We start from the raw sequence: 126,471 nt of genomic DNA on the forward strand, positions 1-126,471 counted from the left end.
TATATTTGACCGTGTTCTTTGTTCAGTGGGAAGATTTACTTTTGTTGAGCAATAAAAGCCCGATCCCTATGATAAAGCCTCTCTGATTTCAAGAGCAACGACAATGAGTTGCTCCCAAGAAACTAAGGACAATTTTTCATCCACTAAAAGAGTACACGGGATTTCAGTCCAGAGCTATATATGGATTTAGGGGATAGTCAGAGAACCTCTTGCAAATCTAGCTGCACTGGTTTTAAAAGCTATTTCATCTAGCTATGAGCTATACCCTTCCAGTGAAAGTTATTGTTTCAAACTACCACGCCTGATAGCTTGAACTAAGTCAAGTAACTTTGCACTGAAGCAGATTTAAGAGTGCTCGGCTGGTCTGTTCCCTACCTGTTGGGTTGTCAAACCCCTCTGGCTAGATTCACATGAGCATGTCCTTCATGCATCAGTGAGTTATGATGTCTAAGGTTTGGACATCGGGGCCCAGAGTGGGATGGAGAGCCCTGATTTAGGCACTCGTAATCTCTAGGAAGTGCCTGGGCAGAGTACCTCTGGATTAGATCCTCAAATAACGACACGCTAGCTGCCGAGTGGTGGGAGCTGCTTGGAAATGGCAACATTTTGACTTTTTTTTTTGTAATCAGAGAAAGAAAATACAAAACATCTACTGAAAATTGTGGAAAAACATTCTGAGAAAAGCTTTAGCTCCTGAATGGCAAACTGGTGAAAAAAAAGTGGAAAATTTTGAAAAAGAAAAAAGTGAATGTTTCTGGTTTGTTGAAAACAAAACTTGCTTCATAATATCTAATCAAAGAAACCTTTTCCCACCTAATTAAGGTTTTAGCTGAAAATGTCATTAGCTGACAGTTTTAAGTCAAGAGCTGTTCAAAAACATATATTCCTTTCAATTTTCCCCAACAGAAAATACTTTCAAATGAAACACCAAAATTGCCCTTTTCCAACGAACACTGCTATTTTGAAGAAAATCTACTTTACAATAGGAGCATTGTTCTTTAGATAAACATTGACCAGTCCTGCTGACCGACGCCAGGTTGTTCCGAACACCATGTTACTTACACCTTTTGCACCAGATCTGATGCAATTCTCGCTGAGCAGTTACAGCCATTTCTCATTGCCTAAATTCCTTTATGTAGTTCAGCGCCAAATATGGGGGCAAGACTAAACAAGGAGCTGCCACTATTCTGAATCTTTCCCCTTGTTCTTCTCTTTTGTAAGTCATATAGAGCTCGAGGTGATCATTGCTGCAACATGATGGATTCCGATCTGGCTGTACTTGGTGCTGAACACATCTCTGTTGTGAAAAATGTGCTGTCATCTTGCTGATAAAATGCCTTTCTTTACTTTTCTTGACCATGACTTCATTAATAATGTAGAAGTACTGAGGGTGTGAAAAATTGCTTATTAATTGTGGCGAGAGTCTGCAGATCCCAGCTGAGGTATATCAGGCATGGGAATACCATTTTTGCCAGAGGGCAATGAGTGACAGAAACAGTCTGTTAGAACCTTACTTGTTCGTCCCTGAGACAACCACAGGGACAAACGATGGATGAGGCGTAGAGCCACTGTCGTGGTTTAACCCCAGCCGGCAACTCAGCCCCACCCAGCCGCTCGCTCACTCCCCCCCGGTGGGGCGGGGAGAGAATCAGAAGGGTAAAAGTGAGAAAACTCATGGGTTGAGATAAAGACAGTTTAACAGGTAAAGCAAGCGCAAGCAAAGCAAAACAAGGAATTCATTCACGACTTCCCATCGGCAGGCAGGTGTTCAGCCATCTCCAGGAAAGCAGGGCTCCATCACACGTAACGGTGACTTGGGAAGACAAACGCCATCACTCCGAACGTCCCCCCTTCCTTCTTCTTCCCCCAGCTTTATGTGCTGAGCATGACGTCATATGGTATAGAATATCCCTTTGACCAGTTGGGTCAGCTGTCCTGGCTGTGCCCCCTCCCAGCTTCTTGCACCCCTGGCAGAGCATGGGAAGCTGACAAGTCCTTGACAAGTGTAAGCACTACTTAGCAACAACTAAAACATCAGTGTGTTACCAACATTCTTCTCATGCTAAATCCAAAACACAGCACTATACCAGCTACTAGGAAGAAAATTAACTCTATCCCAGCTGAAACCAAAATTGCCTGCCAGTCCTGTGGCTGGAGTGGTACGAGACAAAGAGAGGGAGGGAGGAAAGAACAGATCATCTGCAGAAAAAGGGGAAGAGAGAACATGGGCAGAGATCCACCTTTTCTTCCATAGGTTCTTAAAACCATGAAATATTGGTGTGACTTGGCCTTTTCAGTTGCTTTACACCACATCTCTATACCGATTTCATCTTGGTCCCTCAAGTTTGCAGTGGCAGGAGTGATGCTCTCAGTATATAAACACCCAAAACAAAGTAACTGCCTTTATTTTCTCCCTCTTTCTTTCTTTTTTTCTAATGCTTCATACAAGGATGCCTTTAATATGGTGCTGCCATGAAGTCATTACCCTGGGCATCACCCAGGTGCTTGCTGACCCGACTACACCCGATTATCCCATCATAAAAAGGAGAAATCCTCCTGAATGGAGACTGGCTGCCACTTCCCAAAACACAGACACGTCAGGGGGAATTGAAGGGCTGCCCATCATGGGCCATGCGCACCTATGCTTTGCTTCAGAGCAGGAAAAACAAGTCATGGAGCCGGAAAAAAACCAAAAGAGTGAGGGCATGAATGAAGTAAGCGACACCCTTCAGCCTTTGTGCTGTCTGTCTGTAGCACTGCGCTTTCTTTGCGGGCAATGCAGCCACTATATTGGCTGTGTCCTCGGGGTTGGACGATCCCAAGGCACCAGAGTTAAATCCAAGGACGTGCTGACTTACAGCGATTTCCCAACATCAAGGGTTCACACTGCAACACTGGTTAGCCAGGGCTACTGAACCCTCTGCTAAACTGAACTGGAGCCTCTACATTACCCTAATCCAGGAGTTATTTATTTGTGAATCATAAGAAAATGTAATGGGACACAAAATCCATCAGGCTGGGATTTGACGTAGATAACTAGTGCACCGTACCTCTATGCACAGCAGCCACCCTCCCACAGTGTGGCAATGAACTGTGGAAAAACTTCTCAGTCCTTCTGGGATTCCCAGGAGAGTAGTTGGAAGGTCCTGACCTAAAGTAAGGTAGAGCTCAGAGACACTCTTTATGCTCAGTACTGTCCACATATGGAAGACAGATCTGATGTTAAATGGGTTACGATTCTGTTCAGTGACACCATTTGTTGGAATATTACACATTGCCTTTCCTGACTCTTTTTTCCTTCAAAATTCCCCTCATTGTGCTTATGGTGGGAACTTCTTAGAAATTCAGATTATGCTAGTACCACAAAAGGAAGGTTGTTTTGATGCTGCTAACGGTTTGCCCCGGGGCTGAAAGTATCTACAGCACCATCATGAGAATGGCTTCAGATGGACTGGGTTGTTATCCTGCCCAAATCTTTCACATGAACAAAATTTCCAGTCTAAGTTAACGTCATGGTCTTGCAAATCCTCCCACAGTGGAGGACCCCAAGGCTTATGTTGAAGTCTGCATATGGCAGTACGCTCATGTGGATGGGGTTGACTAAGGGTCTTAGACCTGCATGCAGTTCCTGGTGCAAACTTTCTGGCCCACTTCACCCGGCCAGGTGAGTCACCTAGGCTCCTTCACAACTTACAGAGAGAGGAAAATCCACAAAGCAATTCATCCCATCCCAGTGCGGAATCTAAAGGTAGGGATAAATTGCCAAATAGCTTAGATCCCCAGCTTACTCCCAGGTTTTGGTCCCCTAGTTGTCCACTTTGCACAGGTGTTAGTGCGTCCCCTAGCCCTCCTGGGGGAAGAACCAGCTTACTTCTTTTGAGATGAAACCTAAGTCCTTGCTGGGAATATTTGTCTGCAGGGATCCCTTCTCATAAGCAATTTGGATAAGATTGCACCACGTTTGCCTTCCTTCAGCTCACACCATCATCCAACACTGTCCTGGCAGGTCTCGTTTCCTCAAGCACCTTCACTACATCTAGTACCTCAGTCCTGAGGCACGCAGACCTTACCTTTGGCTGTGTATAAAACCATCACTGGCAGGGGCTCCTGGCACCTCATCTTGGAGAACGGATCTGTCCATCTGGTTTCACAGGGGAGTGGTGGGGAGGCATTGGGAAGGGTAGCATGACTTGAGTGGTCTGGTTTGTGTCCTCACCACAATACAGGCAGCTACCAGCTTGTGTGAAAGCACACCTCATGCTTTTCTAGACTGACGCCAGGATGGGCCAGCTCCCCTCAGCTGGGAGAAATATTCAATGCAAAAGAGAGTGGGTTTTATGTTTGTGGGCAATGAATTGAAAAGCTCAGGACACCTCTCCAGAAAGAAAGTGCTCACAGCCAACCTGGCTTCATTTCTGGGTCTGAGCTACTGCCTGTCCTCATGCACCCTTGGCCAACTCATTCAATCTCACTGCTCTTGATTGTTGAAGGTTTCTAAACCACCCTCTAATCTGGATTGATTGCCATGAGAATTAGAAGTCCAATGTGGGGTTGGGCACCTAAATGCTGGTCTTTTTATGGATCTTTGCCTTGGTTCCCAATTGCAAAGTGAGGAAGATGATATCTTGTGGTGCTTGTGATGTCTAGTGAGGAAGATGATCTCTTCCTGTGCTTATGAGACAGTGACCTTCTCTCACCAGATAGATTCTATCTCAACAGGACTTGAGAAAGCAAATGGGAATTAGTCTGCTCTGTGTTATAGGGACTTCTTCCACCCTGAAGAAAGCTCTGCTTGAGGACAAACTCCTTCCACATCAGCCTACTGTCAAAGCCCCTCCCTTGTTACGTGGGCTGGTGGGCTCCTGCTTTCACACCCAGCACAGAGCAATCCTTGTTACACCCCTGGGCATACTGCTGATGGGACCACAGATGGGATATCACTGGTGGGATCCATCTCACCCAGCTTCAGCCATCTCCAGATGAGGTGGCCAGCCTCATTAACAGGCCTTCCCTGAAGCACATACAGAGATGCATACTCTCTGAGGGTACCAATCATATTATATGCCTCTGAAACCTCTTTTAAGATGAGATGAATAACCCCCTGGCATTGCCCAGTTTCTCTTCGATGGCTGTAGATGTTTAACATCGTAGACAGCCAACACAGTGCAGGTGAACCCCACACTAGGTTGAGACATCTGCTCTGACATGTGTAGAAACCACACAAGGGAGCCCCAGAGTTCCCATGTCCTGCTGGTTTTGAAGGGTTCATAGCTGGCCAAAAGGCAATTCAGTGTCCCAGTTGGACTAAGGTAGAAGTAAGGTCCAGAGCTACTTGGTCTCCTCAGGGAACACTCCAGTTCAGGTCTCAGCACAGGACAGATATGGACCTGTTGGAGCGGGTCCAGAGGATACCACAAAAATGATCAGGGGAATGGAACGCCTCTGCTGTGAAGAAGGCTGAGAGAGTTGGGGTTGTTCAGCCTGGAGAAGAGAAGGCTTCGGGAAGACCTTATTGCGGCCTTTCAGTACTTAAAGGGGGCTTATGAGAAAGATGGGGACAGACTTTTTAGCAGGGCCTGTTGCGACAGGACAAGGGGGAAGGTTTTAAACTAAAAGAGGGGAGATTTAGATTAGATCTAAGGAAGAAATTGTTTACTATGACGGATGTGAAACCCTGGCAGAGGTTGCCCAGAGAGGTGGTAGACGCCCCATCACTGGCAACATTCCAGGTCAGGTTGGACAGGGCTCTGAGCAGCCTGATCTAGTTGAAGATGTCCCTGCCTATGGCCAGGGGGTTTGGACTAGATGACCTTTAGAGGTCTCTTCCAGCCCAAACTATTCTATGATTCCTGACATAGGGGAGCTGCCCTGCCCTCTGTAACAACCTGTCTTTGATCATGGTTCATAAAGGGAGCCTAGAGAGTCCTGAATTCAGGACACGTGTAGCTCCTCCCTCTGCTTAGTCTCCACACGTCCTCTCCAAAGACTTTCCACCGCTCTGAGGTGGGTAAGCAGTTCGCAGGGTGAGTCAAGCTTGCAAAATGCAACCCAAAGCGAAAGGAAACAGATTGGGGCTGGGAGCTACAGTGTGTTGTAACCTAGAGATTAAAAGTCCTATGGCCCCACCCAATGCCAGCCATTCTCCTATGTCCTTAGGGCTGCATGTTTTTCCACATACTGTTCAATTTACTATTTGCCAGTTCCAAGTATAGCAAATTCACAGAGTGAGAAAAATCTCATTTTGAGTTGGTTTTGGCTTCTCTCTTGCAGTTGGACTCATTTGGAACAAGGTCTTTGTACTTTATTACAGCAAATGCCCACGGGTTATTATTTCGGAGAGCCATTAGGGAAAGGAGTCCAAGTAGAGGGGGGCAGTGGGCTGAAGGGGAGCCAGGAGAAAAGACGCAAAGCTTCTGAAATGCATCGTTTTTCACCTTGCCATAAAAACAAATGGCGGAGAGAACCTGAGCTAATAAACACCCATTGAGAACAGGGTGACTTTTTTCCCCCTCTCTTTGGCTTTGACCACTGGGTTTTTTTCACCTCTTTTTAAACACATGTAAATCATAGAAAAAAAAAAAATTCTATTCAAACTTACAAAGAAATACCTTGGGCCAAATTAGTTTAAAAAAAAAAGAAGGCTGGTGAAAGTTGTGTATGGCTATGGCCAGATGAGATAGATAGGCAGATGGATAGATGGATAGACAGACAGATAGGTAGGACTGGAAGCATCGACCTGGATTTCAGATGGCCTCTTGTGCAAGGGGCTGTACGGGCACCACTCAGCCTTCTTATGGAGATGCCCATATAAGAGGCAGATCAGAAACAATATCAAGACATTGGTTAGATCAATAGGACAGTTTTTCTCTCAGTTTGCATGATTGTTTTTCTCCGAGTACAATGTGTCTCTAATCTTTGATTGTTTTTCTCTACATCAGCATTAGCAGTCAAGAACATGGTACATGCCAATGAACTATTTCTTGATGATTTGGTATTGCTGTTATACACGATTCTACTAAATATATCTTTGTCAAAACACAAAATTTTTGTCAGTTATGCCTCAATTAGACAGAAGGTGGGATTGATCTTCAAAGTCAGAAATAATTACCCGTGCTTCTGTACAGTCAATAGTGAGAAAGACCTCTAGCATAAGCCCCAGAAGAATACCTTGGAGTTAGAGATCTAACTTTACACTAAAAAAAAAAATAGGTTCAAAATAAAATTAAGTGAGGAGAATACTATACTCCTTAGGCATGTTCAGGTCATTACTTTTGGGAGAATGGATATTATGGATGAATTTCACTCAGAAACGGGACACTGCATCCATTGTTCAGTCAGGTCTCCACCCATAAATCAAATGGAGGTTTGAGGTGGTATAATCAATCATTTTATTTGGACAAAAATATTTGAGATTATAAAGTATGGGGCTTTTTTGGATGACTACAATTTACAGTTAGAAAGGTCAAAAATTTATATAGATCTTTTCTCCAACAGAAAGTATTTTCTGAAGCTAAAGTTTTTCTGAAAAGCTATTTTCAATTAAATTTTATTTGTTGATTTTTTTTTCACTTTTTAAATGACAAAAATAAGGAACACACTGCCTTTTCTCCTTTATTCTGGAAAGAAATAATACAAGAGAACCAACACCAGACTTCTGTCACTGTAATAAAAGAGTTGTTTCATGGACAGAAAAATATTTTGGCATTTTCTATGAAAAAGAAACAAAAAATGAAAAAAATAGAAAAAAAAGAAAAAATATTAATTTCTTTCAGCAATTTTAATAAAAAATCCCACTTTTGGTCTACTCAGTTCTACATTAATTTCAATCAAGGGAAGCAATCAATCAGCCACAAAATTTGAGCAAACATGTCTCTCACCAACACTGTCCTGATGAACAGCATTGTCAGTATATGTAAAATTATGTATTTTCTTAAACAGGAGGAGTTATTAGCAAAAAATGAAAACCAACTCCATTAGCAGTCGTGACCTGCTCTAGCTCCATCCCACGGTGATGCCAAGGGTGGGTTTCATACGACGAGTTGTGGGCTTCACCTCATCCAGTAGCAACCGTATAAACAGGGTCAGATGAATCATGCCCTAAAAGTCCCTGTTCCTCCCCATCGACCATAAAGGGACCCCCAAGTGATGATTTCTGTAGCGTTAGCTGAGATGAATGGGAGACGAGGGGCTGAGTCCAAGGCAACAAATAGCCATATGGTTGCTTGTAATGTACTGAGAACAGATGGATCAGCGAGCGATTTACAGATGCAATAATGCTATATGATCCCAACCCCATAATGAAGTAATATTATCCCCAGTTTGCAGATGAGGAAATCGAAGCATAGGGAAGTGTAGAGCCCAGTCCAATTTCTGGTGAAGCCAAATTATTTGTCTGTCATTACCCATGATGAGGAAAATCTGGGAATATAACACAGGCATTTTGAGCCCTGTCTTGATATAGGGAATCCCAGCCATAAACTGTTCGGTTACGCATTGGACCTGGAGCTGATGTGGAAAGTCTCCTACTTGGCCGTGCAGCCTGCTGCATCATGGTAAATCAGCTTAGCACAGCCTTCAAACTCTTGTTCTGCTGCAGCTCTGGAGAGGACTTCTGGTTCTCTCGTGCCTTGCTGCCCATAGGTTCGGCTCTTTGGGGAGATCCCAGAAAGCAAAATAGTGGAAGGCTCAAGAGTGTTTCTGCTATTAAGTGTCATATTGATGACTCTTCTGGGAGTACCTTGGTTTGCACCTTTTCTTCCCTCACTACAAGACATGCTCCCAAGACATGGACTGCTGGATACCTCATGGACAATGGAGTCAATGCTTCCCAGAAGCATTGAATTTCTGTGCGTATGCCAGTTGAGTGCATTGCACATTTTCCCATATAACAGCCTCCCAGTCCCAAGGGATCTCCAGAAATGGGTATTTTGCTGCAGCTCATGCTGCCAGTGTAACTCATTCAGCTGTTCCTGTTCACCGTCTTTCTCAAGGGCAAACTGGGAATCAGCAGGTCAGAGCTGGGTGAAGTGGTGGCTGCTTGTAGCTATCATCTTTCCCAAGGGCTTCAGAAGCCGTTTTCTGGTCCAGATAATCCCAAACTCAAGGGAGAGGCTGTGGCATCAGCAAGCACTATGGAAGCTGAACACAAAATGCTCCCACACCCAAACGGATCCATCCAGCCCACAGCTTGTTACCACAATGTCCTTGAGAAAGAAGATTATTGGAGGTGGGACACAGGCTGCATGAATTGTCCTGGATGGCCCCAGACAGCTTAGGGGCTGAGCATCCTAATTGCAGAGCATGGAGACTCCTTTCATGGAACATCTGTGCCAGACGATGTATAAAAGTGTAAAGCTGCTAAAAGAAAGCAAAAGCCAAGCTACACAGATAGCTCTGAACTGATGAGCTGCATAGTGGATCTCCTCTTGCTGCAGCACTCAATAAAACACGGGCTAACGCCCTGAGGCCATGGTTTGACGGCGCAAGGCAGCAGCCCTGGTGAGCCTAAACCACCACAGCCCCGTGCCACAAACCACCAAATCAATATAAGTGAAGTGGCCTGGATCAAAAACATTTGCATGGGTTAACTGTGCACAGGCTCGTTTTTCATGTTGTCTGGCCCTTTGCAGTTGGTGGAGAAGTGACCTAAGGGCCGAGAGGCAGAGCAAGCCGTGGGTCCCAGCTGATTGCTAATGTACCGCATGCCATCACAGAATCATAGAATCATTAAGGTTGGAAAAGACCTCTAAGATCATCGAGTCCAACCGTCAACCCAACACCACCATGCCCACTACACCATGTCCCTAAGCGAATACCTAACCCAGGAACTTCCCAACCTGGGTCAGCATGGTATTGCTGGGGCATCTGGCCATGGGGGATCCGTCGGTAGCAACTGGAACCACAGCCTTATCTGACTTGGTCTGACTTTCTGCCCATGGTGAGCTCTGTGCTGTCAAGCGACCTTGCTCCATCACTGCTCGAGCCAGCCGATACACCTTTCCCATCCTCATGGCTGCAGTGTGGGGTGTGGGTTGATGTTACACTAAATCTGGTGTAAATTGCTCCTGTGAGCAGCGACCACCCCCCTTCTCCAGCTATGTGGTTTTGATACTCTCAATTTTGATACTCCAGCAATTGTCCGGCCACATGGTAAATCAGAGTCACTGGCGGACTGGACAGAAAACTGAGGCGGCTCACATCAGATCAGTTCATCGATCGCATTCACCTCTTGGCTGTGCAATTAGTAGGTCCAGCACAAGGGAGAGAGAGGGAACGTGTGGCTGGGGCCACGGGGAGGAGGGAGCAGGCCATTCCCTCCATCGCCGGATTAAGTGTGACGTGAAACCTCTGGTTTCACAATGGTTTGAATGGTCTAAGGCTGTGGGGATGCTTCTTCCCCGCTGCCCCCCTTAATTCTAGCAACTTTGCTGTGCCAGCACTAACACTCCAGTGCAGGGTGCACTGGGTCAGGTTCTTGATGTGGATGGGAGATATTTATTTTTATTTTTTCTTCCCGGCTAAGGTTGCAGCCAGGTCAGTTCCCTCATCTGGCTCCCCCCACAACTGAGCAAGGTGCCGTGGTTGGGAGCTGCAGAGGGAGAGGAAGACCACCGATTTTACAGGCAGGACAGATACAATGCTTCTAACCCTCTCGCCAAACTGTACCCCAAGACCCACGCCAGCTGGGTTGCAGATAAGCAGATTTGGGGGGCAGAGCAGGCCAGCGCAGCAGAGACTGGCACAGCAAACCCGCTGCCAAAGCAGAGTCAACGCATTTTGTGGCTTCAGGTGGGCCAAATGGAATGTTTAAAGAAGCAAAAGGAGAAGGCAGGTGGATTTGCAGCAGAACTGCAACGTGCAGGTGACAACCCTCGGCGGGACTGCTTGGGATGGCTGCTCTGCTTGGAGGCGGCGAGCGATGCACCGGCTGTGGGGAGAAAACAGGGATGGGAGGACACGGTGCGAAGGAGCTCAAGTCCTTGCATAATTGAGGCATGATGTGAAACATGCTTCATGTCTGTTGGCCCTTTTTGGACCAGGCTACTTTCTTTACCCCTCCTGACATCCGCTGAAGGGCAGTTGGAGCACAGGACCTTCTGGTGCCACCTGCCAAGGTGGCACCACCTTTTATTCAGCCTACCCTCCTCCAGCACCTCCACCACCCTGGCTGAACTGGACACCAGACTATTCGGGGGGTGGCCTCAATTCAAGCTGAACTAGGTTAGATTAAATTTTGCTTTTTTTTTTTTTTCCTGGTCATTCAGACAAATATAATGATATTCTCATCTGGTTTGTTCCAACATTATTATGGGCTTTTCAATGGATTCCATATTGCGCCCTCAGTTATAACATTAAACCAGCCAGCTCCAAACTGCAGGATGATTGAAACATTCTGGTTCAGCTGCCTGTTCCAGCTCACCTCAAGCCAAGTTACTTTAAATATATCAAAATTCATGGGATGCATAAAGAATGCAGGTCAAACACAGTGACAGAGATCTGTGGCTGATAGGAGTGGCATTCAAAGAATACCACGGGGGGAGATGGTACCCCTTCTTGCTTCGTGAATTTAAAATGAAATGAAATGAAATGAAATTAAAATAAAATAAAATAAAGTAAAATAAGATGTGAGGAGACAGATTTTAGTACATACAATAGATCTGGAGTTAGTCCAGGTTTGTCTTTGACTCTTAAGTTTACCTGTCTGGAATATGATGAGTCCATGACCTCCAAGACAATGTCTGAAGAACCTCAACGTCCAGCAATGTCTGGAAAACAGGACCAAACAAGTCTACAGACCTGCAGGTGTCCATGAAGCAGCTTAATAAGGGTTGCTTTCCCGTCCCAATCTCTTAAAAAAACAAGTCCAGGAGAAATGATGTATAATTTGGGACTGGAACCTACAGATCTAGGACCTTTGAAATGAGGGAGTACACAGACTAGGAGTATGAGACCACAGGACGTGTTTTCTGAATGACTGTTTTTTATTTAATATTCCCCAGTCTGAAAACTGTTACTGGAATATATCTATTTTCCTTAACAGAAAACCTCAACGTACTATGAAAGTGCTTCTTAAAATACTACAAGAAATACAGAGTTGTGTTTCACCACTGTTGAACATGGCAACTTTGGGTGAATGAGGCCTTTGAAAAGAGTACTAAAACCCAAAAGCCACCCAATTTTTGGAAGATCATTCAGGATTTTTTTTGGAAACTCTTTATAATAAACATTTTGAGAGCACAGTTGTACATTTTAATTTCAAGTCACATTTTGACTATCAGGAGAGAACAAAATCAAATGATAGGAATACTCGTGTATTAGTTACGGTGAAATAACTGAACAGTCTCTTTTCGTGCCCTGTTGAGCTCTCCGTCACTCTTTCTGTGACTTGCTTTATTACAGTGTTTATTCTGATCAATCTGAGTGTATACAATCCTTTGCTGAATTCATTCAAGGTATCAGAAATGACTTTCTGGCCAGTGTAAACAATGGTAATAGTGGGATTCAACCCATTTGATGTGGTTTTAGTATTTCAGTAAACCCATAGATTTTTACTTTTTCAATAAGAGTGAGAAATTTAAAAGTGAGTGTAAATGTATATTGCGTTTGCAATAATAGCTGAGAATTAGTCTGAGTGTATTACATCAGCCTGAAATATTAATTTTTCAGAATTCTGAGCTCCCTTTTGACTTTGAGGCCAAGTCTTTGAAACGCTGAGTGCGCTGAACTTTGACTAAATCTGGATCCCTTGGGGGACGTTTGCAACATCCATCCTTTCTGCAGTGATGCTGAGCTCCTCTGCTTTAGTTCAAAAGTCTGATTCTGCAATATTTAGATGCTCAAAGTCTGATACTCCCACCTAAGATCTAGGTTTAGGACTGCAGGCATCCTCTACTCTTCTGTAGTCAATGAGGAGAGACAGCTGTGACCAGAGGGCAAGCCCCCCTCTGCAGGGCAGGCTGAATTGCCCTCTGGAGCTGCTAATCTCTATCCACTGACATTGCGATAATCCTAACGTGACCACAGCTATCATGTAGATGCCCGAAATATGTGTCTACAGTGAGGTGGGATGAACGCAGGTGTAAGGCAGAGCCATTTGCAATGTCAAGGATCATTCCCCTTTATGCAGAACCTGGCACAGTAAGACCCTTCAGGCTTGCCGAAAGAGTGAACACTTTTACTAAGAGCAGGAATTAATAACTCTGGAGACGGAGGTCTCGGAAAGTCATGCTGAAGCACCATCAGCCATGCATTTCACCTTTTGCACTTTTTCACCTCTGGCTCCATGCTCTTGGCCTCCCGTCTCCCCCACCCTGCCCAGCTGCAGCTCACGGTTATGAAGCCACGGAAGAGAGCTGGTGTGGAAATTATTTTCTCATGTACCTGGAGACCAGCATAATTTCATATTAGAAGCTAAAATTAAAATCCTATTATAATAAAAGTAACTGGAATCCCAGGGGGACAACATACCAAACATTAGCTGAAAACACCTTCCTGAGCATGCAAAGAAAATCGTAAGGGAGAATGGCATCTGTTACTAACATCTGAGTGCAAATTCTTTCCACCTGCCACAGGCAGAAAGTCAAAAACCCTTCATTTTCTGCTGAGCGCTTGAGCCGCCCGCCTAAAGGACACTGTAAACTTCATTAAGTGGCTTTCCACCGTGGCCTGCCTGGATGCTTTTTCAGGCCCTGCCATCAGCCAACGCCAAGGAGGCACCTGGGGATGCTGGTCCAGCTGACCGGCTTGCATTTCCCAGCTAGCGTGGAGAATGATGGAATGCTTTCATTTCCTGAGCAGAAACCGCAACGGTTTGTATTTCTATAGATATATCGGCCCAGGCTAGAAAATCACTTACCAGGGCAATTACAGCCACTACAGGAAGAGAAAAGCTTGATACAAAAGAGAAGAGATGAACACAGTCTTTGGAGAGCACCAGCAAGCTAAGAACATAAATGCAACAATAAATCATAATATCGAGATCCTATCATGTCCCTTGTCAACTTCGAGCCTTAAAGCCATTTCTGAAGGTCAATGACATTAGCGCCATGTGATGTGCAGGGAAACTGAGGCACACAATGCTGGATGTGCACTGCCCAGCGAAGCTAGAAATACAGCCTATGTCTCTGAAGTCCTCCAGAAACCCTTCTGAAGGCAAAAATCAAGAAAGCAGAGCAAATCTGGGTCTCTCAACCTGCAGCATGTGCTCAGGCATCGCGCGGCTCTGCAGGATGAGTCCTTCTGCACAGCCATGCTGGGTGCCCACTAATTTCTTTCACGTGCCCTGTTATTTTTTCCTGTCCTTGTTTTTGCTATTTAATTCCCAAACTGGGACTACCTATCTCTTATGCAGATGTAGAGCACCCAAAGGAGCCCCTATCTCGGGTTGGGAGCTCAGGTTCCCTTGCCTGTTTCTGCTGGATGGTGGAGGTGGTGAGGAGGGAGGGTTCAAGAAGGATTCCTTAAATTGGTCAGGTAGAGATAAAAACAGCATCGATGATGCCTTTGGTTGTGGCCTTCAGCTGGGATTTCAAATTCAGTGGCATTACTGCTTGCACCAGGGTAAGCACGACCCAGGCTGCAGGCTGCCATCTCCTGCATTGTCTGTGCAGCAAACGAGCAGAATAAATACACAATTAAAAAGTGATCCTTTCTCAGCTGGTCTGGTAGCTTCTCCCTGCCTCTCATGCCCTTGAAGCAAAATTGGGTGGCTGCATTAAACAGACAAAATGCCCTGGGATCCTTCTCAGGAAAGGCTTTGCATCCCTGCCCCAAGGGCTGGTAGGATTTGTCAGCAGCCAAATTCTGGCTGCAACCTTCCCCTAGCTGTCACCCACGTGTTGTGCAACGGGGGAGTAGATGCACTGAGCGGTACCAAGATTTTGGTGTGTTTTTTCACTCCCGAGCACTATGCACAGGTCCCTGAGCCAGTCCCAGACCCCTGCCTGTCGCAGGAAGGGGGGCCCAGAGCCGAACTGCTTCTGGGGTCATCCAAGCCCACCTGTACGGTTAGGTTAGTCACCCGTCACAGTGACTAATCCACCGGGATGGAAGCGAGGAATTCATTTTTGGTTTGGCCACGATACTGCTGTATGCTGCTACACAAGCTATTGTACCATCACCAGCCTCAGTTTTCCCATTTACAATTCATCGGCTGATATTTCTCAGAATCACAGAATGGTTGAGGTTGGAAGGGACCGCTGGAGGTCATCTGGTCCAAGCCCCCTGCTCAGGCAGGGCCACCTAGAACCAGTTGTCCAGATGGCTTTTGAATATCTCTAAGGAGGGAGACTCCACAACCTCCCTGGGCCACCTATGCCAGTGCTCAGTCACCCTCAGTAAAAAAGTGTTTCCTGATGTTCAGACGGCACCTCCTGTGTTTCAGTTTGTGCCCTTTGCCTCTTGCTTGGCATTGGGCACCTCTAAAAAGAGCCTGGCTCCATCCTCTTTGAACCCTCCTTCAGGTGTTTATCACAGAGTCATAGAATCATAGGATAGTTTGGGTTGGAAGGGACCTTTAAAGGTCATCTAGTCCAACCCCTCTGGCCATGAGCAGGGACATCTTCAACCAGATCAGGTTGCTCAGAGCCCCGTCCAACCTGGCCTGGAATGTTCGCAGGGATGGGGCATCTACCACCTCTCTGGGCAACCTGTGCCAGGGTTTCACCACTCCCATCGTAAAAAATTTCTTCCGTATATCTAGTCTAAATCTACCCTCTTTTAGTTTAAAACCATTCCCCCTTGTCCTGTCACAACAGGCCCTGCTAAAAAGTCTGTCCCCATCTTTCTCATAAGCCCCCTTTAAGTACTGAAAGGCTGCATAAGGTCTCGCCGAAGCCTTCTCTTCTCCAGGCTGAACAACCCCAACTCTCTCAGCCTGTCCTCACAGCAGAGCTGTTCCACCCCCTGATCATTTTTGTGGTCTCCTCTGGACCCGCTCCAGCAGGTCCATGTCTGTCCTGTGCTGAGGACCCCCGAGCTGGACGCAGCTCTGCAGGGGGGGTCTCACCGGAGCAGAGCAGAGGGGCAGAATCCCCTCCCTCGACCTGCTGGCCACGCTGCTGGTGATGCAGCCCAGGACACAGTTGGCCTTCTGGGCTGCGAGCGCACATTGCCGGCTCATGTCCAGCTTTTCCTTCACCAGTACCCCCAAGTCCTTCTCGGCAGGGCTGCTCTCCATCCCTTCATCCCCCAGCCTGTGCTGATAATGGGGGTTGCCCTGACCCAGGACCTTGCACCTGGCCTTGTTGAACCTCAAGAGGTTCATACGGGCCCATTCCTCTCCCGTCAGCCCATTTCTCCAGGCTGTTGAGGTCCCTCTGGATGGCAGCACGACTCTCTGGAGTATCAACCACTCCTCCCAGTTTGGTGTCATCTGCAAACTTGCTGAGGGTACACTCTGCCCCATCATCCTGATGATTAATGAAGATGTTAAACATATTGGACCCAGTATTGACCCCTGGGGTACACCGCTAGTTTACTGGCCTCCAACTAGACTTTGTGCTGCTGATGAACACCCTCTGGGTCTGGCCATCCAGACAGTTTTCAATCCACCTCACTGTCTGCTCATCCAGCCCATTTACTTGCTCTGAAAACCTCTGTGACGTTTATGGAAAGTGCTATATAAAAGCCAGGCATTGTTATTAAATCTCACCCTTAGTCAGCAAAACGCTTAAACATGTGCTTAAGATTTATGGTAAGCTTAAAACGCACTGGGACCCAAACGCCTGATTAAGTGTCGTGCCGAAGCGAGAGGGATGGCTGAGCAGCGGTAACACGCTCCTAAGTCACCTATTGCACTTAATGCTTTTACGTTAACAAAGGGCAACCGGGAACAAAGCTGGATTTCACTGCCGAGGTGCTCTGCAGGGGGGACTTGGGACTGAAGTGCCCACCTGCAGCCCCGTCCTAAAATCACCGCTCTCCTCCTCAGCAGGGAGATTTTACCACCAAAGGACAGGGCAAGTACAACTCCTCCTGCTGCAACAGTCCGGGCTGACCCCAAAGAGCACGGAGAAAGCCGGCCTCAGCGGCAGATAGGCGGAAAGTCCTCTAAGCTTTAAAGCAGGCGTTTGCTCCAAGTTCTTTGGAGGAGATTCTCTCCGTCGATTAATTACAGAAGGAGCACAGGACCATCAGCTTCCTAACTTTGAACCGGTCTTGGAGTTATAGAAGCAGCAGAAAAATCTTAATTTTAAAAGATGCCCAAACTTGCCTTTTTGGTCTTGAAAAGTTTGTAACGTTGTTCTGAAGCCAAAGCTTCTCTGGAACCTCAATAATTGCAAATGGATTAAAAAATAAGATTCTCACTTAATGACCAAAATTTGGGAGCCGGAGTTTGAAGGGAAAAATTAAATTGCATGGTATTTGTGGTAAAATTGACAGATTTGAGAACACGGTAACTCATATAGCCTGAAAAACTTTACAGCTGGATGATGTAGAAGTCTCTTGCTTATAATAATTTTTAAAACGTCTGTTCTTGCTAAAGATTATTTCTAAAATACTCTGTATTGGGAGCTGATCCATTTTATGCTTTAATTCAAACAGCATGCTGCTTGAATTTATATTTTTATGAATGCATAAAAGAAATATGTCTCTGTACTTACGTAATACGTCTGTGAGTCCCACCGAACAAAATACGTGAGCACTCCACAATCTTCCAGAATTTATCTGTCTGGGAAAGGGCAGTCCAGGCTCTCTCACTCGTGTCAAAGACTGATTTTATTTTGTTGCTTTGTTTTTTTTTAATCCATTCATTTGAATATTTGTTTGAACTCATTTGTTTCAGAGATCCTGAGCAGATCCCTGCAGCACAACAAAATCAGGCAAGCAGGGTCTGGTCGTGCAAATCAGCGTGCAGGGTTTGGCCCCAAAGCATTAAAAAAAAAAATTGGCCTTTAATGATAAGGAGACAAGAAGTTACACTGACATGCTTTCAATGCAAATTCACCTTCACACCAAATAAGAAGAGTCACCTTGAACAGCTGAAAAAATGAAAGCAAAAGAGGAATTTTTAGATTAAACTTTGGCCTACTTTTATATATGTGTGTGTCTCAAAAAGAAAGAAATTCAATAAATAAATGCATGGAAGCATCTGACGGTGCCATTGCTTAGTGAGGACTACGGAGTCAGCAGGTTGACTTCGCACCCTCCCTGCACAGAGGGTGTAGCAGTTTATTCTTTCTAAAATGTTTCATTCTAGATTTCAAGATGGATATGCTCCATTTCTATAAAATAAAATAAAATAAAATAAAATAAAATAAAATAAAAATGAAATGAAATGAAGAGAAAAGCAGGGTACTAAAAACCCAGCATATATAACATTCAGCAGGTTGGACAGCTTTCATCGATCTGCCAAAATACACAGGAATACCTCTTCGCCATCCTAACTTGCATCATCAGATTTGTTAAAAAAAATCAGATGCCCAAAAAAATTTCCTGTTCAGCATAAAAACCAGTCCCAAGAATGGATTTTCCAGTGGCCTAACTGCTCCCCATTGAAGTCAAAAGGGTCCTGGATGGCCTTCCTGCACTGGACCCAAGAAGAAGCTTCTCTTGGTATAAAAGGGAGAAGTCTGCTACCAAAGCATGCAATGACAGGACTTTTCCCTCTAAATATCCTTGTTGAAGTCTGAAGGTGCTCAAGTAGAGAGATCAGAATTTGGCTCCTGGTGAAAGGACAGCCCAGATCCTTTAGGTATAGAGAAGTGCTATAAGCTTAAAAAAAACCCATCATGGTGCACCACACCTTCAGAAACACAACGATCAATTTGTTTTCTTCTCCTTTCTCCCCCTCCTTCCCGGGCATTGACTCCGGACGATGCTCTCTGTGGTGGGAACCGCACACTCAGCCTCGCAAAGGACTGGAGGCAGCTGAAATGAGAGGTTCCCGGGACTGGCTCGGAAACACATGACTTGGAGAAAGCCTCACCTGGCTGCCAACCAGCTGGGGGAATTTCCCACCCAGCGTTATGGAGCATAAGCTCACACGTCAACCTCAGGCCCATAAAACATCCAGTAGAAATGACTTTGTCATGAATTGCATGTGATGGTTTTGGAGCTATCGAAATTGAGATCTACTGGTGTTTCCATAGTCTTTCCTATTGCATCCAGCCTCTGGGACCATCGCAGTTTCAAGTCTGCCAAACCGAGGATCTCTTTCTCCATGAGCGCATCGGATGGGATGCACAGAGCAGCACGGGCAGGACAGTTGAGCAAGGACTCGGCATGGAAGGACACATCCTATTTTGGAGCAGAATTAGGAAGCTGAAATAACCTGCTGCCCTGTGCTGAGCAAGACGAGTGTGTCACGCTGAAGGAAAGAGAAGCCCTGTGAAATAAACCCAAACATGCTCCAGCACGTTCCAGCACATGGGAACACCATGATGGGTGCTTGGCTTTATTCTCAGATTAGTATGTCCAATTTATACGTGTGATGTCATTGCACAGAGCTGCAAACACTTATCCAAACTGACTCAGACCCTGAGGCTGTTGCTCCTTGCACCTACTGACAGCCAAGGAGGAGATGGCTGTAGACGTTTGGAGAAGGCCGAATGGAGATGGAGGAGATGAGAACAAGGGAGATGGGGAAACAGTAGGGCACCTCCACTCCCCATCCTGAGGTGGGATGGGAAGAGGAATGGGATCTGAATATCATGCAGAGGATTTTGCAAGAAGTAGATGTGGAAGTGGAGGGCAGCAGTCCTGGCAGGCAGCTGAGCCTGACCCAGAAGAATGGCCTTTTAGTGCCAGTCTCTCTCCATCACTCTCTTCCCAACGATTATAGAAGAAACACAGGATGAAAATCCATGCACCTCGGTTCCTAAGACCAAAGGGGAGGAATCCTGGCTATATACCAGCCTTGAAAGACAGCTTAGCAGTACCATAAAGTGATCCTTTCATCCACGAATCCCGGTGCAATAGGAACATCTAGCGTCCAAGGAAAAATTCTGCCTCTTTAAAATACCTCTTGAGAGCCCAGTGAAATAAACTCTCACCTCTTCCACAGCTGCATCTGCACAAACCCCAACACGATCATTGAACATCCGAACATGCAAAGCTAGCTCACACAGGAGCAGTGAATAATCTGAAGACAAATATTAGCTCTATGCTAATATGGTCAAGGACAAAAGCAGGAACTTTTGGATAAGGTGCTACACTGAGACGTGGGCAGCTGCTCCAGGGCCTGCCTCCACCAACCTTCTAATAGCACAGCTGAGATTATTGTTGTTCGTACTACAGTGACAACCAAAGTCCCGCTGTCCTAGCTGTTTACAAATGAACGGGTGATTTTATTTCCCAAAGGTTTACCATTAAGTAACTTAAAGATAGGCTAAGGATGAATTATAACACCCCGTTGACAGCGGGAGAATCGAAGCACAGAGCATTTCAATACAGAGGGAAGATCCCACAGGAAATTTCTGATCAAGCTGTGACCGGACACAAATTTCTCTTAATTATCAACTTCACAGCCAGAAATTCCTTACTCTCCTGGGAACAAACAGTTTTTCTCTTCATCAGGTTGTTTATAAAGATTAGCTTGACAGAGTGAGAGCGCTGGAAGGGAGATGTTCTATATAAAATGTCCAATGTATGAAGCCACAGCCTGAAATTATAAACAAGAAGAGAAAAGGGGATTAAGCTACTGAGGACTGTAAAGATAATTTGTGCTGTAAACTGGTATAGCAGGAACCATAGGTATAGCAGGAACCAACTAGCCTTAACAAAAGCAGGTGCGGAATGGCACACCTTTTCCCTTGGCTAGGAAACAGGGCTTGAAGATCAAAATAGAAAAAAAAAATCCAAATCCAAAATGATTCACACACTTTAAAAAAAAGTGAAAATCATTATCCTGTCATGTTTAAATGGGTAGTAGCACTGATGGCACCGGAGGCTTGAGTTTACAAACAGGTAGCATGTGACTTTGGCAGGACTCTCTCAGTCTGCAGGAAGATACTGAACAGACGGTCCCTCCAACATCCAGGTCCACCTTTTCCTTCCTCCAGTTCTCTTCTTTCCTCCCTCCTGTACTTCCTTCTACGAATTCTTGCCATGAATGGAAAAAGAGGCACTAGATTAAGAAATCGACCCTTCCCTGATACATCAAGGATCTGGCTGGGACTTGACACCTTCCACACAAGGTAAGGTGAGCCAAGGCACATCTGCAGCTCCAAGGCAATTGTACGTTCTTGCTTATCCCATCAAATGCAAATGTCTTAGTCTTCATCAAGAGGCATAAACGTATAAACAACATTTATAGGGTAAGAATATAAAAACGGACGATCGGAGCAGCTGACCTGTTGAGAGCTCACAGCCTAACACCCTCAGATAGCTCCTTGGCTTGCTTTACCACCAGGATGCAAGATCCGGCTCTTTCATTTCAGGAGGAAGAAGGGGAATCCGGACAGAAAAACGTGGCATGAAATCCAGGGTCTGATTGTCATTTATTTCCACCCACAGTGCAGCAGGAAAAGGCTGGAATCTATTAAGTAGTTCAAAATTGAACAGGATCCACTTGTCAAGCTGAACACTTGATGTGTATGGAAAAAAAAATTCACCACAGTATCACTTCTAGCAGTTATGAAAGCATAAAGATACACGCATTATAAACGCAGTCTCCTGAAAAGCTTGCATTCAGACAGCATACTGATTAGCCAGTAGTAAGAGATCTATTACATTTAAAGTCAGTCTAACATGATCATGGAGCAGAAGGAAAACTGTTCTCCTTGCGGTCTATGGGATGGGATATGGGCTTTCTAACCAGGAAGACGATGCTCAGTTCTGGCTGGCATTGATATGCTGTAGGATTTCCAAGGACAGAGCTGAAAATATTGGCTTGGCCAAGAGTGTCCAGAATTAGGCAGCTTCATGTGAAACCTGTCAGAGCTGCAAGTCCTCTGAAACCACAGGCAGGAGAAAAGATGACCAAGAGGTTTGGTGCATCCATCATCACTTGATGGCACTTTGATATTTGATTCTCTCCTCCTATAAGACATCATTTCCAGTTCACAATTGTTTTAGCTAAAGGTAAAGGCTTGGCAAACAGTCGTACTAGAAATCAGGTGGTCTATTTAGGCAAATATGAATCTTGAGGCCTTCCCATGGTACATACCAATTTCTATACCTGTTACAACCTCTGTACAATGCAGGCAGTGATTTTTACACAACTTGATGAATGCCGTGAGATGACTTAAAACTGATACACCCTCCAGTATTCACCATGCAGCGTACCCAGCAAGCCCAGTCAAAAACCCAGCCCAAACCCTGTGTTAAATACGCGTGATTAATACAGTGTATTAGAGAAAAAAATACAAGCCTGCGGCGTGGTTTGCTTCTTACGCAGAAGTTACAAGGAGAAGAACGGAGGCAGCCCAAGAGGTTCATTTCCTAAAGGAGAATTCAAGTCCTGGAAACCGTTTCACCGAACACGGATTCCTTTTCCAGCCTCTGGCGTTCAGCAGCTTGGCAACACAGGGAGGGCTGAATGGAGCTGCCGTCATGGAAGGGAGCCCCTGGCATTGCTGCGTACCTGCAATTACCCTCTCCTGTCTCTGTTTGCGTCCTTATGGCTGTAAACAACATTCACTGCCGTACAAAGCATCACATTAAAAACGTGCCATATGGAAGAAATCAGAACATTTCCGAGTAGGTCTTTCTTTCTCAAAAGGACTAAAGCAGTCCTCGCAGACATTATGCACTGAAGCACAACTGAAATATGTGCTCATTGTCTCAACTAGAAGCAAAATGTGAAGCAGCAAGTGTTTTATAAGCCTACGATAAACACTACACAATGATGAAAAGCCTCATGAGCCTCACCGAGCGTTAGAAGATGGTCCTGCTCCTAACCCTATGCTTCAGAGGTGTAAGTGCAGTTTGTGGCTTAGTCCTCCTCGCAGGCTGATCCTTAAATCTGTCAACGGTCTGGTGTCTCTGTTTCCACCACCTGTGAAATGCGGGGACCAGTAATTCACTCAGAGGCAGGTTCCAGTGGGTTCAACATTCATTTGTAGTATCCAGAACTGCTGGGTTTGCTCCCCTCATTACAAAAGTAGCTCCACACTAGGATGGGCACTTTTAACATCAATTAGGACACAAGATCATTTTTTTCAGGGTACTGAAGAGATGAGAAACAGTGATATTGCCATGTTATAGATAAGCAATTGAAACGCCACGAGGAAAGATCCTCATTTTCAGCTGATACAAAGGGAGCATGCCCAAGGTGAGCATGAACTCCAAGAGAGAGGCTCTGAATGAAATCCCAAGCAATATGCATGGCTGACAGCCTGCAGCAGTGCCAGCAATGAAACCTGGTCAGACTAGGGGCAGGTCTTCCACCTCAAGTCTCCTTCTCCTCTCTGAAGCAGTCCCATCCCACCCAGCAGAGCAAATTTCCTCCTCCAGGAATCTCAAGCACTGTTTCCCCCTTCCATCCTGATAGAACCCAGCCCTCCAAAGCTTGCTCTTTGCTGCCAGCTCCTGAACAAATTCTCAACCGGTGAAACCAGAGCCTACGCCCAAATCTACACCATCCTTTTTGAGAGGCGAAAGCCTCATTGCTCTCCTTCTTCCTTACTACTGTCTCACTCCCATGAACATCCTTATGGTTCAATGGTTTAGCTGTCACGTAAAAAGCTAGGGCAGTTCTAGCTCCGCGGGTTTTTCTCTGAGCTGCACCGAATCCACAGTGCTAAGCAGGAAAGCTGAGAGCAGCAGAGCACACAGCGAACACCCAGGCAGGCACCTTCTGGAAACCAGACAGCTTACGGCTTAACTACATACCAGGAGCCGCACCAGGCTGGTATGGTCAAGGTGCGCCGCCTGCTATACGGCAATAGCTTATGATACCATCACCCGTTTGGCTGTCTTCGGCTCTTATTCCCCTCCTGAATGATCCAGGATCTAATTAAACTCTCAGGAAACAATTAACAAATGTCAGAATCCTGAACTCAGGCTTCTTAATTTTGGTGTTGAACTACTTTAACCCCTCTGCTGCCAAACCATAAAAGGGTTAAAATCCGCTGGTTTAAAATTAAACCACTTGACAGAAGCCAGGCTGGACTTTTTAAACCATTAAGCAAACACTTTTCCACTTCAAACAGGAGGCAGCCTGAATCCAGGGTGCTTGTTTTGTTTTCGGTGTGCCCTGGCTCGCACGCAGCTGGCCCCACGCGCTGTATTTACCTTGACAAGGCAAATCGCTCGCCAGCGACAGCACGGGCTCGCTGGGCTGGGATGAGCAAATGCGTGCTGCACCTCCATCACACGGAGAAGGCTGGTGGGCAAAGCCCAAGCCAGCACGCTTCGCACCGGGCCCACGACGGACAGCCCAAGCAGCCCCGTGCCGAGCTGCGAGTCGCAAACACGTGAGCCCGGGGCGGTAGGTGAGCCAAGCGGTGTTTACTCTGCAAAGCCCAGCTGTTAAACCTATGACTAGGACCATTACAAAATTATTTTTCCCTCTACCAGGCTGAGGTTTGACATTGCTCACACACAGCGAGCAGAGGCAAGGGATACTGCTGCCATGGTTTGTCGTATTAAAAAGTAAATACAGCCAATTTCTCTCCCAAACACTCTTCCCAGAGGCAGGCTTCAACACTTGCAAGCAGCTTTGCTCCATTTCCTTCTGTGAAGAGCATACCAGTGGTTTCAAAGCACTGGCTTTGGAAACACAGACAGCTCTTATGAGGCTTTGGTTAAATTAATTAATTGCCTGAAAAAAGCTCCTTACACCACTCCTCTGAGGACTGCGAAGTGCCATGTTTATTACCAGTGTTTCAGTGATTCCACAGGAGACATTCAAACTCCTATGCAGAAATAGATTTAAGCTCCAGTCATTTCAGGCTCACTCATCACTGCCTTGAACACACATCGGATTACAAATATGATACAGTACAATCTAGTTCTGTTTTGCAGGAGCTGAAAAGCCTTCCCAAGTAAAACCTTTTTATTTTGTAGGTTAGAATCTCTTTTATTAGTTTTTTCCTCATGTCTCTTAATGACAAAGCCCCCCAGTTTCCACATGGTAGTAAAAGACCTGCACAGCACTAACAAACTGTGCATATAAAAGGCAAAAGTTACCCTAGAAGTACGTCTCTAAGCCTCATGTCGATAACAATTACGTCAGTGAAGAACGAAGCACATGAATACTGTTTGGCACATGTTACCTGCTGCATCCTCCCCCATGGAGCATTGGTCCAGATCCGCGACATTATTTGGAAAATAATAGCACTTGGGTTTAAGGTAGAAGGGAACTTAGGAGGCGTTAAGCACTTTTGGCAATAACAGAAGCTGTATTATTACACAGAAGTCTTGATCAGTAAAATCTTTGTACTTGTGCACCGAGAGGCTGTTCAAGTCGTGACGTGTCCAAGCAGTTCTTAGCCCACGCTCTAAGAGCTGGAGCAGCTCCTATGCCACAGTCTCCAGGACAGAGTACCAGCCGCCGCGTACGCCCTGCTGACATTCACCCGCTTCCTTGTCCAGCTGAGGATAGCTGACGTTCACATCGATGATATTCCACCAGTTAATATTTTCCCTTTTTTTTAATTAAAAAAAGCCTATCCTAAAACCCAACCCCACAGGCAGTGCTACGTTAAATTCTTTTCCACAGAATGACAAGGGGGTGGATAGAGTATTTTTTACTGCAACTTCTCAGCCAAGTGAATACAAGAGAGAAGATCACTATTCCAAGATATTTAATAAGAAGAAATTACAGACCGAAAGTCCGCCGGGCACATGAAATTTAGCTAATGCACAGCTCTAGAATGGGTCACTTCTTACAAACAATATTACAATTTTTTGCTTTAGTGTGGACGTTTTGTACAAACGACAAAATACTGAATCAGATGCAACAGCTAGTGCTAAAAACCACAATAAAATGTATGGCACAAAGAATGCTAAACTAAACGATGTGTAATTAGCATTTACTTTTGGCAATTCTGGTTTGCACTCATTCAGTGTAGAGATTTGTTCCCAATCAGCACCAGGTTCAGTTAACATACATTTTGTGCAAAGTGTACTTTTAAATTCATGAAATAATTAGTTGTGTAAACGTATCTTCCTTTCACAGTAAGACAACAGTGATTTGGGTATCGGAAACAAACAAGAGAACCCCAGACAATATTTTATTTCACTGTACATAGTGTATGTATATATAATCACCATATTCAGCAAGTAGGTAAAGTGCATGCCAGTAACAACTTGGACTGTAAATGAAGAACTTGCAGTGCAGAAGTACACTTTACTCCAATACTAACAAACTAATATGAAGTAATACAAAACAAGGTAGAGTAAGATCTTGAAAACACCATACTCTACGTGATTTACTGTACCTTTCTTTAAAAGGTAGGCTGAATTACTTGGAAACAGGAAAATTTCACATCAACTATCAGTAGAATAAACAGTTCAAAGCTTCACTAGCTAAAAATATTGCACCGGAAGTGTTGTATTTGAAAGCAATACAAGAAAAATTTTTTAATATAAAAACACTTAAAAAAAAAAAGACATATTACAACAGCTACTTTGAACTAAAATAGCTGGTAAACTGTCAGAATTGATGAAATGTGAGTTCTTTACCACAGGCGATAGATACATGGATTACCTGAAATCTCTCCTATACAGTAGCACGTAAGTTAGGAGGGGAAAAGGTCTCTACTGTCCTATAGTCTTGATGGAGCCAATTGTAAACTCAACAAAACCTATTAGACAACAATTGACAGTATTCCCCTTTATTTTAGAAATACAAGTATACAAGAAGTCTTGAAATGCTTCACCACCCGTTAGTGCAAACAAATAAAAGCCACAGGAAGATGGATGTACCACGACTATCAAATGTTATACAGACGTCTGCAGCTCTGACCAGAGGCCCCTCAGCCTGTGAATCTGGAGCAGACACACAAAAAACACACGATGTTCCACACAACTCATGAAGTTCCCATTTAGAGAGTCGGAGACGAATGGTAGGGAAATCCTTGGGAAATGAAGGACAGAGAAGCAAAGGGACAAGAGACTGTCCACTAACATCTATCGGAGATGTGGCAGCCCAGACCCAACATGCTATTTAGGGACCACACTAAGTGAACGCTATGTTCATGACGCTCTGAGGACACTGCATCCCATGGCAGACTATAAGATATAAAACCACTGTGTGCAAGTGAGGGATACAAACAGTGAACTCCAAGAACTGAATAAATTTGTGAAGAAAATCACTTTCTCTGCTCTGAAATAAACTCCTTCACTACATGTGCAGTTTAAAAGGGAAAAATAAAACACACAAAAATGTGTAGATGATCATCGAAGATTAGCAGTCCCTTTTTGGAAAGCAGAAGCACGTATTTAACTTCAACACTTACTTTTTATAAGTGGCTTAAGTAAGCAAAACATTTATCGAATGGCAAAAAAAAAAAATATCTGCTCAATAAGTAGATGTCTCTACTAATACATGCACATTAACTAACCTTCTTCTCTTGATTTCCTGGGACATGGCAACAGACAGCTGTGGCCACTAAGTCTTCATTACTCTTATAAAATTTCTGGGTACATTAAAAGCATGATTGAAACCTATTAAAACTATTTGCTCAGGGAACACAAGGTTTTATCACCATCACTTGCTCACCTCAGCATTAACTTACAAAAAAAAGCCTCATTGACTTGCAGTTGGACATCTGGCCCTTAGTTCAGCTATTAACTATTTTAAAGAAAGACCTTGAGAGAGAATTAATAGACTGTAATCATCTAAAGTAGTCTCATATGCAGTTCATTTCTCCTTCACTTTTTCGTTGCAGTAAAAAAAAACAACTTTCAAAAGCAGCAACATAAAAAAAGCACATAAAAGTTGATTCAGATTATATCACATCCCTTCATATTTACAGATTTTCTGTAGTAAAGAATCCACTATCATTGTTTCACCGCAATTAAAAGTCTTGGCCTTTTTAATCCTAAAACAGCCTTCAAACATCATCCAAGTCTGGAAACATTTTCAAAACCCTCAGGAACTCGACAACAGCAGCATCGTATTCCAGACAATATTGCAAACACCTCCCATGCAATCAAAGTGTCTATGGAAGAGACAGTCTTGAAAAATACAGTTCCCCGATCCTCCTCTTCCTCACGACACCATCCCCACTGGCTCCAACGGGCGCTACGTTAGTTTCTTTATTCTGCGGTTCTGCTTGTCAATATTCAGCGTCGTGCGGTCTACGGAGGTAGTGATGGAATCGAGAGCTTCGTCCTGTCTCTCCAGCTCAGCTTCTGTCTCCAAGGCAAGGCCCTTCAGTTTCTTTAGTATCTGTCAGAAGAAAAGACTGAGAGCTTTCAGCCACCGACCAGCCGGTTCTTTGAGAAATATAACAGACCCCTGGCAATTAGTTATTTCATTGCTTTAAACGACCAAATCATTTACTGGAGTCTGCCCCGAAGCGTGCTGGTGAAAAGACGCAGGTCTTGCTCTGGTAAGCTGAACTGAGATGAGCTAAACAATGAACTAAAGACCAGAAAAATCAAATCTGAAATGTTAGGGTTAAATGAGGGGGGAATAAATTAGAAGTAAAAAATCAGTGTAAACATCAGCTTTTTGCTGGCTCTGTTATTATCTCCTTGGTACGTCTGCATCGCAGAGCAGCACCTTGTCCTGAGATGTTGCGCACGTCGAGAGCCGAAGCAGACAGGGAGCACGGCTGGTGCAAAGCCAGAAGGGGATCACATGGCTGAAGGCGTAGCAAGGTTAGGCAGGGACCAGGTCAAAGGACAGAAAATGTTGTTTTACTACAATCCACTAAAGAAAGAAGTGTCATTGGGTGGAGCAGAAGGGGAAAAGTGAGACTTGGGCAACCAAACAAATAATTTTCAAAGGACTGGAGGGTGGCGTGGTATGAACGGACGTCAAGGCGGCCGAGAGGCTCAGGCTGTACCCGAGATGAGAAACAACAGACGCACTGGCTACAGCTCTATTCCAGGCTGCAAGCATTATATTACATATCAAGCAGTTCACACTGCACTTAGCAAATTACTGTTCGTATGTTGGACTGTAAGCAAACACCCTGAGCTACTCCAAGATTGCGAGGAGACCCTGTTGTCTGAAAAAGCCTGTAGATACTGGTCCAAATGGGGCAGAAGCCTCTAAAGTGAAAGGAGAAAGCCAGGCTGATGCATTCTTAAGGCTAGGAGACATCCGTAACGATACCATACACTGACTTATGTGGCCTACTCAACTTTAATTTTCATCAGCTCACACAACCAAGTCCAAGAGCAGAGATCCAAACAACACAAGCAAAATCTCTCTTAATTCCTTACCCTGTAACACTGGCTCCTTTTAGCAGCAGACCAAGGCAGGAGTTAGTATCATTGCCTTTTCTTCCCTCTTGTGGCTACTCCCTTAATAAGCCTGGTTGCATGAACTGAAAGCACCTGCCTGATAGGGAAGCCTCAGCTGCCTTCCCTTGGATGTATCAGAGGGAGATTTGGAAGCACCATACCACACTGACTGCAAATCCAGCTTCTCAGTCGCTTCAGATCATGGAGGGGTTGTCTCTGCTGGCCTACATGATCTGCTTCCTTAGGCATCCACAGAGGATATCCTCACACTGCCTGCTTAATAAGAGCAGTTTATCCAATCAATTGCAATAATAGTCTCCAAGAAAGAAAATTATCCCAGCGCTATCCCACAACATCAACTGCTGTGGTACGTGAGCATCCAGGCAATGGATGAAGATACTGAAAATACCAGAACTGCAGCCTGTCTAACAAAATAAATCTGTGGCTTTTGGTAAAATAGAGGAAAAGAATTGTACTCTATACATGTTTAACTTTATTTTTTTCATAACAACTGGCGAACTCTGTTTTCTCGTTTTCCTTTTAGAATATATATAATCAGCCCTCAGAAAGCTGCTGTGAAACATCAGCAGCCCCTTTATCCACATGTGGGGCTGAATTCCACAGCAGTCCCATCGTTTGCAGCTATGCAAGTTACTGGTTTGAGAAAAGCAGCGAGAAATATCGTATCTAGCTGGAATGGCAGGGGAATTTTACACAGACAAAATGCTTTGACTAAAGCTGGACGTCAGCCACAGTAGTGAGATTTAGCTCGTAAAATATCTCTCAGCTCTTTCCATAAATCACAAGCAGCTAGAAATACGGCTGTGTGAATAACTGGTTTTGCAATTTGGCTGCCAAAGCAAAAATACAAAACAAACCATGGATCAAGCTTAATCTACTTTTTTCTGTTCTTACCAAAACTACAAGTTAAACCCCTTTGTTTCTATCCCAAATGAAACACTTCAGGTTCTTTCATTGTTATAGGAAAGCGAGGCTGAATTCCCCAAACTGGAGGTGGTAGACATGTGTAGGATACGCACTAAAAAGAAAAATTACATGATCAGATCTACCATGTGTATGATTCAGGACATGGGTCTGAAATAAGGTCTTGCCTCTCCTGAGGAAGTAACTTTACCACTTGGAAATGGGAAGTTCAGAGGTGGCTCTCCCTCAGGCCTTCCTGTGAGCTGCTTCTGCATACATTTTATATATACAAACATACAGATAACTACATAAAATAAAGTAGCCAGTGCTACATGAAATGACTCCTACCATTTGTAAAGTCACAGTATAATTAAGATAGGAAGAGACCTCTGAAGGTCTTCTGGACCACTCCACCCAACTCCAAAGAGCAGGGCCAGCTTCAATGTTCAGCTGAGAGAAGATCACAGGGTTTCAGCCTCCACTCCAATAAACTTTTAATTCTTTATACTAGTTTAAGAGAGAAAAGACTTCACTCCTTCAGTATATCCTAAAGGATGGCAGTGAAAGACACGTGCAGGTGATTTAAAGATGGCCCACACTGACATTTTTTCAGCAAGTTTACTAAAAAGTTTTAACCAAGAGCATCCCAAAATTTGTTTTCCAGCGTAGCAGAACAAAAGCAGCAGCAGCTGCCAACGCTTTCTAGATCATGGCTTGACGCATGCTCCAGAACGGTCCCTCTGGCCATTCAACATCTCCACCTTCTGCTGCAGCAAGGCACATGCTTTTGGAGGTCTATCACCAAGCACCCTTAGCAGCGTGGTAAGCCATGGCCTCACCCAGCACATCTCAGTCTGTGAAATCCACTGACGCGAGCACAGCAGGTAAACGCGGTGACACGCAGGGCAAGCCTCCAAGGGAGCTATGCAGCAAAGCAGGGGCTGGCACGAGAGGATGCACAAAGGAAGCAGGGACGCTCCTCCTTCCCCACCTCTCCAAGAGGCACCCAATTTATTTGTAAATCAAAAATGTGCCAAAAAAGTCCCAGGTTTGCCATGAAAAACAGTTTATTTTTAGTTTCAAACCAGGTTACTTTCGATAGGCTTCGCATTCATTAGAGCATACTTAACACAACTGTTGAGAACAGAAAAGCTTTTAAAATACAAAAAGAGTAAAATGGAAACTCAAGTCAGCTACAGGGCTCTGCTCAGTTCACCTGCCAATTAGGCTCTGCCTCGAAACACAACGAGCGATGATGATGTGGTTACTCACACACAAAAATAAAAGGCAAGGGGCTCACTTTCATCTGTTAACTCTCTCTGCCTAAGAGAGTCTGGTAATAAATCCCCTAACCCTTTGTCTGTCAGCATCTTCAACCGTTCAAGCTGAGTGCTGCTACTCAATCCCAGGGGACCTGAAATGGTTAAGATGCTTGCTGGAAAGAGTTACTGGAATGTGAAGTCTGGCCAAAGCTGGTCACTATTTTTGCAAAGCAAAATGATGGCAAGATGTCCAGTTATCACTGCTCCGGTTCTGTCAGCTGCTCAGAGCAGCAGTGCCTTCTGTGCCAGCACGTAATTTGGACAGTGAACCAAGACATGAAAACTCAGCATGAAACTCTATCTGTTACACAAAGCCAAACAGCAGGTACGAGCCCATCAAGGACGCATTTTAAAGGCATATTTGCTCGGGCACTGGTCAATCTCACATTGAGACAGCCTCAGATTTATGCTACTGGATTATAATTCAGAAAGTTTGATTTATCCTTGTGACTCTGTCACAGATTTTCTGTGCAACTTCAGGCAAGTTATCTAATATTCCCACACACAGAGTTCTCGCTGTAAAAAACAAGGAAGCAAATTTGTCACTGCTCTCCAGATCCACTCTATGTCAAGTGTTCAACTACAGCAGACTTGGGCGTTGCTGGAAAAGGGGTGTCCATCCAAGCTGTGTACCCCAAGTTCTTGTATAGACTATGGGGACCTAGACAACGCAGTGCAGCTGAGGTCATGATTCATCTGCTCTGTTTTATGTACCTGCTTAAGGAGGAGTTCAAGCGCTGCCCACTCCTCTCTGCTTTGGCTCAAGTGAGAGACGAGCAACCAGCTTAGCTGGAGACAGTCACAACACAGGCACAAACAGAATGATGAGAGAGGACTCCCAAGCCCATGAACCTGCTCAGTACTTAGCACTATTTATCATTTTGCTACTCCACCTGAAGACCTAAACTCACAGTTTAGGCAGAGACAGAGTGTACAGAGATTGTATCCTAAAGATCTTACAATGGAGACCTTAGTTTGGTTTGGGTCCCCAGATCATAATAATGCAATTTAGCTAAAGCTTGTGAAATACGATCTACCACCTCAATACCCCGAGTATGCAGCAGTAAAAATAAGATACAGAAAGTGTCATGGTGCAGGAAGTATCGCCAATTGTTGTTTGAACTCCCTGAAATCCTCCCTGAGATCCACTCCATTGTCCCCGTGCAACTGAGATCTCAATGCTAAAGCAGAGCACATATAACCAGAAATGGCTCTTGAATGCAGCTTCCCCAGCCAAATTCACCTGTTATTAGGAAACAAAGAACTGTCATTTGCAGTACTTTGAACTAGGGTGCAGAGTTTTTGACAGTGATAACTTTCATGATTTAATACGGTGCTTCCTCTCTGTGCTGAACACATTGCAGGTGAGCAAGAAGGAGGGACAACACCTAAAATATTCCAATTTATAGTCCCATTATAAGCTCAAATCCACAATAGGGATTAAGTTGAGTCATCTTGCACCGAAAGTATTAAGAGGCCTGTCCACATCCTCTCCTGCTGCACCTGGAAATGGGCAGGGAGACAGTAGAGAGCAGAAACATCTTAAACTACTGCAACACAATTTACTAGACGACATTTGTCAATGCCTCATGAGACAAGTGCAACTTGCCATAACAAAAATCTATGGATTTATCTTGCTTTAACATGCTTCCTGTTTGGAACTGCTGCTATCAGCACTTGCCTGTAGCTATTTCTCCCATTATTTCTTCTTGGACTGATACAGAAGTCTGATTTTATTTACTTTCTCAGGGAGTACTAAGCACTCATGGTACCACTAACATACCACTGGTCTTGTCTAGAAAAAATACTCAAGCAGCTCCACAGGCTTAACTACCACCTTTTATTTTGGTACCATTAAATACTTAAGTTACATAAAGCAAATACAAAGTATTAGTTGTAAAGACCGCAGTTCTCTCCCCATATCGCGCCTTCCAAAAAAATAAATCTGGGGCATGGTCATTACACGTGTCTGTTAAGATCAGTTGCCTGTTGATCGCTGTAGGCCACGGAAAAAGGCGATCCTATGAGCAAATTTGGTATTTAGCACTTGGAATGAACGGTTCCTCAACAAAATGCTTTTTCTTTGACCTAATGGTTGTGATTTCCTAAAATAAGGGAATGATAAAAGGGTAAATAAACACTGACGAGGCTCTGAAAGTAGCAAAGGACTGAAATGGAGCCATCTAGACCTGAGAAGACATCGAGGAAGCAAACGTCACAAAGAGATGCACTGAGATGTGGGGTTTTTTTCCCAGATGTTACAGAATTATCTTCTTTAATACTATCTCTGTCTTCATGGCATACGCGATCTGCAGACAGCAAATATCAGGGCAACAGTTCTTTGGCAGAAACGGTTTCGGAAATTAGAAAGCACTGGTTTGGCAAAATAAATTCAAATTTAGTGAATTCCCCACCTTCATTCACAGCCCTTAAGCTAATATTATCATGTCCCCTCCCACACCCAGTGCCATTACATTAGCCACAGCAAGGCAGTAGGCAGAGGCTCAGCCAGAGACCACAGGAACTTTGTAGGCTTCTTTCTCCATCTCTATAGCACAGCTACAGAGCTAAGGAACAGCTCAGACTGCCACAAACTGTGGTTTTTTTAACATAAATGTTCCTTCATGAAGTCCTGGTGAAGTCCTTTACTCAGGCACCCAATCACAACTGCAGATGCTCAGGGCTTCCAGCTCTAATGGAAGGAATTTAGTATCATTCAACAATTCTTGTTGCAAATTTGTCTGTTCATCACAAATTCCTCTTACTTCTCCAACTTCAAAAGTTCTGCTGGACTTAGCCACACCACAAGTAATGATGGGGATGGAGCAGAGCTCTTCTGCGTTTTGTGATTTTGTTTTATGTTTTTAAAAACAAGTGCTTGCAATACAGATAATCAAAGATAAAAGATCATAATCCTCAAGAGAGGAAACTGCTCAGAAAAACGCTGTGGTTATCAACATAAGGACCTCAAATACCTTTAACTCATTCATGGAAGTCTGATGCCACAAGTATCATTGTCTTCAAAGCATGTTAATGCTTTGCACTTGTAACTGTTTTCCCTCTTTACTCTCTAAATGCTTTGCAAACCATTGCAAAGATGATTAACCATCATCCTGCTCATTCCCAAAGTGGGAGCTGAACCGAAGCAGTGCAAAGAAGCTCTCTGGGAGCAACTGCATCAATGGAAGACAAGCCCTTGCTGCAGGCTAAGACGACTATGCATACTGCTCACTGATGAGACATGTTTGGAGAAAAAAGAACAAAGCAGCAGCTACACCTCAGCAAGGAGCACCCTACAACCTAGCTCAGGACTGACTGCTTAAGGGCACACAGCTGGAAATAAGACAAAGCTCCTGGTTCCCTGCCCTGCTTTCTGTTTATGGACTTAACCCGCTTCTCAACTATAAAATGACTGAATATGGCAAATATAACCTTAGACAAAGCCTTGACGTACCTTAGATAAGCATTACATGTCCTGCTCAGATGTAGTTTCAAGATCTTTACCTCAGTGATTCCAGGGGTTCAATACCCCAAAGGCTTTGTATGGTGTTTACCATGATGCTGCCCTTGAACCCCATTAGAATACGTCCCCAACCTCCATACCTTTCAACTCCGCTTTTACTGGTAGGAACTCCCCCCTTCAGTCACGCTTTCCTTCCCTTCCACGTCTTTACACTTCCCCTCTAAAATCACCACATTCTCTCCTAACAGAACCGAAAAGTCCTGAGCTATTTCACTCTGCTTTGCGCTTTAGAGCAATGAGAAAAAACAGTGCTTGGATAACTCCTGAGAGCAGCTAGAGAGACACAATTCTATACAAGATGAGAGGCTTCATTCCCAATTCACAAGACTTGTTGGAAGATGCTGAACTCCTTGTCCTATGTTTCCTCTGCTTCTCCAGTCAGGGCCAACTGCTTTGATAATATCAAGCACCAACAAAGGGATGCAATTCCTAGAAAGCCTTTTCTGCAAGGTCTAGCAAAATGTGTCTTCAAGAGTAGGCCATGACCAACAACCCTTCATACCATATTTAGCTTTTTTGGGTCTGGCTACAAATCAGAATTATAGTGCTGAAAAGCTGACATAAGGAAGGAACAGCTAGCCCTTCTGAATACATAACAGCTGTACAAAGTGTATGCATGCATGAATAATAGATTGCTGCTATTTGTACAACTACGATTGAGAAATACTCTCCCTTAAAATCTTCCAAAAGGTCAATGCTGCTTCAGAAAATGCTTATTTTTTGATAAAATGATAGATCATGGAGATAAGCTCTTTAAAAGACGAGAAGAAGGGAGAATGATTAAATGGAGAATAGTCCATTCGGTTTTTGAAAAAGCCCAAATAAAATATTTCAGTCAAAAAATCTTGATTATATTTTGGTTACAGAAGCAAGTTTTGGTCTAAAACTGTGTATTTATTATTCCTAGTAAGGAAAAGGAACAGGAGTTTTATAGGAACTATGGCATGTACCTTAAAATTATTAATGACTGGAAAGATGATTAAAGAGGCCTGACTCTCAGGGAACAGGTGCTCAGCAATTATTGGGAAAAAATCAGGCCAATTCATGGCCTGCCAATTTGGCATTCGGATCCTCTCCCCTCCCACACCACCCCACAAGCTCACCCCAAATCCTTAACTGGCTTAAAAACTCTTGGCTTGGTGTGGTGTAAATAAATACCAGAATTGTCTTTTGAGCTCTAGTTAATCTTGAAAGCGTTTTGTTTTGTTCTAAATAACACTGGCCATTTAACACTGTTTCTAGTCCACCATCCAGCACAGGGAATTTCAGAAATTTCTGAAATTAGCCTTCTGCAAAGGTTAAACTCTCACTTACTCAACTGCCTTTGGTTAATTTTAATAAACAGATTTTTCTTGAAGAAGATTGCATTTTTAGCCACTCAAGTCACTACTAAGTGCTTGTGACTCTCAAATGCACTCAAGCTAAGAGAAGTTGCCGTATTTTAATTCTCAACAATAAAATAAAAGAAGGGGGCTAGAAAACTGCAGGTTTGGCTAAGAGGCAATAGAATTAGCAGAAAATTCTCATGATGCTATCACCAAGATACAGATGGAATATTAAAGAGAATAAGATGCTAGAGGGAAAAAAATGTAAAAATGTATCAAGAATAAAGTTTAATCTTCAACCACATCTTCTGATGTGGCTGTGATCATCACCAGTAAAATTATTTTAATGGAGATACCACTAAAACCATACTCCTTTGCTTTTACAGTTACCTCACTGTTTCGGATCAACCACATAGTACAAAGAGGGATTCTTCACTAAAAGTTCTGAACATCAGCTATGAGAGAAATTCCTTAAAGAGCCATTTAGAGGAACAATATCAGACTGGATTACTTTAAATAAATATTTTTTCCTAGTAAAATCTCCAACCTATTTCCCCTTTATTAATTTGCTGGACTGCATACTTATTTCCTAACTACAAGTTCTCTCTGTGTGTTTATAAAACACTTTATTCAGCTTTGCAGACGTTTCTGCAAACACAAAGAAGCTGAAAATTATTTAATTGTTAAGCTGCTTAACCTTCAGAAAAAACAGGTTACAGTTAAGGATTTTCCTTGGGTGATAATCCTATCACTTAATATATTTTGCTGATAATCCCTGACTTGTTCAAAATAGTTAAAAACAAATATAAAGTTATCAGTGTATTTTAATCACAGGCTTGATTAATTTTTAAAATATGCCCATCTAAATTTAGGGAGAGGAATATTTTGTTAAGGACAATGACTACGTTTCCCATGATGAAAATGCATGTTATTAAGGAAGAAGAGGAAGTGAAACAACTCTTACCAAAGTTATCTCAACTTATACCTGTTTAAGCTCTTTCGCTTCTTCCTGGGAGATCTTCTCTTGCTTCTGCAGCTGAACCTGGTCATTGTCCATCCCTTCTCTGCCTCCCACCGGAGAGCTGGGCTGCACCACTCCTCCCAGGAGTCCTGTGGCTGGAAGAGAAATTGGTGGTCAGACTGCCATCTCCTGTACCAATGGGGAGGACTAGTGCTAGCATCAGTGGTTGACCTTTGCTTTGCTCCATGGCAGTTTGCGAGTGGACAAGCGCACTCAGAGAAGCCTAACCCAACCTTGCCCGTTAAGCTATGTTCTTCTAGAAAGGATTCGAGCTGTATTTTGTACAACGCCTAACCTGGAGGTGACCAGGCTGCCGAGAGATGACTTATTATTAAAGGCAACATTTGGAGAATGGGCTCATTTGGGGCTGTGGGGATTCATCTGAACAGAGAGCGAAGCAGCAGCAACACGCTCCCAATCACGGAAACGAGGATTCTCCACCTGCTGCTTCTTCTCTCTTTAATATTTTTAATTAAGGAATTTAAAAGTGATGGATCAGGGACAGAGCCCAAGAGTCAAGTCAGCAAACCCCTGACACAGAAGGGTAACACTGACACTGACAGCCACCCCCAGCTAAGCAGCGTGGACGCAATCCCTCGTGTAACATGCCACCTGTCCTTTATTTAAAGCATCAGCTCTTATTGCAGTATCTGATGCTACCCAGTAGGGTAGCAGGGACATGCTGCAAGGAAAGGTTGTTACTTCTAATGCAGATGGGTGCTAAACACCTGAGACACACGTCTTGGCTCCTATAGACACTTCAAACATCTCCAAAGCTCTCCCACTTAAAGAGGTACCAAGAAGGAAGCTAACGCTACCGCTGCCACCTGTGAGCACATGGCCTGACCCAGCACAGGACAACGACAGCAGCTCTTACGTACATCAGGACAGACGGCACATCAGACGCCACAGCTCACCGCCACGTCGAAGAGCTGGTGCCCAGCTGGCTGGCCAACTGTCGGCGTACACCCGACCGCTTTGCACAGCATTACTTCCCCATGAAAAGGGAGACAAAAACTAAACCAAAAGTACCAAACCCTAAATCCCTCTCAAGTAATTACTGCAAACTCATAATCCCTGGAATTATTCGGTTATCAGCCTGAGAGTCACTGGACTCAGACACCATCAAGATTTAAGACAAGCAAGTCATTCACCGTACTAGTGTTACCCTGTGCAAATGCTCCTTGTGTTCGGAGGGGCTAAGAACCAGGCACTGAAAAACACTGCTTGTGGTAAATTACTGTCGTGGTCTCCCTCAGAGGACAAAGTGGGGAGGGAATGACAGACCTTCCTATGGCAGCAAATAGCCAGACGAGATTCTTTATGTTTCTTATCAGCTCAGTGTCACCATATGCTAATTATTTCATTAAAAACGAGAAATCTATCCATTTCCCTCCATTAATCTCACTGAGGACAAGAACAGGAGGGGGACATGACAAAGGCGCACAAAAAGAATGGGATGAGGAAGGAGATTTGGCATTTTCCAGCCATTTTCTAGTTTAAAAAAGGAAGAGAATTGCATAGAAAGGCAGAAACATTTAAAAAGCAATATTGTTTCATTTGCGTTACACCCGGTTGGACTGTCAGACTCGCTGCCACCACGTGAGAATGAGAAGCTACCAAACCTCTGAAAAAAGTGCTAGAAACTCGTAATAATGAGAACATTTGGTCACAGGGGTAAGCAGGATAAATTCAGCAGTCTTGAAAGGGGTGAAAAACTGTGAATGCTGGTCTTCAGCCACAGGATTGAGACAGCGGTGCCCTAGGTTGTTACACTGCAGACACTCTGTAGGATTTCTTGCGCTTTTTCATCCTGGGTAGCTGTTATCAGCCATTATCGATCCAGCACAGAAGAACCTCTGTTACAAAACAAACCTCACTGCTCTGTCCTGCGCATTTAAACACCCGTGTGGCCTGGTCCAATAAAATACAGTCAGAAGAGACATGCAAAGCAGCTAAAAATACTTTCAGATAATCTGGTGTGTCTAACTCTTCACAAATTCTTCTTCTAGGTGGAATCAAGCCAAAACTCTTAGGAAAGACGAGTTCTTTGTATTTACTTGTATAAATGTGCAATATTCATGACTTTAAGGCAGGACTAGCATAAAGAGACAGGATGCAAATGAGACTATGACAGTTGTGGAAATGGTCACGTCCCTGAGCTGCACCACCGAGGGCAAAGAACGCTACCAGCCAGTTCGGCGTACCTCCGCTGCAAGGATATTTCTCCTGTAAGTCTCTGAATCAACATTTGCTATCTGAAAATACACGCATATATTTTATGTGTACACAAAGACAGGCATGCATAACACAGACTTTTCTCCCCTGCTTTCAGGGGAAAAAAAAAAAAGAAAAAAAAATCAAAAATCAGTATTTCCACCATGTGAGCAGCCATGGAAAAAACCCACAGGTTAAAATGCAGTCCGTGACTGCCATCTTGCGACAGAAGACAGAAGGCGACAGACTCCAGGGAAGGAACAAACAAGGGTTTTGGTGGAGCTGGCGAAGTCAGGATTTCCATAACCTCCAGTTTTCTTTACTGACATTTCCAAATTAAACAGTCAAAATGCAGGTGGGGGTAGGAGAGCAATATCCTTGACTCACTGACTCAGATGCAAACAGAGCAGAGCAGTGGGAAATTAAGCACAGTAGGGCTGTATAACCAATTATTTTATGTAACCAGCCTTAAGACCATCAGGAACTGAACACCAATTTGCTGGAATAACTCAGTGTTTAAGAAACCAGCAGGTTGTTTTTCCTCTAAGTTGTTGTGCTGACATTTTAGTGCCAGATGCCCAAGACTTACTTCCTTAAAAATTAACAAGCTTTTCCAAGCTATGGCCCTTGACGATTCGTCAACAAGAGGACATTATCCTCCCTGCTGAAGGCCAGTTTTAGCTTGGTGCACAGAAATAGGTTCATCTATTGTTTTACTGTATCATTTTTCTACTCTTTTTTTAATGTACTGGCAATAAATCCATCCACCAATTTGCTCTTTTGTCACTAACAATTAGGGAAAAAAGAGGATTCAGGCGTGCTGATAGAAATAAATTCCTAGCAGACAAAAATTCACCAGCTCTCCAAATGAATCCAGGGTTGGATTACAAAAACAAAAAAACAACCCTCCCCGGAATTCTAGAAGAAGTAATAGTAGTAAGGAATGTCATTCTTACTGTTGTGAAAGGGTTTCAGTCTCCACTGTGTTTTCTTAAAACGATTAAACTATGCATTCACCTAATCTGAGACCTAAAATCTCCTAAACCCAAACACCTGAACTTCTCAAATAACAAAATTCTATTTTTTAAGATATGCAAATTAACATGATGTTTATCCCATATGTTATTTAAAAACTTGCTGGACTGGAAATTTGTTTTAAACTTTCTACAATTAACTGAACGACAGGTTTAACACAAATATGCTTCCAGCTAGGAACTGCCAAAGGAAAAATAGCAATGACAGAGGACTCTCAAGCATGCAGTCAGCAGAGAAGAATGGATTTCTAATGACCCTTCCCCACAGAGTGGCACAATACTGAACTGGAAAAAAAATGACGACGTAGTTAAAACACAGGCCAGTAGCTGAAACTCAAATTAAGCTAATCCTTTCACAAAGTGGTGTGGAGTTAGTGACAACACAAGCTGAGAGCACAATGCTAAAGAGGTCTCGGCATGTTCCAGCTGTCAGGCTCCTGAGGGACGCTCAGCTTCAGCATCTACAGTCACAGGTTTTGCTAATATAGTTGGGAGAAAGTAAATCCAACTAGACTAGAACAGGGCCACACACTTCTGTCATCTTTACCCTCTCCCTCTTGGCAAGAGCATCTAAAGTCACCTAGCCGTTATTTCTTGCATTTTATCATCAGCATGGTCTCACCGTCGGGGAGGGGGGAGAAGATTTGTGCATATTATACACTATTCCGAGTTTGAAAACCACTTGGAAACTGTTGGTGCTAGTGTTACTGCTTACAGATGGATTGCTTTGTCTGTCACGTACCTGCTTGCCAAATGGAGGTCCCCAAGTCTACCTGAGGAGACTTCCTGGCACCAACAAATCCTAGGGCATCTTCTAAAAACTGTATCTTCTTGCTAAACTGCATCTCCAAGATGGGGATTGCCTCTGGCATCTTTGCTGACAAGAGCCGGTAAGAGGTGTCGGGCTTCCCAATAAATCTCTGACGGACACTGATTTCATATGGCGTATGAACTCTGATATCATCTACATCCTTTGATTCAAAGCGGTGAATGACCTGAGAATTGCAGTCACTGATTTCCAGGCCAGAAGCGAAGAGCGTGAGTTTTCCTGGCTTGACATTTGAGTCTGTTCTGTGGGTGATAATAACTGGAATTCTAATTATGATTCCTTCCTGGTTCTTCGAATCGGAAACTGTGGCAGTTTCCTTTGGCTTGGTTTCCAATGGCGCTTTCCAGAGCTTGCTGCTAAACGGCCACCAAGAAGGAGATTCCAGCTCAGTCAACAACCTAGCAGAGAAAAGAGAGTGTTAGAAGAGTGAAAGCCAGTAGGAGGGTCATGCTACCCCAACAGTTCAAAGCAAATTACCAGACACAAATATTTCTTAATACTAATCCAGCCCTCTTACTTTGCTCCTCAAACCTATCCACAGCTTACCAGGTTCCATCCATTTTAAGAAGCAGCTTTTCTTCATTTGCTAACACGCTGGAAAGCAGCGCCAGAATCTCACTGTTCTGATGTGAGAAATCCAACCTCCAACTGGATTTATTCAGACCAATTTACACCCATCCGTTCTTCAGCTAATGCTGCCGTTTACCTCAACGTTTCCACACTTGGCCATCACCATCACTGCCTTTTTCTGCTCCTTTATACCTCAGCCCCATAGTCTGATGCTACCTTTTGCTTTGCCCCCACTCCCAAATTCCCATTGCCAGTTAAAACACTAAGAGTGCAAGGTTGAGGCTGAAAAGCCCAGCAGATGCTGCCCACCGGCATCCATAGTCTGCCTCACCATCAATGTTGGTGTAGCTCCTGAAGGAGACAGGCCTCCTCGCTGGCAAACTGGTGCCTTAGGCTTAAAGGTAATCTGACTCACTTTATGGAGGAATTAAGCAACTGCTCCCAAGGAAGACCACTGTATAGCCAGAAATAACACAGGCAGTCAAGCCCCTTATTTCTAAGCAAGAAGATGCACCTAAGCAAGCACCTAAGTTTATCAGCTGCAGGCAAGAAAGACGTAACACGCTGCTAGGAAGAATCAATGATATAGAGGACGCGATCCTTCTGTTGTATTTTCTATCAGCACAGCCCATTCCCCTTTTCTGGGGTCCTCCTCCAAGAAAGGATCACGATCGCGGATCTCTTTGGGTCTAAGCCTCACCATCAAAAAAAAAAAAAAATGGGAATGAGAGGAAAGGTGGTGGTTTTGGTTTGATTTTTCATGTGCTGTGCTGCCTGTCTGTTAGCATCCCTCTCCAGATCTAGACAGGAGTTAGAGGCAGAGCCACAGTCAGCACCTATGATGCTCCCTTTCTCCCACTCTCCTCTCATCCCCTGCCCATCACCCAAACCCGTCCTGCTAGCAGAAGATCCTCTATTTCAGGATGACTCAGCCTCAGTGGCTGGAAAGAAATTTTGAGGCCAACTACATCTCCCCGCACAGTCAACAGTAACTTCATATCCCCCCCCCGCCTTCCCACTGTGCAACCAGTCACCTCCTCTCTCACCCACCAGCAGCCTCACCGACCTCGCATCTGAGCCAAAGTGGCTCGTCTCCAGTTGCAGGCAGGCATAGGAAGAGGCAAGTCAAGCCTCTGGGATGCATCCACTGCTCAAACAACCCTACCCAATCCCCACTGGAAAACAGCAGTGAGCTGGCTGGAAGCATCCCACAAACCAAACCAGCCTGCAGGCCCCTAGCCTGATCAGGATGTTTCCAATGGAGATTTCTCAGCCCGCCCGTCAGTCACTGAGCAGAACAGGAAAGCCATTTCTGGAGGCACAAATGGATTCTCAATTAACTAACGGGAGGGAAGAGGTTATGTTTAAACCAAACAAAAAAAAAAGCTCTAAGGAAGTTCGACCCAGATCAGAATTGTGTCCCCTCCACCCCATAAATACCTTAAAGACTATCCAGTGATTAGGCATGTGCCATTGGCATGGTAGTTGCAGTAGATGCTTCTAATGAAGCCAGACCACCTGTAATAAAATCTTTACTGAAACAGTCATCTTACTGAAGCTACAAAAGACTATTTACTGACTTAAATCCTAGAGATGCAAGCCTTATCAGACCAAAATACAAAGTACTACTGCTTCACTCCTATTTTGGAGAACCAGCTTGATTTAATTTGCTTTTAAGTTTGCTCTAGAAAGGTACTGCCTGATAAAATATGCATCACAGCAATGCTGCTCTCAAGATACTTTTTGTAATGATTTATTTTCCATGAGAGAATCAGAGTGTGCCTACAGAAGACTTTGCAATTTTTAAATCCTGTTTAATTTGGCTGCAGACAAAGTCTAATCTGGAAGAGGAAGCTCTAACTGAACACACTTTGTTTACTAGCCATCAAAGTTCTGCACTGGCTTCAAAATAGACCTACTTAAGGAAATTAATCTGCTAGGAAAATCACAAAAAGTCATATTGGGAGTCAACAACTGAATTCATGGATAGAGGCAACAGAATTAATTGTTCCACGAATCTACTCCCAACTAAAGCATGAACATCAGATATTTATGTACATAGTAAGCAACACGAGTAATGGGTCTGGAGCCCTCCGCTGCCCTCTGAAAATGCTGCAACACTCCTTAAAAAAAGGGAAAGAAAAAAAAGAAAGACAGACAGACCAAAGGAGATGTTACAGAAAGTTCTACAATAACAGAATTTGAAATGGCACAATATCATAGATTTAGGGCTGAATTCTGAAACTATGAGGTTCAACTTAAGTTCAATACAAAATGACTGAAAAAGCCCTAGGCTCTGCTAGCACACACCATCTTCCAAATTAAAAGCCATGCTCTAACCTACCTGCTGCAACTAAACAGAAACAAATGAACAAAATCTCATTTCTACGGAATGCAAAGCACATTTTCTGCCCTCTTGATGTATGAAAGAGTTACAACAAGGTACTTCAGGGCAATGACAGCTTATGCCTGTGTCTTAACCTATGAAAAGTCATTAAATTCCTACCGCAATATGGGTTCGCTTCATCACATTCACCGTGAGAAAAGCATGTGCGTTCACTTACTAAAAAGCAGCTGCAATGTGACAAGCCTAAACCTCCGTTTACATTGTGGTAACTTATTCTGGACAGCTTTGAGCCCCAACTTTTATCACTTTATCCCTTCACCCGTCTCCTCCCCTCTTTCCCCAGGGACTGACATCCTGGCTGTCCGATGTCTGATTTACAGTCAAGATTTTTCTGCTGCACAGCCCTAACAAAGGCTCCAGCCAACTTCTCTGGCCTTCCACAGAGGAGTCACCCCTCTATATCAACAAACTATATGACCGGTCCTTATATACAAATGAAAATTTGCAACCAGAGTACCTTGTCCTCTAATAGTAATATATTCAAAAGGAACCAGTGAATCTGGCTTTCTGTTTATTTTTGGTCTTCAAACATCTGCTAACATGTCAGACTCAGCTTTGCTTATCTGCACACAGGTCCACTGAAAGCAGCTGTATATACCCAGGCATACACAAGAACAGAATTAATAATCCAAAAAAGCCCACACATACAGGCAAGATAAAGTTAATCAAAGTTTTAAACATGCGAAAGTAGATAAAGGGGCCTGGTTCTTTTTATGAAAGGCACCACCATCAAACTGGTGTCGCTCATATAACCTTGAATTAGCAGACACAAAAGTTTGTTACCAAAGTTTCCTTCTGCACAAAATCTGCTACACTAGTACTGCAAACTAGTCCTGCATATTATCCATGCAGTTACTTCGCACCAAGTTTCTAAAGAAAGCAAGAGTCAAAGACTCTTAATAGACATTAGCATATTTATCTACATTAACAGTCTGAATTACCTAATATGTAACAATCAAACGAGCTTCAGTCACGGTCTTCCCCATTTTCTACGCTGGTTAAGGACATGAAGAAAGGTGTCATCAGTTTAAGAGAAGACTTTGGGCAAGGGGGGGAAGCAGCTTTATGAGAACACACAAACTATGCTAGAAAACTAAGTTGGAACTTAGAACTCCTCAAAAAGCACAGTGCAATTAAAACATTAGTTTCGCTAATGGCTTCTGGGCTGCATTTTAGCCTGTGAGCAAGCTGGCCAATCTTTTCATACTGTAGATAAAACGGAATCTCAGCTAATATTTGGTCAATGTCTTCCTTTATTTTTCCATTTTTAAATCAAAGCGTCTAGCTCTTCAGATTCATGAGGACAAATAATACCTCCCAATGCATCTTAACCCAAAACAAAACTCTCTTCCAAAAACAATGAGCAGGTATTTATTTTCCTACTCATTGTTTATTGCTACAGAACTTTAAAAGCTATTGCTGAAGCTTTCAGTTATCTTGGCTTTTCATTAAAGGGTATGGAGAGTATCTCCAGAATCATTGTGAAATCAACACTTTCTTTTAGACATGATACCCATCTAAAAACAGATTCTTCTTCCAAAAACAACTAGTTTGAACTTTATTATGTTTGTTTCTTCAAGCAGGTGTCAGAGCTTCCACAAAGACACTCATAGCTATATACCTTCAAACATTACAATACTACTCTTAAACTTAGTGCCGATTTTGGACTGCTACCAAATCCAACTTGCAGCATATAAAATAGCATAGAATAATTCACTTTGAATGTTAATCATTAAATAGTAAAGTCATAACATTCTGATTAAGACACCAACCATTTACTACTCACATTAAGTTCTGCAACAGGTAAAGTTAAGCAACATCTGAAAATGTGCTCCAAATCTCTTATTTCAGTCGTCTAAAAGCAGCAGTTGGTGGCTAATTTTTTTGAATACACTGACTTAAGTGCCTGATTGTGATTACCACAAATAGCCTAGTATTGTTCTTGCATCACCACACTCTGCAGACAAAGCTCAGCAGTTCAGTGTTGCTCACCACTGCTCATTTTTTCCTCAAAACGTATTAATTCCACCTCGACCTTAAGGCAGGGAGTATTCCATGTAAAGTTAAAAGCAGTGGAGTTTTATAGCACAAATAAGGGAGCACTGTTTCTACAGCCACTTCCCTGACTACATCCGCACCACAGACCCAATCCCCACTGCTGTGCGTAGCTGGGAAGTAAGTTCTTGTGAAGGAAAGGACAAATATAAAGCCCTCAACTACAAACACTTTGTATGCAAAAAGCAGCCTCAAGAGCTGCCTTTCATGCACAGAGAAAGGAGTACAATCTACTTAAACTAAAGATTAACTTGCAGCCGTCTCCTGGTAACGCTAGGAAACTGTCTCCAAGTCAGCAGCCCATCTGCCATGTTCAACATTTCCTTTGAAAAGAACCAGAAAAGCAGAACTGTGGTTATGTTTGCTGTAGAACAGCAAAACAGGTTGGTCCAGGACTGGCAAAATTAACTCAACTTCCAGTATTTTTCATTTATGCATACTCTAGGACATCTAATAAAAATGTGAATTCCATAACGTGTCCTTCAGTGGGGACATTAATTTGCATCTCCTTCCCCTAACTGGTTGCCTATTCTCTCAAAACTTGCAGGTTGTTAGTATTTTGGAGACCTCTACTGTTTCCACCAGTTGTGGCCTTGAAAAGTTATTTGAAGGAGAGAGGACAGGTGTATATATATATACAAACAACTTCACCAGGGTGAAAAAATGTCACACAGAAGGGACGACAGAAATATAGAAACACCTCATAACAAGAACTAGAACCACAAAAGACCATCACCGGTTTAAACTTTCAGTGAAAGTCAACAGTTTAGTTTCCTAAAGACTTCTGTGGATCTGTCCCACAAATTTCAGGCATAAACAATACAATCCCACAACCACTGCTTAGCTCAGAGGATGCTACAGTACTGTACCTGTCTGCTACATCCATATCCCCTTCGATCTTGTTGAGTCCTCTCATGATGTTATCAAACTGCTCGCCCTGGTAATGCAGCACTTTTGCTGTGTCCTCCAGTCGTTTCTGCGATCCAGTCAATAACCCGGTCAGTTCTTTTCCCTTTGTTGACTGCAAAGCTGCTGCTTCTGCTCCTGCACCTTGGCTTGACAGCAACTGCTCCCTCCAGAAGTGCTCAAGGATGTTGAACACCACATTTCTGTTGGGTTGCAGAGAACTGAACCAGTGCTTGGTGCTCTTCTCTAAGATGGTAAGGGAGCTGAAGATTAAATTTGAAGATTCCTTCTTGATCTCACTGATACTAGAAAGATGGAAGTTGACCAAAAGCTCCCCAGTCTTGTCAGCTGTAAATTTGATCGCAACAGGAGTCAGCGAGAGTCTGCCGGAGACCCATTGTTTGCTGGTGTCCAAGTAGTAAGAACAAGGCCAGCTATGGATACGTATGTCTTCGTTCATCAGCTCGCCGTTCAGATCCTCTTCTACAAGAGCAACGCTCTCAAAGCCAGAAGGAGAAACTAGAATAAAAGAGAAAGAAAAAAAAGCAAGAATCCTTAGCAACGTATAAAAGCTGACGTTAAAATACACTTATAAATAATTAATCCCATCCACTGCTGGCTGCCAGTACTTCCACTGTAACCTTTCAGGTGCACACCCAAGACAGATTTGGAAATAGCTGCGGATGGGTTACAAAGTTTGGTAACCATTTCTAACCATCCGAATATTTCCTTCAGAAAGGCTCACCCTTTCTGAATGGGACTGTCAACATTATTGCCCACTCCATAACAGCACTGCTTCCCCTTTTTGTAATGAGGGATCATCATGTTTCAGCACGTGATTTACAAGAGCACAAACTTCAAAAGACTATTGCATTAACACCCTGGATATTTAATACCTGCTGTGCTCTAAGGGTTATGGGCAGGGGAGGTGCTTTATAATTAGATTAGTCTATATGTTCATATGCATATGTTCATATTTTTGGGTGGAGGGGAACCTACCAAAAACAGAATCATGAAAACCTTTTAGTAACTTTCACATACCCCTTTTTACTGAAAAGTGATCATGTGAAAAGTTTTCCATTCCCCACCCATCATCAGAAGCAACTTCCCATAGACCAACAGGTACTGAAGAAAATTCAGAATATATCAAAATGCAAGCTCGTAAATATATATCTACAACAATCACAACAAAGAACTGGTCCTTCCCCTTCCACTCTGAGCTATCAACACCCAGGTATGTTACAAACACACCTAGAATGTCTATCCAACACATCAGAGCAGCTGAAACCAAAACCACCACTGACCAGAACTCACAATCATTAAAGAGCAGAAACACCCAGCCACAAATGGATAAACACTCTTCAGAAATCATCACTATCTCAGACCATCACTCTTGGTCTCAGGAGAAACTTGCAAAAATACCTACCTTACAAAATTCAAGTGGATACTAGAACTTCTGGTAGAACAACACAGCCAAAAAAAACCCCAAATCTGTAGTATTTCTTCTGTGAAATATTCGTTGTTGCTCAGCTACTATCAGAGATGTTTGGAAACAGGAGTTTGGGAAGAACTGAAAACCACTTAGCAGCGGTGCTGGGAAAACCCTGACTGACCCAAGTGGAAGTTAAGATGAAAAAGATGCCATGGTAGTATTGGAAGAGGTGCTGCTGGCCTGGCATGCAGAGCTACTCCGCACACGACAGCGCAGCAAGCAGCAGCAAAACCAGCAGAGGCTTAAAAGAGCCAGCAGAACTGACGCTGTTCGCTCAGCATGAAGGGACACAACATTCAGGTCAATGGTGACTTCATTGCACCTTTGTGACAGGCCATGTTTGCCTGGGAGCCCGTGATGCTATTTAATGATATAATATTAATCCTATAAGACTTGCTCACCAGTATCTGGAATCCCAGCAAGAAAACACGGAGCTGTCATATGCCTCAGGCCTGGCTTGCTTATATCAAAACAATCTCAAATTTGGAACAGTAAATGAAATGAAACATATCTGGAGTGGCATCTCTCCACAGTTCCAAAGAAGCTTCTTGTACCCACGAGTCAGATCGTTTCCTGTAACATCTCCTTTATACTGCTACAGTTTTCAGCATGAACACTGAAGACCAATTACGTTCCACAACTTTGTGAACACCCATTATGTAATGGTGATTTAATTACTCACATATTCATTATCTCCTCAAACCCTTTGATGTATCATAGCGCAGTTTACAGATTAGTACCATAACATTATCTCAAGCTGTTCTGCTACCTGTATGGCGCAATAAATGAAAAGAGCTCCACCACAAAATCCCCAGGTAGGTTGACACTGACACTAATTACACCTTTTTACTTCAGTACGATCTGTTCCCCTTAAGGAAACGTCTAGGAATCCTAATAATAATAAATAAAAAAGCTAATAGTCCTTTTTCAAATAGCACTGGTGTGAATTCCTATGGCACACCCTGAAAATCTCCCAGTGCCTTCAGACTGCTGCATCATTAATATCCACTAAATAGAGCTCTCTAACTGCATCCAGTTCCAATGACTTCTTTTATGACATATATTCAAACCTTCAGTATTACTGAGATAAAGACTACTCATGGTATGTCATATTCCACAAAAATACTTTGGTCTTCATACTTTAATTCCATGTCATTATGAGTTTTAGTGATGCAAATAGGGAAAAAATAAGCCACAAGTTTACAAAGCAGCTGGAGTTTAAAGTGAAAATTCTCAATCTGTTTAGCCCTAAGAAAACTGCAATCCAGTGAGAAGTCATCTCTCTCTGCAGTTTACTATAAGCCAAAGAGAGTGGGGGGGAAAGCCCAGAGAAACCTGATTTAAATGAGTAGCTATAGCCCACAAAACAACAAGTTCTAGGAAATATGACTTCTAACAGCTTTATCAATTATTTGCTACATAAATTCATAATTTGGAGAAAGAGCTAAAAGCTCTGGCCTCATTTCCTCCATCTAGAAAAGGAAGATAATTCCTCTAATGTAAAGAGGTTAGGTCAGACAGATCTGATAAACAGCATGGTTTTTTCCAGACTGACTGGGTTTTGTGAGTAGCCAATGATTCCAATTTCTATTTAAAAGTTATTTTCTTTCTGTCATACAAAAGAAAACAAAAGTTATTCACAAAGAAATAGAGAGAAGAAAAATACTTTTTAACGACTCAAATGTGACTGCAAAGAAACAAACATCAGCAGTGGGATTCCTGAGCAGGATTTTACAGGATACTTTCAGTGGAAAACGTTTCTAATACGGACACACAATTATGTGCTAATAACAGTATACTTTCTGCTACCATAACTGACAACTACGTCAGTTTAAACAGCGTAAGTCACATTAGTGTTGAAATCAATGCCAATTGAAACTACATTATGTTATAGCTTTATTAATCAGGATTTACAAATTACAAATCCAGATTAGGTTTAACTGTTTGAAAGTGCCTAGGTTTGAAGTAAACACAATAGCAAACAGACAATAAACAAAAATAAACATCTTTTATTACATCTTCAAACTCCTCACACCCTAAACGTATTGCAAAGGCAAATGAAATTTACTGAAAGAGCTCCCATCAGACCCAGAAAATAATAATAATAATAATAAATCCATCAGCAGCCTTCCAGTCTATCAAAACAGTGCATCAAATTCAGGAACGCAACAGATCTCAGCTCATACAAAGTCACTGACATCCCCTTCCCCCACCCTGTGCAAGTCTTTGCTACTTATACCAGTTTCTGAAAGTCTCATCAATGTCAGCACACGGTTCACAACAAGCTGTTGCCCTGAGATGTTATTTTATCAATAATATATATAAATAACCATGAAACCAAGACACGGAAAGATTACACGCCTTGCAGAAGATCACAGGGGAAGCCTGGAACCAAACGCAGGTTTCTCAACACGCTGCTGGGACAGGCACTGCAGAACATAATGTCATCTGAAAAACAACTCCTAGGCCTTGCTAACAGCAACAGCCACCTCCAGCCAGGCACAGCCGTATTAGGGAGGCAAGGAGAAATTGTAAACAAGCAAATGACTCAAACTTTTGTCAAATCTCAGCCTATAGCCCATTTTCACACGCTAGGAGTTCCACAAACTCCCTCCAACCACCATTAGTTCCCCATCAAGAAATATTTTCTCTCAAGCCTGCTCTCTACCATTAAGGTTGTGAAAATATTAACGTCTGATGCAGTCTCACAACTGTGCCATAAAAAAAGATCTTCCTAAACCATAGCTCAAGCTCCTTACCTCTATCTGTAGACGCAGAACTCTGAGGCAGCCTTTTGGGGGCTGCTGCCTTTACAGAACTGTCCATCCGTAGGTAGAATTTTTTCCCTGAGTATTTCTTTCTCTTCCAAGTCCAAAAGAGCAGGTAAAAAAACCTGAAGCTAAAGCAAAAAGCCTACTATGCCCGTTACCAGAAGGAAAAATATATAAAGAATAGAGAATGTATATTTAACCCTGGATCTAGAGTAAAACAAGTCCTCTCAGTCCAGGAGTAGAAACGAAGCAGTCACTTGACCTGTGTATATATATATGTGTACATGCCTTGGGTCATACGACTTCTGACTCACCTGAGAGCTTAAAGGTTTTGCCTGATAGTCAGCTCTTTTCTGTGCCTGAGGCCAGAATTTCCAAGCAAAAACCTATTTGGTAATTAAATCCATTCATTGTACCAGCACATTTTTCCCCAATATAATGACATTTTAACTAGCATCAGATCTGCACGACTTTTTTTTTTCCTTCTCTCTCTCAGAGAAGAAATTTAAACCTCGCAGAAATATAGATGAATGTAAGGAAAACCAAGATTGATTTTATTCAACACTGAAAACAGTCATGAACGGTACAGGACGTAGCTACTATTTATGAACATTCAACAGCATACTATAATTTAACACAAGACTTCAAGGAGTTCGATTAAAACACATGAGAAATTTTACCAACGTTAAACAAACAAAAGGAGAAACGGTCACAACTATTTGAAGGTAGCTGGAAAAAGGCACTAAATATGTACTTCACCTATGACGCTCATACATTGTGTCATGTACTTTTCTAATGGGTAGTATCATGGTTTCTGAGCTGCTAAAAACATCATCCTATTACTTTTGTAACTTTATTCTCCTTGAATGAAGGAGATATGAAAGAAACTTCTTGGTCTCATCTACTGGCAGCACTTTGCTTTTTATAAAACAGAACCTTGCCTCTGCTTCTCTCTCCTTAGCTTGTACAGCACCTACATGGAGGACACTTCATTATACTTAAGCTGTGCAATGAAAAGCAAGGTTAAATATATCAGCTTCATCTCTGATGTAAACAGTAAGCTCACCGCTAACGACCAAACAGCTCAGCTACTGTCCTTCAAAATGAAAAGATTTCCGCCCACCCCCCCTCCCCCATATTTCCTAAAGTTTTGACAATCACATTTTAGAAGCACTGAGCTAGAGGCCTTCTGCCATTTATGCAGCTGGCTTACTACAAGGAACTATTACTCAAAATTCAGGATCTCTCCCCTCTCCTCATGACTTTATTTTGACCCCACCACCTGAAGTTCAGCATTATGTCACTCACCATTCTATTCCTCCTAAAACATGAATAGAAATTCTTTGTATCACAAGACATGGAGTATTCATGGTTTTGTAAAATACACTGGAAAAAGCCTCACCTCCAATAAAACATACCATTCCAGTATTCCCATCCAGAAAAAAAAAAAAAAAACAAACCACCCAAACACAACACACAAAAAAACCCCAACATCGAACAGATATAAGTCCTTTAGAATACCATGCAAAGGACTAGGTTGGCAGAAAAAATTAGATAAACAAATGGTTTTAAATCACTTGTAAATACAGTCAAGAATAGGTTTATAAACTTGAGAGGGTTACAGTCCTTAAACCACTTCCCTGTATGCAGTGGAAGAGGAAGAGACATCTAAATGATTTCACAATAAATTCCTCCGTATTTTTTAAAGAAATGTATGTTTGCCTACACATTTATCTACAGACTGGGTGACAGATACAGTCTCTCCCAGTCTGGGCTCTCCAACATCGACACATTATCCACATCCTATAAGTCACCTCTTTTTTTAGCAAACAGTTTGTCTTTTTGACAGAGCTGCCCCCCGAACCAAGTGCAGTATCATACACAGCTACAGGCAGCAGCATAAGAGCAAGAACTAGGATTAGCAGCAAAGAGATGTGGATTATATTTCCGGCAGAGTCACCACAACATTGAATAAATTCTTTAGCTAACACATAACTCGGTGGCTGCTTCTATAAAGAGGAGGTGACTCACCTTCTCTCGTGAAGTGCTTTGAGATCATTCAATGAAATGTAAGCATTACTAATTACCCCAGGTGTGAGAAGGTGCTACATCCACTGGGAGGAGGTGCTGTCAGCTCACGAGCAGAACACCATCCCTTCGCAATGTGTCTACCTCAGAGTCTCCAAAACTTAGTCTCAGATTCTTCTCATCTGCCCTTGCTAATTATCTGCAGAACATTTCTGCACACGTTTCTAATGGGTTGGTGTTGGTTTACTTTTTGTACTCCTCCAAGTTTCCATAAGGTCATTATTTTTGGTGGTTTGTTCCCAAAGCTACCATCTGGCAAATAATGAGTTTAACGCTCCTGTGAGCCCAACAACCCTCATGATAAAAATGTTTATAAGGCCTATCAAATGACTCTCCCCTCTTTTTTAACTAAAGGCCTAAGGTGCGGTTCCACTAGGTTTATAACTCTACAATTCTCCAAATGATGCTACAAGACACGAAGTACCCAGGGGTGACCCTCCAAGAGGTGCAGCAGGCAAAGACACACAGTGCCTCTCTACTACGGCACACAGAGAAATTCAGCTCCCCTCGTCTCAAAAGATCAACACATCCCCGCTAAAGAACGGCTCTAGACTGAGGCTCTAGACATCAACAGGTTTCCATTCTTCTATAGTAAAAAACATTTGATCCCACTCCATTTCTGACAGAAAGCAACTTTACAGAAGACCGAAGTCCCACCAACCTCTCCCAAAGACATTTAAGTATGGGGCTGTCTCAGTTCGCATTCTTTAATCCACACCAGCCCCTACAGCATCCAGGTTAAACCTCATCAGCCTTCCTTTCAATCTTGACCCTGTCTCAACCTCTCCAACCCAAAACACAGACACATCAACACTTCCCAAACCTTGCTCCCACAGGGTGTCCTGTCCCACCACAGGGGTGAACCCTCCCCTGTCCCTCTTCTTTCCTCCCACAACTTGCTCCCTTCTCCTTCCCCAATGCCATCCCCAAGACTCGTTATTTATTTCCTTACCCCAAGCCAGAACTCCTCCCTCCCAAAAACCATTTCCATCCCTTTCTCTTCCTTTTTCCCAATACAAAAACAAACTTCCTCCTCCTCCTCACACCAAACACAACCCAATCACCTGCTACACCAGATCCTTCCCCAGTCCCTGTCCTTTTCCCAATACCAAAAGGACCCCATTCTTTCCCAACTGCTACTAGGGAAAGCTGTAGTAGAAATCCTCTTCTCTCCTTCACTGCTAGGCCAGGCTCCACCGCAATCCTCACCTCTCCCTCTGCCGCAGCTCTAGGGCAAACCCCCACACCTTCCCCTCGAACAGACCCGCTCCCCCCTTCATGTCTGCCCTTCCCCCATCTATAAGTCTGATATCCCCGTTCCCATAACTCCCCCCCAACTCCAACCCAGACCCCCATCCCCACTCTTTCCCCTAGGCCAACCCCCCAACCTCTCCATCTTCATCCTCCTCTCAGGCTTAGGCCAAACCACCCTTCCTACACCCCTACCCAGATACTACCAACCTCCACCTTTCCCCCAAACCACGGCTAGACCCACCCCCCCCCCAGTCTCCCCGGCCCGCTCCGCTCCCGGCCCGGCCCCACACCCACCTCCCTCAGCGCGGCGCAGCCCGTCGCCCTCCCCCGCATCGACGCTCTGCGCCTGCGCCCGCCGCCCGCTGCTATTGGCTGAGCCGCGCGCCGGTGCGCTTTCCTTCTCACCCCCCCCGGGCCCCCTCCGTCGAGCGCCGAGGTTCCGTGAGCGGCCGCGGGAGTCTGTCGCCGCCGCCGCTCGCCCCGGGGTCCTGCCCCGCGGGCAGCGGGGGTGAGTATCCGTCCTCCGCTGTCTTCTTCGCTCCCGTGGGCCGCGGACGCGCGGGCGGACCGAGAGCCCAACGCGGGGACGGCGTGTGCGACGCCCTGTGGCGTCCGGGTCACTCCCTGCAGCTCCGTGAGGGAGAAACCGCCTCATGGCGGCCCCTTTCCCGCCCTGAGCGCTCTGGTCTCCCCCTCACCCCCGGTGTCTCCCCTCTCCTGAAGCCCATCCCTGCAGAGTATGTGGCCTCATTTACCCTCGGGCCTCCTGCCTCCCCCTCTGTCCTCAGTTTCCCCCTCGCCTCCCCAGACGCCTCCCTTTTATTCACTATTATTTACCCTTTTTTTTTTTTAATCTATAATTGCTGCCTGGCCCATAGAGAAAAGTCTGGGGAGGGTGGGGGGTGCCTGAGGTTATATCTTCTCCTGACAAAGGGGTGAGCCCCAGTACAGCTGCTGGGCTACAGCGGTTTCCCAGCGCCCCAAATATTTAGGGGGTTTCCTTCCCTCCGCCCCTGCAATTAATTCATTTATTATATCCCATTCAATTCAGGGATATCCCACTGAAGTTAATGTTTCTGCTGTTTTAGGAAGGAACCAGCCTTTGCTGGTCGTCCCCAGAGAGCGTGGTTGCAAGAAGGTGACGAGGGAAGAAGCAACATCTTCACCATCCGTAGGGTGACTTTGTTGTCAGGTATCCCACCGGCATTAAACTTTATAAACTATGGAAGATCCAAATTAGCCCAACGTGGTGGGATGCTCCTGCACGACTTCTTGTTTTACCTCTGGCCGTTTATATTTTCCTGTGAGTTTTCATGGATTTAGAGACTCAAATCACATTTTAAAGCAGTTTTTTTTGCCGTAGCATAACAGGATAGCATCTGGTCAACGCTGTCTTGGCTAAGCCAGGAAGGGTATCCAGCCTGCATGGACAGGGCAACATTCGCCTGTTCCACTGCCTTTTTTCGTGACTACAACAGTTCATCTCAGGGTGCATTCTGCCTCCCCGGAGGACACGTTGACTTTATTGAAAAAGTAGAATCATTCACTTACTCGGACTTTTTCCGGGATTATTTGATTCCCAACCATCCCTGTATTTTCTCAGCTAAATTCACTGAAGACTGGGGCAGCAGGAGAAATTGGGTTACTTGGGATGGAAAACCTAACTTTGATCATCTGCTGCAGAAGTTTGGTAAGTCATGGCATTTTTAATACCTAATTAAAACGTATGTGCTAAATGACACAGCTCTTTTTAATCTTAGGAGTAGAACTGCTAGACAAAACCAAGCAATTCTCCAGACTTTTTTCTAAGCTAATATGTTCATTTGCTATACTTACTCACACTTCATGTTTCGCAGATTCCAATCTCAAATTTATTCCCATAATGAAATAAAATAAAAAGCGTTGTATGATTTAGCCATACCAATTTATATGCCTGCTTAACTTTAACCAGACGAGCAGCCTGACACTTTCCCCAGGCAAGGGGAAAGTATTCTGTAGTTACAGTGAAATATCTCTTCAGGCTGTAAAATATTAGTATATTTAATAGGAATCAATACCCTGCTCCTAACTGTTGCGAATGAGTGGTTTTGAGGCCACTTAAAGAACGACTGGCAAAAGTGATTTTAATAAAATTTATAAAAGCGCAACTTAACAGAATTCGATGGCGAGTTTCACTCTATTATTCATTACATGGATTAAGTATACACAGGGAAAATCATGTTAGAATTGTGTTGGAATGATTTACGGAAAGACTAAGGACAAAAGGGTAAGGGAGACCCTCCTGTTGAGTCACGAGGTTCAGAGCAGACCCGGCTGGGTCCAGTCTTAGTCTCAGACCTAGACAACGGTTTGTGCCTAATACAAAAGGGATAAGGAGACCCTTCCATTGAGTCACGAGGTTCAGAGCAGACCCCCTTGCTTTCTAAACTCCTTCTCAGAGAGGAGTCTAGGTGCGGCTGGATCTGCCCCTAGTCTCAGACCTGGGCAATGGTTTATGCCTAAGAGGATGTATATGTTTAGCAGCGACCTAAAGTTCATTCACAGTTTTAAAGTAGGTCATAAGATTTTAACAGTACTTAATCATTGACTAATTTAACAGTTATAAAACAAGCTAATCAAGTTTACTACAGTTACTAAAGCAACTTGATTACAGATTATGCTTATTACTGGTAATTTAAATCAATACACACAAACATACACACAAAAGATCTAGATCAATTCACACATATAGGCGTAAAGCTAGATAAAGGTTCCCGTTAAAAATCCCCCTCGAGTCTGTGAAATACTCACGTTAAATGTCTTGGCATTTCTCAACGGGCGAAGGGTTGAGCCCTGAGGAGTGTCTCGGCCGAGGAGTGTTTCAGCCCAGGTCCCGACGGTCCTCCGAATATCACAAACCTGAGAGTTTGTGAGCTCTGAGGGGCATCCCACTCAGAGGGAGATTCTGGGCGCAGCCCGCTGCGGTCCAGGAGAGCTCACAGGGTCTCGTTTGGGACCGCTGTTTATAGGTTTGCAAGATGATTGGCTTTAGTCATCAGTAAATTTCCATCCTGGCCACTATCTGGGGTGGTCTGGGGTAGTGATTATGTTATTGTTCCCAGGTAACAATGGTACCGTTCCACTTGAGCTATCATCCAGGTAGGGAGTGCTTCAGGGCTGTCAGAGGTGACAGATTATCCCCTGCTTTTGTTCCCTACCTTGATCAGGTAGCCGGAGTTCCTGGTACGATCCCTGTCGCTCCCCACCTCAGCCGTGCAAGAGTGCCTGGTACGGCCAAGGGACGCTCCACCGCCCGACCCGTTACACAGGGGCCAAGGCCTGACAGGAGTTCCTGAGGTCGTAGAGTGCCCCAGGGGAAGGGGGGAAACGCACCACCACGCTAATGTAGTTTAAGAGGAAAATTCAGGTCACATTAAATAAATAACTTCTGGTCTGAATCATGTTTGCCTAGAACGATGGTGTTGGGTGTGAGAGCTGGGCTAGGGATTGTTGCTTTATGTGTTTGTGCTGTACTTAGCATGACAGGGCCCAGATATCAGAGGCTGCTGCAGTGGATAAGGTTAAGGGAGTTCGGCGTCAGTTTTTCTGTCCCCAGGTGGGCTCAAAGAGTTTCTATTTCAGGAGAGGCTGTAGTACCTGTTGCCAACTGTGATGTCAAGGAGTACAATTCTAACCCGAAGGAGCAGCTCCCCTTCAAGGAGTATATAAAGTACTGGAAAGAGTACATTAAAAACGACTACCGTTCATCCCGAGGGTGCCTTTATCTAAAGGACTGGCACCTGAGCAGGTAAGAGAGCACTGTGGAAACCCCTGCATGCCGCGCACAGCAAAGAGCTGCCACGGAGCCTTAACGCTCATCTTCTAATGCCTGAGCGTTTAAATGCCGGCAGGGCTGTTTGTTAGCACCTGCCCACCAAAATATCAGTCTTGTCCTGCGCTGCTCTTGGGGTACTTCACACGACAAGATCCTTAAACAGGTCATTGTTTCCTGAAGAGGCTGACATTCTTGAACGCTTTCCTTTTCATCTACGTTTTAAATGACTGTATGTTATCCCTGTGGAAACCGCGTGGCTGTAACATTTGGCTTTTGTTTAACTGCTACAGTGCAAACCTTCTTAAAAAGAAGGGGGACATTTCTAATTATATTTAATTCAGTGAGCATGTGTGAGTTATAATCCTTTATTATCCATTTTCTTTTCTATTAACCTTTCCAGTCATTAAAGTTCTCTTCACCCTGTGCTGGCATTCCTTCTCCTCCAGCCTGCTGCTTGCAAGGTGGATGCATTGTCCATTCCCCATGTCTGTGTGGGACTTTTATATCTTTTTGCTCAAATCTCTGCTTCCTTAAACCTACCCTGCTCTTAATCCAACTTTCTTGCGATCACCTCTTTTCATTTTTGAGTGTGCCAGTGACTCACAACAGAGGAAGTTTGTCAGTCTCTGCTTCTGTTTGTCTGTTTTCCCTTTTTCTTGCTACAGAAAGTCTGCACATGCAGCCTCGGATGGGAAAGGGGCAGCATATCCTGTGGGAGGAGGCCACGCACTTGTCAAAATCCCACAGCCTGGCTTCCCTCCTAACCCTCACACCCCCAACCTGTCATCCAGTTGGACAACCAGTCTTGCAGGCGTCTCATCTAAAGAGAATGTGTTTATTAGAAACTGTCTTTTCCATAATTAGGAGTCTCCCAAATAGTAGTTAACCTTCACAGCTTTCCTATGAGATAGAAAAGCACTATTGTGTGCATTTTGCGTGCAACTCAGAGTTGTCAATGATATAAAGGAGACAGCAGCAAAGTATTAATGGCCTGCTAGAGACCTGATCAGTCTCTGTATCTGGGTTTTGGGAACTGAAGTAGAAGGAGCAATGCTGCATTTTTCTGTGACCAATTTCCAACACGTTATCTTTTTAAGAGCTTTCCCCGAGCAAGATGTTTATACCACTCCTGTGTATTTCTCATCCGACTGGCTGAATGAATACTGGGATGCTATAGCTGTGGATGATTACCGGTTTGTTTACATGGGACCTAAAGGTTCATGGTAAGGCAGTGTGGTTTCTGTCATTCTTACATACTCATTTTTAAGATTTAGTATTACAGGGGATTATCACGTTGTACTTCAGGATAGGATCATACTGCACAGGCAGTATGTGGCCGCACGGTGTAGTGTTATACCTGAACCCAGCCAGTCTTGTTTCTCAAGCAGCTCATTTGGTTCTGGATGTGAGCTGTCCTTTTGCAGTCAGCTAAAGTGCTTTTGCTCTTCAAAAGCCCTGAATTGTGCACACAAAATCTGCAAAAGTTGTCAGCTAGCTTATATAAGGTTTTAGAGCAGAAACCCTGGGGATCATCAGCCACTTGTGATTTGCAGTCAAGAGAAGCCTTGGAGGGGTGCTAGTGAGTTGGTCAAACATTTTGCAGGTGAAAAATTAAGTCCAGTATTTGGTGATAAAGTTGCATTTACAGTATTCTTATCAGTTTACATCACAGAGTCTCCTGCCGTTGAGGTATCTGTGGGACACATTCAAAACTAAGCGATGGAGAAGCTATAAAACACTGTAATACTATGTAGATATAGTGGTCTTTTAATACTTAAAGCAGTCAAAATTAAATGAAGAGCATGACACTTTGGGATCAGGTTTGCATAGGAAAGGTTGATTTCTATGTGTATGTCTGATTCTCAAAGACTTTAATTCATCGTACAGCTTTTAGGCATTGTCTTTACGTAAAGCTCTGATTTGCCCCACAGGACTCCATTCCATGCTGATGTCTTCCGTTCCTATAGCTGGTCAGCCAATATATGCGGGAGAAAGAAATGGCTGTTGTACCCCGCGGGACAGGAGGAGTACCTGAAAGACCGCCATGGCAACTTGCCCTTCGACGTGACTGCGCCTAGTCTTCAGGACAGGAGTGTTTACCCTCGCTACAACCAAAGTCAACCCCCTGTTGAAATTGTGCAGGAAGCAGGGGAGATAGTCTTCATCCCCAGTGGATGGCATCATCAAGTTTACAATCTGGTAAGATAACCGATACCAACCTTTCATAACAGAGAGAGATAATCAGGCAGCAGGCTTGAATCAGATCATACTTTTATTGCCACAGCATGTTGTGGACGCCAAAAGTGACTGGGCTGCAAAAAAGTGAGAGAGATTCACGGAGGAAAGGTCTATCAGTGGCCACTCAAGATGATGGCTAAAAGCAAGCCTAAACTCATAAGCTCCTTGGGTCATTGACCACTAGAAGCTGGAAGAGTGTACAATTAAAGAAGCTGTCTGAACCCTCTTTTCTTATGCTTTTCCTCAATGGATGCAACTAGTCACTGAGAAATAGGATGCTACGTGAGATGGACTTACAGTGAGGCTGTTAATCTTGGTTTCTAACTGTAAATTGTAATTTAATAATGGAAAATGCTTAACAAATTGGTCTTCATGATTACAAACCAAAATTAACAACCTTGTTTCTTTCTCCCCACCACCTTCTCCCACCTTTGTGCCCTTAAAAGGTACGCTCAGGCAGAGGAACTAGAGACATTTGCCAGTTTACAGAGTGAAACAAGATTTGATTGTTCAGGGCATTAGAAAGAGACAGCCTTTCAGCACAGCGGTGGTATTGGTGCCAAAGAAGCATCTCCCTTACTGAGGAATATGGTTTTTACATTTTGCAGCATCGGTGGTGTTACAGCTGTTTTCTCACACTCTTCTATGTTGAGCCTAGTAACCATTTAAATTATTTCTTCAGGAGGATACCATTTCCATTAACCACAACTGGGTGAATGGCTGCAATGTGGCTATAATGTGGTGCTTCCTGCAGGATGAATTAGCAGCTGTCCAGCGGGAAATCAATGAATGGAAGGACCCTATGGATGATTGGCACCTACAATGCCAGGTATAACAACATGATGCTGGCTGCCTGACTCTCTATTAGAGGATCATATATTTCAGGGTGCATTGCACCACCTTATGAGTTCTAAGACACACAAGTCCTTAACCTCATACCTGGAATTAGTACATGTTTCATATGGAAGTAGGAACTGGTGACAGCTTCATTTTGCAGGAAATCAAATATTACTTTAGTAAGATAGGGAAAGGCTTGTGCCAGTATTTTTATGTCAAAGAGGTTAGGATGTTGTCTGAAAAACTAATGCTTCAACTGCTCTTCTTCGACTATCGAGATCAATCCTGTATGTAGTATTTACCTTCCCCTTTATAAAATATAAGTGCTTTTTCCTGTAAACAGAAGAACTGATAAGACAGACCCCACACAGAAGAACTGGTTTGAAGACTGTTCGTAATGAAACTGTGAATCTGAAATAAGCAAAATTAAGGTGAAGGTGGCAACAGGTTTCTGTGTCTGCAAAGTGATGCTTTCAGAACACGTAACTATACTGAGCAGTGTTCTATCTTGTATGCTTCCAAAATCTTAAGCCTGAAACAGGAGGCTGTTACTGCTACTAAGTTGATATCCTTCAAAAATAGTTTCAAAAACCACAGCCAGTTAGTACTTAGAAGAAACAGACCGTTGCTTTTGGGGCTAGCGGCATTTCAAGTAAGATAAAGAATTCTAGTGCCATCAGGGAATTAAAAAAATATGATTAAACATGGCTACCTATGATTCCAGGTAGTTACTAGCTTGATAAAATATGTTTTTGTAATTCTTACTGTAAATAAAGGAGAGTTGTTTCCATTTCAATGCTGCTTTTTTTCCCGTAGTTGATCATGAAGTCTTGCACGGGTATAGACTACAAGGAGTTCTACAACTTCCTCAAAGTTATTGCAGAGAACAGGATTTCTGTCTTGGAAAACGGCCTCGATGACGAAGCTTCGGCAAAGAACACTCCAAAAGCTGCCATTTCCACCTTGGGCATGCTCCATGCAGTATTTGATTTAAAGAGGACTGTAAAGGTGTTAACATCATTGAGTGCTAATGAAGATTTCAAGAAATTAGACCTGACGTCGCTTTCTCCACCTCCGGAGGCATTGCTCCACCACTTGAAAGCAGCAATAGATACTGCGCTACTCTAACTTCTTATTTATTCAGTTCTTTGTAAAATGAACCTTTTGCAAAATGGGTGTTTGCAGAAGACTGACTCCTCCCTGTTTAATAGCTGTTGCAGTTTAAGTACAAAGAGCCTTAATAGAGAGTGGGGAGAGAGTACATTCATAAGAAAACTTTTTGACAGCATTTCAGTAGAGTAATTAAGATCCACCCAAGCTCAAAAGGAGGAACCTGAAAGTACTCTCACATTTCTACACACTATTTCAAGGCACAGTATTTTATCAAGCAGAGATTTGATTCATCAGGGAAGCTAGCAAGTAGCCTCATATTATCTCCGAAAAAAGCCATGCTGTTAAGACACCAAATAGCACTACTGCATGGTTACATAGCACAATTTGCAACCTGAATGCTAAGCTCGAGCTAAAAGAGTATTTCCAGTATTTCCGTTGCTTTTACTGGTTGGTAAGAAAGCCTAGAAGCACAAATGGCTGCACACTGTTACCTTAGTTGCCCCTTTAGGGCTTACTTGAATTATAGCTCAAGAACTTCCTCAATTTTCAACCAGGTGACCAGTAAGAGCAACTAATAACCATATGTTTAGAAAGCGCAATAGTAGAAATCTTCAGTAGGCTGAAAAATCTTACTGTTTTCTAGATAATCCTGTGGAGTTTGTACATGCATGCATTTTGCATGTCCTATTTTTAGTAGAAGTTCTGCATTTTAGTAGGAAAGTGGTACCTGAAATTAAAATCAATACCCAGAGCGTGGAAGAATGCAGTATGGAGGAAACAGACCTTTTTTTGGGGGGGTTGTGGTTTTTTGGGGTTTCTTGTTTTGTTTTTTTTTTTTTAACAGCTGTGACTACATCTCAGTGATTCAACCTTCTGGCAGGGTGTTTCTTTGGACTGGAAAACTGCCAGTTTTAAGCAACTCTGAAATTAAAAGTTCACAGCTGTTACTTATGGCTGTTTACATTCCCAAAGATGGGCAGCTGGAGCTTTCTTCCTTAGATGAGTAAGGTGAGATTTCATAGAGGTGAGGAACAATGGTTTAAAGCTGACAATCAGTGTACTGGTAGGAAAGCATGTTTTTGGTCTTGTATTCCTTGCATGCTGTGTAACCGGTATTGGCACCAACCGCTTTAAACACTGCAATTTTATAAAGGGTTTGCTTGGATGAACAGTACTTTTCATTTCATGTCCCATGAAGCTGGAACTGCTTGGCTTTGCTGTGTGAAAACAGCAAAAATACAAGTCTAGCTTTTACACTGAGAACCCAGTATCTGAACATAGCCAGGACCAGTTCAGACACTCTACTGTCCAGCATCCTCATTTGGATGAATGGCAGGAGTTTGCTGTGATGCAAAAATTCATTTGTCAGGGAAGAGGCATCATTTCTGCAGTTAGTTCCTCTTCTCTGAAGAGTGAACACTGGTAAGGAAGAATCTCTTCACCTGAGCTGTCTCTGCACCACAGCATCTTCAGCTCTGAAGGTGTGTAACAGCGCTTCTTCATAAGGCCTGCTAAGGCTTAGTGGCAACAGTGCAAGTCAATGGGGTAAAAAATAGTAGTTTAATTGCAGGAAATGGTCTTAAATTTTTAGCCATGTTCTCCTTACTGATTCGGCAGGGAACAGAAGCAAAAAATTAGTTTTATTGATTCAGTCTCTCTTACATTAGGAAACTAAGTTGTAGTTCAAATTCTCCATTCCTGTGAATGATCAAGGCAGTGAGGGAGCCACGTATTTTCTAAAGTTAAAGAGAGGAAAGCAAATTTGCAAATGGCTGAAGAGAGCAACAAGATTGGAATAAGAAGTGTGCAAGCCTGGAATCTCTCTTAAAAATTAAACAGCTTTATTTAAATACAAAGTTACTGTAAAACATACATTAGGATACTCTCATACCAATATATTAATTATTGTAATCAGTGTACTATTTATTAAAGCATAATACTTGTGATAAACAGGAGGAAACAGCCTGTAGAGTTTTGTTTTGTTTTCCTGAAGTCACAGACCTGGACAATTTAAAGTCAAACTGTAAAAAAAAAAAAAGCAGGTTAAAATCTAGTTCAAAAGAGCTTTTGCTCTAAATATACAGCTCAGACTTTACTATTTTTGTCTGATAGGAACAGGGTACCAAATATCCATTTGCCTTTTGTAAAGGCAGCATAAAACCCAGCCCAATTCTAATCTGATTTGTACCCCACTGGTGTCAGTGGGTGATCTGTCAGCACGCAGCTGTGCCCCTAGGAAAACCAGTGTTTTTGCAGTGCAGAAAGCCAGGTGGTTTTACATTTTTGTCTCACCAGGATTTGAGATTTCTCAGCCCAGGACAATGTATGTCCTTTCTGTTAGGCACACACGAACCCCTGCAGAATTACAAAGCAGCACTAGCATGTTCAAGGTGCAAGTGAGGTATCCCTGAGATTTAACAGGAATCTGCAGAGTATAAATATACACTGGTAAGTATCATAAAACAAGGAAGTTAGTCAATAGCAGCTTTACAATGCAATGGGGAGGTACTGAGTTTGGCATAGGTAGGAAGAGGAATGGAAAAACCCTCCTCTTAGGGATACAGGAAAAGCCACCTCGCTCCAGGAACAGGTTGTTTAGGAGCATGGAGGTGGCGTCTCCTCTCCATAGTCCCACCCAAACAGTTCTTGTGGTTTCATTTGACTGCTTTCTGTAAAATAACCTCTCCTCCCTTATGTCAGTTCACCAGTGCAAAACGAACACGGCATCTGAGAGAACAGTTAAACGAGGTTTCAAGGCAAATTGCTATTTGCAGGAAAGTGAAATAAAACTACACGGCAAAAGAAACCTTGGCCACTTTCCGCAAAGAGATTCCCAAACACAAGCTGAGGTTGCGTATTGAAGGCTTGTAGCCCACAGCATCCATATGTCTGTGCTTTACGACCATAGCTAGTCCAAGAGAAAACCCAGCAAGAAACCCTCATCTGATAAATAACCGTTCTTCCCTTTTCAAAGGCAGCCAGAACAGCAGTGACTTGATTGCTTCTTCATCCAACAGTGTTTGGTCAAGAAAGTGCGGCAGGAGGAGGCTCCCTCCGGGTCCTGGGGCTCAGGAGCTGTGAGTCATGTGGCAGTTCTCTCTTTGGTGGAGTCTCATCCTCTGTATGTGTTCGTAGCATGACTGGGCAAGGAACAGAGCAACCCGTTAAGGAGAAGTTTTGGAACTTTGGGTCAAAATCTGGTCTTTTGCACAAAAAGTGAAGCCGTGCTGCCCCATAGGCTAGACAAAAGATTAAATCTGCACATTATAAATTGAAGATAAGGATATTCTCTAGACTAGAAGGAAAATAACCTGTGCTAGGCATATAAACAGCCCTCTGAAACTAAATGAGAGTATAACGCATCAGTGTCTTTACTGCTCAAGAAAGGCTAACGCAGCTCGCAACTGTCACTGTTGGGAACATTTCCTTACCTCCAGTGCTGTTAACAGAAAGTCGTACAGTCCTCCTTGATTGGTGGGGTCCATCAAGTCTCTGATCAGATGGATTTCAGCTCCCAGGTGCTGTATTCTAGGGAAAAAAAAAAGTCACAATTAGAACAAATCTCTGGGCACCGGTGTGTGCGGGCATACATTTGCAGGAGTGGGGAGGTGATCGTGCCCCTGTACTGGGCACTGGTGAGGCCGCACCTCGAATCCTGTGTTCAGTTCTGGGCCCCTCACTACAAGAAGGACATGGAGGTGCTGGAGCGTGTCCAGAGGAGGGCAACGAAGCTGGTGGAGGGCCTGGAGCACAAGTCTGATGGGGAGCGGCTGAGGGAACTGGGGGTGTTTAGCCTGGAGAAGAGGAGGCTGAGGGGAGACCTCATCGCGCTCTACAACTACCTGAAAGGAGGTTGTAGCGAGGTGGGGGTTGGTCTCTTCTCCCAAGTAACAGTGATAGGACGAGAGGAGATGGCCTCAAGTTGCGCCAGGGGAGGTTTAGATTGGACATTAGAAAAAATTTCTTTACTGAAAGAGTGGTCAGGCCTTGGAACAGGCTGCCCAGGGAAGTGGTGGAGTCACCATCCCTGGAAGTATTTAAAAGACGTGTAGATGTGGTGCTTAGGGACATGGTTTAGTGGGCATGGTGGTGTTGAGTTGGCAGTTGGACTCGATGGTCTTAGAGGTCTTTTCCAACCTTAATGATTCTCTGATTCTATGATTTGAAATCAGATTATGGAGAGAGGGAGGCTCGGATCTGGAAGTCCATTGCTGATTCCTTGTGCATCACCTTGATCTTCTGGAGGCTGAGTCCGTGAAGTATCCGGCATGACTGGATCTCAGCAAAGATGCTCAATCATGAGAAAATTTCAACTTCTCCATTTTTCACAGTCTCTCTTATCCGCCTCCTCTCTCATCTACAGTTAAGAAAGCTGCCTAGCAAACAAACCTGTATCATCCAACATGACTGCAGGGGGAAAAAAAAAGCTTCTGGATTTCACGGCTCCAAGTTTAAACATTTTACTCTTTTTTGGAGACCAAGCATATCCAGGAAGTCAGTCAAGGATTTTGACTCAAATTTGCAAGCAAAAAAAAATACAGTTTCATTCTACTGGATATAAGCAGGTTCCTGCAGTTCCAGTGAAAGCAGCATAGACAGAGCCTTTTTGGCAGAAATGTGTTACATTTACAGTCACTCCCACACAGGAAAAGCCTAATTACTAGATCGTCAGTGTTCAAGACCTTCCTAGTCTCCAAACTGAATCACAGTGCCCCATTGAGAATGGAAAATAGAAGATGTATAATATATAGATGATGCCTTGAAGGCATCAACAATTGGCCTTCAAGGGCTTGATGTTCCTGTTTTCTACAGCAATCTGAGATGCAGGTAAGACCGCATTTCCCATGACAGCCCTGAATTGTCCTCTCAGATAAGAGATGGACACTCAGGAAGTCTCTAGCCACTTTATATCATGGCCAAGATCATCACACCACAGCTGGCAGACAGTAGCACACAGAAACGCCAATACAGCTCAGGAAAAAGCATGTTAAAACACAAACCCCAGATTTCATTTAAAGTATTTGGCCTGGAAATGTGGCTGTCCTATCTCTGATTGAGGTATCACACAACAATGGGACTGGGAAATGAAAAACTTCCACTTACTTTGCTCGGGATACAACGTACATCAATAGGGGCAACAGATCATCCATGGGGAGCTTGTAGTCCTTCTCCACCACTCGGGACACTGTGCTCTCTATCTCCTCATACGTCTTCTGGAGGATCACCAGCTTTTCCCGGGGATCCACCGTGGTGCTGTCAGTGTGAAAACAGCCATGTCAAAGATGCTTCCACTACACAGCTAAAGAGAGAAAGCAGCAGAACTAAAAAAATCTCAGAGCAGACCGTCATGCTACAAAAAAGGCCTGTAAATCATCTCAAATGGCTGCACCAAAAAGGGGTCAACAAGGTTGTGCCAGGAGGCATCACCAGGGTGTAACATCATCCAGATGGACCTTGAGTCTTCCCAAGTCCTGAGTATGACCTGCTCGCCCTAGTGTCAATCTTTCATTTTAGACAGGACTAACCTGAATACAGTCCCTCAAATAAAAGCTAAAGAGTATGAGATGAATCACTTTGGGCAGTTCTATCCAAATATTGCTCTTGTGAGGAACTAATACAGTTGTTGCATCTATAAGGTGTTTTTTTCTGCCCGTAACACCCTGCCAAGGTACACGTAGCCTGTGCTGCCTTCCCCAGAAGTCACATTGGCTTTCATAGGGAGGCTTTCACCGGGACTAGTGTACTTAGGGACCTGAGAGCTCCTGTCTGGTGGATCCCACAACACTTCCCTGCTCCCCTTTATCTTCCTTCCCACTCGTTACTGCAGCACCTAGGCTGGACTTCAAGCCAATAAATCAAGCTGAGCTTCTTAAATTGAGCTCTGCTTTGCTACATTAACATCTTAGGATGCCACACTGGTTGGATAACCCTCATGTAGCTCCATGTGCCCAGAGCAATGGGCTCTATCGTGACCAGGCAGTCACAGCCAGGCCCAATTTGCTATGCACACTGACATGAGTGAACTCCATTTCATCAAAGTCAGATTTTGTGTAGGAATGTCTCTGCAAAATTAAGGGGAGATATTTGCCAGGGAGGATTGCATTTAAACACACTAGATATTGTCTTGTTTTTTTTTTGCGGAAAAAAAATAATTCTATAGAAGTTAATTTTTCTTTTCAACTATAGAAGTTACTTTTTCTTTTCAACTGAAATAATATCACAAAGAACTTTTGTTTAAATTATCTTGCAGGCTGACCCAGATATGCTTTTGTAAACAGGTGTAAATTTACAGCATTTCCCAGAATACAGAAAATCCCCGTCAGCTCTGGTTGTCAGTCAGAGGTTACGGATGGTGACTTACATCAGCTTCTGCAAACACTCTGTGGCGGACAGGAAACACTTGTCTTTGATAAGGGACCGCCTCTGAAAAGGAGACAAAGAGTTGTGTCTCTGTAAGAGCATCTCTCCGAGAGCCACCGCTTGGCTCCTCAGCTCCGGACCCAAAACAAGCATGCTTGCTGCCCATCAAGAAGGGCAAAATAAAGCTGTCGTAGACAGTGCCACTCTGAACGCACTTAGATGTCTACAGTGCCACTCTGAACACAGATGTCTTTGAAACACCACCAAGCAGAGCATTACAAAGCAATCCTATGCAGAGCTTATAGGAAATTCAGACGCAGTAGCTACAGGTGATAACTGATCAACACACCTCATGTATCTGATTTCTGAGCGCAGTCTGCCCTGTGGTTACTTAGGTGAAGCTCCATCATTAGCCAGCACCAACACATAGCCCCAATACCATCTCACTGACACACCAAAGCTACCTCTTAGGGTTATTTCTCACCTGGTTGGTTGTCAGGGTGAGATCTTTCAGAGGCCAGAGGTGTCTGAAAGGAGATTACAGAGAGAAGATTTAGGAGGCAGATATCCATGTCTTAACTCCACCTTAAGTCAGTCTTGACTGGTTTTAGCATCACTTTGAATGAGAAGATAAAGTCTTGTAGGTGCATGAAGCTGAGTTTGGTCCTCTCATTACATTGCTACAGGAAGAATTACTGGCTCAGATTCATTGACCTGAGTGTAGGGTTCATTTTACTCACAGATGCTCCTGTAATAACCAGTGGAGGGTTTCGGCACTTTCAGATTCAATTGCTCTCACTGAGTCTAGACCAAATCAAATATTGCCAAATCGAGACCCTGGGTCTCCTGCTACCCTGCTTAAGTCCTTGAGCTGCAGATGATGCGGTGTTAGAAAAGCTCACATGCCTCTTGAGTCTAAGTCAATGGTCCTCACATACCACTTCCAAAGATGGATCTAGCTGCAGGAATGGGTGAAGGAAACATCTGGCTCCACAGCCTTTCCCCTGTCTTGAGACTGTGTGCCTACATTGTTACAGCAGATACCATTGGATGGACTTTCTAATAGCCCTTTCTAAGACACATTTATAAACTCTGTCTGGTTGGTCCTGAGTCGGAGCAAACCATTTGTTTTGTGAGCTAGAAAAGAAGATTTTTGCTACATGAAAATAAAAATGAGTATAGATAATAGCAGCTTTCCACTAGTCAACCTTGTCCTTCCAGACAGCAGGCACTCCACGACAGGACTTCCTCTGGCAGCCTAGGAAAAACTTCAGTGCTGCAGCCAATGATGGACCCAAGAACAGGTTATATGTCCTTTCCTCCTGTGCCATCAGAGCTTTCCCTGGCTGCCACCTTCCCAGCTGGTATCATGGGGTTGCATCCTGGTATGAAAAAATGTCACTTACTTCTGCACATCCAGAAACTCCAGCAGCTTAATGTCAGGAAACAGACTTAGGTCCACGATCCCTTGGCAGTAGAGGTCATCTTCTCTTTCATGATAGAGCATGTACAGCATGAAAAGCTCAGGATAGAAGCAGGGTAAGATGAGCGGCAGGACCACACTGCATGCCTTCTGGTCACTACGGCAGAGAAAAGCAAAGCAGAGTCCTACAGTGAGACCTATAACCTGATATTACCAAGAGCCACACAGCACACAATGGAAGAGACAGCTTCTGAGACTGCAAGGTGTCCTCTTTATTCTCCCCTCCGTCCTCTACCTTTGAGTTCAATGTCACAGTTGGACAGTAGTGACCTATATAACACTCTCATGCGTGTGCCCACAAGCTGAAGATGCAAGTGCATCTTATGCTGTAGGACAGGACAGGGTACAGTTTCTCCACAAGATCTCCTTAGTCACTGGGAGAAGCCTGGAGCACCAGAGACCTATCTCCAGCTGTTCTTTCTGAGATGTTTCAGTAGAGCACTTAAGGGGCAAAGACCAAATAAATTCAGATAAAGCTTACCATTCCACCAACCTCTTGGCTTAATTCATCCTCCTTCGGGAGGATGGCTGCAGATTACAGCAAAGAGGAATCCAGTCCAAATGGGCACAGCTGAACAAAGATGCTTCTTCCCACCCCCAAAAACCCTAAACCTGGGTCTCTCACAATTATTCCTACCTTCTATTCTAGGAACATCATGTCTTCTGTCTCTTCTGCCACGTTTCCCACACTGTACTCCCTATTTCCAGGCCTACCTTCCTCTCAATGCTGGTAAGAAAGTCACCATTCCCGCAGTAAACAAGTTCCTGTGACCAACGCAAAGCACATGGTAGCGCTGGGGCTGCTGTCTCGCACCCAACCTGCTACTGCACAGTAGCTGGTGTGGGCAATCTTGCAAGGCTGTGTCCCACACACCTCCAACTCACCACTCTATTCTGCTACAGAACATGATTAGAAGTTGCTCTCATGCTTCAAGCAGAACTACGGAAAGCTTTTCATTCAGAGAAGTGTGGGCACTAAACCTGACTCATATGGACAAATACAATCAGTTCAGCACTTAATGTATTTTGGAAGGCACCCCATATGTCCAAGCAGCTTAAAATTAAATAACCAGTGGTGACACATACCTTGTCTCTCCATCTACACACTTTGCAGGCAGTTGGCCTTTCTGTTCCAGTGCCAGATGGAGCAAACCCCTAGAAGAGGAGCAGAACCAAGGTTTAGTTCCCCCCGCCTCCTTTTTTTATGGAGTGAATAAGCTCCTCGCTTATTCACAAGCGAGGAGCTCAGCTGTCCCAGCATCAAGTGGGGCATCAGTAAAGCTCTCTGTAATCCTTGCAGTTTTGTTTCGGTATTCAAGTTTCACTATTTGAGGGCTTTCTCCATTACCAGCAGAAGCCGCCAGGAATGAATAAGTGTTTCAAAAATCTCCATAGAGGGTGGTCACTCTAACTGTGGTCTGCATTGAGCACCATCTCCTTGTATTCCCACTCAAGGTACATGAGGTTTCAGGACCTGTCATACCAACCAATTCTCTGATCTATGAATGAACATTAGAGGATGTTCATACTCTACTCTGAAAAAGTAGCTTGGGGTTGTCTTGATATTTCCAAGCCAAAACTTCATAATGTTAAAATGCAGATTAGGGAAAGGTTGCCTTTTTTTGGTGTAGAAGTACCAGCCTAGGAAACTTAGCCAGGGGCACAGAAGTGCAAGGTGGGTCTCCCTCCTCATACTGCACCCGAAAGGTCTTGAGGCATGAAGCGAGCTTTCCAAGGTATGCACTGAGCTCAGAAGCACCTTCACATGAACCAACGCTTGGGTCATCGGCGCTGTTGTACTATTCATGAACAGAGCTCAGGGCCCTCTGCTACACCAAGTCGCATGACAAAGACATGTTCTCATCAGCCGTGCTGCTGTTCTCAGACTGCTCCGGGACAGACAACCCCTCATCACAGAGCTGGCAGCCTTCCTCAAGCACATGAGGCTACACTGATAACAACAGAGCTTTTATCCAACCTCTTATTTTTAAGGTAATACCTCCCCCAAGTGCAGCCAGAGGCAGAGCTCCCCACCTCTGCCTACTGTGGCATTTCTTGTATCTCCTCCTAAGAGATATTCAAATAGCAACAGGACCCCAATCGTGCCTTTGATCCAGTCCTTAATTACCCATGGGCACAACCACACAACTGAACAACCTCATTTTAGAGTCACTACCCACATCAGCCGAGCCTCAACAATGCGCTTACACTGCGTGTTCTTTATTTCTGTTGAGTTAAGGCATGTTAAGCTTAAGCTAGTTTTCATTCAAACATAGATATTGAACGCACTGTTGCGTGCTCTGATATGCTTTGCTGTCCTTGTTACTTAGTGAGGTTTCTTGCTCCTATGAAGTCTATTATGGGCAACAGCTCATTAAGCTGCCGTAACTCAGTGAGATTTAGTCACATTAAAGCCCCTGGGTCATGTACTGAGCAATAGACGTAATAAAGGTTTCCTAGGTCCATATGACCTTAGTTATGGCAAATAACTCTTTACCTAGCACCATTCTGAAGCAACTCTCCCCAGAAATATGCTGCGAAATAAAGCAGCCCTGTCACCTGAAAAAATGATCCCAATGGTCTACTCCACAATCCTTCTATGTTCATACCCATTGGAAGGACTCGGCGTGCTTGACTTACTGGTAAAACTCCCATATTTTCTTTGCATAGTACTTGACTTCCTCTTGTGCCATAGTCAGCAAGTGTCTGTTGGCCCCAATCCCAGAATACGTTGCCTGAAAAGCTATCGTCAAGGCCTTCAGCAGCTTTCCCAGTGGGTGCAGGGAAGACTTCAATGCCTGCGTGATAGAGGAAAATTAAATTTTACAAGTCAGCCCTTGCCATTTGTAGAGGATAACAACCTTCTCTTGTCAGCAAAGGAGAACAAGCCTGGAGGTAATCAACTATAATTTTGGTCTATTTTTGCTGCCACAAGCCCATTCTCCTCCCATTATCAGACAGAAATATGTTTAGTAGAACTTGCTGTTCTGATGAGATTTGCTGTGATATTCAAGAGAGAGCAAAAGGTGCTTCAGGGAAAGGCTGGCTGAGTGAAAAACAAACACCGAGAGCGCATGGAAGTTTATTAATCATTTCCAGCAGCTGCTTATTCCCTGACACAGTTTGAGAACCAAGAGTGAAGCTTTATCATCACTTCCTGGCCGTATAGCGAGTGTCCAAAAAGCATGAAAGATAACCCTCTTCTTCACAAGCATAGGTATTCAAACATAACTTAGAGAAGACTCTTGAAGTCACTGGCAATGTTATATGTGCTACCAGAAAGCAACAGAAAGTTGCTACAACCTGTGTCCGTGTCTGGTGGACAGATGTGGATCATTATGGTTTTAAACTTTACCTTCTCTAAATAACTCTGTAGTGACTCCAGCCCCTGGTGCTGGACAAGCTCTTCAAGAATACCTTCTATCTTCCAGGATACATCCTCAGTCCCCCTGAAAAATGAGAGGTAAGGAAGGAAAACCACACAGTGAAGCACTGAGATAAATCCCAGGTGGAGGATACCAAGGGGGCAATAAGACTATTAGAACAAATGAATTTTTCTCTACCCTTTTCAATGGAATTGTCCCACTGACTTACAACACCTGCGATTATCTAAATTCATCGCCTTTGGCTCCCCTTACAACCAGCCTGGGTTGCATCCTGCACATCCTCAGATATCTCATCTGTTTTAGATATTTTCTTAAGGGGAGATGAGTTTGCTCTGCATCAGCTGATGATGTCAGCTAGCTCTCCCTCAAATACAAGGGGAGCCAGCAACGACTGGGTCATGTGCAGATGCTTACATTTAACCAAATGAATCCCAGCCAAGTTTTCACTTATAAGAATCAGTCTCAACAGCACAACCTTAAATTCAGGCTTAAAATTCACCCTCCTCTCTCATGAGCAGGAACAACTGGGTAATGCTTGGGTTCATAACTGTACCACATGGCAGACCCTAACGTAAACCACTATCTTCTCCACACAAACGGGCTCCTCTGTTGCAAGGAGGGCATGCGATACTCATACCTTTGGCAGAAGAGGTACTCCTGAGATTTCCGCAGCTCCTTGCTCGTTTGTATGTGGAATCCCGTGAAAGACTCCTCCGTTTCTTCTTTGCAGCCAGAATGGATGAACTCCAGGAACTGGTCATAGATTCCCTTCCATCTCTTCTCTACTGGGAACTCCTCAAGGCCCAGCTGACTGCACAACATAACATGGCATTAGGCTTTTTTGCATCCCTCCTCAATTATTTCAGACTTCACCTTCAAATATGGAAGGTTCTCCAGAATCGGATTTTAACACAAGAACTATGGGAGCAGAGAAAGATGGCAGTGCCTAACTGGTAATTCAGTGAAAAGCAACTCAAGTCTATTGTCCTGACAACGAGATTCTTTGGGTGAAGGAAAATTCCTGGTGCGTGGAACATCAATAATCTGAATCTTTGCTGGTGAATTGATCACAGGCTTTCTGCTTCACTTATGGATGTTTCTAAATATAGACTATTTATTTCAACTGAAAACCTGCAGAAAACACTGATAGCAAGAAGACAGTTGAGCAACCACCACCAGTAGTTACTTCTGTCTGAAAAGCACAGGAAACAGGAGCTGTTTCTGCAACATAGATACTCTGATGGACTGGAAATGTTTTGAGGAGGAAAGAAGAGAAAATTGAACTGGGCTTTGCAGGAGGAATTCCCCTCAGGGGACAGGCAGCTGTCTTTCCCACTGGGACTCCCTCATTTGGGTTAAACTGGCTGAACCCAGGCCCTCCAGCCTGGCAACCAGAGCATCCCTTTGCAGGGTTCAGCCCTGAGGATAAGAGTCTATGCCAAAGGATGTGGCCTGATAGCTTCAGCTCAGTTACTCCTGCCCTGCACTTGCACCATTGCCTGCCAAAGCAGCATCAGTGCTCTGTGAAGCTTTGATCCTGGCTCCACAGCCTTCCTCGTAGAGCACTACCCAATTCAAGCTCTTCAGAGCTTCACGTGCTGTGCTTCACTTCTTGATTTTTGGTAGCTTTCCAATATCTGCTGGTAATATTCATGTAGTAGCATAGACGAAGATGGTGAAGGGCCTGGAGCACAAGTCTTATGAGGAGCAGCTGAGGGAACTGGGGTTGTTTAGCCTGGAGAAGAGGAGGCTGAGGGGCGACCTCATCGCGCTCTACAACTACCTGAAAGGAGGTTGTAGCCAGGTGGGGGTCGGTCTCTTCTCCCAAGGAACAAGCGACAGGACGAGAGGAAATGGCCTCAAGTTGTACCAAGGGAGGCTTAGATTGGACATTAGGAGAAATTTCTTTACTGCAAGAGTGGTCAGGCCTTGGAACAGGCTGCCCAGGGAAGTGGTGGAGTCACCATCCCTGGAAGTATTTAAGAGATGTGTAGATGAGGGGCTTAGGGACATGGTGTAGTGGGCATGGTGGTGCTGGGTTGACGGTTGGACACGATGATCTTAGAGGTCTTTTCCAACCTTAATGATTCTATGATTCTATAGAGGGACAGGAAAGGAGCAAGTGATGCATTTTAGAAGCCCAGCTTTGCCTTTTTAGCTTCAGACCTGTCTGTGTGTACACACAGAAATGCGTGTGTGCGTGCACACACATGCACAGATCACTGGAAATGTTAAGCCTCTCAACTCTCTCCAGTCTGAGGATGGGAATATCTCTGGGTGGACGGTGGCAGGATGGGAGTAGAACATCTGTTTTCTGCTTCCTATGTGGCATTCAGGTTAAACAACAAACTGCACTCTCCTTTCCTCCTTCTCTCCTGCATATAAACCAGTTTTTAGATCAACTCTTTCAGCAAGGACTGCCTTGATCCCTGTAGGGATTGATCCTCCTCTAGGTAGAGTCAAAATACAAGCCATGACCCAAGAAGTCAGCTCTTGTTGCTCACGCTTTGGTTATCCTGTCATCCGGCTGCTCGTTCGACGTGTTCAGGATGCCGTGCGTCTGAAGGCCTTGGCCCGATTTGTTAGTAAAGGTTCCCTCCAAAATGAAGCCATTGGCAAATGACAGCTTTCCCTGCAACGGAGAAATAAAGGGTTATTCTGCCAAGATCTCATTAGAGAGAGGAAACAAGCTGGACCGAGATCTCAAATTCTCTTTTCAACAGATCCAGCCCCTGAAACGGCGACTAAGAACAACTTCCAGCACGGAGGTGCACATTTTCAGCATCCAAAGCAATAGTGTCATTAAGGTGGCAGACACTGGAGACAACACGTCCTTGCTTTTGAATGACACGGGTAGGATTCTGGAGGGGAAAGACCGCCACAATCGCTAAGTAAAACATTTGCATTATGCTTCACAAATACCCAATATCTTCTTTGAGTTATAAAATTTTCTGGCTTAAATTTGACAATAGTTATTTCTAACCTAGAGTGAACACATGAAACTTCAATTTCTCCTCTGTTTTCCCTCTGCTTGTTAAAACCACAAGCAAGTTTGGCCTCACAGGTAGGGGGAATCATGTGATATTCACCATAAATGCTTTCAAAATGTTTGCTGCTACTAAGAAAAACCTTAAATTCTCCGAGGCAAATACAGAAGACGTGCAGTAGCTTGACTCAAACTTGGAGGTTTTAATTAAATCAAATCCAAAGCCAAATAATATCATAACTAGTCTGGCTTTGAATATGAGCCTGAAATCCTCACTGCTAATAGCAGGAGGCACTCCATCTTTAGATAAAGAACAGATTTTTCTAGACTAATCACTCAAACTAAACATTGATTTTGGAGGAAGCTGTATCTAAGCACTATAATCAGACTCTGCAAAATCCACCCCGAGTCTTCTGGCTGAAGAAGATGATGACAAACTCTTCCTCTCATGACAAGTCAGTAAATGACAGGGCTCATTTGCAATCATTACCAAGTGTCTATTTTGACATCCACTCAGTCTGATATAACCACACATTTCCTGTCAGACTCATCATAGATTTCTGTAACAAGCCGGAGGACTAGTTTTCCCTGCAACAGGGCACTTTATGAACATTTTGACCAGATATTGCTGCTAAAGATCAACCACAAGATGTTGAACGTGTCAGCACAGTGTCCAGATTGCAAAATTAAGCTTCCAGGATCCCTTAGCTATGCTAACATCTCGATAACAACTACATTAGCGTAGTGCTGGTACTGCAACTCCGTCTGGTTTATACATCGTTTCCTGTGTTCCCAACCACTACAAAGGCTAAAACATTTGTTCTAAGAATACAAAAGCATCCCAACTGCAGCTGTGAAGCACAGCCAAAAAAGTCCCACCAACCGCAAAAAACCCCAAACCCTCAATGTAAACAAAACAGTAAAAACCAAAACAATCCACAAAGCCCCCAGCTACTTGAAGTCTCTCAGCTGCAGCCTTCCTTCAGTGAATGAGACTGATAATAGGGGGAAAAACAAAAACAACCACAAAAAACAGGAAAATGTTATTTTCTAAGGGACTGGGGGAATAGAGCAGGAGGGTATGGACTTTGAAGATGAATCCATCAGCCCTTCTGGAAAGCAAGGAACTGTATAGAAAGGCTGAGATGAAGACGTGCTCACCTTTCCAACAAATGTTAGATCTTCCGTGAAGTTCCCTTCGTAGACAGAGTCATCTTCCAGGAGCAGAATCCCAGCACCCTTCATTTGAAAGCAGAAGTAGTGAATTCATGACATTAACTTCCTACCTACTCAAGTTAATCTAGAAACAGCCCCTAGCTTGGAATATTTATGGGCTGCTGATTCCAAGAACCTTTTTGAAAGCCCAACATAGCATTGCAATGCTCAAGAGAAAAGCAAGGAGCTGCTCTAGAGATAAACCATTAGGCATCACTGCACAGAGGAGAAGTACTGGCTAGTCAGGAGGTTTTAAACAACAATATATTATATTCATTTCCCTAGAAGAAGGAACAAAAGACAGGCTCCTGTTCTAAGAATGGTCACCAAGAATTGCCATATGGGTCAAACTCATGGTCCTCCCAATCCTTTAAGTGATTGTAGACAATTGTGTCATTCTTTGCAAGACTATTAAGAGAAAAGAGGAAGGCAGCTGCTATGTAGAATTAGCTTTGTCCCTTGCTGTACAGTCAACGGGGCTTTAATGAGCTGCTCCTAAGCATTCATAAAATGACTCGTTCCATTACCTCCCAACTCCCACGGCTGCGTACAGTAGCACACATTTCATAGAATCACAGAATCATTTAGGTTGGAAAAGACCTTTAAGAAGGAGCACCAAGATGCAGAACAGACACAGGATAATTTATATCAGTGGGGGAAGGTTCTTCTTGTTGGGGCTTAGCCCACAGTTTAGGCCTGAAAGTTTATATGTACCCACACCAGCCAGAAAATGTGGTCACTTTTAGAGCTGTAACACATTTTCCGCTGGAATGGTTTTCTTGATGGAAAGCGCCCTTTCTGGCAAAAATAAAAGGTTTCCAAGGGAAGCTTCTTGGCCATACCAATTTTCCACTAGGAAAACTGAAGTGACTGCTCCCCACCCGGAAGCCTTGTGAAGTTAAAGGAGCCTTTGGCAGCTGGCAGACCAAAAGACAGCTTTATTTTGGTTCCCCGCAGATGGAGTTTTTATGGAAAGCCCTTCCGACAGAGTTTCCATGCTAAACATTTTGTCCTAATTTGGTGAGTGGGGAAGGGGTTGTTTGTTTTTTTAAGTGCATATTTTTCACAAGAAGAAATGCTTTTATTTCCAAGCCAGTTCTAGTGATGCCAATCCCTTTTGCTTTCCCCACCAACATCTAAACTTTCAATGACCTGGACAGTCAACTTGTTGTAGGTAAGCTCACATTGGAAAGGTAAAGACTTAATGATCTCGAAGATAGATGTAATATCATATATAACTGCACAGCACTTCACATGTAAGTTCTGGTCTATAATTGTGACATGATAGGCTAAACCTATAATGTGTCTTAGCATGAGCAACGAGAAGTGACAGTCTCATATCTAGTTCCTACCTGCACCTCATGAAGGTGATAAGAAACAAGACTTCATCTACACCTTGTTCTTCAAAAACATTATTGTGGTAAAATATCAATGCTTAAGCTTTCTTGCTTTCTATTTTCCCTCAAAGATTAATTATAAAGTGAAATCTTAATCTTGCTCTTGATGGGGAATTCCATGTCCCACCGATCTAGAGAGTCCACTGAAAATGGGTACTCACCACCATTTTATCAGCATGAAATGTTCTTTGATAGCAGACACCCGACTGGGTTACTACAATGCCTTGTCCATGTTTGTGATCATCGAGCCATGTCCCTATGTATCTCTCCCCTCTGGAATGCAACAGAAAACAAATAATTATTTTTTCCCTGTTTTATTAGATCTTAGTCAATTTGATGTATCACTTACTGAGGCTAGTGATTTTATTTGATATAATGCTCTATGCAGCACAAGTGCCAGATGTACTGCACAAACTCAGTTCATAAAATGCTTCTCCAGGAGTTCAAGCCTTATAGCAGAGGTTGAACACATCCCCCCTTCATCCCCAAGTCTCCTCATCAAAACATGAAGCTTACTCCTGCCAATAGAGGGACAAAACTGTCAGGCACCTAAAGCCAGCTCTGATCTCTATCACCTTTACCTATCTTTGTCTTCCCAGACTCCGTATCCATTCTTCTTGTCATTTTCCCACTGTCCTGTGTATTTAAATGGATGCTCAGCTGAGAGGTTCTCCAGTATCCCAAACCCTTGGCGCACGTTGTCTTTAAAGTAACCTTTGTAGACCATGTCATTCCCATACCTGCAGGGAGAGAGACAGACAGAATCTAAGACTGTGACTATTCGATAGCTACTATTGGAGGAGGAACCCAGGAAAGTGAGTAGATTAGGCTCATCTGCCTGCTAAATATTCGAAATGTTTGACTGATAGATCTAGAGCCTGTAGTTGGTCACTATTAGGAATATGCATCACAGAATCATAGAGTAGTTTGGGTTGGAAGGGGCCTTTCAAAGTCATCTAGTCCAACCCCCCTGGCCATAGGCAGGGACATCTTCAACCAGATCAGGTTGCTCAGAGTCCCGTCCAACCTGACCTGGAATGTTTCCAGGGATGGGGCATCTACCATCTCTCTGGGCAACCTGTGCCAGTGTCTCATGTCCCTCATTGTAAACAATTTCTTCCTTATATCTAGCCTGAATCTCCCCTCTTTTACTTTAAAACCATTCCCTCTTGTTCTGTCGCAACAGGCCCTGCTAAAAAGCCTGTCCCCGTCTTATAAGCCCCTTTAAGTACTGAAAGGCTGCAACAAGGTCTCCCCGGAGCCTTCTCTTCTCCAGGCTGAACAACCCCAACTCTCTCAGCCTGTCCTCACAGCAGAGGTGTTCCATCCCCCTGATCATTTTCGTGGCCTCCTCTGGACCCGCTCCAACAGGTCCATGTCTTCCCTGTGCTGAGGACCCCCGAGCTGGACGCAGCACTGCAGGGGGGGTCTCACCAGAGCAGAGGGGCAGAATCATCTCCCTCGACCTGCTGGCCACACTTCACCCAAGCCAGTTACTCCACAGTTAGCTTTCAAGATTATCTAAGGACATGACACTTAGGCTTGCAATTGTCCTGGGAGAGGCCACTTAGTCCTTGACCTCTCACCAGCCAGGTCACAGTGACCACTGGTTAATCCAGAGTGGGAGTAGATCAGATCAAGCAGGAAGCCAGATCTGCCGTCACCCTTCTATGGTTGCCAACCACCCCTTCTCCTGGGCTCATCCCCCTGAGAAGAGATACCCTTAGCTCTGTCCATGTCATCTTCACTGCTACAACAGAGAAAGCACTTACGCCAAGCAGAGCTATCATCTATAATTATCAACATGCTCTCACATTTGACATCAGAGACACTAGCACAGCACTGCTCAGTTGGCTCCAAGTTCCCTGGAGATTCCTGCATGTCCTGTACTCTTGAGTTTGATTCATAAATAAGGAGCACAACAAGCAGGCTGTGAGAAGGAAGATGGCCTATCCCATAGTAAACAGCTGGAAAACTGGGCTGTGTGCTTTCCTCTGCCACCGTTGGCTCAGTGAAAGCAGGGGTAAGCATGTGCAGTAACAACGGGCAGTCCAGTCTTCACATTGGCCAACCCATTTGGCTACAAGCCACGTGTGACCTAAGCAAAGACGAGGACGCTGTTGCCACATAAACAAAGCAAGCTGGCCCTGTCCACTGAACCCCGTAGGCTGCAAATGAAACCAGTTTATACCCACAACCTGTCGAGCAGGCCTCCGCTGCCATTTCTGGCCTTCATGGAAGGTAGACGGTGGGTAAGGCAGGGACACCACCATGTGCCCACAATAAAGTGCTTACAGACTGGGCTCCATCCAAATTCCCAGCAGCGCTTTGAGACGCGGGTGTGCAAATGACTGTTTCTAGAAGCATTTTGATGAGTAAAAAAGAAAACCTCGGGCTCCATTTCTTAAGTTAAGCTCTAGGTTTAAGCTCAGAATTCAAGTGAGCAAAAAAAGCCAACTAGGGGAACCAGCCCACTTCAGCAGTTCAGGATAACAGTTATGGCCCCCCGACCAACAATCCCTTCCACCATTAAGGAACTACTCTCCACAAGATTTAGTCCAGTTAGCATGGCCAGGGGAGACAGAGCGCTGTGTGCTCCGTCAAGTCTGTCCAGGGCTGATGGCACACCATGACCTCTCTGCTCTGCAACCACAAGCAAGAATGCAAAATTATATCCTCACCTATAGGGCACAGAGAATGCTACGTCAGGTAGTTACAACGGCCATAGCTTGCAGAGAAGCTCTTGCTATTCTAATGCTCAGGAGACTCAGGGCTTGTGAAGAAGCCATACTGCCCATCTCCAAAGCAAAAGCTTCTGGCACCTGAATTATTCTGGGTTTTACACTGCGACTGAGGCTTCCACAGTGAGGTGGGAACATTTCACCCTTTAAACACATGGAGTCCCCTTTTTCCCCCCAGAGTCCGTCTTTGGGTTTTACTTACTCACAGATTCCATAGCCTCTCATCTTGCCTGCATACCAGTGGCACTTATAGCAGTCGTACCGGTCTTCAGATCGGCGTGGGACAAGACATATTCCAAACCTATAGGGTGCATATGGCAGAGGTCAGCATGGGAAAACGAAACTTCATTGTACTGGATGAAGTTTAAAAACTAAGGACCTTCCAGATTCCCAAACTGATTTACATGGTTGGGATCACCTCTACCTCTGACACTACTTCTAGGTGTCGACGGACTTGATCCAAGGAAGACCCCATCTCCTTGTGAGCTGCAGTCACAGTTTCTTATTGCTTCTTCTACAGAGCTACTTTCAATGTTGTTGGTTTTTTCCCCTCTCTATTCCTTCCCCAGTTTAGGGGCTGAGGTAGACTACCAAAGCAATCACTTTGGTCCAAACAAAAAGTTTTCTTAATCCCAACGCAAAGTATTTAAGACATTTTTTCCCTTTAAAAATCTAACCTATTCTGGAACTCATGCAGAAATGAGAAATCTAGAAGTCTTACTTTCAAAAAGTTTTAGAACAATAATGTTTGAACTTCATAGTATGGTTTCTTTCCCCTGAAAACTCCTAATTTAAGAGAGTTTTTAAAGATATCTAAAAATAACTTTTTCAAGGTATTTCATATGAATAAATTCACCTAGATTTAGAGATCAGGGGTCAGATTCATCCAGCTGAACAGAGATGTTTGCATCTGAACAGGTCATCTGCACACACTCCAGGTTACACCCCACTCAAGCTTGAGCCAGGTGTCTAAAAAAGGTCAGCTGAATTGGGTTGTAATGGTGAATAAAGTCCCCCTAACAAGACACCAGTGTCCCTGTACCTCTGGGAGGTACCATTTCTTAGCTTATTTTGAAAGCAAGAAAATGCCCTATTTTTTAAGGCTTACCCATGCTCCAAGCCCTCTTTGAAATCTCCAACATGGTTGCGTCCGTCACGCCACTTCAGTGTCCCCCTGCAATTTGAAGCAAGCATTATACAAGGGAGATCACCAGCAGCATTCACAGCTGCAGCAGAAGGTATCAAGGCACAACTAGAAATGGCTAACATCAAAACATTTCCTCAGGGAACAGAGATACAGAAGTTCTCCAGGCACCTCTGGGACCTTGGCTTGCACTGTAAGGATTTAATGCCATAATGTTTTCATGTCCTGGAATGAGTGGGAAGAAACGTCTTCCAAGTTCGCTAATCTCAAAAGCATTTTGTAGAGTTGCTGGGTCATCCATTTAGGACCTTGCACATGATCCTTGTGTAATTGCAGTGCAGCATGTGATTAAGCCAGCTGAAGCTCCAGCATGGCACATCCCTGTAGACAACATAATGACACCACGGTCCAGAACTTCATTGTGCCAGGCACTATGAAAACAAGAGACAAGTACTGGCCTAGAGGGGTCATATCTTTCCCTCTGTTTTGTGTGGGGGTTGTAGAGATGATTACACGAGTTAACAATGCAACAACAAGACTGGAACGGTCAACGCGATGGTCAAAGTATTGCACGGCCATGCCCAGTTGTGAATGCATTTCCCTTCCTCCCCATCTCCCACTCCACCCACACCCACTCACTGTTTTGACTCTTGCATCATCCCAGACACAGCCAGCTCCCTACACATTCCCCAACCAAAGACAATAGAAGAAGGTGCAAAACCAAAACCATGACGCATTTGTTTGACTTTCACCAAGGTTGTTGCTTTAAACACCTACATGAGACAGGCTCTTCTTCTGGTGTTCACAGGGAAGTGGTCAGATTAATTTTAAGTGGGTTTAAAATACATATCCTTTTGCTTTGCTAGTATGAATGCTAGCAAAGGAGAGCAAACCACAGAGAATGCCTGTGGGAATGGTTTAAACCATGGGAATGGTTTAAGCTGCTTCTCAGTGGGAGTCTCTCCTTCATCCACACCAGATTATCAGGAGTACTGGGACAGAACAGTGAAGAACGCAGATTTTTTTTTGCTGAAGAGCCCTGATTCACGCTGCTACAGCTTTCTGCTCATGTGCTTTGCCATGCCAGCATCTTACTCGGAGGTGGACAAGCCATCAAGGCCAGCTTTGCTACTCTGTAACCTTGTATTAACAATTCCCATAGAAGAGCAATTTCAGGGTTAGGAAGGACAGCTTAGTAATTAAGCAATTAAAAGCCCAGGAATTAAAAGCACCTGAAGTCACTTATTTCTGCCACAAATTTCCTGGGATGCCTCAATCAAGTCACTTAATCTGGAGCAGCAGAGTTATTTATTCATCTCATTTCTCCATCCCTAAGACAGGAGGAGACAAAGAGCGAGGAGAGGTGCTTGTCCCTCTGTGTCTGCACACAGTGGTTTTCAGATCTCTGTTAGGAGAGCAGTGCTGGGGAAGGTGGGGATGAGGTAAAGGACTGCCTCAGGCATAGCTCTACTCCAAACACCTATTTAATGCTATTATGAGGCAAGGCTCAATCTCTTCCACAGAAGATTCAGGATTAAGCTTTTGATTTTGGAAATTCAGATTATTTTAAGGTTCTTTCAAATGAAGTCTCTACATCCTTTTTGCTTCAATAGCAACTGTAAACAAACTGTATAAAACTTCCAAATCAGCCTGTTTTGGTGTCTGAGGACATTGGTCATATTTCATGTTTCTTCACAAAAACAGAGACTGTGCCCTATCCTATGTCAAAGAGATTTTGGTTGGAACCATTTACCCTTTGATTTATAGACCACTCCCTTTTGGCAGAGCTCACTCTTAAACTTCAGTTGGATTTAGTGAACAGTTCTCATGTTCCCAAGAAACGCATTTGAGCATTTTTTGTATTTATTGACTTCTCTTTTTTTTTTTTTTTAATTCCTTTGATAATAGTTTGGATATTAAAATATACTTTGATAGCACAGGATAAAACTTTTCCTTCACTTGCAAGCAAAGGCTTTTTGTTGTTTTTTTTTTGTCATCATGAGGGTAAGATTATATGCCTTAGGCTGACATCTTGAAAATAAACATTAGCTCAAGTCTCAGTCCTAATTACAGGCATAAGCCAATGCAGCACCTTCAATGTGATCATCACCACATTATTAGGGGCAGCCTCTACAATTTACTGCATAAACCAGTATCACTAACGAGACATCTACAATACAACAGTGGCATGACTCATGCTTTGACCAAGCCCTGAAAGCAAGCAAATGTGTCCCAACTGCCCCCGAACCTGTCCTCAATACCGGATTTCCCTCTGGAGACAGTGTGAGGCAGGAACCAGAGAGGCTGGCACACCCTGGGAGATCACCAGCCCAGAGTCTGTGGTCCTGGCCCTCAGCATGGGATGGATCACCCCATGTCCACAGCTACCCTGTGGCATCTAAACCTCCACCTGTGCATCCACTGGATCCAGGCAGTGCTATATAAAGACAGCAGGGCTATCCTTGCATCTTCTTGCTTAGGAAAGGGGCAAAAAAGTCTCCTTACTTGCCATGCGGCTTTCCCCAGTGCCACTCGCCCTCGTAGGATGCGCTCTTGAACTTGCCCTCCAGCCTGAAGACGTACGTGAAGAAGCGGCAGGACGGGGGCTCGGTGCCTTCACCACTCTTGCCCCACAATGGGAAATCTCGCTTCCCGTTCAGTGCCTGGCGGACAGCCTGGTTCAGCTTCCACTGCCAAACAGCCTGGGGGCAGAGGAAGAGGAGTCCTGGACTAACAAGTGAAGAAAGCAAAACAGCTCCCAACAAGAGATACTTCAGGAGAAGCAGCAAGAAGCTATTGGGTTCCCATCAATTCTGTGCCATTCAACTGGCTGGGCTGGTGAGTTATGGCCCATCTAGAGCATCAACAGGAGGTGTTATCTTGGGTCCTGCAAGTTGGATACTGCACCAATGCACAACACTTCCATGTCATTTAGGCCTGACTCTCACCACCACTAATTGGCCTTGGCACAGGACAATGCTAATAGGACTGTACTGAGCTCTGCAGCATACGTTACTGCCTGGGGCAGACCACTTCCAGCACCTGGATATTTTTCATAGAATCATAGAATCATTAAGGTTGGAAAAGACCTCTAAGATCATCCAGTCCAACTGTCAACCCAACACCACCATGCCCACTAAACCATGTCCCTAAGCACGACATCTACACGTCTTTTAAATACTTCCAGGGATGGTGACTCCACCACTTCCCTGGGCAGCCTGTTCCAAGGCCTGACCACTCTTTCAGTAAAGAAATTTTTCCTTATGTCCAATCTAAACCTCCCTTGGCACAACTTGAGGCCATTTCCTCTTGTCCTATCGCTTGTTACTTGAGAGAAGAGACCGGCCCCCACCTCATTACAACCTCCTTTCAGGTAGTTGTAGAGCGCGATGAGGTCTCCCCTCAGCCTCCTCTTCTCCAGACTAAACACCCCCAGTTCCCTCAGCCGCTCCTCATCGGACTTGTGCTCCAGACCCTTCACCAGCTTCATTGCCCTTCTCTGGACACGCTCCAGCACCTCAATGTCCTTCTTGTCATGAGGGGCCCAAAACTGAACACAGTATTCAAGGTGCGGCCTCACCAGTGCCCTCCCACCAAAGGGGCACGATCACTTCCCTAGTCCTGCTGGCCACACTATTTCTGATTTCATCTACCATCAAGTGTCTAAGCTACCTCTGGCCATCAATCAAGTATTGGCTCCACAGAGTTAAAAAAAAAAAAAAGCGCCACACTGCTTGTTATTTTGTTTTAATTAATAAAAAAGTGGCAAAAATCGCAGAGGAAATGCCTCCCCTGCATTATTTAAGCAGGTGCAGATCCCACTCGTTTATATTCTGATTAGAAAGGTAAAATCCTGGTGCTTAATGAGATTTCAACTTCTACTCTGTAGTCAATGTTTTGCCGCCATTACAGAGCTGCCGTCCCCTCTATGCCATTCCTCTGTTTCAAGGCTCAGTACATGGTATTTCAGGTGGAACAGAAACACCCTGCCCACTGCTAACCTTCATCTGTGGGTCTTTGGCAGAGAGAAAGAACGTTTCTTCTGGGGTTATAATGCGGAGTCCATACCTGTGAAGCAGAAGACATTACAGAGACTACAAAAAACACATTTCTCAGTGAAACAGCAGTTCCCGTTCTTCCCATTCCTCTTCAGAAGATAACGGTGCTTTTGCAGTCAGTTTTTCCTTCTGAAGAAGTACTCAACTGTCAACTCATCTTTGTTCTCTAAGTCTGCAGCCAAAACCATTCTATTACTGATTGATTTCAAGATGTCAGCAAACGCAAGCAATGCAAGTCCAAGCTGCTGTGATCCCATCCAAGAGGTGTTGCAATTACCCGTAGCCCAGAACCAATGCCACCGGGTGGAAAGGAGATGAGACAAAGATTTAAATCGTTGTCTCCGTTTCACAATCAAGTTGAACACTTTTATTTTCCCCTCCAAGTGGAAATTTTTCACTTACAGTCCTGGAGCTGATTTCTCCCTGCAGTTTTCATCTACCCAGACAAGCTTCAGATCAAAACTCTGAAAGCTGTTTCCCTGGAACAAAAGGGACAAGATGTTCCTGTTATTGATGTAAACATCACACTTTGCCCCCGCTCTGTCACTCCATTGAACAGCAGAGCAGGACTGGCAGCACTGTAAATTCCCTCTTTTGTGGTCCACACATCTATCCCACACTACGATGACAGACCTCAGGGACTGAAGAAATGTAGGGGAAGGAAGTTCTTAGTTTACCACTTACAAATGGTGTTCCGTAATGCCATGGCTACAACTAACAGTAACAGACCTTCTTAGACGGCACTTACCTCCACAAGAGTTTCTTCCCTATCACATGACAACACTCCCAAATCATCCCTGGCATCGAGTATGCCCTAGTTTTGCTTATGATCTCTCTAGGATTTGGACTCCAGCTGGCACAGCCAAGAGTGGCCCACAAGTACAACGTTTAAGGAGTCACTATTTTGATCAATAGCGCACCAAACAGAAGAAACGAAAATGGTTGAAATATTAAGTAAAGGCTGCATTTAATATCACATCTCCTTTCCCTGTCTAAAGTCCAGGTGCCCACACTACAGAGCTGCTATCTGTAAGGGTGTAGCTAACCAAGGTTAGGTACTAGCACTATGCAGTCCACCACGAGTTAATCACCGATCTATCTACCAGATTTGAGGGGAACAGGGAAGGGAGGGAGGTTCAGATTCCCAGCACCAGAGCCCTCATCGGCAGTTCCCTGCCAGCAGCCCAAGCTAACCAGTTCAATCCCAGTCCAGTTATATCATAGAATCATAGAATCATACAGGTTGGAAAAGACCTCTAAGATCATCGTGTCCAACAAGCCTCAATAACAGTCATAGCAGCAAATGAGACATAGTGGGTGGGAACCGTTGGCTGAACACAGATGTCTACAATGTAGATAGCGCCATGTGAGCTGGCTACCCTGTGCTCTCGTCCTAGTCAATGGAGTGGAGGACATGATTCAACTCATCCTAATTTTGGCATCTAAAATAGGTCAGATGAACCACACCCAGACAGTGCATGTTTCTCTCCCCTGACTGTAAAGGGAGCCCGGGGGCACTTGCTCACAGCGAGATCACTACGGTGCTAAGAAATCTACAATGTAAAGTTGGATGAGATAATCACCACCCTATTTCCTCAGGCCTAGACCCTGCAAGCTGCGTAGGACTGCCCAGCATTACCATAAAGGCTCATGTTTGGAAGAGCCGTAAGATCTATCAGCTGACGAGGCAGTCGTGTTTGGACACCTGAGGGGCTGGCATACGACTAAAGAGGAAGCAGAGAGAGGTGCACCTGAAAAGAGCCGTGCTAGATTGCAGGAGCTGTCAGTCAGAGCAAGCCAAGCTGGACTTCGTTAACATGCTGCAGAACAGCTTTGAACACATATTATTCATCTAGCTATCCATGGCTGCAGACACTCCCTGTCTGCCCCACACCCAGGCCCTAAATACCTGAAATAGCCCCAAGAACACCTGCAACTTCTGCTCCCATGCCCCTAGCAGAGTCAACCATGAAAGATCATATTTAGTGCTATGCATGAGTGTTTACAGTATAATACCTTTGACCCATCAGGCCCCCTTTGAATAAGCAAGGACAGAAATCAAGAGATTCATATGCAGGCATGGGCTTGGGTTGCTAGAAAGGTGCCTGTGGTGATTGGATAGTACATATTTACTGGGGAAAAAGTTATGTGGATGCTCCTCTATTCCTTCTTCGTTAGGCTTTCTTTTATTCTCCAGTGCAAACCACGGGTGCTGGGATCTGAGACAAGGTTTTGCCAACAGCCAAGCTCTGCTGCATTTTCAACATCAAAGGAACCTGAATTTTACTGTCATTTATCTGCGCTGCCCTTCCAATCCCTCTGAAAGATTGAAGACTCACCTGAATTAGCACAAGGACATCATCGAAGAGCAAGATCCGGTCTGATCGATTCGTGCTGGCAGAAATGGGAAGATTTTTGCTATCTTCCAGCAGCCTCCTTTCAGGTACACAGAGCATGTCCTGCAGAGGGACAAGATGGTGGATCAAAAGCATCAGGAAACATCAGGATTTGGGAGAGGACATACAACTCAAACCAACAGTTCCTGCAGAGACTATCTGACTCGTGGCACAAGCTGACAGTGACAGCAGAACTGGACACAGGGCTCAACTTCTAAAGCACCCAGAGTCCATACGTTTTTCCAAGGCTTCCACCCTATCCTGCTCTGTTGGCTTCCAAACCAAGCCTCAAATGCTTGATCTGTATTAAATTTTCTCCATGTGTTAGCAGAAGTGCAAGACCTTCAAAAAAGCTCCCCATCAAGCCACTTTCTACATCCATGACTCACTGTGAATTTGTAGCCCAAGGATTTCCATAAGGACTTGGTAAAACAAGCTTCATCCAGGACTTGGCTGATGAAGGACTCCAGCTTCACATATTCCTTGATGGCACTGGTAACCACGTCCTTTTCAGAGCCCTGATAAAAGAATGAAGGGCTTCAACAATGCTTTAGGCACGGCTGTGCAGGACATCCACTCTCTAGGCCACAGCTGCAGAAAAGCCTCAGCAGTTCTGAATCCAAAGTGCTAATGAGAGTTAACCCTCCAACCCCATTTCCAAGGAAAGCCTCCCAAATCTAGCATTGGTTCTGCCACCAGCAGAAGTGTGCAACCTTAGGCAAGAGTTACTTGACCCTTTGCAGCTCCTCTATATGATGAATAGCTTGCACTATGCTGGAGTGGCCACTGTTGGTTGCTTCGAGACCTTCAGGTGGGCTGCACTCCACTGGTGCTCCTTACTACCACCCCAGCTGTCCACTAGAAATCATTTACTTCCAGCTGACTTTGGATTCAATGACACCACCACAAAGCCCCACAAGCTCCTGCGTAAGACTTTAGCATAAGCCAGTCAAGTAACATCACATAAAGCTTCCTACCTCTTTGAGAACCTCATTCAGCTTGGTAAGGAGCAGTATATATTGCTCGATGTGATCCCGGATAGGTTTGTGAAGAACAGTGTATAAGGCCAGGGACGTGGAGGTCTCAGAAGTGAAGTCTGTGAGAAATTGTTTCAGCACTGTCTTATGGTGCTTCCAGGCTTCACTGCAAGATGGTGAATTAAGACAAAGGTTCATTAATTAGTTTTTCTGCAAATTGCCACTCTTCTACCTTCCAAGCTTCATATGCTACCTCAATCCCAGAGAGGGTATAGAAAGACATGAAAAAACAGGAGATAACATAGTGCAAATATATTTACACACCGAACACACAGAAATAAGGCAGTGAGGCAAACAAGAGCTCCATCCATCCCGCCTCTGGCTCAGCGGTCTTTGCAAGTAGGAACCACACCCACAGATATCCAGAATATAGCGTGACTGTCATGATGGTTTGCACACCAAGAAGGTGACTCAGACAAAGTGGCTGTGAATCTGCTCGTGTCCAGCGCTCATGTTTGCATTTGCTATTTCCATGAGACTCTGACAACATCTGGGACGAGCAGTGGAAATTTCCTGCCAGATTCCCACATTGTCCCTTCTCAGGTCCCACCCCTCACCTGAACCCCCAAATTCCAAATTTACAGGCTTCCTCTCCTACAAAAGGAGTTGTGCATGGCTTTCGTCGTTAGAGGAAACCTTCCAGCAGCTGCTGCTGTGGTCTCAGAAGATGGCAGGAGCAGCCAGTACGGCCGGTTCAGAGGAGAGGCAACTGGACCGTGAAGTGGAGATCACTGCGAGGTGCGAGGTGCTGCTCACTCGGGTTTAGTGTCTTAACCCATACAATATCACTATGTTCCTATCAGCCCCTTCAGCAAGCATTTTTCAGCCCACTAACCTTTTGCTCTTTGTGGCATGTTCGAAGCCGTGGACTACAATGTAGTTCGCAAAAGTGACGAAATACCTGTTGGCAAGAAAAAAACCAAACACACACAAGCACGAGCTGAGTTAGAGATGCACATTAGCTACAAGATTTAAGCGATAGAATGAAGAAGCTCATTTAAAAATTTCGTGTCAGGTCCACCTTTCCAAGGGAGGCAGAGAGAGACGTAGCTACCTCTCACCTTGGCTCACTCCCCTTTTGTCCCCTCCGCTAGCTCCTGGGTTTAACTGCCTCGTTGACTGTTGCACTAGCATCGTTACAGGAAGTTTAAATCATCCTGGCATTTAGCATAAGCAGAACTAAACTTGTGCGACTGTCCTGGAAAGCAAATCTACAAAGGCTGAGCTTAAAATATCAGCTTCGGATGTATGAATTTTTGCTGGTTGAAGTAAAAGTATCAGGTCTGTATTACTGGTGGTAAATGCAAGTCAAGGTGGCCCACGCCAATGTATCTCATCTCACACTAGAGGGAGATCGAGCCATATTTTGTCAGCAAATACCACGCTTTCTTCCAGTAGTGTTTTCAGATAAGTCATGTATAATGTCCAGACTAATTATCATTTATTACATCTTTCTGGGACATGTGTTTACTGCTGATTTTCAGACCCCTGAACAGGGACTTTGCTTCCTCCTGTGTCACTCCAATAAGCATGAGACGTTGTAGGATCAGGACTGCACAGGGTGAGTCAGCAGAGGTTGGTAGGAACCAGCTCTTTTTTTTTGCATGATGCCCAACAAAAACAGGTTTTAATTTCACAATGAGGGGAAATCAGATCTTAAGATAAACTTCTCTTTTGTGTCATCTGAAACCTCAGCACAAGTTTTCATCTTTTATATGCTTTTTTAAAGCAAACCAATTTTAATTCACTGAATCAGTTCCCAAAAGAACAACTCACACTGCTCCGAACTCCATTCACATAAAGGCGAAGTTTGTTGTGCACCACTTTCTAAAATGATGCTGTCCAAGTAAAAACAAAACAGAAAGTAGTCCTTCCTTCCTCCTCTCTCCACAGTCATAAAAACCACCAAAACCAAGACTAGATGAACAGCAATGTCCAGGAGCCAGTGTGCCCATCTCTCGTTCCCGTGTGGGTGCCAAACTGCACAGACGGTACAAGCCCATCTGGCAAAGGCTTGGCCACATTTATGGCCAATGTGATGAATGAAGGATTGAACACCGTCTGATCTTTATGTCATCTTAGATGTCTATAAACCATTTTTCATGCTAGGACACCAACACACGCTACAGTGCTTTTGGTAAACATTTTATTTTGCGTTGCAGACAGATGGGGAGCAGATGTAATTAATTATAGAAACAGCAATGGGGCAGTATGTTTTTCACAGCACGCTACATCCATCACTTGCTATCATATCCCTTGCCAAAAGCATAAAAATGTGGCAGAAACACGTAATATGAACTGTGTCTGGTGACATTTTCCTCTCCTCATCCCTATGAGTCCTTTAAACCTGCTTGTGCATACCTTTCTGTTCCTGATGACAGCTCAAGCTTCGCTCTCATAAATTACCCAGGCACAAATTCTACCCCCCCTTCCCATTTTTAAGATGCATTAAAAAAACTATACTTGCAAGAAAAAAATTTTGCCTCTTACAAGCATACTCACAGCTACAAAAAAGGCTACTTATTATTCTGTCTCCACAGGCGCTATATTCTGTAGCACTTGTCATGAGCACTGAATGCAATCAGTTCCCTGACCTAATGACTGAATACTAGCGGACAGGACTGAACAAATTAAATGCATAAATTAATCGCACCAACCTATCAGTTAGTTGATAAATTTGGTCCCTTACGCTACTCCAAAATGCTTCTGTACTTACTGGATGTAGAGGCTTAGAAATAGGTCTCCTTTCCAGACAGGGTAAATGTCCTGGATGCAGAATGACTCAGAGGTGCTGCATTTTTGTTTCAGTATCCGGTAATTTTCTTCTGTGAGGTTCCAGAGAGCTTGAAATCGGTCATTCAGGAGCAGGAAGAGCTTAAAGTTCTCCTTTCCCTTCTGGTCACTAGGCTCTTTGAGGAAAAAATGGGGGAAAAAAGGCTATCAGAAAGCCTTGACTCCAAGAAATCTTGTGGAAAACATTGCCTATATTTAATACTCAGCCCAATTTTTCAGTGTAAAGCACATATATTCTTGTAGGAAAACAATGGCAGGGAGAAAGGAGATAGTGATTAATTAGGTCCCTGTGAATAATTGCATGGGCTTTCCATGCTAAGGCTTTGTCCTTCCCGTTCTTGTGGACATGTGGCCAGGGCAGCCCGCGAGGCTCAGCCCCGGCTGAGACGCGAGCACCGGCGGAAAATTTTCTGCCCCTGGCTCAAAGGGCTGTTCCCGATCTTCTTGGAGGCTAGACCAAAGAGGTGGTGACATGAGAGGGAATCACCTACGGATCTAATCCAGTCGCACCACTTTTGGCCAGACGGGCTTGTGAATATTTATATGGATTTGTTATTTCAGTGGAGCTGCTCTGATATACTGCCAGCTCAGAACCTGCACCCACAAGTTTTACCTTCAAAGACGGGCATGACCATGGACAGAGAGCAGAGAGGCAGAATGGGCACAGTTTAGGGGTCATGTATACGTGAGATGCATTTTGGATTTCCATGCACCATGCTGGAAACAAGCCTCGGAGCAGGTGTACTGGTTAGAATCTGGATTAACCTCTAAAAACAACAGGCACCACAGTCCTAGACTTGAATGAAAGGCCATAGGCATCTTTAAGAGCTTACTATCTTAAATGAAACAACTCTATATACCACTTACTCCACCAAACCAGCCCCCAGCAAAGTCCTCAGCCATGGATTTTCAATTATAATTCTCTTCATAGGTATGCCAGTGACTCAAGGCTAGAACTAGTGACAAAATAGTAGTCTGCTCTGACCTACCTGCCTGGAGCAGAGGCTTGAGGATGAGGACATCTATCCGTGCCAGGCATGATGAGAAGGTTTCTTCCACTTGGAGCAGAGATGCAGTTGCTTCAGCCGTGCACATGTCCTGAACACAACACAGAAGGCACACATAAACTTCCTTGCAAGAGTATCCATCTACCAAGGCTTCGGTGCTCATTGCAAACCATCAGCCTTTCCGGCTCCTGACAGCACACACAGGTGTAATTGCCGTCCCCAAAAAGCATTTGAAAATGTTAGAAGAGGAAATGGAAACCCAATAGCTCAACATAAGCTGCTGTCTCAGAAGACCACTGAGGCTACAGCCCATTTTCCTGATGCCTCAATAGAAGATCTTCTCAGGTGGGCCACAAAGCCTCTTCTACATGACTGGAAAAGCCCTAAACTTTTTGATATGTGTTAATCCTGCTTAGTGCCAAATTCGTTTTCCCAGAAGAAAATCTCTGAAGTACAAGGCAGCAAAGGATGAAGCAGAACATCTCTTCCCATATCTCTCACCAGTTTTCTGCCCGGGTGCCTCAGTCTGCACCTTTTGGCATTAAAAGCTATTGTACGGAGCTGCAGAGCTGCACCAGCCATGCCCAAACATCCAACCCTCCAGAGGAACAGAGGTCTGGTGTTACTCCTTTCTGAGCAGGACACTGCGCTGCTGGTTATATGTCACAACTGCTGCATCAACCAGGAAAGCTTGCCTAAAGTGGAAGTGGGCAGCAGTTAAAAAAAAAAGGCAGCAAACCCATTTGAGCAGGCTCCAGTAGCTTCCTCCTTCCCAGCCTTACCTCCCAAAAGAAATGTATCAGAGGAAGCGAACACAGCCAGCTGATAGCATGTCATAAGAGACCGCCCTGGAAAAAGGCCGGGTGGTGAAGATACTATGGGCAGAATCAGCTGATATTACTCATGGTGATAAAAATACAAAGCTCCGAGATTCTTTTAACTTTGTGTGAAGCAAACCAGCAAACTCACTCAAGGGACTGAATATGGTCTGTCCACATTTATCCTTAGCCGGGTTGTAGTGCACGCTCAAAGGCTACGTTCACAACGGTAAGCAAACGAGGATATGGCATTATGCTGCAAAGATTTACATTGCTAAATTGGTGGCAGAGGCTTTGGCAGTTTTGATGTGAGCCTCTCCCAGACAATTCTCAGGTATGGTCCAGGGACCCTTTGAAACGGGTTGCTTGCACATAGTCATGCTGGTTTGGGGGGTAAGGAGAAATTAGCTATGTATAGGTTATGCAATAACCACTTGGCTATGGGGCTAGACTAATTTATTTACTAATGCAGACGTGACTAGAGTCTTTGCACTGATTCCAGGAAGAGCTGAACGCAGGCTATCTGCTGGTGGCATACTCTAAGACATCCAGAACCTCTACCCTGATTGCTACAAACAATAGGTGAAATTCATTCTCCTTATGTTGAGATGTCGGGAAGTTAGACAAAGAAGCCTAACCCTCCTTTATACTTCATGGGAAGAAATACCTCGAGCATCTCAGCATGGACTATAAAAAGGTCACCCGGGTGGGGTGACTAAGTTAGGTGGGAACATCTCATTTTTAAGCTTCACACGTGGGTAGATTCCTTGCTAAATAAGAGTTTGAGCTCCCTAAAGTCACCAAACTCTGCTTAGGAACTCCCTTTCCAAGTCATCCTGGAGCTTGGGCTGAAATGGTGTCATAGAACAAGGGACGCTTTGCAGTTTGAATGGTTAGCTGGCCTGGTTTTAAGTGGTTGTTCAGATCCAGCCACAACTGACTGCACAGATGAATGACAATGTTTTCTCCCTAGTAACCACTTCCTCTTAAATTTCATTTGTCTGAGAAAATGGGAAGCATTAAAAAATTCCATAATCTCATTTGTTTGCAAGTTTTCATACATCAAGGTCTGCATGACCGTAAGGCTATTTTTTGCAGGAACACTGGCGATTCATCCCAGAGGAAAGCTCTAGGCATGCAAACAGATCAAAAAGCTGGAATCCAAACTCCTCCTGGCCCCTCCCAGGGAGGGCAACTGAGCCAGAAAAAAAGCAAAACAAAACAGCAGCCAGCCATCTCTCACCCCAGAGCACCAAGAGGACAGGACAGATCTAAATGTTTATTTTTTGCCACCACTTAATCCCCAGTCTTGTAGACACAAAGATAACGTTGTTTCTCACAGGTCCTAGAGAGCACTCAAACTTGTTGGAAATTTCTAAGCATAAGTAACTTGCTTAATCAGTGAGTAAAATCAGGGTGGATATGTGACAGCATTTCATTTTCAAATGCTTCAACAGAACAGCAGGTAGTCAGTGGGGTCGAATTAGGCTCGCTGAGTAACAGTCTGGTGGGGTTTATTTATATTTTTTAAGCGTGACTATTTTGTCTATTTTTGGAGAAGAAGGGAAGACAATTCCATCATTTCAGATTGCTGTGCTATGAGAGGGGCTTGTTCTCCACCTGGTCCTTATTTAATTCTGCAGGAAAATGTTTTATCTGTGCAAAACAAAAAGAATGGGTGCTAGATGCCAAACTTAGAAAGTATTCCCCAAACTCTCCTCCTATCAAAACAACCAGAGAAGCCACCCATTCATTACATACAGATGGCTTAATGTAAACTGAATGACTCAAACTAAGGGTGCAGATACCCACAGCTTTGCTCTACAGGACCATGATAGTCCACAAGCAGAGGCAGGAGGCTGAGGAGCCTCCTCAGGGCAGACGAACACACACGCAACACCACACGGACATCGCTGCCCCAGCCTAACTGTTATTTGGTTACTTCTGTGATGGTCACCTGGAAGAACAACTATGTATGTCCAAGGTGGACCTACTGATCTGGATGCAGCATTGCCCCTTCCAACCATCAGTTGGTCCCACACTCTGCCTCCTGCCCGTCTGCAATCCTGGTTCATTGAAGGTCTATTACCCATGAAGACCTGAGCTCAGACCTTATGGGGATGACCCCGAAACATTCCCATGGTGCAGTACGTGGTTGAGAAAACCCTGCAGTAGCAACACTGTACAGACACCCAAGCTAACTCTGCAAAACCCCGAAGCATTTGGATGCTCTTTTCCATTATAACCTGATACAGATTTAACACAGTGTTTTGTTTTGGGTTTGGTGTTGTTTTCTTCTTTTTAGCAATCATGTTCTCGCCCTGCCTGGGAAAATTTGCGGGCTACTTTCAGTCTGAACGTGACAGTCAGAGATCATTTGCTGAATGGGCAAACAGCACCAGTCAGCTTTCAAAACAGCTCTTCCGGCACCACAAAAAGACCTAAGTTGCCACATCACATCACATCACATCACATCACATCACATCACATCACCCAATAAGGTAAGCGTGAGTTTCAGCCACCATTTCCAGGCTTTCCCCATCAGTTCTGTGAGAACAGCATTTGCACGCTTATTCTAGCCCAGTCAGGCAAAGCAAATTTGAAGTTCGTCACCCAGTGAACAAAACCAACCTGGCTCAGCCATAGAGGGCAAAAGAAACAATCGGGACTGTCCAAGGGCACGCGGAGGTCACGTTGTGCATTCACACAAGTGAAAAACTGAATGCAAACTGCAGTGCCGCTGGGTGATGGGAACACCGAGCAGAAACCTGGGGCTGTCACATGCTGTCTTCCCCCAACTTGGACACAGCTTTCACGTGACTCAGTGGTTTTCTAATTCTGTGTTTGCTCCATGAAGGGCAAGGCAAGCTTGAGCAAAGCCACTCTGAAGCCTGTTCACAAGGTTTTAGTCTGCTCTTCGTGCATGGTTCTGCCGGTAGGGAGTCAAGACCTTTGAAGATGGTGCACTGCTGATGGCCAGAATTGAAGGAGGTGCACCTCCAAGGAAGGGTCCACTAGCTGCACGTAGCAGGACAGTGCCTGGTTTTATGTGCAAAATCAGAAAGTCTACGGCCTTTGAGGATGGAGGCTTCCACTGGCAAAACAAAACAGCCACCAGCCTGCTTCAGGCTCCCATGAGGAATGATGACATCTCCCTAGGAGAACGTTTTCCAAAGTATGAGACATAGCTGTTTATTCTCCTTAAATGAAGGTACAAGAAAGCCGTACAGGTCTGTAATTAGAGAAGGGTCACATAATAGTATTCATGTAGAAACAGGAAAAAGACCTTGAGAAACAACTTTTGTAGGAGTCACCGGATCTCTGTGGCTCATCATGTTCTTGGCCTGTCTACTGAGCATGACAATGACAGCAGAAAAAAGGGTGATGCAGCAACTAATACCAACCTAAGCGATTGCTGAGCATCCAACAGATGGGAGCAGCCTGCGTCATCTGGAGGAACATTCCTCCTCAGTCGGGTTTGTCCAAAACTGTTAAATGCACATTTCAGCAAGAAAATACATGTCTTGAGGAGCCATAACTTGTTCCAGTTTCAGGAAATTGCCAGAAGGGTGGGTGGAACAAATAGGAAACCAAGCAAAGAGACATTTTGGTGAAATGCTGAGCCTCATTGTCAGGTGAACCTGACTTAGAACCTCTTTCTACTTCGGAGTCTGTAGCTCTGAGGCAGCTGTTCCACCAGGAAAATGTCTGGAAAGCCCCATAGATTTCAGATGTGACACACAATTTCTCATGGAAACACACATCTAGTCAAACAGTCTTATCAGCTCCTGTACATTAAGGAACAAACTGGACATCCACAGAAGGACTATTCATTTTCCATCTTCCTCTTGTGAATCCCCCTCTGCGCTGAAGTTAAGATTATCGGTCAACAAAAGCACTTCTCAGATGGGAGAAACCAGCTGTGACCAATACCAGATTTAGGCAGTGCTCAGAGCATTTTAATACTAAACCATCTGGGATGTAAATGCCATAACCATGTTTGCTGTAGCAAATTCTTCTCTTTCCCTGCATCAGCCATTCTAAAGGGCTTTGTGCCTTTGCAGCCCTTCCAACCTCATCCATCCTTGCAGTTCATGATCTTTCTACTACCGACTGCCTCAGAAATGAGGCCAGTCCACTCTGTCCCAGACAGTCCTCAAACAGGCCAAGTTTTCCCTTCCCTGCCCTTTGAGAGGCAGTCAAGTTATTGCTGCCATGCAGCTGAAGAGGTACCTTCCTGCTACAGCCCATGTCAAGTGCCGTCTTTGCAGAGGCAGGGATAAAGCTGCTTTAATTCAAGCTCTAGTTCAGAAGTAAATAAAAGTGTTCCAAATTGAAGCCAAGAGGTACTAAAGATACTTCTCTGCCAGGGTAAACCTGACACTCTTCCTCAGATACTGCTTTTCACTCTCTAGGCCACTTTCTCTCATGCTGATAATGGTGTTGCTTCTAACTAAAGCAACTAAAACCATCTAAGAATGGAATATAGAGCTTGGACCAGTAAATGCCTCTCTACTGCAACAAGATGCAGTCTAAAACATTTGAAAGCTAAAACTCTCTTCTTGCCAGACTGTCTTCTAGATTCTCAGGAGGACACACAAGTCCTCCCCTGCTGTTAACCACTCAGTCACCCTTTGCATGAGCATTGTGTCTTTCCCCAAGCAGTGTATAGCTCTAAAGAATGCACATTACAGGGCAGAATAATATATAGTTCTGCATAAAACCCGCCATTAGGGAGTTTCTCCCTCAGAAATTAGCAGATAAACTTATTAAAAGTTTATTGTTAGACTGGGTCAATACAGATCAGCACTTTATGTCAGATCAGTGTCTGACATAAAAGATAAATCTTGGGACCTTAAACCAGAATGAACATAGACCTAACTGTTTCCTCCCCTTGGTCAGTTCAACATCTGTATAATCATGATTAATATGACCCAAAATAAGGTTTTTTTTGGGGAAAAAATGGATTAGCATTAAGGGTCGGTCTTAAGGGGTGGAGGGGAGAGAGGAAAGATGTGTTTGAACTTGGACCATGGACCCTAGCCTTCTTTGCCAGATTACTTTTTAACCTGGATCCGTTCCCCAGCATAATTTAATATACCGTCACATAAAGATGCCCACGAGCAGGGTGGGACCTCCTCATTCAATTAGTAGTGCCAGCTCAGAGTCCATAAACTCAGGAGCAACTTAGGCCATTGGGGCAAACTCTGGTGGCCAACGCCGAGACATTGCTCCTCTTTCTGTCCCAACCTTTGCTGCTTTTCTCTAGGGGCCAAGTATTCTCATGCATCCTAATTGTGTTTCCAAACGACATCCCACATCACGCTTCAGCTGAGTCTGCATTCAGGCTGGCACAAAGACCATTCTGTCATGTGGAAAAACAATTCCAGGCTTTGTTTAACCAACACCAACATGCTGGAGCAAATTCTCCCATTCAGATTCTGCTCTTGTCAAGCCTCAGATGGTCATGAGTCGGGATGAATTAGCGCTCAACTTACCGGAGCCACCTCATAAGCAGACAGAAACACACAATGTGCGAGTTAAGAGGTAATTGCAAAGAAACAGGACAGAAAGACAATAAACCCCTGAATCCCAAGACAGCCCTTAGCGGCATAAAAAGGAGGAAGAGAACAACAGAGGTAGCAGTTACTTGAATTAGGCTTTAGCGTGGGATACAGGGAGTGTGCTGATGCCAGCCATGTGAAGGAACTAGGCAAGATCTGGTTCAACATTTTCTTTACCAGGGGAAATTGCTGAGCAGGACAGCAATGAACGTAGGTAGGACAATGCACCACATAGTTTAAAAACATGAGAAAATGAACAAACCCATCAAAACTCTCACCCTGAACACAAGACCCTCAGGCTTTCGGTCGGTTCAGGTTCATATGCAGACGAGGCCACACAGCAAACATTTGGGGCAGAGCACAACCACCTCTACCCTCAAGCAATGGGGCCAACTCACAAGGAACAGCAGGACATTTGACCTCACCACGTCTAATTAAACCATGGAACTCACTGCCACAAGAGTCTGTCGTTGCTATGAGAATACTATACTATAGTATATAGCATATATATATATGCATATAGTATAATATATATACTATATGCATTCAAAAGCAGCTGGACGAGTCCATGGAGGAAAAATCAATTAAAAGCTAATAAAAACAAAGGCATCAACTCCAGCTCAGGAAGTCCCTGAGGAGGCAAGAAGCACATATGGAGGAAGTATTACTACAACCCTTCCCAGTTTTTGTGGTGTTCTTCTCCAGGCATGTTCTTCTGCATTATGAGAGGTGAGATGGCCTGGCTTGATATTGCTGATTTTATGCATCGGTCATAAAACTGTTTGTTGGTCACTTGCATGGTAGGACCTCAAGCACTGAAAGAAGAGACAATGCAAGGTTGTCAAAATATCGACCACGTTAAAATCTCAGCAAATTTAGGATAGCAGTGTGTGGCCAGGAGCTTACGAAGGGTCAAACAAGCATTCAGTACTCTCTTCAGAAAGCGCTGAGGCTGTATAATTAATTTTTCAGCCCAAGGAGAACCTCTTTCTTTTTTTTTTTTTTTTTTCAGATTTTTTCTTCTTCCTTCTTCAACACAGAAAAACAGGAAAAACAGGAAGTTATGTGGGGGGGAGGGGAGTGTGTTTTTCTCTTTTTTTTTTTGCAAAAAACAGGGAATGCAAAAGCTTTACACAAACCTTATCTGACCCAGCTTTTTTTTCCTTCCCCAAATCCAAATTGGAAGGTCATGTCCCTTCCTTAGGAAGTTCACTCCTGAGCCCAACAAAAACAACCATAAACCTCTAGGTGACTTCAAAAGGACAAAACCCATCTGCCCTTTCTGGGTGTCTGAAGGCTGAACTACCCACCCCAGACTCCCTTTGTAACCAACAAAGGGGCACATGAGAAGTTCAATTTAATCCAGCGTAAGTGAGATGAGCCTTTGGGCATACGTGGTCTCTCTCCACTAGCTACAGAATTAAACAGCTCAAATAAGACCCTTTACTTGTTGACAACTAAGGCTAGAGAAGATCACTCTCACCGCAATTAAGGATATCACTCAGCCTTTGCAAATAACAAGGCAAGTACGATAAGGCCCACAGGTGAGATGATGTTTACTTAGTGTTTTAATCCCTCATGGCCTTGTAGCTCCCACTATCATTATCGTTATCACTTGTAAGCAGCTTATGCATGTAGAAGCATAACTATTTTGACCTAGCAACTCATACGCAACACAAAATGACTTGGGATTACTGGATGAAACTCCAAACCAAACCTGAAAAAAACTACAGGTTGTCCGGAGGCAGCAAAGGAAAGGAGATTGTGAGAAGAGGGGACTCAACAATTCTCCATTGAAGTAGAAATACAGAAAAGCCAGAAGACCTCAGCTAGGGACAATTTTTGTATCACAGCTCTGGTGGAGCTTTGGGAGCAGGAGCTCCTCCCCCTCTCCTCTCCCTCATACTCCCAGTATGCCTACTCTGCTTTTCCAAAGCAAATGGGATTTCAGCATGGCCTCAAAAAGCAAGAAAAATGACAGAGCGCTACACATCTGGGGTTTAGAATATGTGTTACCACCTACATTGAAGCAGTTTTGAGTCTGAGTATCAGTCTGAATTACAGCCTAGAAACCAACTCAGAGGCACAAAAAATATCAGAGGAGTGTCCCTTGGGACAATGGGAGAGCTGGTAGCAGAACTTCACAGATGAGATGGAGTTCAATGTACAGTAAAGTCATCCCCCTGAACTATCCTCTCCACTCAGGACCTCCAGAACTTGAGTAGGACCAGAGGGGATTTCACTTCCTTTGTGAAAATCGTCATAAAACTGTGACAATAGCCAATTTTGGGATGGCTGGCTCCACCAAGTATTCACAAGTGAGGCTCTGGGTCCATCCTCTAGCTTCTCTGCCTTTTTATACCACTATTCGCCTCTCCTCCCATCTCACAGATGTTTACTTATGCTAGCGGTAATGTCCAAAATCTAATGTAGTGTCACTATGAAATGCCACTTACAAAACCACCCAGATCTGCTCTGCCAAGCAGAGCCTAAGCAAAGCTTAAGCACTTCACAGCCTTTAGCATGGCATCCCCAATACCTGCCAGAAATAGGGCAGGGCTGAAGTCCTGACAACGGAACAGGAATGGAGAAAAAAAAAAAAAAAAAAAAGACTTGCCTGGATCAGTTCAATCCCTACACCCAGCCTTCCTCTGCTTTCTGTTTCGGTCCCTTAAACTCAGTCATGGCCAGGAACATTAACAACAATCCCGACTGAAGAACTGCCAAATTTTTCCTTCTCTCTCCTCTGGTGCCCAAGGCTTTTACCAAAGACTGAGTGTAGTAGGAAGCTTCTAGTGTTTCATCAAACCCTTGAGGTGCTCTTGGAGGATAAATTACAAGCCACTGAAGGCAGGACAGACCTGCAAAGAGTCGCCAGTGCTTCCTAACCTCTGATCATCATTCCAAGACGCCACAGTTCACTGAGGTGCTTTCAGTGCCAAAACCCAGGTCTTTTGATGACCTGAAGAGCTGGTCAAAGCTCTGACAAAACTGTTTCATAAGAAAATTCCTCTTTGTTGAGCCCAGAGTACTTTGCATGAGCCCTTTCCAATTCAACAGGAATGTAAACAATATCTAACCAGGTCAGGCCAGTGGTCTAGCTAGTCTGGAATAAGAATAAGAGCTGTTATTTAGCGAACAAACGTAAGCTTGGCCACTTTCTGAGGTCCATTCCTCTTGTATTCCTCCAACAACCAACTGTTGCATTAGAGATCTCAAAGGATGCAACCCTATTCCTAGTATCTGCCTATAGACCAGTTTTCCCTGAATTTATCTTGTCCCTCTTGAACTTGCTGATATTGTTTGCTTCCAAAATGCATTACTAAATTGGAGGCAGGGTCTTGACAGACAATTCTGCCTGGTTTCCTTGAAGATCCTCAAAAATCTTGTCTTGCAGCTCATTGGGAATTGAAGTCATTGCAGTGGCAGTAATGAAACTACCAAGTTCAGGGAGCAGCTGCAAGGTCTAGGAAGCTTCCAGGCCGTAGGAAATTTCCACAGACAAAGAGACACAGCTTTGGTTCAGGTCCAAATTAAACTAAGCTAAAGTTTAAAAACAGTCCCTCCTGTGAACTGCAGCTCCACCTCTTCTGGCTCTAAACACGTAGTTGTTTGTTAGTTTTTAAAAGTCTTAAGTGTTACTGTTCCCCTATAATTGGGCCTTCGACCCAGACTTTTCACTTAACACCTAAGACACCTGCAAGCTTTTGACCGCTTCCCTCTCTTGCAGAAACCCAGGCGAGCTTATCAGCCTCTCTCGCCCTGACTAATTAGTTGGGTATTGGTTTCTTTACTCCGCCAGGCAAGCTGTGCAACCCCAGCGTGAGTGCACGGTTTCCAGCCTTCCTTCACCAGGCTCGTATTGCCAGGGGAGGCTCCCTGCTTGCCTGGCACGGGTGGAAAATCCCTCCCTCAAAACAGGAGCAAGCCCCAACACACACAGGATCAGGCAGCTGCCTGCAGGAGAGGGACCGCGCGTGCACATGCTTCTGCAGCATCCCTTTCTGGAAAACACAAGGTGAGAGCGAGCAGAGGATTTAATGCCACAAGTTTGTACCATACTGGGAATTAAATACCTTAAAGACAACGTACCTCCTTTATGCAAGGCCAATGCGTTGTCTAGATGAAGCACAGGGGTGCGTGAAAGTACATTTTACACTCCAGGAAAATGCACTCCACGCCTTTGGTCACTTCCACAGGTAAAATTTCTACCTGTAGAAAACACTCCCAAACTTTACTCTGCCTCCGGACTTTTACTCATAGCACATTACCTTCAACAGTCCCTTCAGCCTGCTAAGGCTGATCTTACACCCCTCCTACGGTACATGTCTAAACAGAAAACTGAGCCTCAGGATCAATGGGAAAACAACCAACCAACGAACACTGGTCATGAAACCCAAAAATAACCAGCGCGTAGAGCAACGTACCTTGCATAAGGCGGCCAATTAAAATTCCCCTGTGGTAAATGCTACGGCAGCAGCTCCTCCGAGCTTCCGAGTCCTGAAATACTCGGTGCTCCCAGAGCTGTCGCTCTCCCCTCCCACCTCTCCCTCCCACGTCCAGCCGCCTCGTTTGCTGAAACACAGATCTGGGCCTGTTCATTAGATGAGACACCCACAGAGCCCAGAGAGACAGTTACGAAACCCGTGCAAATAGGGTTTCTAAAGCAATTGCTTGTTATTTGCCTTTTTAAAAGGACAAGAAATTTTGTTATCTCTACTCTTGCAGCTCATGTGTTGGGGAAACTTAAAATATAGGAAACCAAAAGGGAACAGGACAGGGTGTGTTTTTCTTTGTGCAGTGGCGTTTCTCAGCTCTAATCCCTTTTAACCTACAGTGCATTCCCGTAGCAGTTTGCCCAATGAAGCTCCTGGGCTTTTTCTCCTTGTTCTGCCAGTCTCTCCCCTTCGTCCGACTTCTGCGCTTGCTGTAGGTCACAGACGGAAACCCTGGGAAATGGGACGTTTCCTGCTATTCAGAGCCTGCTGCCGAGAGCGTGTGACAGCCTGCACGTGATGCATGCAAAGTCTGTCCTCTGCTACACCTCAGCCAGCAGTAACTATTTCCCCTCCTTCTAAAAAAACGTAAAAACAAACCCAAAACCCTCAAGTCCATCTATCAAGAGGACCCAACGTCCTCCCCAGCCCATCTACTGGAGCTCAGCCACCACCCCACCTCCGAAAGCACGAAAGCATTTTTCCAGTTGATCCCCAATTACAGCAAATCCCCATAAGCGTTTTATCAAAGCACCAGCCGCCACCACGCACTCGCTTTCCACATCGGAAAAAGTCGATACGCTGCCTGACAAAAGCCCCATGCCCTCCCCTTCTGCTTCAGAGCGTGCTGAAGAGCACTAACAAAGCCCCATTCTTTCCCAGGCGCTCCGACATGTTACGACTCAGCGGCTTGCCTCCTCCCCGGCTATATGATTTCAAGGACTTTTACAAACTATTGGAACTTACTGCGGGCTGAGGGATCAGGACAAGTCGGTTTCTATAGCGAGGATGCTCAGGGTGTAACAGGAGACAAGAGATGCCTCAATCACCTTTTGTTCGGAGAGGTTCTTCTACTGTGTTGACTTCCTTCCCACTTTCCCGGACTCCTGGGGTCTTTTCAGAGAGGGATGTGCCCATAACTCACTGTCTGCCTCAACACAATGGTTTACACCACGCGGGCAGGCAGAGCAGCAATCCTCGTACACAGCGGGGAACAATACCAAGGAAGGATGCAGCCGGGGAATGGAAATGATGAGTGAGCAATGAGCTCACTGCCGGGCTCCTACCTGTTCTGCAAGCTGCGAAGTCAAAGAGCTGGTGATCAGGACTTCGGCACAATTATAGATCTTTTTCTTCCAGTCCAAAATTTGGAATGAAATCAGATTTTCCACATCCTGAGGAAGTGCTCACCCACAAGGGACTAGATGGCAGACAGGTGCCTCAAGTCCTTTCAAAGTCTTTGCATAGGTGCTTGAGCCCAGGAGGACTTTCCAGCCTCCAGACCCTATACAGATGGAGATTGTTCCCTGGCAGAGCTTATGATAGTGCCTACCCTCCAGAAAGGGGGGAGGGTTTCAGAGATCCCAGTGCTGAGCATTTCCCTATTGAGCACGAAGGTTTGGGGATCTCCAGCTCCCCTGTGGCATTGCGTGAAAGGCCTAGGAGCTCTGCTCCACGCTGGGGGAGATGGACACTGGAAAGCCCACCTTACATCTAAGGTCTTCCGCTTCAACCCACTGAGTGCATTTGGGTCTGGGCCTCAAGCTCAGCTTTGTGGCTTGTTTCTGTACAGTTTTGGTCAAGTGGCTTGTTGTGCATGCTTCGGATTCATGTTTTTCCTCCGTTACTCTTTTTAACTCCAGTCTGGTAAAGCTGGGTTGAAACTGTGCTGACACAGAGGGGTGTAACAGTTTGGTTTGGGTTTTGCTTGTGTTTCCTCAGCAGAATTCTGTTTCCAGTCATTCAGCTAGTTTTCCCGAAATGCTCAGAATTGCACAAATGTCGTGTTCGGTCTGAGACCTCCAGGCTGCTTCTCAGCCTTAACCCCAATGAGCAGCAGCAGAAGCCCCAAGTCCTGACATTTGCACCTCTGCATTTCAGCTCTGAGACATCCCTCCTGGATGTGGACAAGGCAAGTCATGATCTGTGCAACCCAGTTCTCGGTATGCTCCTACTCATTTGCTGCTTTTCCTTCTCTTCCACTTCTCCCCAGCCCTAATCACCCTTGCTCCTTTGGATGCCTCCAACAGCAAATCAGCCAGCCAGGATTTTTCTTTATCTTCCTCTGAACAGGAAGATAAAGACATCTGTCCCCTAGATGCTGTCCTCAACAGAGATAAGACCTCCAGCTTCCAGACCAGGATATTTCCCACCCTCAGCTAACCTGTCCCCATTGCATGGACAACTCAGCTGATTGTGCAGCGGCTACCAGATTGCCACAAGTTACAGCATGAATTCTCGTTGCTTTGCCTTAAAACACTGGGTGAAAAATGACTGCTTCTTGAGCAACCACTGAGCCATCCTAGAGCTAGGACCACTCTGACTCCTCTGCATCCACAATGGGAACCTTCAACACACTGTGGACACCTTTACCTCCAGCCTTTAAGACCAGTTTAGGTCTGGGTTGGATATGGAGGGTGAGACACAACATTATTTCTTAAGATAAAGACCAATAAAGGGTAAGTGTCAATAATGCTCTGCTGTCCAAAACATTTCTGCAGTAGACAGGACAGTGATGAGGACACAGATGTTTCAAGAGCATCTAAGGCTGTGTATAAGACATGCTTCTCATCTTGTAAATGTAATACAGCAATTGCTTCCCTGTCCTGCTTTGATTCAGGGGAAAAAGGGGGAAAAAAACCCCATACCCAAAAACTTATTTTGCAAATAGCTAAGCTTCAGTCCTGATCAACCTGAAGACAAAAAGCCCTGTTTTGATCTTGGGAACTTGTTGGTTTCGAAACTTGAAGGGAAAAAAAAAAGTAGACCTGAGAGGCTTTCAATTGTAAAAAAGAAACAACAAAAATAATCAGGGACACATTGACAGATGCAGCTTTTGTTTTTGAAAAAAGGAGTCTACACCTGGAGTTTTGTCAGAACTAAGCTGCTTCTACTAACAGTTTTTATTAAATAAACACAGTGGTTTTCTACAGAAGTCTTTAGAAATCTTCCCTATCAGCTCTAGGTCTCTCTCCCATTATCTGACCAGATCATTATTAATGAAATTGTCACTGGCTATCTGCAGCCACAGATCTTAAACGCACGATAGAGCATGATATCACTTGTAGCCAGGAGCTTAGGGGATGCTACTAGCATTCATTTGTCTACAGACAGCAATAGCAGGTGGTTCAGGCTTTGTATTTCACTCCTCTGCTTGACCTCAGTTTTAAATCTTTGTTTCCTATGCTTGCCTATGTCACTCTGAGAAACATGGTTTAAAGCTAGGCTTAAGCCCATCACTAGAGACATCTACTCGAGGGATCAGAGAGAGGCAGTTGCAATGGCACCAGCAGACGTTCTGTCTCCAAGAGTTCTGCCCTTAAATAGATGGCACAGCAAATTGGCGTTCAACCACCTATGGCAATTAAAAGCATTTACCCCTCTAGAAATACCAAACTAGGTCTGATCAAGAAAACTCTAAGAGAAGTTCACCTTGCTCCTCCTGCTTAGGGTTTTTAGCCATGAGAACAGAAACCTCCACCAAGTCTCATCCCAGTTTCTACCTCATGAGGAAATGTCTCCTTTCATAGAATCATAGAAAGGTTTGGGTTGGAAGGAATCTTTAAAGATCATCTAATCCAACCCCCTTGCCATGGGCAGGGACATCTTTTGCTAGGTCAGGTTGCTCAAAGCCCCGACCAACCTGACTTTGAACATTTCCAGTGATGAGGCATCTACAACTTCTCTGGGCAACCTGTTCGAGTGTCTCACCACCCTCATAATTTCCTCCAAATACAGCTTCCCTGAAACAAGTTGCCTTTTCCATCAAGGAGTTTTTGTTTTGGTTTGTTTTTTTTTTTTAACCAAAGCCTATTTATAGTCCAGGTTCCTCTGCTGAAACTAGGTCCCAGGCAAATTCCTGAGTTCTGGGGCCAGTGATGCTGAGTCAGCTCTGTTGGCCAGCACATCTTTCTATCACCAGGGCAATACCACCCCATGTTACAAGAACCAACAATTCTGGAAATAACTGCTTTATGACTCACTCAGTTACAAGAATATCCTTGACTATACCAGCTCCGATACAGGGTTACTGAAGCATGCCCCAGAGCAGCAGCAAACAGCCTGCAGCTTCCCATTCCCACAGCAGCATTCAATGAAACCTCAGCTCCTGCTTACCCCTGGGTAGAGGCTGTTTGAAGATGTGAGAAAAATAAACTTTTTTTTTCCCTCCAACAAAAGACAGTTCCTCCTGGCACAAATCCCAGTATGATAGAGCTTTCTTTTCCTTCCAAAAACCTATTTTAAAAAATCAGCAGCTTCATTTACCCTTCAAGACATCCCAAGAGTTTCAGAAGCACATCGGCGTCAAGTAAAAGAGGACTGAGCTGGGAGATGGAGGAGGCAATGCAAATCTAAGATGGCACCAGGCCCATAATCCCAGCTAGCACCAAGTTGATATTTCTGCTGCCTTGCTACGGGCATGCCGCAGGACCATCTGAGGCTTTGGCAAGGAATAGGGCAACTGGGACCTCATTGGATTTGTTTTGCTTTAGCCAGCTAAGGATCTGACACAGCACCCACCCCAGAGAGGAGCAACGAGCTGAAGTACTCAGATTCACTCACCCAGGGGAGTCTAACACCGCGGTGGATGTCTGATCCAAGCACGTACTCTTTAACTCATGTGCCTTGCAAGCCCAGAAGCACGGTATTTGTGCATGCCGTTGGGAAACTATGCATGGAAGCAGGAGCTAAGCGTGCAATTATTCATATCTCATGCAAAAGAAGTTTCACAATCTCTTGATAATCAAACTTGTCCAGGTTCTTTTCACTGAGGCAACGCAAGCCTTTTCCCTAAAGGGTAAGAGAGGCATGCAAGGCAGGAGTGATTAGAAAACAAGGAACAAGAAACTGGGATCGACAATGGGTACAGACATGTTTTCTACGTCTGAGCTACCATTCAGCAGTAAACCAGTATAGAAATCAAACACTTCCAGAAATTCTCCGGACTCGTGTCAGGATGCACAGAAGAATTAGGTAACAGGCACTGCAGTCGTGTGTCTGCATCTGTATTCCTGTTCATCAGAGAGGGAGATGACAATCAGACAAGATCAGGGACAGATTGCAGCAAAAGGTACTGATATGTACTCGACATCTTTCCTTACCACACTCATTTCCTTATGTAGGAAAGCCCCATACCAAGTTAAGAGACTGACTCCTCCTACAACCTCCAGTCTCAGTGTCTGCTAGACAGAGAGCTCAGATGCAAACTGCATGTCATGGTATTGATCCCACACAGGCTCTTGAAGAGTCAAGAGTTAATCCCTGGAAGTGTGCGCAGTCTAGACATTTCAGCCTTAGTTGAGCAGCCAGATGACCTAAATACCATTTCCCCAGCTGTTTACATGACCTTTGGCAAGTCCATTCCACCTGTGCTCTCTCTGTTAGACAGCAGTTGGTCCTGGTACTGTCTCTGATGACACATCCATGCAGTGCCTGGTCTATGGCAGACCCAGTTCTTAGCACCAGCATTGCCAAAGGTCCATCACCGACAGGGACTCGCTACAACTTTAAGTTGTAGAAGTGCAAGGTCATCCAAGACGTTGACAAGACCCTGGACAGACAGTAGCTGTTGGCTGATGGCCTTCACCAGGTAGGATATGGTTCTCTTTAGAGTAAGGAAGAGCTGGAAGGGGGCAAAACCAAACAGGAGCATAGTGGCCACCAGCATAAGGGACAAAACATTGGTCCTGATCCAAAGACCAAAAAGTACCCAAGAGTAACATGTCTCCTTGTGCCTGTTAATCAAGCTGTACCAGTTCCTTAGCCTGTTGGATAAACTCCAGCTGCAACGAGGTGGTGCTGAAACTGTGCATCATGAGCTGCACCAACTGGTCCCATCCTCCCCCTGTCCTATACAGCACAGAAGGTTAGGCTGCCAAGGCGGGAGAACTAGGTGGTCATGGTGGGGATGGTCACCATTTCAAGGTGTGTCCCCCTCCGTGTGACCTGTGGTACTTGCTTCTACCCTGAGGTCAGAGGGGCAAGTCAGGATGCCCATCCATCTGGCCATAGCTGCCATCCAAAGGGCAGGGTGAACTTTGGAAAGCCCAGATGGTTTACAGACACTTTGGGAAGGTACCAAGCACCTCTGCAATCGCACCAAGCCCCACATCATATCCAAAGACACAAGCTCCCTTGGGACACCATACCACATGGCGTTGCACAACTAATGTGCTTACTGCTCAGTAAAGCAATTCTAATTCTTACTCCACAGAACAAAACAGGTAGAAATACCAGTTCTTAGCGCAGTTACGTTCAACAGTGATAGTCCAAGAGAGGCATAGGGACTATATTTGAGGATTACTTTTCTGTAACAACAAACACAGAAACAAAGAAGCCTTTTTTAAATAAACCCATGATGCCCACTTAGTCGCAAGAATGAATCATGACTCATGATTCCAAACTATTTATTGCTCTGTGGTAGCATGTCTAACTAAAGAGGAAAACAAACGCTAGCCTCTGGCAGTCAGTCCTAATTCCATAGGAGCTGCTATATATGCAGATAACCAGAAAACAGGAAAACAGACCAAAAAAACCCACTTTCCTATGTCAGCACCAAGCTGTCATCTTTCAGCTCAGAACAGCTTCTTCCTCTCTGCAAAGTTATCTGATGCCATGAGCCTTTCCGTAGTTAGTTGGATGGATAAGTTTCCAGAAAACTATGTAATAATAAAAAAGTATTATATTGCTCTTTCATTGTAGCAGAATGATTACAACCCTTCTGGCTCCAAAAAAAGACATGAAAATTTGTCTAAGTTGGAGCAGAGAGGTGGTACCAGTGAGATAAGCAAGTACTTAATTGCATGAGTCTTTTGGGCTGCAGAACAGCCCAGCTGGGGAACTGCACAGACGTCCATAGTGCTTGACTGCAGGAGGACAGTGACTTTTACCAGGGCTCTTCCAAACGCTCCGAGCAGGGTGGCACAACCCCAGCTGCAATGCCGGGGCCTTCTTCCCACTCCTTGACAAGCTATGTCACATGCATCCAGTCGGTGGATCAGAGGAATCCGATAGCCAGAGGCATCTGGCACATGGAGGCATGAAAGATGAGCAAGGATGCAGAGCTACAGATAGGTGAGAGACTCACTGGAGGAGGATGGAGAGCAGAAGTCAACTACATTTTCTTTCTTAATGCATGAGCCATTTTTGTGGCCGAGACCAGTCCCCCCCCATCACCCAGATGGGTTTTATGGTCATCTCCTGAGAAAGTCACCATTTGATTTGAGAGAGCTGGGAAAGGCTCTCCTCAAACACAGGCAGCATGGGAGAAGATGACGAGGGCCAGTCAGCACAGGAGCAACTCTGAAGAGCAGAGCAAGTCTTGGCCCAGTCTTCCCCCCATTCCTATCCCTCCCAGTTCCCAAATTCCCCATTGAGTTAGCAGCATCAACCAGACCACTCATCAGCAAACCACCTTTGCTGTAAGAGCAATGACGAGTGACTGCAACACTGACCCTGGAGACAGAGCAAACCAGGAGGAGGTGACCTTCCTTCTGCGGCCACATGAGATCAGTGGCGCTCTCCTTGCCTTTGATCGACCTTCCCACAGCACCACATTGCCCGTATCCAACTTTTCCCTTTATCGGCTGAATGGGGACAGCCCTGTCCCACTGGGCTGGAAGCCACCTGCAACCGCAAGGCACATCGGCTACATAACAATTCCAACTGCCTGGAGACATGGTGCTGGAGAAACAAAGGCACCTTGTCCCACAGCATTGCGGTGAATTCCACCATTATATCCCGCTCCTGCAGCACACACCCTATCAGCACTGGGAGGGATTTTGTGAATATTTGCCTCAATGCAACGAGGAAATGAGCAGCATTCCTGTTTTACGGAGGCAAAGATAGTAGGATTTTGCTGAATTCACAACCTCCCCAAACTGTCTTGCATCTTAAACATGGATGCATCCTTTCCTAACTCTACAAAATACCCAAGCCATCAACTTTGGAGAGAGACACTGTCATGTACTGAACATCACCCCATTTCCAAAGCTGTAACCCCCTGGTCTTCATCATGGTACAGAGACAAATCTTTTGCAATAGGACCACAATCTCCCACGAGACCACTTCAGCAGCAGTTTAGTAGCATCTCCCTGCAGCCGAACACCACCTGAGCAAAAAGTCCGTCTTACCATGAGTTGAGCTGTCAGCCAGGATATGTAGCCATGTGAATGGAAAGAGCTGGTGATGAAAGCTGCCTGCTCTAACTTTTCAGCTACTTTATTTACTCACTTTAAGGGGAGGGGAAAAAAAAAAAGAAAAAAAAAAAATTCAAGGAAGTAATGTTCCTCTCCCAAGGTGCACTGCAAAACATTCTTGGTAGACATGGAAACCCCTGGCAGGCTGCCATCACTTGGCCAGTCTCCACATTAACGTTTCAGCAAGCAACTCAATACTTGAATGGCTTTTAGAGAATTTAAAGGGAAACGACAGCTGCGGATGGGCGACGCGGCTGCCGCTCCCCGTAGGCAAGCGTTAGGGTTGTTCCTGAGTTTGCCTTCAGCTCGTGGGGAAACTTGTCATGCTTCTGCAGTGCACAGGGCAGGCAAGTTATGACGGAGCCATCTGAAAACAAATGCAGCCTCCGCACTTCTCCTACAAAGGAGGTTTCCTAGCCACAGTCTTCAGGGACTGACGGCAACCTTCAAATACCTAAAGGGGAGCTGCAAAGATGAAGGGAAAAACATTTAATGATGCTCTGGGGATTAAACTGCAGCTAAAGGTATTTAAGAGGATCCATTCCGCCCTTCTCCTGGCTTCTCCCTTCTCCTGGCTCCCAGCTCTCCTCCCCTGCCATGGGGCTGCCTCCTCTTTGCTCATGGTAGGGCTGAAGAGTGATGGGGAACTGGGAGCCTGGTTTCCCTGGATATCTCCAAACACCCAGGAGACCAGGCAGGCACATGGGCATGGGACCTCGCTGCTCTAGGGGAAAAGTGAGGAAAGCAGAGAAAGCCTGGAAGTGATTGCTGGAGGGTATGGGGTCTCTGGGGGTTGTTGGACATATATGATGCCACACTTGGGCAGGAAAGGAGACCCTCCATCTTCCCCCAAATCCCTTATTCCCACTCATTCAGGAATGTGTATTCTGCATGGCAAAGGGTTATTTCTCTCCAAACGCTGTAACCCTGCACAGTGCCCATCACCACAGTTACATGGTGCTTCGAAGCACATGGAGGAAAGGAATCAATGTGCACCCAGCAGAACAAACAGTGTAACAGAGCTGTGACATGCACTGGGTCAGTCTTGGATGTCCATCAACAGCGTCTGCAAACAGTTCTACGACGTGTAAGCAAGCACGAGCACACGCAGGACACACAACTTCTGTCTTCAGGAGCCTTCTCACAAAAGACATTTGCATTAGAAATCTCTGTTAAGAAATCCCAGCTACTTGGCAAATATCAATATCAATAAAGCCAGAATAAAGCAAGGAGACTCACTTCCCTGCTCTCTTCTTACATGCTCGGTGCATTTCCAAGGGAGACCAGACCTCGAGTCCCCCACGGCTCTTCATCCCATTTGCCCATCAGCCCAAATGTGGGCAGACAGCAAAGGGTGGGGGAGAAGATGAGGCAAGCAAGAACCACATCCCCTTTCAGTGGTTTGACCCTTGGGGCTCTTGCTGCCATGCTGAGCAAACTCACGAGGTTCAGGACCGCGGCGTTCTCCCAAACGGCATTGTCGTGCTTTTGCGTAGCAACAACGCCAGCGCCGCAGCAATTGGCGAGGTGACATGTTTAGCAAGAGCCACATTTCATTTATTTCCCAAGAGGATGCAAAAGGCACAAGCTATAAATGGGAAGCTGACAAGTTTAACAGCGCCTGTGGTTTCGCTAGAAGCTTGGTGGTCATCCACTAATCGGTGAGTACATAACAGCATGTGCAATGTGGGCTATGAGTAACCTTATCCGGTGAGGGGTCATTGCTGGTAGGGCTGTACATGGGAGAAGACAAGTATTTCCCCTCTCTCTGCAAAGCCCACTTCCTCACTGTTGCTAAATTCAGAATTTTTGCAACACTTTTTTTTTTTTTTTCTCTCTACAAAATATCCAGCTCGAGGGGTCAGGTCATCAAATTAGAAGTAGATGCTTGCATATAATGAGTTTGTTTGTCCTCCTTGTCATGAAAGAAAATAAAAAAAAAAAAAAAAAAAGAACTCTGAAAGCTCAAAGGAATAGAAGGCCAACATGAAATCTTATAATTTAAAATCCCAGCAGGAGATTCTGCTCTGACCTACTCCAAGTATTTTCAAATTGTCCCAAGGAAAGAAGCTGAAATGAAGTTACAAAGTGCTGAAAGGTCTGGAGTCTGCAGAAATCCACATTTTTTTTCCCTGAAAACGGAAGGAGGCACTCCGCTTCGGTGACCCATATATAGAATAAGAAATCTGGAGCTTGCAAAAAAAACCCAAACTGATCAGGTTTGTTTGTGCTATTTTTGCATAGCTCTTGGCACAAATGTTCTCCAGCAGTGGTTTGATGCCACGGCCTGGTTCATGAGCACACAGAGGAGGTAGCTCCCCATCAGCTACAGGAAAGTCACAGTCTAACTTGCTCACTGCATTAAAAAACAAAATAAAACACCAAAAAACTACACTTCTTGAGAACTCACAAATAAAAAGATGGGAGCAGTGTTGAACTCCAGCCCATGGGCGAAGCATTAATAATAAACTGCACTCTGGAAATAGCAACCCAGAGGCTTAGGGAGCTCATACTATGTTTGACCCAGGGCACGGCAGGTGCGTTTCCACAAGCTCCTCTTAAGCAGGCTGGTGCGTAGACAATGTTTTCTAAAAAGAAGCAGTCCCATAAGCAGCAGGACTGGCAGCCCAGTTTGCCGTGGATTTATGTCCTGTGGTTGCATTTGCTGGTGTCTAGCAAGGTGCAGGCACAAACCAAAGCTCCCCATAGCTCGGCTGCTCATAGCATCTCTGCCCAGCGTCCATCCTCCAGAAATTGTCCACATACTGTCCTTCCTTCCACGGGGACTACAACTGATTTAACTTTTTACCCAGTGGCATACTTTTTTTAAATGAAATGCATAGAAATTCCGTATCTCCCAGACCTTTATCCCTCGGCCAATTTCAGCTGAATTAAAACAATAGCAAAGTTTTAGAAATCCAGAGGAGGGAAGGTAGGGCGAAGGGAGGAGGAGACAGGCAAGCAAAGTATCATGTCCAAAAGCCCCATTTCCTTAAAAAACCAAGCTGAAAAACATTAAAACCAGCTTGGCGAACCACTGCTTAGGATCTCAGAGGCCCAGACTGGATTTTCGTCAGGGAAAGGAGGACCAAGCTGCACAACTCCTGAGGCATATGCATAATTCCCTGCCTCGATGCTGCCACCGTCTGTTGTCTGCTGATGAGACCTCATAACACAGCATCCTGCGTTCCCTTTCCACGGCACCTAATTCTTACACCGGTTTTCTGAGCACACAGTTTCCCACCATCCCAGGCGTGGGAACCCGGCAGCTAACCGTCACCGTGTAAGTCTGCAGCGAGCACAAATGCAGCAGAGAACCGAACGGCTGCTTTTCATCCGAAGTAATGCCCATGCTGGCATCATTCCACCCTCCTCTAATCTTCACAATCTAATCAGTAACGCAAACCTGAAAGCTGGCCTGCCTGTTTGAGCTTGTAAAATATTAATTTGCTATGGAGCTATTTTTCCTGAAATTTAGCTTATGTCTCTAAAAGTGCTAGAAGACAGTAGCAGAAGTGACTAGATCCTCCCAGACCTCATTGCTTGTTTTCTTGCCTAAAATCCCAGGCTTCTCCCAGTAAAGAATACTACAAGAAATTATGAGTATGGGAGAATACAGTAAACCTGGTTCATCCTGTCACTCTCCTCCTGGCTCTCTTTTTCGCTCTGTGGCTGAAGGTCTTGTTTGGCTCCTTGGTGGAAGGACAGTCCAGCTGAGAGTTCCGTGCCTCCTCAAACCCCTCAAGCTGTGTTTTCCCTACCCATCTGATTCAGATAATTTTCTTGAGCCCCTCGAGCGAGGCTGAGCTGGAGATGGTGGCCCTGCAGCTTTAGCTTCTCCAGCCTGCTATGCACATGCTCTTCCCAGTTGCCTTCTGCTCCCTTCAGAGATCAAGTCTGGGTGAAGTTGCAGACTGTCGCAACATATCCACAAGATCCTGCAGGGATAAAAGATGCTTTTAAAATACCGAGATGTCAAGTACTCATCTCTAGTAACACTGGACTCTGCTAGCATAGGGTAGCTATGATGCTGATGATGCATCAACTTGGCTTACAGCCCTTTTTCATTAGGGGAAGAGAATTCTCTCAACAGGCCAGGAGAAAAACAAGAACAAGAGCTGGAATCAGTCAGGCAGCTGTAAAAAAAAAAAAAAAAAAGCAAAGCCAGGGTCTTAATGAGTGAATCACCTTCCTCTGGGGGAGCAGCGAGAGCTCTGAGCGCTACTTTGCTCCCTGCGTCCCCCCCTTCATGAAGCCCGGCTTGAGGAGCAGCAGAGCACTCTGTAAGCGACACCAGTCTAATTAATTAATGACTCCCCGGCGTCAGCTCTGTGGCTGCTGGGTTAGAAAGGAAGGCAGTAAAGAAGGGCCAGGACAGCACGCGACTGCTTCTGGTAAATGCTGAACGCTGCTGAGAGCTGGCTGGATTATTCATAACCTCCCCTGCTTTGGGCTACAGCGCAGAAGTCAGAGATATACCGGGAAGAGAAGATGGCGTGGGATCCACCCTTGCAGCATCCTCTCTCCTGGTTGAAGTCTTCCTCCCTCTTCTTGTCCTGCTCGAGAGCTGCCATGGCACAGTTAATCGAGGTAAGGAGCATCTTGCTTTGCAGACTGGGGGGTCAGGGGTGGCCAGAAATCATGGGGGTTTTTTCCACGCGTGTTACCCAAGGAGGACAGGTAGGGCAGGCAGCAGGGAATTTAAGGTGGCTCCAAGGAGTTAGAGGCTTCTTTGGGAGATGCTTGTTGCTTTCTACAGGCCCAGCACTAGAAAGAAGGCACTTTTAAAATGCCAATAACTGCTGCTGAGGACAGTCAGCACTTTAAGGCTGCTTTAAGCCCCAGAGAGAACTTAGAATCATAGAATCATTAAGGTTGGAAAAGACCTCTAAGATCATCGAGTCCAACCGTCAACCCAACTTGACACAGTGCAAAGGGCCAAAGTCACAGCACAGCATTTTCTAGCCCAGTCCTGTGTGACCAACAAGTGCCCCACATCAGAGGCTCAGGGAAAGAAGAGGAGGATCAGGTATGACCGAGGTGGTCCTGTCCCTGGATGTACCTGCCCAAGTTAAACCTTTGGGCTGCATTTTTCTTCCTCTGCCTTCCCTCATTTCCTCTAGTTCAGCCCAAACGTTAACTTTTGAGGTGATGTTCCTCACCCACAGCTCAGTTTCAGAGCTTTCCCCTGAGGAAGACTATGCACTCCCATGGCCCCAGCTCCCTACAGCAAGGCTGGGATGAACCAGGAGGGAAGAGCAGCTTCACAACCCAGGACTACATCCTGGCAGCAGTTATAACTTATCACCAGCAGTTTTGGAAGCAAGAGTCCTATCTGGAAGGACAGCCCCCCAGAATTATAGCTGCCAAAAATTTGGAAGGCCAGCTATTTTCAACTTCTTCATCACTTTTCCTAAGGTCTGAGCCACGTTAGAGGCAGCTGCTGCGTTGGTCCGGGGTCAGACCCCAGTGCTGCGGTGCTGACGATCAGCGTGGTTTTCTGCAGCAGAGCTTGCTTTGCTCAGATTTCTGCTCAAATATGCATCCGTGCAGGCACAGCTGTCATGGGCTAGCATAAGAAAAGGTTTTTTCAATATTTTAAATCTTTGCACCCCTGGCTATCCTGCCCCTCACTTGGCCTCGCACCAACCCAGGTCTGATCTCCGCAGCCTTTGGTCTGCAGATTTTAGGAGTTCATCACCAACACACCAAAGATAATGAACCTGAGTTCATATCTCCACTCCGTGGTCCATCTTCTGACCCTCTGGTTGTCTCATTTTAAAGTTACTTAATTCAGGATTTTCAAATCAATCTACCAACCCATCCTTCCTGACCACAATATAACATCCCCAGCAAGGCAAACAGGAACCTAAAGCTCCTTTACAAACTCACACACACTCTGCTGTAGGTATTTTTCACATTTTTCCAAGCTGTTCAGCCTACAGCAGCTCTCAAGGTGACAAGCGAGGCAGAACTTTTTCTTACAGTGCACATTTCACAAAGCACGCTTGGCTGAAGCCAGGGCGACGTGCAGACGCAGCATCCACCCCACCAGGAAGATGTTCCCTTTCATTATGTTTCACAGACGCACACTCTACAGGAATTGTCCTCGTGCCAAAGCAAAACAAAGATAAACGGCAAAACTACGAAAATTGTTATAAAACAGGTGTCATTTTATGGTCTGCTTTACTTATACCAGACTTTCTTGCAAGCTTGTCTACTTCTTATAGCACATCAGAGGGAGCAAATCTCATCTGGAAACACAAGCTGCACGGCAGGTTAACTACCAGGTATCCAAAAATGAGATTAGACAAAGAGTCAGTTTCTGTATTTCTACAAGTAGATGAATTACAGGCTGCTCCAAAGCTCTGCAAGGGCTTTTTACTTCAAATAATTATGCAATTGTTATTATACAATAATTCAATTTATGCTAAGCCAGCCCACCAAAGCAAACAGAGAGAAGGTCAAAGGGGCTGGACATCAGAGCATTTCAATGAGCTCAAAAGAAAAACAACCCACCAAAACCAAAAAACCACACAGTAAAGAGAAGTAAAGAAACAAGAAGATGTTCTTGTTTAATGGTGTTCAAGTGTTTTTAAATGTGCATCTTCATGTGCATTTTCCATCTGGGAGCGAAGAGGCAATAAAAGCCTCTGAATATTGAATCTAATTGCATTGACAAAAAGCTTTCCTCTTTCATAGGCCTTTTGGAAGAATTCTCAGTCCCCCAGGTTGAAAGTTAACTGTCCAAGGATTAGCAAGCTACCCTGGCATTGCATAAATTTGGAATTAGCTCCATGGGCTGCCCTGGACACTGCCCCATTCAGTGCACCAGGAGCCCTCTTGTAAGGTGCATTGGAGAGAGACCTCCTGCACGTCACCCGGAGCTGCGGACTCTTCCCCAGGAGCCCCTTGCCCAAGTTCAACTGTACTTTGTACAGTTCGTGAAGATACACACCCACGTAGCTCTACCTAGGCACTCCTCAGTGCCTCCATATCCCGACCTTTAAAATGCATTGACATGCTCAGACTTTAGCAGGTGCTAGATAAACACCTAGAAGAATGGGAAAAGGCTCTTTTCCAGCATCACACCAATGCTCTAGCACCAAGAAGACTGAAGAACAGGAACGCATGGCTTTGGATTTTTTTCCCCTTTGCACAGGACTGCTCAGACAATGTATTTAGCTCCCATAAAATAATACCCATTACATGAAATGCATATAGCACTGGCCCATTCCTTAGCTTTCCACCTTCCCCATCATTTGCCCAAGAGCCCCAGCTAGGATAAAGTATGCATTTCAAGATAAAGTACGCATTTCAAGATAAAGTATGCATTTCAAGAAGCAGGCAGCTTACACAGGGAAAGAGGGACAAGGTGGTAGTACAGTTCATACTACTACTGGTTTTATTCATCAGACCTTCGACATGCCCAAGGGACGCTCTGGAAGCAGAATTGGAACAAGTTACGGAGGGAGGAACATCAACATTTCCAGTGCCTCTAAACCAGAAATTTCTTCTTATAAAGGCCAATATAAACCCCATCACTTCTTAGATTTGGCCCTCTTTTGGGCCAGGGCTGACCATTAGCACCATAGTATTTTATGACTATTTTGTAATCAGCTTAAGGAATAGTCTACTCTGCAGCATAACAGGAAAATCATCAGGACTTTGCTTTGGGAAAGCACAGGGAAATCTTTATGCTTATTTGAGCCACTTTATTGATACTAAGGACTGATAAACCAGCTGGAATAGACCACATTTTCCCCGTCATTCCCATGTGGTTCATTATTGAGTTCCTAACTGACATAGTTATCTTCCCATTCCTATCCCAAGGCTTTTCTCAGCCCTCATTTGATTTACCTGGGGTTTCTCCGTTGTTATAGACCTTTCTGTCTGTCTGCAGACCTCTGAAGGAGAGAATCGGGCTAGATAGAAACAAACAAATAAGAAAAAGCAGTCTGAAAACTGGATCTTGGCACTACCTACTGTTTTATAACAGGGATCCACCTCCTTTGGGTGAAGTTTAGGCCCATCAGCCCCAAGGGTTATCACAGGGTGCTCTGACCCCAGAGGTAATGTATGGAGAAAACAATCAGGATAACCTGCATCAGGCCAGCTCTTAAGAGACCTGGACTGGGTGTGAAGTTGGACACTGAGCTGGGAAGACACATCACGTGTTTGTGATGCAGCATGTGATTTAGTCAATTATCCCCTTATTGAGTCAAATTCTGCATCTGTCAGACCTTGATTGAAGTTTGGAGCTTCCTAGTCAGGAGGTGAAACTCTGTCCTAGGAAGTCACGTAAAAGAAACTCTTCAGAAGCTTTATCAGACCAGAAAAAGTTGCCCCTTCTCTCTACCAAGAAAGCAAGAAAAATAAAGATACTTCTGATCTTCTGTCATTCTAGCTTGGACTCCTTGGAAAAGCTGCAACAAGACTTGAGAGTAGGGGAAAAAAAAAACCAAACCAAAAGCACCTTAATCTTTTCTACTTGTTACGAATAGCTTCAGTGGAACAAAGGCAGATCCTGATGGAGTTGGGCAAGAAGATCACTGCAAGATAAATTGAAGGCCATTTAAAAAAAAGTGAGAGGTTAATTAAAAGCTTTCAGATGTTTTCCATGTCCTTCCACTTTCAAATTGCCATATAGACAAATGATATATTTGTTACACAGGGTGTTAAGTGGAGTTCTTTTTATACTACACTTAGCTGTATATTGTTGGGCTCAAGGGACAGTAACCCTCATTTGTAGCCTCCAAATGAATGTGATGGATGTGATGTTGTATGCAATAATCTAAAAATACTTATGTGTGATTGTAGTTTAAATGAAGGCAGGTAAAATTACTGAGTAGTTATAGTGGACTCCTGAGGTTGATTTCCCATGTGGATGCATAGATTTAACTAACTCAATAGCTGACAATAAAAAGAACAAGAAAATAATAGTTCAGGAGGACATACACAAGCAACACACATGATGATTTCAGAGATAAGTGTTAGCTTTAAGAATGGTAGCTTTAAGGAAGACACCAGTATTTCGAGTCAGCTGGATTCAAAATATTATAGAAAATTACAAAAGCAATTTTCTGGAAAATTCCTTGTCATGGTCTTTCTGAGGAGACAGGCTCGAGAGAGAGGAACGGAGAGTATACAAAGTCACTGGACCCTCCCAGGCCCAAACCCACATAAACGTTAAGGAAAAACTTAGACATGCTCTCAGAGCATTTTCCTTATTTGCAGAAAGATTGCATCTATAACTAAATCTATTGCCTCTGCTAATAAACAACTATCCTAAATGCTACAGCTATATTAAAGAGGCTATTGTGTGACAACTATCATTCTCAGATGAAAAAAGGCATCAGGGTTCAACGTGAAGCTGTTGTTCACAGGACCATGAACAAGTCCAGGTATGAAAAAATCAGGTTCCCATTGGCAACAAGGGTGGATGGAGGTCTGAGACCACAAGAGGTGTCCTTTGGCCAGCCCAGGAGCAGCCCTGGCACAAGCAAGCCTCACGACCAGGGCAATAGATATATCTACACCTTAATTTAATACTACTAAATTTATCAGCTATCACACTTAAATTCAGTCATTATGATCAGTCTTTTCTTCCTAAATGCATTAACCTCTTGTGTTGGCTCATGACCTATGAAGCGACAGATCAATTATCATTACCGTATTTTCAATGTTGCATCTGGCCCTTGCCAGGGTTTCCCCACCACTGCAGGGGATTTTGATGGCCTCACTAAGTAAGTTTTTCTTGTATGGAGGTCCGTCGTCAAATTGTCCATCTCCTTCTTGTCACTTGGAAGGAGGGGAAGGGAGAGAGCACGCACGTACATTTATTTAAAGTTCAGTCCTCCTGAACCATCTGTGGCCTTTAGATATGTGTAATCAAACGCAATTACAAATAAACATTGTTAGTTTTTCAAAGCCCAGCCACGCTGCAGGCAAAGCAGCAATACCAATCAAGCCTGATTAGAAGGCGCATTTAAAAAAAAAAGACCTTGAAAAGCAGTGCCTTTTACAATTTTTCTTCTCTGCTGCTCAATGAAGTGAATAAAACTACTGTCTCCAGCAGCTCTCTCCTTTTCCACCAGGAATGATACCTCTGCTTCCCCCCAGTCACCACTGACAGTTTCTGCCTGCCTGAAACGAATCAGAAACAAAGCAATCATGAATTTTTGGGGTTTTTTTTTTTTTAGTTAGAAGAGCCGGTGTCAAACTGTTCCGACCTAAAAATGCAACTTGCCTGGCAATGATTTACTGTTTTGAGGGTTAGTTGACGTTTTCCAGCCCTGATTGTCCAATGTCAGTTCAGATCCAGCTCTTTGCAGAGTGGTTGCTGCCTCCTCCCAGCCCTTGCTGGGCACTTGGAGAAGCTGCAAAGGCGATGCCAGCACAGAATGCAGAGATCTTTTCTTCTGTGTAGTCTGAGACATACTGGGATGGGGGGGAGACATGCCTGGGCTCCACCACACCTGGGGACATGCCATCTAGCAGGGCTTGGGGCCAAGTCTTTGGTGTAGTCCAGTCTTCAGTGGAAGCAGATGTTGTGCTCCCACAACTGGGAGAACCCGCCATGGTGGGTGATAAAGCAGAAGAGAGGCCAGGGTATTGTGAACATGGTCCAGTCTGGTCTCCTACTTTAGATCCTCGCCCCTGCCCCAAGCAGCTCTACAGGGTCTGAGTCGTTGGAAAACCAAAGTGTGGGGCAGTCCCTGTTCCAGCTCCTGCTGGGGACCCCCTTGATCTCTAGGACACCCCAAAATCCCCTTGTCTCTCTTCCCTGCTGTTAATCCCAGACATCAAGCAAAGAACTGAATGTCAAGGGTGGGATTTTACCTGCTCTGAATTGGGCATCTAGAAACTGGACACCCAAATCTGAGCTAGTTACTGTAGGCTCCGCTAATAATCACTGAAAAGAAACAATAATTTATTCATTAGATCTAGATAAGTTTACTCATTGGGATGAATAGCCCTGTGTAGCTGCCACTTTCTCTCAGTCATAAATAACCTCAGAATAAATAGCTTGTGCTTAATTACTTGTACTACCCATTTTTAAGCACCTAAGTAAGGATAGATGCATTTTCTTTAGAGGGAGAGATTTAGCCTGAAGGTTAAGATGCAAAAATACGTGTCTACATTATTAGCATCAACAAGTGATCTGGGTGCCTCAGCTTCCATGGGAGATGTAGAATTGTTACCCTAGTGTTGCTAATGCTGCTTCTTGCCTCCATTTTCTGTGTTCCTAACATCTTCCTTCATCTAAAGATGACTCCTCTGAAGCCTAAATCTTTTGCAGACATTTTCTTTACTGCCTCCAGTCTTCTGGAGTCTTTTGTTTAGTGAAACTGCTTTGCATAGACAAAGCAATGCTGTTAGTCTTCATACCAAATGTAACCTCTTCATCTGTCCATCTTCCACTTCTGGATCACAGTGGTGGCCGAGGGCACAAGTTCACCCTTGATGGAACTGCAAATACCAGCTTCAGGGGTTTGTTTTTTTCTTTCCCCCTCAGGGCTGCATAAGAACCGCATTGTCCCAGTTTCATCTCTGCTGTGCTTCACCTCCTTACATCTTTTCCTTTTGTCCCCAATCCAATCATTCTGTTATCTTGACATTTATTGCCGAGCACAAATCAGTAACTCCAAACCTTGACATTTATTTCCATGCACAAATCAACAGCTCCAAATCTTGACATTTATTGCCAAGCACAAATCAGCAGTGCCAATTTCTTAAAGCTACTAAGAATTACTTTCATTAAGATGTTCTTTTTCCCCCCACTGTACGTGTCATCTCCAAAAGCTAAGAGGACCAGATGCAGGCCAGTGTTGCATCTTTCAACTCACTTAAGAGTTTGGACACTTTGTCTGGTCACCATGTGTAGTAATGCAAACTTAGACATCTGCTACCAAGTCCCAGTGCACGCACACAGGCCGTTGCCATAGATCAGCTTATATGTGATAATTTGCTAAGCTGTGGGTAGCTTGACCATTACACTACAGTAATTTCACTGCATATTTCAGCTCTAGCATTCAAAGCTCACTCTAAGAATATGAAGAAAAGTTACAGTGATTAAACCAAAGTGTCTGCATGAATGATCGAGACTCTGCAGCAGTCTTCCTT

At 44.5% G+C, this 126,471-nt stretch overlaps 3 protein-coding genes across 17 annotated transcripts; 1 reads left to right on the forward strand and 2 right to left on the reverse strand.

Annotated features, from left to right (window-relative positions):
* Positions 1 to 13,236: 13,236 nt before the first annotated feature.
* Positions 13,237 to 55,400, reverse strand: SNAP47 (synaptosome associated protein 47). Of its 8 annotated transcripts, none has more exons than XM_075144363.1 (5): positions 51,692 to 52,216; positions 47,404 to 47,959; positions 41,416 to 41,900; positions 37,387 to 37,517; positions 13,237 to 13,380 (listed from the first exon to the last, which is right to left on the reverse strand). In XM_075144363.1, the coding sequence occupies exons 1-5, from the start codon at positions 51,756 to 51,758 to the stop codon at positions 13,252 to 13,254; spliced, it is 1,368 nt and encodes a 455-aa protein (XP_075000464.1). In that variant the 5' UTR covers positions 51,759 to 52,216; the 3' UTR covers positions 13,237 to 13,251. The 8 variants fall into 8 exon arrangements, with proteins under 8 accessions (XP_075000464.1, XP_075000468.1, XP_075000465.1 ...); XM_075144367.1 differs by lacking the exons at positions 13,237 to 13,380; positions 51,692 to 52,216 and adding exons at positions 25,678 to 28,282; positions 55,340 to 55,400; XM_075144364.1 differs by lacking the exons at positions 13,237 to 13,380; positions 51,692 to 52,216 and adding exons at positions 25,678 to 28,282; positions 53,735 to 55,023.
* Positions 55,401 to 55,463: 63 nt separating this feature from the next.
* Positions 55,464 to 64,865, forward strand: JMJD4 (jumonji domain containing 4). Of its 5 annotated transcripts, XM_075144376.1 has the most exons (8): positions 55,464 to 55,553; positions 56,134 to 56,534; positions 56,649 to 56,735; positions 58,667 to 58,832; positions 59,957 to 60,082; positions 60,791 to 61,058; positions 61,780 to 61,926; positions 62,751 to 64,865. In XM_075144376.1, the coding sequence occupies exons 2-8, from the start codon at positions 56,471 to 56,473 to the stop codon at positions 63,060 to 63,062; spliced, it is 1,170 nt and encodes a 389-aa protein (XP_075000477.1). In that variant the 5' UTR covers positions 55,464 to 55,553; positions 56,134 to 56,470; the 3' UTR covers positions 63,063 to 64,865. The 5 variants fall into 5 exon arrangements, with proteins under 5 accessions (XP_075000477.1, XP_075000475.1, XP_075000479.1 ...); XM_075144374.1 differs by having other exon boundaries at positions 56,134 to 56,735; XM_075144375.1 differs by lacking the exon at positions 55,464 to 55,553 and adding an exon at positions 55,600 to 55,782 and having other exon boundaries at positions 56,134 to 56,735.
* Positions 63,866 to 115,666, reverse strand: ALS2CL (ALS2 C-terminal like). Of its 4 annotated transcripts, none has more exons than XM_075144373.1 (26): positions 115,585 to 115,666; positions 95,033 to 95,141; positions 93,967 to 94,159; positions 92,086 to 92,151; positions 91,191 to 91,356; positions 90,603 to 90,731; positions 90,157 to 90,276; positions 88,220 to 88,296; positions 87,761 to 87,827; positions 86,265 to 86,461; positions 83,724 to 83,789; positions 82,818 to 82,916; positions 80,456 to 80,614; positions 80,036 to 80,147; positions 78,424 to 78,501; positions 76,781 to 76,908; positions 74,914 to 75,087; positions 74,246 to 74,339; positions 73,531 to 73,688; positions 71,977 to 72,045; positions 70,814 to 70,987; positions 69,892 to 69,934; positions 69,409 to 69,470; positions 68,151 to 68,300; positions 66,479 to 66,575; positions 63,866 to 66,187 (listed from the first exon to the last, which is right to left on the reverse strand). In XM_075144373.1, the coding sequence occupies exons 2-26, from the start codon at positions 95,136 to 95,138 to the stop codon at positions 66,116 to 66,118; spliced, it is 2,856 nt and encodes a 951-aa protein (XP_075000474.1). In that variant the 5' UTR covers positions 95,139 to 95,141; positions 115,585 to 115,666; the 3' UTR covers positions 63,866 to 66,115. The 4 variants fall into 4 exon arrangements, with proteins under 4 accessions (XP_075000474.1, XP_075000472.1, XP_075000473.1 ...); XM_075144371.1 differs by lacking the exon at positions 115,585 to 115,666 and adding an exon at positions 114,280 to 114,578; XM_075144372.1 differs by lacking the exon at positions 115,585 to 115,666 and adding an exon at positions 105,860 to 105,947.
* Positions 115,667 to 126,471: the final 10,805 nt, after the last annotated feature.

This window comes from Calonectris borealis, chromosome 2 (genome assembly GCF_964195595.1).
Source record: "Calonectris borealis chromosome 2, bCalBor7.hap1.2, whole genome shotgun sequence".
Classification (NCBI taxonomy): domain Eukaryota; kingdom Metazoa; phylum Chordata; class Aves; order Procellariiformes; family Procellariidae; genus Calonectris; species Calonectris borealis.

Bases quoted from the DNA above. Each gene is read 5' to 3' on its own strand.
- SNAP47 (XM_075144362.1), bottom strand. From the start codon at position 51,758: ATGGACAGTTCTGTAAAGGCAGCAGCCCCCAAAAGGCTGCCTCAGAGT. The intron at 47,960-51,691 runs GTAAGGAGCTTG...CTTTTATTCTAG, and splicing joins TTCTGCGTCTACAGATAGAG to TTTCTCCTTCTGGCTTTGAG. The intron at 28,283-37,386 runs GTATAAGTTGAG...TTCTTCTGACAG, and splicing joins AAGCGAAAGAGCTTAAACAG to ATACTAAAGAAACTGAAGGG.
- JMJD4 (XM_075144374.1), top strand. From the start codon at position 56,471: ATGGACAGGGCAACATTCGCCTGTTCCACTGCCTTTTTTCGTGACTAC. The intron at 58,833-59,956 runs GTAAGAGAGCAC...TATCTTTTTAAG, and splicing joins AAGGACTGGCACCTGAGCAG to AGCTTTCCCCGAGCAAGATG. The intron at 61,927-62,750 runs GTATAACAACAT...TTTTTCCCGTAG, and splicing joins ATTGGCACCTACAATGCCAG to TTGATCATGAAGTCTTGCAC.
- ALS2CL (XM_075144370.1), bottom strand. From the start codon at position 95,632: ATGGCTGGTGCAGCTCTGCAGCTCCGTACAATAGCTTTTAATGCCAAA. The intron at 83,790-86,264 runs GTAAGGAGACTT...TTCAAATTGCAG, and splicing joins TGGGGAAAGCCGCATGGCAA to GGGGACACTGAAGTGGCGTG. The intron at 68,301-69,408 runs GTAAGTCACCAT...TCACACTGACAG, and splicing joins GAGTGTTTGCAGAAGCTGAT to CACCACGGTGGATCCCCGGG.